The sequence below is a fragment of the Pinus tabuliformis genome, chromosome X, assembly GCF_031772625.1.
Source record: "Pinus tabuliformis cultivar Carrire ecotype Pingquan chromosome X, CPIR1, whole genome shotgun sequence".
NCBI classification, from domain to species: domain Eukaryota; kingdom Viridiplantae; phylum Streptophyta; class Pinopsida; order Pinales; family Pinaceae; genus Pinus; species Pinus tabuliformis.
Window position 1 is genome coordinate 1,719,507,166 of NC_142308.1, and position 144,179 is coordinate 1,719,651,344.

The 144,179-nt window shown below is 38.7% G+C and overlaps 1 protein-coding gene across 1 annotated transcript; it reads left to right on the forward strand.

The window, feature by feature from the left end:
• Positions 1–15,402: 15,402 nt before the first annotated feature.
• Positions 15,403–18,129, forward strand: LOC149146641 (uncharacterized). The gene is made up of 3 exons (XM_089452827.1): positions 15,403–16,502; positions 16,620–16,820; positions 16,914–18,129. Exons 1-3 carry the CDS (start codon positions 15,403–15,405, stop codon positions 18,127–18,129), a joined length of 2,517 nt encoding a protein of 838 aa, XP_089308953.1.
• The last annotated feature ends 126,050 nt before the right edge of the window (positions 18,130–144,179 follow it).

A 144,179-nucleotide genomic window follows, 5' to 3' on the forward strand; every position in this document is an offset into this window, starting at 1 on the left:
AGGTGGTGGGCCCCGGCAATATCACGATGGGATCCATGGATGAGCTCGGTTAAACAGGCGATGTGCTCTGGATTCTTCATGGACTTGTCCTGGTCCCAACACGGTGAAGAGGAGTTGAGTTGGGATAGAGCAAGCTCTCGAGGCAGGTGGTGCTTCCATGTAAGGCGTGTGCTTCCAACGCATTGGAGCGAAGAATCCTAGTTGGTAGAGAGTGGACGGATGGATAATCGTTTGAGGGGAGGCTCGATGGTCCTTTGTTCGAGGGGAGGATTGTTGGTATACGACCAAAGTCCCACATTGACTAGAACTGGGGAGGATCATGGGTATATAAGGATGGACAAATATCTCCATTGGTATGAGGCCCTTTGGGGTAAAGCCCAAAAACAAATCCATGAGGGCTTAGGCCCAAAGTGGACAATATCATACCATTGTGGAGATATGTGGTGTCCAGAGTCCTAACAATTTGCAAAGGTTTGTTGCTCAAAACCTTAGTATACTTGTTGGAACTACGGTTGTTGGTATTGCACTAGCCATGGTTGTGAAGCCATGTGTTGTTGCCCGATACTAACTGTTTGACCAAGATGAGGGGTAATTGTACCCGTTTGAACCTGTGTCATTCCACCATTCAACGATTGTAGTTGAGTTGCAAGGTCAAGAGGCTGTTGCATTACAACCTGAGAAACCTGAGGTTGGCATACAACAGGTAGCGCTTGAACTTGCGACACCATCACAATAGCTGGCGTAGTTGGTATACTTGACATAGGTAAACATTGTTGCATCGAATATACAACTCTTGGTTGTTGAGGTAGTATTGGTACCCAACCGCTTGACATAATTCCAGCATAACCTGAATTTTGTTGTGAACTCCCGTATGGCTGTCCTCCCGGAGGGGACAATGAAAGGGTATACTGCCCCCCATACGACAGTAATTCAGTACTTAAGAGAATGGTTTTCCTTGAGGACCGGACTGCCCAAATTGACCTCCAAATGGATCAATTTGTTGAGACTCAACATAAGAGTTTCCAGATATTATTCTGGATGAACAAACAGGAATGGACCATACCATCGAAATAGCCCCTGAGTGGGCTCCTTCTAGCGATTGAGATCTAGTTGGGACAGATGGTATACTGGCGAACATTGTTGGAGTGATAGCAGGAAGTTTTGTCGTCGCTGTGTCAGATGACACAGTCCTGGATGTCGACGGTTGTTCAGACATATCTAGTCTATCCAAAAGATTTCCTAGCGATTCTACGAGAAATTGTGATGAAGGGAGACTAACTTCCAAGACCAACAAGGGAACAGTGACGTTATTCCGATTAAAATAAATTTTAGACGCTTTGACACAACTTGTTTTTTCAATTTTTAAGAGTCGAGAAAAAACAAAAGATGACTCTAGTCGCCTTCGATTTTTAATGAGCCTGAAGTGACAAGTGCTCAAATGGACCTTTTCCGTTAAGGAGTCTTAAAAGGAACGAAAGGGATTTCTCTAGAAATCTAGACAGAGGGATTACCAAACCAATAGCAAAACTGCAGAATACTTTTTACGGTACGACAGTCAATCTTCCTGAATGCTGTGTTCAGTGCATTGTGATCGATAGGGCAGCAGACACGGCTTCCTATGGATAAAGGATTAAGCCTATTGTGGTCTCCCAAAATATACTCAACGGTATGTGGGAGCACAAGTCCGTACTGGCACTTATCGTCTCAAAGTGGAGGAATCACCGAACCATCAGTGAGAACAACAGTTACCAGGCTTTACGTTGCCGGAATACGTCTCTAGCCTAGACTTCTAGATGTTGTGCGTTAGGTTCCAAAGAATTGTTAGATTCATTAAATTTATTTTATAGTTGATCTTGCTTAAGAAATTTTCCTTTCAGGTTCACCGCGAGATGTAGATGTACAATTCCTAAAATGCAATCTAAGATGATAAATAGTCTTTTATCATCTTTGTGCAATGAAAATCCTAGCTACTAAGGAAAGAGAGACAATATTCTTTCACAAAGAGCAAAGAGCATACAATAAATGCACTATCCTAAATCAAACCAATCAAATAGTCTAAATGCAAATGCACATGCATGTATTTTTTTTCGGCTTTCTTAGTATGTGAATGATAAAAAGAAAGCTAATGTGCAAATCTGAATTACTTTTCAAGCGACTGTTACTAACAAGTTTCTTTTCAAAATAAAAAATGAAGACAATCACAACAATTTACGATTCGGAAATGAATAATTGCTTTCGACACTAGAAAAACTACGAATTCAGACCAAATACAATAGTAACAGGGTAATCGACTATCAAGAGCAACCAAACTCTCTCCTATGGCTGAAAACGACACTTGCGACACTTTCAAATCAAGGAACGACGGTACAATTACGTTACTTTTTGCAAAGGAGAACTGAAAATGACTCAACAAATACACAAAAACATTTACAGTTCTTTTGCACAATGGAGGCAGAATATTAGCAAGGAAAGGGGTTTCAATCAGAGATATACTGATTACAAACAACAAAACTCATGAATATAACTGAAAAGAATGAACACAGAAATCAAAACTGAGGAATAATACCTAGTCTGATCAGCGCACCTGTAACACAGTGAACTTAAAATGCAACGCACCTACTACACTCAAGAAGTGCGTTGAATTTCAGATTCACAGAACAGAGCCTACACTGGGCCGGAGACGAGACTTTGCTTGGGTTCCGGGTCACAGTTTTCAGTTCAGTTCAGGGGTCTTGGCCAAGCAAATGGTAATCAGTAAATCAACAATCAGGGGTAGATCTAAGGAGGTTACTGGAGCTACCACAGGGGCAATTAGAGAGTTTGTAAATCAGTTGTTTAATTCATAAACAAATCCTGGAGATTGACTGAAGCGGCATTTATCTACTTTCCATTTGCATAGAAAATGCAGTTCGAAAGCTACCTGGCTCGACTTCAGGCTCCGTCTGTAAGTTTATAAAATAAACAACAAAGAAGATAAACAAACAACCTAGTCGCTACCCAGTGGAGTCGACATTTTGTTACAGGGAAAAGTGTCTACACAGAACTGCTTATCCCACTAAGGTGTGGTAGCTACCTTAGAAACAAACAAAGTAAAGCTACTTTCGTTTTTCCTTTATGAAATATAGATGAGAGAAGAACAAAGGAGACCAACCTCTCTCTTGCGCTTATCTCCTAGTTCGATTCCTCTCTCTTCTGATAGTCCTTCGCTACTTGCTTCCTTGTACGCCCAACTTCACAGAGTACTTGTAGAACCAGAGTAGCATAACACTATACAAGAACATGGATCTATAATCATAAACAATCTAGGATCAGATGTAAATTGACCATACAAGTGCATAAAACATAAATGACACAAGAGTATGGAGGAAAACTTGAATAGCTTTTATTGATAATCAAGAAAGAGCCAAGGGAGTTACAACCAGTTGTTCCGACCCAGCATCATCCTCTCAGCAAGTAAGCCCTTCTTCACCTCATACAAAGCTTAGATCACCCAACACTATGATGTTGCCTCAAGAAACCAACAGCAATTCTTTACAAGATGAAAAATTCCAGCCTCTGGATCTCTGGGATGAGGGATCCATATATAGATATCTGTAAGGGAGATGAGTTAGCTTGTGATTTGATTAGTGTCTTCCCTCTGATAGTTCTTGCTTCCACTTGGAGATTGATGATCTCTTACTCATCCTTGGTCGAATTCAGAGAGGCAAGTGTCACAAGAGAAGTTTCTGGAAGATTCCATGCCTCTCCACCTCGCGGAATGACACTGCCATTTGTCACTTCTCGCCCATCGCACCCTATAGAAGGGCTTTTTGAAATGCAACGCACCCACAGAGTGTACTTAGGTGAGATGCAACACAATTTTCCTATGGGGTAGGTGAAATGATCCTGTTTTGACCAGTTCTGAGTGGTTTTTCATGGAGAACTTCTGGGAGAAGCTGTAATCAGTTGACCTTGTTCCTTTAGGGGTTGGAACAAAACTTTTAGGGACTTAGGAGCCCTTGGTTTATGGACATTTTATGCTTGGGGTTGCAGTGCCCAAAAATGTCTATAACACTTTCCTATAAGATATTATCTTGTAAGTTTGTCCCATAAGAACTTACAAATGTTATATGATTCACCTATATCTACCTGCTAAGAGCATCTACAACCCTATTCTCTTTACCCTTGATCTACTTGATCTCAAATTGGAACTCACTAATCATGGCCAACCATCTAACTTTCCTGGAATTCAAATTGGGTTGGTCAAATCGATACCTCAATCCGTTATGATTGCTCATCAATACAAACCTCCTACCAAGAAGATAGTACCTCCACATATTCAATGCATGGATGATCACTCCTAGCTCAAGATCATGTGTCAAATAATTTTTCTCATGCTCATTCAATTTTCATGAATAATAGCATACTACATGTCCTTCCTGCATAAGGAATCTACCAAGTCCTCTCTTATAAGAATTTGTACACACCATAAAATCTTTGTTTGAACCTGCAATCTTTAGAACTAGAGCATTTGTCAACAGTTGCTTCAATTGTTCAAAAATTGCTGCACATTCCTCTGTCCATTCAAATTTCTTACCTTGCCTCAACAATGACATGGTAGGATATGAAATCTATGATAAGTTCATGATGAACCTCCTATAGTAACTTTCTATCCCCATAAATCATCTTACCTCATCCACATTTCTAGGATTTGGCCACTCCATGATAGCCCTTGCCTTTCCTATATCCATTGCTATGACTTCCTTGGAAACAAGGTGTCCCAAATAATGTACCTCTGTCTAAAATAAACTGCATTTATTGAGCTTAGCATACAACTGATGCTCTCTCACCAATTTCAATATTGTTGCTAATATTAGGTACCTACTTAATATATCAACATCCTCATGCTTCAACCTTTATCACTAGAAATATGCATTGCAAATAACACACACCCTTTTTTGTGACTGCGCTTTTCCTACATAACTATCGCTATTCTAACTGATGTTTCTTTCTTCTTAACCCTTTAAGATTCTCTATTCTCCATTTTCATCCACACACTCAATAGATTCATCATAACAATCAACCTTAGTCCTATGAAGATATAACCAATCCATAACCAAAAGCATACTATATGATCCCAAGGACAGTACATTCAAATGTGTTGATGTAGGCATATCATTCAACTCGAATTTACAAGCTCTTACCCAATGATGAACTCTCTCCTTTGCACATGTAGCCAACTACACTAACCAAGATTCTAAATTCACTTCTTTATTCAACCCACACTTATCCACCAGGTCAAGAATAACGTAACTATAATTAGATTCAGGGTCAATAAAAATAGAAACAACTTGATCACAAAACTTATCATCCATATCAATTATAGGTTCCCGGTGATATGTCTGCCTGTTATCCAAAACTGCATAGATATGAGGAATGCTCTGCCTAACATCCCCAACAGACTGTGCTTCCCATGCACTATATATCTAAGGCCTACCACCCTGATACTATAGACAACCTCTATTGAGATGCTTCGTACTACATATCCAACGCTACAATCGTCCCATACCATCACCTCTATTTTGCTACCCTCCAGGTTGTGACCCATGTCCCTATCTAACTATGTTGAACCTCTTGTGGGGAACAACATTCTCCTTCTCACCTACATCTTCGGTCCTTGTTCTTTTCGGCTACCATTTACCTTCATCTTTATCTTTCCATTTCCAACCTTGTTGATATCTTGTCTTATGCTTTGATTGCTCATAATAGTGCTTCAATTTCCCAATAAATTCCTCAAGTGACCGAGGCTCATCATACTCAATGGAAATCCACTGACAAAATTTTGAACTTTAGTTTCTTCATCCTTAATGTATTGTACATACCTCAATAAATCCAGGAAATTGGTAGTATACTCCTCATCTTCCATCGATCCCATCTTTAGCTCATAGAATTCCTTGGCTTTGTTATCATAGTATCTATTTGACAAGTATTTCTTCCTAAAAAGTCTCTTGAATTCATGCCAACTCAAGTCTTATGCTTTTATGTCTTTGACCCACTTCACGTCTTCCCACCAGATGTCTTCTTTCCCTTTGAGGATGAAGATAAATATTATGGCCTTCATGTTCTTTGCGTAATAATGCAACTCAAATAATTTCTTCATCCCAAGTAACCATTATTATGCATCTTTTGGCTTCTTCAAGTCCACATCAAAGGTTGGTGGCTTTTCTTTCTTGAACTGATCATATGGAAAATACCCCTTGTCACTCCTCCTATAAGGATGATAACAATGAAGATCACGATACTTGCCAGAACCATAACTAGAGTACAACCTGTGTCCATCACCTCTCTTATCTGGAGCATCCAAGAGCCTTCCATCTTTGATCATGTCATATATATCTGACTTGTGCCCACCATGAGATATACTGTCATATGCCCCATTATATTTATCCTCCTACCCATGGTTGATCTGAAGTGGTCCCTATCTTTACAATTCTAAAAAACTCAGAAGGATTACTCAATCAACTTCTACTTGTTTCTCCTGTTCCTGAATGATCATATCATTATACGCCTTGGACCTTCTTATTTCTTCCTTCAAATTCCCAATGTGTTTTCTAAGTCAAAAGTATGCCCACCACCATGCTACTCGTCTAATCCATAGGGAGAGTGTTGTGAATTGTAGTCTACCATATTTCTAGTCATCTTGATCTCTTTCCTACAAGTATACCATTTTTGCTAAACCAAAAAAAAATGTAAACAAGATACCTCAATATAGTTTAGGGGAGGATATCTCATCTGCAATATCAACCATATTAGCATGATACATGCATAATCATAATCACAGCGGCATATAATATCATTTCAACCATCATATAGTTACCAATGCATTACTATATCACCCACATACCATGACCTCATGCACGACAACTATCACCATGTAAATGTATGCATAACAACATATAAACATTAACATGCATAACAAATGCATAATTGATATACACTCATGACGACCACATCCAATCAATGACACAATCAAATTTCACGTGGTGAGACAATTGCAACCATGAATACCACCATGGATACACAACAAGCACATATACCTCAAGCCAAAAGAACACATATGAAACTAACATGTATGCATGACCAAGACACCGCCCACCCATTCCAAGGCATGAACCATGATCTGATACAACTCTGTAACACTCTCCTCCCACATTTACCCAATCTAACTAGTCCATAGGGGTAAATGTGTGATGAGAGGCTACTATGATTTGATTCAACTCCCCAAGTACAACTAAGGAAGTGGAACAAACATAATGAAATTGTTATGAAACCAACTCACAAAAAGATAGAAAAGATAGATCAACACCTTAGAATTTAGCCTCTTCGAGGGGGCAACCTCCTTTACATTACATAAATGAACAATTCTTTGATGATTCAAATGACAAAACCTCCTTTCTATATATAGGAGTCTAAGGAGTCACAATATAACCTAGCCGACCTAACAATAATAATATAAAGGCACAAAAATAACAATAGAAGGATTCTATGGGGCACAATAATAACAATATGGGGACAATAGGGGCACAACAATATTAATAAGGGATACAACTACAATAGTAATGGGGTAATCACTAGTATTATAGGGACCTAACATGCCCCTCTCCTTCAGAAAAAGTGTTGTCCTCAACGCTTGAGTATTTCTGGATGCTTCTATATAAAATTCTCATCCTCCCATGTGGAATCTTCAGCAGATAAGTTCTTCCACTTGATGAGATACTCCGAAATTGATCAATTCGTAGCTATCGAGTTCTTATTTCTGTGACTGCTTCCGATTCCAATATATTTTTTTCTTCCTCATCAAGTTCTGGCAATATTGTTTCAACTGGGAGCTTATTGCTTATAACCTTCTTTAAACATGAAATATGGAAAATTGGGTGCACTCGAGAAGCTGCAGGAAGCTCCAATTTGTATGCCATAGTACCAATCTTTTGCAACACCTTGTATGGACCATAATACTTTGGTGATAATTTATTATCCTTCTTAGCTTGATTGAGGGACATTTTTTTATATGGTTGTAGCCCTAGGAATACCCAATCACCTACATCAAAACTTCTTTCGCTACGATGTTGATCTGCCTGTTGTTTCATTCTATTCTGCGCCAACACGAGGTTATCCTTTAAAAGTTGGAGGACTTGTTGTTGATGCTCGATGTGATGTTCCACTGCTTGAACCTTAAAATTTTCTCTTAAATATGATGTGATGGATGGTGGCTGATATCCATAAAGTGCCATAAATGGGGTCATTTTTGTTGCTGTATGGAAGGAAGTGTTATACCACCATTCAGCCAGAGGCAACCATTTGACCCATTGTGTCCGTTTATTAGATACAAAGCAACAAAGATATCCTTCCAAACATTTGTTTACTATCTCAGTTTTCCCATCAAATTGAGGATGATAAGATGAGCTATGAGCTAACTGAGTACCAAGAAAACAAAATAATTTTGTCCAAAAATTTCTTGTGAAAATGGGATCTCTGTCACTTACAATAATCTTTGGGTTTCCATGTAGCTTTTGAATTGTTTCCATAAATGCAGTAGAAACTGTATTCGCTTTAAATGGATGTAATAATGCACAAAAGTGTGCATACTTGGTAAGTCTGTCAGCTACCACCATGATGACACTCTTTCCCTCAGACTTGGGTAAACTTGTGATAAAATCCATTGAAACCTCCTCCCAACTTTGGCTTGGAATGGATAAAGGTTGTAATAGACACGGGGTCTTAATTATTTCAACTTTATTTTCTTGGAAAACTAAACATTCCGCCACAAACTTTTGAATATCCGATTTAAGGCCATCCCAAAAAAATTCCTTCTTAACCCTGTGGTAAGTTTTTAAAAATCCTGAGTGCCCTCCTAAGGGAGAACTGTGCAATTCCATAAGAATCTTTTGTTTGAGTTGGGAATTCTTACAGAGGTATAAGCAATCTTTGTACCAAAACGAATCATTTTTCCAGCTAAATGTATCAGATGTACTGGAATCTTGTTGTAACTTTTGAATAAGTGCCCACACTTCATCATTTTTCCATTCCTCCCTTGCTTCGTTTATCCATTCTGGTTGGATAATAGAAATGGCACACAACAATGCTTCCACATCCTCATCATTTCTTGAGAGTGCATCTGCCACCACATTTTGCTTCCCTTTTTTGTAGATGATTTCAAAGTCATAACCCAACATCTTTGTGACCCACTTTTTTTGCTCTTTAGAGGATAATCTTGTTCTAAAAAGTATTTAAGGTTATCATGATCCGTTTTTACCTTGAAGTGTCTTCCCATTAGGTAGGGTCGCCATTTCTTAAGTGCATGTAGTATTGCTAACATTTCCTTCTCATAAATAGCTTTGTGTAAAAACTTTCCCTTGATTGGATGACTTTCAAAAGAAATGGGTCTTTCATCTTGCATTAAAACAACACCAATTCCATTTCCTGAAGCATCACATTCCACAATAAAGGTTTTTGTGAAGTCCGGTGTAGCTAAGACTGGTGCTTGGCACATTGCCTCTTTAAGATGTTCGAAGGCCCTTGTTGCTTCTGGAGTCCATGAAAATGCATCTTTCTTCAATAATGTTGTTAGAGGTGCTGCTATTCTCCCATAATTCTTAACAAACTTGCAATAATACCTTATCAACCCAATAAATCCTCGTAGATGCTTTATGGATGTGGGGATTTTCCATTCCTTAATGGCTTTAATTTTGCTAGGGTCTACCTTAACTCCTTCATGAGATACAATATGACCCAGATATTCCACCTCTTGTACTCCAAAGAAACATTTGGATCTTTTTGCATATAATTGTTTCTCCTCCAATAGTTGTAACACCCTATCAACATGATCCTTCCAAGACTTGCTGTAGATTAGTATATCATAAAAAAATACTAGCACAAATTTTCTAAGGAAGGGTTTGAAAATGGAATTCATCAAACCTTGAAATGTAGAAGGTGCATTGGTAAGGCCAAAAGGCATGAACAAAAATTCATAATTACCCTCATGAGTTCTAAATGTTGTTTTCAGAATTTCTTCAGTCTTCATTCTGATTTGATGATATCCTGAACGAAGATCCAACTTGGTGAAGTAAATTGATCCATGCAATTCATCCAGTAATTCATCAATGGCAGAATGGGAAAATTATCTTTAATAGTGAGCTTGTTGAGCTCCCTATAATCTGGGCACATGCGCCATGATCCATCCTTCTTGTGCACCAATACTACTGGAGCAGAGAAAGAACTTTGACTAGGTTGAATTATACCAGCCTATAGCATTTCTGCAACCATACATTCAATTTCACTCTTTTGGGCATAGGGATATCTGTACGGCCTGATGTTTGGAGGAACACTTCCTAGAATTAGATGAATAGCATGATCATGATCACGAATAGGTGGGAGACCTTTGGGAGTTTCAAATACCTTGGAATGATTGTCCAAGACTTTTCAGAAATCTGGAGAGATAGATGATTTCGATGTGGAAACATCTAGAGAACATAATTGTGCAATTGCACCTCTTTGTTCCTTTTTTAGAAGCTTTGTCATACTGTTAGACCTTATTATCTTTCTCGGTTTCCCTACAATACCCCTTAATTCAACTTCCTTTCCTTCCATTGAAAATTTCATGAAAAGTTCTTGAAAATTAAAAGCTATTGTACCCAAGGATTGTAGCCATTGGACTCCTAGTACAACATCAGCACCTCCCATTGGAATGGAAAGCATTGGGCTAGTCAATACATATTCTCCCATGGATAGCTTGATATTATGGCACTTTCCAGAGCAATTTATCATTCCTCCATTTGCAACCATCACTTGATACTGTGGTGCTGGATATAGGAAGCAATTCAATTCTTTTGCTACCTTACAATGAATAAAATTGTGGGTACTTCCTGAATCAATAAACACTATTACCTTTTTCTTCTTGATTTGTCCTCCTATCTTGATGGTTTGAGGAGTGGTAATTCCAGCCAGTGCATTACAAGATATGGTCGGATTCATTTCTTCTTTATCTAGGCTTTGTTCCTGGAGTATATCCTCTTATTTTGACCTTTCTTGATCCTTTTCTTCTTCCTCTTCACAATCTATGTAGAATAATTTCTTCTCAGCACACTTATGACCTTTAGTGTATTTTCTATCACAACTGTAACAAAGCCCTTTTGCTCTTTTTTCTTCCAATTGTTGTGGTGTCAACCTTATAGGTTGTGGAAGACTAGGGGAAACAACACTTCCATCTTTATAGTTGTGAGTGGTGTCTATTCAATTTAACGTCTTAAATTGCTCTACATAAATTATCAATCCGGGTATCGTAAACTGATGAAGTGTGGTGCACCATATGTGCTTAGTTAACCTTTTTGTTACTTCGTTGTTTTATAGATTTTATTTTGCTTTGGGGTTTTGTTTTTGTTGGTTTCCTAAAGTGTCTAATGCAAATGGAAATCCTATTCTAAGGTCTTAAGAATACTTTTAAAGGACAAGTATGGATAGAGATTTCAAGACAAGGCCTAAGGCCTAAGTCCCTAATGGTAACTTCCAAAACTTTAGCACTTCAAAAGATCTCAAAACATGTTATTGGTGGAATTAGTACTTGAACAAAAGTGTAAATATGCAGCTACTTCAATCAAAACGGAATGCAACAACCAATCAATGAGCTAGTGACTATGAAAACCAGTATCCTTGCTACTGTATGAAAAAGAAAGTAAAAACTGAACTTAAAGCAACTCAAAGACTGAAAGCAAAGCAACTAATTCATCACACTACTTCAACTCTTCTGATCCTTTACCCTTCAACTCAATCTACCTTATGGGAAGCAATCATGAACAAGTTAAGCAATATGATATCTAAATTGCAAGAAATTAAATTGCATAAAGGAAACTAATCACACTACTTCAACTCTTCTGATCCTTTACCCTTCAACTCAATCTACCTTATGGGAAGCAATCATGAACAAGTTAAGCAATATGATATCTAAATTGCAGGAAAGTAAATGAGCAAAACAAAACTGATTGAAATAACAATGCTGGAATTAGAACTCAAAAAAAAAAAATCAGCAAAAGGACAAGATGATTCTGTCATGTCATTAGTCATTAAAAATCTATGTGCATTACTAACCTACAATCAACTGATTGAACACACTTGCATGAATTAAAATTGCATGAATGAAATATATAATCTATCAAACTTGAAAGCAATTAAATGACATAATGAAATCAAAGCAAAATTACAAAATGAAATCTACTCTACCTTACATTCTAATATGCTCCATGAAATCTACTTCACATCTCCTTCCATGTTGAGAACATCAAAGCTTTATTCAAATTCTTCAAAATTACAAAGTACAACAAAGCTCTCCAAAGCTTTCAAAAGCCATCAAGGAAGAACTACAAACTCCAAGCTAAAGAACTCACAAGCTAAAAAGACTAATAAGCTAAGCTCCCAAATGAAGGAGAGAGATCTCCTATTTATACAAAAAGATGAGAAGCCATCTCATTAATGAGAATCCATGAATCTCTCCCTCTACCTCTAGAGTCCTAATTAAAATAGGAACTGATAAGACACATGTCTTCTTAGAGTTACAATACAATTAGGAGATGTGACACATATCCTCATGATCCCATGATTCTTTCCACTCAAATTCGAATTTGGCCTTAGAGTGCCACATAAGAGTCTTCTAGAAGCCTCCTTTCAACCTACACATGTTAACAATCTCAACCCATTTGTTAGGTATAAGCATATGCACATTATTTTCTAATTTTTAACCACAAATTCACTTAAAAGGCTTAGAATTAATAAAGATTGTAAAAACATAAACGTGGCCCAATGATAATGAAAGTGGGATGAATGTGGTGACATAGTAGTGAAACGGAGGTGAAATGGAGGTGATATAATGGACATAATAGTGAAAGTGTAATGGAAATGAATGACATTTTCAAGACTCAACAAGTGGTATGCTTCCTGGTTGCCATAATTTTGCTTTCCATTTTTCTTGCTAACTTGAATGCCTTCTCTAATGAATCGAGTTCCCAAAGGTGAACATCATGTTGGATATTATCCTTTAAATTCCCTATGAACACATCAATCCTATGCTCCTTTGGAATATTTTTTACCCTTATGTTCAATTTTTGGAACTCCTCAATGTGCTCCATTATTGAACCCTTTTGTTTGAGACTTATCAATTGGCTAAAAAAGTGTTGCTTTTTGTATCCTCATAATGTGTTGTCAATTCTTCCGTAAAAATTGCCCAAGTGATAATTTGTTTACGAGAGCAAATCCATTGATACCATACAAACTGATTTGGTTCCAAATATAAAGCTGCAATACGTACCTTTTGTGTATTTTTCACATTATTGAGATCGAAAAATTGCTCCATATGTAATATCCATGTTGCAGGATCCTTGCCATCAAACTTCCTCATATCGATTTTTGGAATATGGTGGGTCTTCGATCCAACATTAGAGTCTATGAAATCATGATTAACATTTCTTTTGTTCGCATCATGAGTTTCCTTTACTACCCTTTCACCATTAGTAAGTATTTCTTGTAGAAAATTTGTCAAATTTGTCTTCAAATCTATCTTCAAATCATCAATCTTAGCTTCCACGCCCTTTATCTTAAATTCCATGCCATTTATCTTAGCTTCTGTTAGCTTTTGTGAGAGTGAATTTTGCTGCACTTGGTTTTGTAATTTTGATATATCATGTAGCATTTCTTCCTCTTCTTCATGAGTCATGCTAGAGCTTTCAGGTTGCTTACTAGGTGTTTGCATTTTCTTTTCTCAGGGCATGAGTTACCGATAATAATGCTCTACTATGCCCTTTGAATTCCTTCAAAATAATTTTGCAAACCAAGCTTAAGCCAAAATTTAAAAAAATCTATACACCTTTTTTCACTTTGTAGGAGCTCAATATTGCCTCTGATGTATCTCTATAATTTCGGATCATCCAGTTTTGAAATTGCAACTCGAAGTAGCCCTTTGTGTCCTCTTTCCAATGCCACCATTCTGATCCCAATTGGATTCTCCAAGGAAGAGTTATGCCAAATATCCCACAGTGACCTGATTATATACTAGTTCAGAAGAGTGAACTTGTACGATGTGCCACAAGTCCCTGTTCGACCTTTGGCTCTGAAAAATATACATAAGAAACTATAGTCTGTCCTCTTTCTGTACCTTCTTACGAAATTTCAATCTGATGATTAGAGAGAAAGTTATGATGATTTTCCCCAGGTCACCTGTTTGGAATGTAATTCAGGAGTTTGCAAAAAGACCAGCTTCCTCAGATCATATCTCTGCAAATATAGCACGAAAATATATGAAATTCAGACCCGAGGTTCAGTGAGATTTCGTCTCAAATGGGTTTTTTTTCACTTCTAAAACATCGCAGAAACAAAGTTATAGCGAAAATGCCACGATGACCTATTTGGAGCAGTGACACCCTAGAATCCAAAGCTCTAATACCAAATGTTATGAAACCAGCTCACAAAAAGATAGCAAAGATAGATCAACACCTTAGAATTCAGCCTCTTCGAGGGGAAAACCTCCTTTACATTACATAAATGAAAAATTCTTTGATGATTCAAATGACAAAACCTCCTTTCTTATATAGGAGTCTAAGGAGTCACAATATAACCCAGCCGACCTAACAATAATAATATAACGGCACAAAAATAACAATAGAGGGATTCTATGGGGCACAGTAATAACAATATGGGGACAATAGGGGCACAACAATATTAATAAGGGATAAAACTACAATAGTAAATGGGTAATCATTAGTATTATAGGGACCTAACAGAAACCAACCTGACCTTCCACACATGCTATAGAACCTTCAGGAGCTAACCAACCCTTCCATGTGACCAATCCTTGAGGAAACTTGAATTTTTTCTAATTTCCACCTCATTCACTCCCATGAAAATCCATTCATGCAACTGAGGCCTTCTAGGCGCTCCCACATCAAGGCATGCCGACGACTTTGGAATTTTGCTAGTAGTTTTGTTCCAGTGACCCTAAATTACGTGCCACTTTTTATAGAGCTAGGACTCAAGCCATTGCTCATAACTTCATGAGACCTTCATATATGAATAATGACAATGAAACAAAGCAACTAATGTAATCATTGGTACAATGAATAAGTAACGTTTCATTATTATTTAAATAATATAAATAAGTATTGGACATGAGCAGGTCAATGCGGTGGCGCTAGGGTTTGCAGGCTAGGGTAAGCCGACGGTGCAGCGCTACGGAGCTGCAGATGAAAAATGTGGAGCAGAAGTCGAAGGGAGGCGCAGCAGGCGGATTGAGCTAGGTAAGCTCGTAGCATAAACGAATTAAGTGATAAGTTTTCATGATAAGAAACGAGGTTAAGCAATAAAAGTATCAGAGCTGAGTAGGAAATGGAAAATCGGCAGGGGAGGGGAGAGATCCCCTCCTACAAAAATGTTGTAGCAGGTGATACCAGTGCAAGTGGGATGCAGCGAAATATGAAGGAAGACTATGCTCCAGTGATGGGTAACCTATGGAAAAAGAGGATGGGTGGGAAATGCCTTCCAAGGGCACAAAAACAACCCAGATATGTCATTCCCTGCAACAAACTTGAGGAATATAACTGCTACATGAAAGACCATGCGCTGATTTGCAAGTTTGTAGGGTATTGGCCATCTGAGAAAGAACTGCATAGGTGGATCTATCAAAGGTGGAGACCAAAAGGACATATAGATCTAAAACTGGGAGCAAAAGGGTTTTTTACAGCCATCTTTGCGAATTTGGAGGACAAAGACAGGGTTTTTGAGGAAGGATCGTATTTTATGAACAATGCGGGTTTGTTTATGAAATACTGGGAAGAAAGATATAACCCTGAAAAAGAAAAAATGCTAGCCGCTCCTATCTGGATTAGATTGTTTGGTTTACCAGTGGAATTTTGGGACCCTGAAATACTTGAGGGGATTGGAAAAACAATCGGGGGCTTTGTCAAAATAGCAGAAGCAACGAAGCGAGGCAAGTATACATCATATGCAAGGCTCTGTGTATACATGAATATAGCAGAACCCCTTCCAGAATATATTGAGCTGGAATATCATGATGAAATCTGGCAACAGCCAATAGACTATGAACATATTCCATTTAGGTGCCGAAAATGCCATGAATACGGCCATTTATATAGACAATGTCCGTTGAATAAAGAGGAAGGGTTAAAAAGAAATCAAGAAGAATATCAAAGAGAATCAGGAAAAATGGAAGAGGTAGATAGGGACTTTCAACAGGTTACAAGGAGGAAGAAACAAGGCAAAGATGGCTCCAAAACTCAGACACAGGAAGAACCCCTTAATACAGCGAGTCAAAACAAATTTCAAATTCTCCAGAATGAAAACGAGGATTATGAAGTGAACCTGGAGGATGACGAAGATCCTGGAAATACGCCAATGGAAATAGTTAAAGATATAAAAGGAAAAGAAGCAGATATAGAGAAAGCAGCTGAAGAACGACCTGTAGGAGAGTCAGGAACAGTAACAAACCAAACCCAGATGGAGGTGGAAGACCAGACGGAAAATGAGGTGGAGGAGGAAAAAATCATGAAACAGTTAATTCAGGAATGGAAAAACCTGGATAGCAGATTCATACCAGAGAAACAGAAACAACTATACAAAGAAGCATTTCAAAAATACAAAGAAAAAAAAGGGGAGAACATGGACAAACAGATAACCATAGCAAGCGAACAGGAGAATGGTCAAATGGGAATGGACAGCTCTGGCAAAAACAACAGGAAAAGAGGACGGAAAACGTTGAGTGAAACCATTCAGACTGTGGGAGAAACGTTGATAAATTCAGGTAAAGTGATACCTCTGTCAGAGGTATTCTTCCCCTCCTATCAAAAGTTTTAAATGATTATTATCAGTTGGAATATTAGGGGTTTGAACAGTAAAGGGAAACAGAGGTACATGAAAGAGAAATTGAAAAAGGACAAACCGAGTATTATGATTCTTCAGGAAACGAAAATTATAGTGCAGCAGCTGGAAGTAATAATCAACAAGAATAAGCTTCAATACGAAGTTATGGGACAAGATGTTATTGGATCTGCGGGAGGAATTGCAATTTTGTGGAACCCAGACGACATAATCCTAGAAGGCTGGACTAGTATGGCCAGAATCCTTACAGGTATGGGTAGAATAGTAGGTACAAATGAAAAGGTAGTCATTTCAGGGGTTTACGGCCCACATACCCCAGGGGAAAAAGAAAGCTTTTTGAAAAATATGAAAGCCATTCGTAGAATGTATCCAGAGTCTGCTTGGGTTATAGGAGGCGATTTTAACCTAATCCGATCCCTAGGGGAGAAAAAGGGAGGGATAAGAAAATCAGATCAATACATGGACCGTTTCAATGAGGTAATAGATGAGTTAAGACTTGTAGATATACACACTATCAATGGAATCTACACCTGGAATAACAGGAGAGGGGGTAAAAATCAGATAGCATCGAGACTTGACCGCTTCCTGGTTTCAGAAAGCATTATGAATAAGGATGTTTTTGTTGAAGCAAAGATCATGCCTTCTCTTGGTTCGGACCATTGGCCTATCAGATTGGAGGTGGATATTAAACGGAATCTTGGAAGAAGACCTTTTAGATTTGAAACCTTTTGGTTAAGGGATCCGGAATTTATAAAGAAAATGGAAGAATGGTGGACGCAAAGTACAGTGAAGGGTAAAGGAAAAATGCATACCTTCCAATTGAAACTTAAAGAGCTAAAAGGAAAAATCAGAAAATGGAACAAGGAAGAATTTGGTAATATTATGGAGGAAAAACAAAAACTTGAAGGAGAGATGGAGGCTCTTCAACAAAAAATTATAGTAGAAGGAAGGACAGTGGAGAGCATTCAGGAAGAAGGAATAATTATTGGGAAATTGGAGGAAAGGAGGAAACAAGAAGAAATCCTCTGGAGGCAGAAATCAAGAATAAAATGGCTAAGGGAAGGTGAACGAAACACAAAATTTTTCCATCAGGCTATGGTTCAGCACAGGCAAAGAAATAGGATATTGTCCATCAGAGACCAAAATGGTGAAAGAATCGTGGATCAGGAAGGAATAGAGCAAGTGCTGGTGGAATACCACAAAGACATTGTAACGTAACCCTTAGTGGATAGAACAGAAGCAATAAAAGAAATATGCTCAGCCATTCCTCGTCTAGTTACAGAGGACCAAAATAACGCATTGATGTGAGCAGTCAATATGGAGGAGTTAGATGAAATTGTAAAATCCATGAAAAAGGGTACAGCTCCAGGTCCTGATGGTTTTACGATTGAATTTTACCAAGCGGGATGGCATTTCCTGAGAGAAGAAATTCTGGATCTGATAGAAGAATCTCGGATGAACCAAAAGGTATGGCCTGCAATTAACTCTACCTTTTATGCTTTGATTCCTAAGAACGAAAATTTGGAAGATGCTAAGGGTTTCAGACCCATTGCATTATGCAATGTAATTTACAAGATAATAACAACGTTAATAGCCAAAAGATTGAAGCCCATGCTGGACAAGTTAATTTCCACGGAACAAACTGGTTTCGTTGAAGGAAGACAAATCCTTGATGGGCTGGTAGTGACCCAGGAGGTTATCCATTCTCTAAAAATGAAAAAACAGAAGGGTATGATGATTAAATTAGATCTGTCGAAGGCCTATGATAGATTGAGCTGGAAATACTTAGAAGAAGTCCTTGAAAGTTTTGGTTTTTGTAAGAGATGGATTAACTGGATTCACAGTCTAATCTCAACTCCGAATTTTTCGATCCTTGTAAACGGCTCCCCATCAAAAGCCTTCAATGCTACTAGAGGCATTAGACAGGGTGACCCGATATCACCATTTCTTTTCATACTGGCTGCAGAGGGTCTGGGTAGATACATTAAGAAAGAAAGAGTAGCGAATAAAATTAAGGGATTGAGACTTTGGGGCAATAATCTGCCAATAACTCATCAACAATTTGTTGACGATATCATGTTATTCAGGGAGCCAACGGTTAAAGAAATAAGGTAGTTGAAGAGGATTTTAGACTTATTTGCACAAGCCTCGGGTCTAGAGATTAACAAAGATAAGTCCTGTGTGTTTATATTTAATACTATAGAACAAATCAAAATCCATCTCACTAGATTGCTGGGCTTCAAACAAGGAGAGCTACCTACGAAATATCTAGGGAATTTACTAGACTTCACTTCCAAAAAGTTGAAAAATTGGCAAGGAGTGTTGGACAAATTAAAGAATAAAATGATGAATTGGGTCTTCAGAACTCTGAACATAGCAGGAAGGGTAGTGCTGGCAAAGTCGGTTTTACAAGCCATCCCCATCTATCCTCTGTCAATAATGGCAGCCCCATCAGGAGTTTGTGCAAGGATTAGGGAGATCATGAGAAAATTTATTTGGGGAGGGACAGCTCAACGTAAAAAATGGGCCTTAGTTTCCTGGAATCACTTAACAGAAAGAAAGGAAAAAGGAGGTCTAGGTCTGTGGGATCCAGAAAAGCTGAACAGAGTGTTAGGTGCAAAGCTCTGGTGGCGATGGTTAAGAGGGGGCAACGACTTATGGAAAGCTATATGGACACACAAATACAACATGCCGAATACAACTAAGGACATTCTGAGATTGAAAGAAACTCCGAAGGGGTCAACAATTTGGGATTTAGCTTGGCAGAATAGAGATATAGTTGAAAGATGTGCGTTCTGGGAAATACGAGGAGGTGAAGAAGCCAACTTCTGGGAGGAGAGATGGAAGCAAAAGGAAAGGATGAACAGAATTCAGAATGTCCATAAATTACAGGACAAAATAGGGAGAAATCGAAAATGTGTTAAAGACTATTGGAAGGCAGATGAATTAGATGGAATCTGGAGGAAAGAATGGGACAATGAGCTAAATAGAGAGCAACAGGAAGCTTTCATGAAAGATGTGAACTCTAGGAAGATAAAATCTAGAATAGGAAAAGACATTCTGAGATGGGGAAACTCTGCGAAAGGATCCTTCACAGTCAAAGAGGCATACTACTTAACTGACTCCCAGGTTATAAATGAGGAGAATCAAGAATGGATGATAATCTGGAAAAGCAACTGGTGGCCGAAAATATCCCTGTTCACATGGCTTGCAGCCAAAAATAAGATCCTAACATGGGATAGAATACAAAAAAAAGGTTTTAGCGGTCCTTCTAGATGTTGTCTTTGTAAAAAGGATGAGGAAACGCATGATCACCTCCTTATTAATTGCATGTTTACTAGAAAATTATGGCTGGACACAAGAAAGATATTCTGTAAAACTGAGCTAGTCCCCGGGGATATCAAGGCAATAATCTTTCAATGGCATAAGGAGAAATACCAGTGTAAAGTGGTGCGCAGAGCTTGGGACCTTATTACGGGATTTGTGTTATGGATGATATGGAAGGAAAGGAACCGACGGATTTTCCAGGAAAAAGTGAAGAAGCCAGAAATTGTATGGAGAAGAGTGATTAATCTCATGAGAGAAACTATCCTATCGGAGAAATGGGAGGCGGAAGATTGGAAGACTGATCCAATAGAGGGAGTAATCCTAAACAATTTAAGTTTAAATTATGAAATGGTTTATCAGAAGCAAGAAAAAAAGCATGGAGAGCGAACTCAAAGTTCAGACAAATTCAGTTATCCCAGGGAAAATTTTATCAAATTGAACTTCGATGGTGCTTCAAAGGGGAATCCGAGTAATGCCGGATTCAGAGGAATTTTCCGTGATGACAAGAAGAAGGTTAGATGGATTTATGTTGAATGGGGTGGGGAGATGACGAATAACGAGGCTGAACTCTGGGTGATTCATCAGGGGTTAAGGATCGCAATCGGAAATGGCGATACAAACGTGGAAGCTGTAGGCAAGTCGCAGATGGCGATTGAGATCATGAAAAAACTAAATAACGGTAGAGACTGGGAACAAATTACCAGCAGTTGGAGAACCGCCGGAATTGTCCAGGAGATAGTGGAACTGCTAAAACGACTGGATTACAAAATTCTCTACCACGTCAGAAGAGACGGGAATCGTGCGACCGATTACCTGGCGAACTGGGGTTGCAATGGTCAGGGTAGCTTGGTGGACAGCCAATGGACAGCGGTGCAATACAAGAGGCATTGGGTGGACTTGGCAAACATAACTAAAGATGACCATGATCAAGCCACGAAAGAGAGTTCTGGGGGTAATCAATTGGATTGATGACTGGGTTGGGAGGTCCCAGATAATAAATGCAGGTAGGTACAGTCAGAGGAGTGGTATGATGAAAACGAAGTGGACATCATCTCGGCGGCCCGTGCGAACGGTATTACCGGATCAACACTACCGCACCATAATTAAACAGTGCGATCGGAGAGGGTGGTCGAACGGCTTGTCAGAGCCTCGAATCAGGAAAAGAAATCTAAGTAGGATGGATAGGAAAGGTAACAGCAGGGACAATAAATGGCGATGGTACAGCACCAATATAGAAACTCACCCCGAAATCGGAAAGAGAATAAGTATTCAGAGTGTAAAGGTAAGACATCAATTCAGCCTGTTTGATACCCAGCGAGACGAGATCAGAACAACGCAGAGGTTGCAATACAAGAGAGCTTCTATATCACTGTGGTATATTCCTCGTGACAGAATTAGAGTCGACATGGAAACCCGAATGAAATCTAGGGTGACGGAAGAGCAGACGCTAGCTGATGAAAGAAACAGAGATAGGAAGGGTAAAATGACAGCAAAGGAGGAGGGGCCGGCAGAGATCTTTGAGATAACTGATGACTCGGAAGATGAAAATCCTTGTCGGGAAAGGAACAGAGCCTATTCAACAAAAGGAAAAGCCACAAGAGGCTCGGTTAATGCTCAGATGGCGGAAGATCAACCAACATTACCAGTTGAACGGGTCAGGAGGTATGGCAGAGGAATGGGTAACAAAGGAATGGGTGGTAGAGGAATGGGTGACATAGGAATGGGTAACAGAAAGGTCGCGGGCAGTAGGAGAGGCCGGGATCAGAGCAGAAGCGAAGGGGACAGAGAAGAAAAGACGGAGCAGGAAGCGGGGCCCGCAAAAAAAGCCAGAAGGTCGATGGAGAAAAGGATTCGCCAGGCAGAGAGAGCCTACCAGCATAACACTAACCCACAAGTCAGGCGACTCATACAGAATTTGGAGGAGGAAGCTCTGCAGGGCCAATCTGACTCCGAAATGGAGGATTGGGAATTCCTGCTGCATGATCCCGGAAACACCAGAGGAAGGATGTCTCTGTTTAAACAATCTCTACATATTTACTGGGTTATGAAGCAGTTATTAGCGAAGGCCCTTGAACAAGTTGCTACTGAAATGGAGGATATAGCTCACGGAGGCCAGGAATGGAGAAGGGAACTGAGATTCAAACACATTTCCTTAGAGATGCAGGAAAAGAAGTTGGATGAATTACAACAGATGCTGAAGGGTGAACAACGGGGTGCAGATGGAGAAGCTAGCCAGCAACCAGGAGCCGAAGACGATTGAGGAAAGATATGTATAATTTTGAGAATGAATCTACATAGCTTAGTTAATTGCAGGTTTTTGAATGCTTTAGATAAGGAAAATTGTTATCTGCAAACTAGTAGAATGAGGAACTCTCAGGACTGTATAGTTTATCTTGCTGCGATATTTAGACTTTGGACTTTTTATTTTTGGTCTGCCATAAAAAACTTGAGATGGCAAAATACTCGGTTTCCCCAAGAGGGCGAGTTATTATTTTTTGATAACAAGTACTGATCTGATTTTATATAAGTAATAGAAAGAGAACCACCCCAGCTTACAAAAAAAAATGTAATCATTGGTACAAGTACTTGATCTAACCCCTACTAGCCATGATAAGAATTAATTTAAACATGTCACAAATAAGTAATATACAACTCATAACAACATATCTTAGCATAGGGGTCTCATATTTATCTGAGATTCGTAAAGAAGCATTGTTGCCATATCAGAATAGTTGCATTTTCATCTATTAGGACATATATACAGTGTACATTCATTTCCTAATCAAAACATGATGAGAACCATACATTAAGCATGTCATAAAACATACTCATAACTAGGATAGAACCAATCGAAATAACAAGGATATAGTAGCAATAGAAACCACATATAAACCAATACATTTACACAGGATAAACCAAGGAGAATAAGCTCTTATTAATGAAAGAAAAATCCAAAGAGATTTGGGACTTCCATGAACCGCCTGACCATAGATTGGTTGAATCAAATATTTCATTCAGCCAATCACCCCTATGAAATATTCCAAGCATGAATGTGGGACTAACAAAAAAACCTACTAGGGATTCCTTAGGCTTTACCATAATCCCTAGCAGATCACGAGGCCCAAACCCTCATCAATACAACCTGGATTTACCACAATCCTTACTGGATCACTAGGCCCTAAACAAGCATGGATGCCTCTAGATATCTCCACCTAAACCGTGAGGAATTTGTTTGTCTCAATCTCTCGAATTTACTATGTATCCCACCATTACTAGTCAAGGGATTCCTAGGCCTACGAGGTATCCACCCTCTAGGATTTACCATGTATCCTTCCATTACCAGTCAATAGATTCCTAGGCCCAATCAAGGGTAATCACCACTGAGCTTTACCATGTATCCCTCCATTCATCGGTCAAGGATCCCTAGGCTCAATAGAGGTGTTCACAATCGAGCTTTACTGTGTATCCCATCTGAGGATTCCTAGGCCTTGTGAATGATCCTAAGACCACCACACTAGCTTCGCGTCCATCTGAAAATCCATCTCAACCTAATATAAGAGAACCCACCACACCATATCGATCCGAAAATGGCAAGGTAAGGTTGAAGAACATTATCACACCTATAAAATCCCATGCCAATGAAAGCAAGAGAAACAAAACCACAGAAAAATGAACTTGTGTGATCCTGCTCAGATACTATGGAATAATGTCATTCTTTTTCATCTTGATATTTAGAAGTTTATCCTTGAGCACCAAATTCTAGTGGTCACTACTATTCTCAAGCAATTCTTTCAATGCTATCCACATTACGAAATGAGTTTATTTCCCATGGAGATTTGAGACAATGTGATCCTGTACTCCCTCCAAGATTATTCTCCTCGGCTTGGATACATCTTTCTTCCACTGAGAAAGGTTTTGGGAATATGTTGATCTTGGTTTTAGAATATTTGTCTTGACATATTCCAGCAATCTATTGTCATCCAACACCGCCTCCATGTGATCCTTCCAAGCAATGAAATTAGAGTTTCCTTCCAAGGTATACTCTAGTCTCATTCTGTTAAAGACCATGTTCCTAACTCTGTAGAGATCCTACTGCACTTCTATGAAAATTTGTTCCTCTTGAGAAACAACTTCAAAATTTTTGTTCTAATATGAATCATGCTCTAATACCATGTAGAAATTATGGTGTAGAATTGCAATTACTCATGAAATTTTAATATAAATCAAAAGATAAATTCCTACTCTACTAATCTATGGAATTCAATTCACAATTTAGAACATCAATCGCAAACATGCAATGAGAAATAAAATATATACACATAGTATTTTTCCAGAGGAAAGAAATCTACTAAAATTCCCTATGCATGCTTGCATTAATCTCTTGAATAGAGATGTATTATAATTGCTAGCCCAATCTAAGCTCAACCTGCAAGTGAATAACCTGTCTCTCTTCTCACTGAGAATATTCGACCCAGAATTAGTCAAGTTCTGCCTCTATTTTATCCCCTATTTCCTTCCATAATTCCTAAGGAAATTATGCCCCTATTATTTAGGAATTTCCTACAAAATTTTGGCACAATTCCCAAGGTTGGTCATCTGATTGCATGCAACACTTGTACACTCAAGACTATTCTACAATTGATGTTACACTTCCTCGGAATCTCCATCACAGCTCAGGAACTCAAACTCTATGCATGCAATAACTATTCTAGGCTAATTGATCAGTTCACTGGATGATCATTGAGTTAGACTAAAGTCCCATTGCACAAATGACCTTCCACTAGTTCCTCCAACCGTTAGAACTAGTCTAACTAAAAACAACTTGAAATGACTAACCTTGATTGCTACATATTAGCAATCACACATTCTTAAATGATATCTAACTCCTCTAACTTGAATATACTAAGCTAACTGAGTGAAAAGAGCCATATCATACTAGTTAACTACATCCAAGTTGTCTTATTATGTGGAAATTCAAATTTTCTCAATGTGACAAAGGAAAAGTCAAATTGAGACTTTCTTGTTGCAATTTCCAACATTATGACTAACATTTTTACTAATCACTAAGAATATTTCATTTTAAGATTTTTTTTTATTTTTTTTTTCCATTTTAATCATTTGATCAAGGTGATGTGTAATATGTTAAATAAAAAAATATTTTTAATGCATCGAAGCAATTTCTAAAGATCAATAAAGCATGAAACATAAGATATTAAAGGCTAAAAATGAATTCAAGCACACAAAGATAAACGATCATCTCATCAAATTTTAAATAAATTTATATGCAAATAAGGTGGAGAAGGAAAAGCTCAAATGATTGACAATATTGGAAGTGTTTGTAAATGAAACTAAGTACCCGTTTATGAAAAAAAAAATAGGATTATAGTATAGATAACAACTTAAAACAAAGTTGCCTCAATGAAAAAAATGAAAATAAACATTGAACTAGAAAAATTTCAAGATCATTACATACCTAAAAGATACAAACTATGAGGGGTAATTAAGGTACATTATTCTTTATTGCTGAGCTCGTTGATGACATAAGTTGAAGCTCACAGTGTACATGTTTCTCCATATCAGCCAGTTTGCCATCAAAATGATTTAGTTTTTCCTGTAAATGCTCCTGACCCCTATACAAATTTTCTAATATGTTCTGCATCTGCCACTAGTTTCATTGGAGAGCATTTCTAAATGAGATAATGTTATGCAACCAGCTCACAAAATAGAAGAAGATATAGATCAAAAACTTCAAAATAGGCTTCTTCGAGGGGGAAACCTCCTTTACATTACATAATTGAACAATTCTTATATGAAACAAATGACAAGACCTCATTTATATATATATGAGTCTAAGGGGTCACAATATAGTCAGAGCTAACATAACAATAATAATGTATGGGCACAAAAATAACAATAGTGCGCTTCTATGGGGCACAATAATAACAATATGGGGACTACATGTGCACAACAATACAATAAGGGGGTTTCACTAATAACAATAAGGGGCTACACTAGTACTATAGGGACCTAGCATTCCCCTCTCCTTCAAAAAGTGTTTTCCTCAGCGCTTTAGTAGTTCTTGATGCTTCTATATAAAATTATCATCCTCATATGTGGAATCGTCAGCAGTTAAGCTCTTCCACTTGATGAGTTACTTTGAAATTGATCGATTTCATAGTTGTCAGGTTCTTGTTTCCATGACTGCTTCAGGTTCCAATATGATTTTTACTTCCTCATCAAGTTCCGACAATATTGTTTGAACTCGGAGCTTGTCGCCTATAACCTTCTTTAAGCATGAAACATGGAAAACTAGGTGCACTCGGGAAGATGTAGGAAGGTCCAATTTGTATGACACAGTACTAATCTTTTGCAACACCTTGTAAGGACCATAGTACTTTGCTGATAATTTATTATCCTTCCTAGCTTGCTTGAGGGACATTTGTTTGTATGGTTGTAGCTATAAAAATACCCAATCGCCTACATCAAAACTTCTTTCAGTGCGATGGTGATTTGCATGTTTTTTAATTTGATTTTATGTAAAAGAGAAGTTATCCTTTAAGAGTTGGATATCTTGTTGTTGATGCTCAATGTGATCTTCCATTGCTTGAATCTTAGAATGATTTTCCAAGACTTTTCGGAGATTTGGAGAAATAGATGATTTCACTGTTTGAACATGTAGTGAACATATTATTCCCTGTTGTTCTTTCTTTAGAATATTTTTCCTGTTATTAGAGATAATTATATTTCCCGGTTTCCCTATGATACCCCTTAATTCAACTTCATTTCCTTCCCAAAAAAATTCAAGAAACGTTCTTGAAAATTGAAATCTATCATCCCCAAAGATTATAACCACTAGACTCCTAGTACAACATCAGCACCACCCATTGGAATAGAAAGCATTGGACTATTCAAGACATATTCTCCCATGGATAGCTTGATATTTTCGCACTCTCTAGAGAAACTTATGGTTCCTCCACAACCATTACATGACACTTTGGTACTGGATCTAGGAAGCAATTCAATTCCTTGGATATCTTATAATGAATAAAATTATGGGTACTACCGGAATCAATCAACATTATTAACTTTTTATTCTTGATATGTCCTTCTATCTTGAGAGTTTGAGGAGTGGTAATTCCTATCAATTCTTTACAAGATATGTTCAAGTTCATTTCTTCTTTCTCTAGGGTTTCTTCTTGGTGTATATCCTCTTCTTTTGACATTCCTTTTTCCTTTTCTTCCTCCTCTTTCCCATCTATGTAAATTAATTTCTTCTCAGCACACTTATGACCTTTAGTGTATTTTCTATCACAATTGTAACAAAGCCCTTTTTCTCCTTTTTCCTCCAATTGATGTGGTGTCAACATTTTAGGATGTGGAATACTAGGAGCAACAACACTTCCATGTTTATAGTTGTGAATGGTAGACTTCCTTGTTGCCATAGTTTGGCTTTCAACTTTTCTTGCCACCCTGAATGCCTTCTCCAATGAATCACATTCCCAACGACGAAGCTCATGTTGGATGTCAACCTTTAAAGACTCTATGAATACTTCAATGCTATGCTTCTCTAGAATATCATTTACCCTTATATTCAATTTTTGGAATTCCTCAATGTGTTCTACCATTGAGCCCTTTTGTTTTAGATTTATCAATTGGTTAATGAAGGTGTGTCTCTTTATATCCTCATAATGTGCTATCATTTCCTCTGTGAAAATTGACAAAGTGAAAAGTGTTTTACGAGAACAAATACCTCTATATCATACAAACTGATTTAGTTCTAAATATAAAGATGCAATACATACCTTTTGTGGCGGTTGCATATCATGTAGATCAAAATATTTCTCCATCTGTAGTATCCAAGTTACCAGATCCTTTCCATCAAACTTCCTCATATCTAGCTTTGGAATATGGTGGGCCTTCAATCCAATCTTAGATTTTATGAAATCATGACTAACATTTCTTTTGTTGTCATCATGAGTTTCCTCTACTACCTTCTCACCATCAGGAATCCTTTCTTGTGGCAACTTTATCCCACCTTCCTAACTTTCCATGTCTTTCTTCAAATTTTCCATGCCGCCTTTAAATTTTACTTCTAAACCATCGATCTTAGCTCAATACCATAGATAAATAAATGTATGCTATCTTCGATCATATTCTTCAAATTATAACAATTCAGGTAGCAAATCAATCAATAGTTGTATTCATATAAGTTCAAAAAGCAATTACAACCAATGCCTTGATGTTGCTGGTCTCCTCTGACATATTCAGGTTCCCACACTTTTGCTAGCGTCTCATGGATAGCCCTAACAATGGAAGTTTTAAGGTTTCTTCCCTTTAGTCTCAAACCAAACCAAACACAGTATTCTCCCTCAAACATAAACCAGAGAGCTATAAGCTATATATGTCTTGCTGATTATTCAAAATACTGAAATTCACTCCAAAAACTAGTTTAGCTTGGGAACGGAGAGGTTTATATAGCTTGGATGGAGGGGAGATGGTTCCTCTTATCATGGGATAAGGCCTTATATCTTGAGTTTGTTCCATCCTAATAGGGGAAAGGAGCTCAAACTAACTTCGTCGGCTCCATCTAGCCCAACCATTTACCAGACTTCCGTTACGAAGCTTCAACTTCATATTTTAAAACCTTGCCAAAAGAGGATCAATGTGACTAAAAAAGGGCTCAGTCGCTCTGTATGGCATTAGTGATGGTTTTAATCTCTCCAAATCGGTACGAGGAGGAAACTGGTCATTAGCGTCGTCATGTAAACTAGGGTAAAAGGAAGTTTCTTGGGAAATGATGCAAAAGGGAATTACTCTACTCATGAAGAGGGACATAATGAGAGTTTCTTCATGATGGGAAAGCATGTAGGGTTCATTGTAGAAGTTCTCTAGGATCGTGGAATGAGGAGTACAAGGACAGCGAAAAAATGTTGTGTAACATATGCCCCCTAAAGCATGAAGACCAAACTAGAGTGAGGGGTGAAATGCTTTACAAATAGATGCGGGGAACCAAAGTATGTCGTTAGAAAACTTGCAAGAGTGCATAGATATAGATACATCACTAAAAACTCTATCAAATGATACATGAATCATGGTATGGACACAACAATCTAGAGAATGATCATGTCAATGGATCCAAGTATGGGCGTAGCCATCCAATAAAGAGGATCATATCAAAACCAAGGTATGGTTGTAGCCATCCAATAATAAGAACGATCACATATAACAATTCATGGTATGGTTGCAACCATCCATCTGAAAGAGACATGTATATCAGCATGATCATGTCACATCACTTTACAACCTGGACTTTTGTAATCTGAGCCCAGGGTCTTGCGCTCTAGCACGACCCAATCAAAGTACAAATTCTAACATGTGAATGAATATTTTGAAGTCAAACATGCTATAAAGTCATTTGATTACCGGTCAATGATGTGAGCCATTAACAAGCACGAGAGAGACCACCAATAATGACAGTGGTTCTCAAGGTACTAGCAACACAATCCATAGAATGTGAATAAAGGAACTGAATTCGAACGCCCATGAAATCACCCGATTGAAAGCCAATGATGTGAACTCGCCGTCAAGTGTGAAGAAATTTCCATTAGGGCATGCAAGCTCTAAGGTACTGGAAGGGAGTCTCTCGTCTAGCTTCCTGGATAATGAGATGCAGTCGACAGGAAGTGACCATGTCGAAGGAGGGCCATGATGTATCCCCCATCATTGACATGAGACAAAGGGATGTAATGGTTTCAGATGATACAGAGAATCAGGAGTAAGTGTAATTACAGAAGGACTAACTCTTGAACATATCGGTGACACAACTTGGCAACTTTTGGATCCATAGGATCGATGGTCTTACTGACATGGCAGAGATCAAATGGAAGGAAAAAATGAATAGCCCAACCCAGGAAATTCAACAATGAAGTAAGGATATCCCAACCTGACATGAAGTAGAAGGTGTCATGTTCAAGAGTGAGTTGTTGACACAACTGATATAATTTTCCATTTCCCCCCATCATTTATGGCAAGTACCCAAATTATTTTTTAATCACAAGATTTAAGGGGATAGCGTGTGCTTGCACTATAAGTCCATTCTTCAGATGAATCCAACCTAGTAAGATTAATGAGCCCTAGGAAGGAGAAGCTCATGTTCGTCATGGTGCCGAATTCGATGTCGTTTAATGTTTTAACGAGTCCGACAAAGGTGAAACTTGGTATCTTTTTCATTTTTAGAGAGTTTGAAAAAGACATGGAAAAGAAAACTCCACATGGTCCCTTTTCATACATTTGTGTCTCTTGATCCTGAAAAGGTATAAAATGATACTTGAGAGATTCGTTTGACCATTTTATTCAAGGAGTACCTTTTTCGTAAATAGTTTATCTCATCATGAAAAAGGGGTAAATGTATACTGGGTAAACAACATTTCGCAGCCTTTAACGAGTTCAAAATGACAAGAGCTTGGCAATCTTTTCGTGTTTAAATAGTTAGAAAAGAGCTTGAAAGAGGACCCCCCATTTTATTCTCTTTTACGAGTTAAAAAGGGAAAAATTCTCGACGATATTTTCATTTGAGTTTCACGAGTCGAGAAAAGAGCTTAAATGCGACTCCAGTACCATCATCAGGAATTTGTCACCTGTCGCTGCACAAAAGGTAAATGCATGATCCAATTTCTAAGGTAAAATATATTAAAAATTCCTTTAAAACCCTAATATTTTATGAAAAATGAATAAAAGGAGAAAAAAGTAAATTATTTTTACCATTTCACTTTTTTACCTAGTGTGGAGACATTTTCACCCATTTGTGCCCTATATTTTTAGGAGTAGATTGCGGTAGATCCGAGAGGCCATTCGACGATCCGTTAGTTGCAGGTAAAGGCTGAGACCTTGAGCTCCATTTTTATGCTTGTTTTACCTATTTTTAACCTTTTTTTGGATTTCTGTAGGAGGATTTAGAAAAAAAAAATTGCCCTCGGTTGACACGACTTCTGGGCATGAAATTACGCCGATCGGGGGTTATTAACATTATCAATCATGTTGTCAGTGCTACTATTTTTAAAATAGTCACATCGGTGTTGTGAACACAATATTTTCAAGTTTTTGCCCAAATTTCTCTGATTTTATCCAAATTTCTTTAGCCAAGGATGACTGTTGACTTGATGTTATGGTTTTTCCAGGGAGAACACAGTGAAAAATGGTTGATTGGAAGGAACATGAGCATGAGGACATTGATTTGCAGGAAATGGCAAACCCAAACTGTTTGAATGCCCTGAGGATCTATGGGCTCCCCAAATTCTTCCTCACACTAGGTCTTCGGGCTCAACTCGAGTTGCTGCAGCATATAATCAATCTTTAGGATATCAATCGGGAAGTTTTTATGATCTTGGACGAAGAACTAGAGTTGGAAACTTTTGACATATATTTCATCGCTGGACTGTCCCAAAGATGGGAACCAATAAATCTATATGGGTCCAGGCCTATTGGGGCAAGTGTGACCATGTTGCTTGCAGAACACTGCCTGGAAGCACTAAAATTAAAAAGCGGCAAGATAGAGATCATGAACGTTCGGGATCTTATCTTGAAAGTGTTGTTGTCGACCATCAACAGAGTGTCTAAGGCTTAGGCACAACATGGGACCAAAAAATCCAAATTTCAGTATGCCATAGACTATATGGTGTCGAATAACTTCAACTGGGCAAAAGCCATTAAGGTAAACATGAAGTGCCATCTATCCAAAGCCAAGGCAGGAAACCTAAAGCAGTTCTACTATGGTTCCATTCTAGTGACCTTTTTTTTGGAGCGGATCCCGCTATTTCACTACCAACTTGCTGATTTGGATTCGCCAATGCCACGAGACCCATCGATGGTCCGTTCGAGTGCATTGGTGCCTAGAATCATTGGTGGCCAACATATGTCATATAAGCTCGCCTTATTTTCATGGCTACGGTGGTAGTTCATTGTAGTAGAGGATTGACCTAATAGCGGTACCCACTTCCTGCGGAGATCCAGATATGCTGCTCCCAGAGGGAGAAGATTATGATGATGGAGGTAAAAACCATTTTAATTTTAATTTTTTATTGTTTTTGAAATACATGAATTCATGACATTTTGTTTTTGTAAATGCAGATGTGGGACTAGAGTGTCTTGCCGAGATGTCCTTGATTTCCAGGTGTGTTGCTCGACAGTTCAATATCGCTCCTTATCAAGAAGGAAGTTATAATGAGGAGGAGGGCATGTGAAACCTCGAGCATTTGACCCACAATATCCCAAATTATGTTTGGGTGGGTCACATCCCACACCAGTATCAGAGGCACACAGTGGGGGTATCAGACTGAATCCACCCACTGTTGACTCATGTAGTACGAGCTGTTATGTGCTACCATGAGCACCATGCCAAGTAGTTCATAGGTATATCATTTTACATTTTTGAGGCCTACAAGCCATGGATGTACTTGAACACACATATAATTTGTTGGGGTTTTGATGTATGACAAACATTATCGACATATATATATAGATATATATATATATATATATATATATATATATATATATATATATATATATATATATATATATATATATATATATATATATATATATATATATATATATATAGATATATATATATATATATATATATATATATAGATATATAGATATATATATATATATATATATATATATATATGCTATATTTCCTTACTTACTATGGTATAAATGTTTTTATTTTTTTTATTCACATGTTTCGCAAATGTCTATCCAACACATAATTAGCTAATGCATCTATCAATGTATTCATATGTCTAGGAATATGATGATATGTAACGTAATCAAAATTTATCTCTAATAGACGAATATACAAATAAATTCTCAATATCTGAGGGTTTCTTATGGAATATTTCTTGTTGAATTGAAGAACAACAAGTTGTGAATCAAGGTTGACAACCAATTCCTCGATGTCAAGAGAAATAGCTTCTGACAACAATTCGATAACCGCGCTATACTCAGCAAATGTTATTAGTTGTTCGACCTAAACATATACCTTGACGATCAATCAACTCACCATGGGGGTCATAAATGGCCCATGCCACGGATGATAGATTCTAGGAACTATGGCAAGCACCATTAGCGAAACCAATGTGAGGATTCATATACATCTACAAAACAGATGAAAACATAATAAGCAGGAAAGATGCTTGAAAAACAACACACCAAACCATACTGCACAAAAATGAATAACACACTATTGTACAAAAGTAGCCATTCAATATGACCTAAGCATAATACTTTTTGAGATAAAACCCATTGCGGGGCTTGTCTAAGGGATTTCCTTCATAATCAATCAACTCATAAGCCCCTTTCTATAACACATGTTTAACAATGTAGGGCCCATGCCACATGGGTTTGAACTTACCAACCCCCAGCTTATCATTAGCCTGATCATACAACAAAACCAAATTTTCCTCAGAAAAAGCCCAAGCAGAGACCAACTGATCAAAATGGGACTTGACCTGCTTTTTTGTGCTTCGATGACCAAAGAAGTAAGATGACAACTCTCATCCATTCATTTTAAATACAAGGGGCACACTTCCTGAGGTGAGGTCTCAGGGAGAATTTCGACAGCCAACGTGAGTGAAGGAATTTTGCACTCAATCGATAAATTTGCTTCCATGCCATAGACTAGCTAGAATGGTGTGAATCCAGTTGTGTCCTTGGTCGAGGTTTGGTAATCCCACTAAGCTGAAATGAGCATGAGATGCCAATTTGACTTGTCCATCCTAATGGTACATTGAAGCATCGTAACCAAGACTTTGTTCAGAGCTTCAACTTGGCCATTAGCTTGAGGGTAATACGGGGTTGAGCCATCATGAAACAAGCCCAATGTAGAAGTCAGCTCAGGCATCATGTAATCTCAAAAATGGTAGCCATGGTCGGTGACAATGGCTTGAGGCACTCCAAACCTAGAATAACATGATTGAATAGAAATTGAGCCATCATTTTACCATGTACAGAGTGTTTAGGCATCGCTTTGGCCCATTTTGTGAAATAATCCATAGAAATAATAATATAACCATGCCCCCTGGCAAAATGAGGGTTACATGTCATATATTCAATGCATCATTTGGCAAAAGGACCAACAGTAATAACAGGGTGTAGGTGAGCGGGTGGGGCACACATCTTTTGCTGATAGATTTGGCACTCATGGCATTTGTGAATAACAACGATGAAATCCTTGAAGATGGAGGGCCAAAAATAACCAACGCTGAGTATTTTTTGAGTAGTAGCATATCCAGATAGATGACCGCCACATGCACCATAATGGTAGCCATTCAAGACTCTCTCAGCCTCCTTAAGAGTGAGACATCAATGAATAATGGAATTGATACCGACACAATATAAAGTATCTCCAATGATACGATAAGGTTAGGATTGATGTCGAATGCGTTGGTGATCATCCTTGGTCAGTGCAGACCGGAAGGTGGATTTCTGGAGATACATGATAATATCACCATACCATGAGTCAAGAGTGCTAATTAGGAAAGAGTCTCGTCCGAGAGCTGCTCATCGACACCAAAAGGAAGAGAAGTAGAGGGAAGGGAGCAAATTAACTCAACAAAAACTAGTGATTTGTTAGATTTGGCAGTAGTGAACACCAAATCAAATTCTTGGAGGATGAAAATCCATTTAGAATACATTCCCCCCAGCAAGTGCCGAGTCAGGATGTAGGTCATGGGGTTGCATTCGAAAATCACAGTGGTAGTGTGGAGGACAATGTAATGTCGAAAGTGTTGAACATCCTGTACGATAGCGAAAGCCAGCATAATGCGTCTTGGTGTGGAGGAGATTATGACTAAGGTAGTAAATAACATGTTCATTTCCTTCGTCATTGTCTTGTACCAGCACCATAGCGATGGTACTAGAGGTTACAGCCAGATAAAGGAAGTAATCGCGATGATAATTCGGGGGGTGTAGCAAAGGAGCATTTATGACGACAACTTTGAGGTCATCAAAAGAATTTTGGGAATCCTCATCCCAAACAAATGGTGTTCCTTGCTTTAGCAACCAAGTAAACCTTGAAACTAGCTCAGGATAGTTTGGTACAAAATGACAGAGGAAATTTGGTTTTCCCTGTAGACTTTGTAGTTGATGCAACGAAGATGGAGGGGCTAAATTAACAATGGCCTTGACTTTAAGAGGGTCAAGGTGAATGCCTTCCTTCAAGACAATAAAGTCAAGGAGTCATCTAGATTCGGTGCAGAAGACACATTTATGCAGATTGAGCCGAATGTTGTAATGTCTACAGTGAAGAAAAATTTGTCGGAGATGATTAGGGTGATCATGGCACTTATAAGAATGAACAAGAAGATAATCCAAGTAAGGCTTAACGATGTTTCGAATGTCGTGGAATGCATAAGACATCACTCTTTCAAATGTAGCCCCAACATTCTTAAGGCCAAAAGGGAGATTTTTATACATGAAGGTCCCCCATGGACATATAAAGGTTGTCTTATCTTGATCAGCCGATGCAATGTTTATCTAGTTTTAACTAGAAAACCATCCATAAAGGAAATGATTTCACTCCCATCACATTCATCAATGATTAGGTCAATGAAGGGAGTGGGGTAATTATCCTTTGGACAGGAACGATTGAGATCACAATAATCGATATAAACATGAATAGTTCCTTGTTTCTTTGTCACCGGTACAATATTTGACACCTAATCTGTAAGATATATTAGATAAATAAAGCCATATTTAAGAAGTTTTTCAAATTCACCCTTGATGGTGGTTGCTTTTCTAGGGTGCACTGGACGAAGTCGTTGGAGAACAGGCTTCGCGTGAGGGTAAGTCGGTATTTCGTGCACGACTATACTTGGGTTAATGTTAGGAATTTCTTCATATGACCATGCAAACACATCTCAGAACTCTTGGAACAGACAAGTATAGAGCTTGATCTCATCTGGGGAACAAGTTACCCCGATATGGACATTTTCAACAACACCAGGCTTGACAGAAATATCAATTGGCATCGTTTGGGTAATGTTACCCATGTTCCCTTTTGACCAAACTTCATGAGTCATGATCAGCATCTGATGTGGTAAGGTCGAGAACTGAGAAGAGAACATCTCAAGACAAGAAAACATGACCGTCAGGCTAGGCAAGAACAAGGAACAATGATGAGTGTCATTCCAAGGTACTTCCTCCAAAGACATAACTTCCATGATAATCTCATCAATTGGCTAAGGGGCCGGTTCCGAAGAACCAAGCCACGGGGATTGAGAATATGTGTTGAGAGATGTTCTTGAAATAGGATGATTAGAGGATACCGAAGTCGAGGCCGAACAATCTCCACATAATTAATTTCGACAGGGCTTAACAGCATAACCTCTCCCCATGTATCAATAATATTTGGCAAGGGAATGAGCCAAGGATTAGATTTGACCGAGATCATCTTGACAGAGGCAACATGCAGAGGTGGGAGTGGAAAATACCCACCAAGGTGGGAACTTTAAAAAGTCCTACCCCCACACTCTCATAAGGAGCACCAGTGTGCTTAACATAAGGAACATTGCCATCTGAGGAGGAAGAGCCAAAGAAGGACAGTTGGTCGACTGTGACTATCTTCCCTTGATAGGGAAAACGAATCAAGTGGAAAAGGAAGGAGACTACAACATACATGGCATGGGTCCAACTCCATCTAAGTAGAAGATTATATTTAAGATTAGCGTCAACGATCTCTACTTTGACACGTATTGTCTTTCCCTCCAAAGTAACGAAAAGGTTAGGTAAGACACCGAATGGTCATAAATAACGTCTGTCAAAAGCTTCCAAAGTGTTAGGGGACTGGTTCAAAGTAGGAGAACCAATTTCATTTTAATAAGTGACAGACATGATGCAGGTAGAAGCACCTTCATCAATGATGGTCCTATGGATGGTTTTCTCATTTATAATCACCCGAATGAGAAAGGAAATCTGATGAGGTAAACATGGAATGTGGTTTTCCAGATCCAAAGAAATGAGATTAGAATTAGTTGGATCAATACCTCCAATAGCTGACAGTAAAGATTTCCACTGAGAAGGATAGCTTTGAAGGACCTTGAGAGAAGACATAGTTTATGGTACTTGAGCCAAATCCTCAACAATGTTATAATGCTAAGCAGTTCGAGCATTTGGATTGTATGAGGACTTTTGTAGCACACCTCAAGAAGGTGGTCAAATGGAGGAATCAAGATTAGGTTTCTCTATATGGAGAGGACCAAAACCAAACACTAAGAGAGTAGAGAACACAATCAAATGCAAAAGAACAAGAAACTAAAAGAAAAATGACTTTTTCTCTACTTAGCTTTTCAAAAAAAAAAAATGAAAAAAATCTTTCCAATTTCCTATCTTTCCTATCAAGTGCACTTCAAGTAGTCCTTTCAGCAGTAAGGAAAATTCATTTCTTTTCAAATGCAAATGATGATGCAACTCTAGTTTTCAATGATGCTAACTAATGTAACATATTGATTCAGCAAACTAGAATTATGTATTTTTCAGTGAAATGACAAAAGGAATCTTTCAAAAACACTTCAATGAAAATTTTTCAAAACCATCATTCCTCAAGCAAATGCGAAGCACAAAAGAGAATTCTTTCCAAACTATGATGCAATGAATAAACCAAGAACAAGACGAGAAATGTAAGATATGCCCGAAAAGGGACACTTAATCAACAAATGAAACTTTTCAAACTTGTATAATGGAAATCAAAGAAATAAAAGGACTAAAAACAAAATGCAAGGAGTAATTTAACCAACAACTTGACTTGCTAAGAACACAGGCAGCTGAATGGACGATGACCTAGATGTCCTAAAGCCACAAACCATCCAAGGACTCAAAAAAACTAGTGACAAGAAGGAAAACAAAACAAGCACATAAACCAAGCTAAATGAAGCTTTCTAGTCTAGGAGAACACAATCAGAATAGGCTAAAAGGCAGAAACCAAGAGGGAAAGACACACTGGTTATGATCTAGGGGAAACCCTAATCGTCACCTACAGAAACAGGTGTGACTACCTAGCTGGCAACAAGTGCCAAAAAGGGGTCTACGTGACTATTTTAGAGAAACTCATGTTGATCGGCGCAACTGTCAAAAAAATAAACTCACTAACCGAGGATTCAAGGAAAAAAATAAAAAAAATTGAAGGCTAAAACCAGAATTGCAATTGTAAATTTCAGACTCAGAGTAGTAAACCAGCAAAGTAGACAAAACTAAAGGGAAATGGTGATACTAGAAAAGTTCACACAAAACCATGAAATGACAATCAATCAAACAAAAGGATTGGCTCCCTAGCGGAGTCACCAATTTGTGGTGCAGGTAAATTCTTAGTGTGGACACAAACAATTCCTCTAGCCCGTGATAGTGAGTCTAACCACAAACAAACAATCCATGGAAAATTTCCTTAAGCTAGAATAAAATAAGATGGCCTACCTCTTAGAAAGCTATTCCACTTGGTGATGATCCTGCTTCCTTCAACTATCTTTCATTTCCTTCCTTCGAATACTTGAAACAAGCAAACAAACAACAATAACAAATGTGATAGCATACAAATTGCATTCAACCTACTTAACAGGTCAAGCAACATTAAGCCATACAAATGCAAGATAACACTTGATGTAGGAAATCAATCAATAGTTGTATTCATATAAGTTTAGAAAGAGATTACAACCAATGCCTTGATGTTGCTAGTCTCCTCTAACATATCCGGCTTCCCACAATTCTTCTAGCATCTCATGGATAGCCCCAACAATGGAAGTTTTAAGGCTTCTTCCCTTTAGTCTCAAACCAAACCAAACACATTATTCTCCCTCAAACATAAACTAGAGATCTACAAGCTATAGATGTCTCACTGATTATTCAAAATACTGAAATTCACTCCAAAACCTAGCACTCAAAAACTAGTTTAGCTTGGGAAAGGAGCGGTTTATATAGCTTGGATGGAGGGGAGATGGCTCCTCTTATCATGGGAGAAGGCCTTATCTTTTGGGTTTGTTCCATCCTAATAGGGGAAAGGATCCCAAACTAACTTCCTCGGCTCCATCCAGCCCAACCATTTACCATACTTCCATTATGCAACTTCTAAACATGGAAGCTTTGACTCCATATTTAAAAAACTTGCCAAAAGAGGATTGGGGCGACTAAAAAAAGGGCTTAGACGCTCTGTATAGTGATAGTGCTGGTTTTAATCTCTGCAAATCGGCGTGAGGAGGAAACTAGTCATTAGCGTCAGTCTTGTAATCTGGCATAAAAGGAAGTTTCTTGGGAAATGATGCAAAAGGGAATTGTTTTGTTCATGAACAGGGACATAATGGGAGTTTCTTCATGATGGGAAAGCATGTAGGGTTCGCTGTATAGTTCCTATAGGATTGTGGAATGGGGAGTATAGGAACAGTGACAAAATGTTGTATAACACCTAATCTCCCACAATGATCTAATTATAGACAAATTTAGTAGAGCGAACGTGTACTAAGTGCCACGTGTAATTGTTGCCACCTTCAGCCTTGAAAAATGATACCCAACAAACTAAGTTTTGTCCTATTTCTGTCCCTTTTAAATAAATTTGAATCTTATGCCCATAGAGAGAGTAATGACGAACTTCCCAAGGTCACCAGTTTGAGATGGAATTTGGGATCCTCCAAAAATGCTAATTTCCTTGGCTCCTATCTCCAAAAATATAGCGGCAAAACATTTGAAATTTGTACACAAGGTTCTATGCAATATATTCTCAAATGGTTTTTAATTTTAGCTTCTGAAGTTTTTTAGAAAAAAATTATAGTGACAACGATGACCTGTTTGCAATGGAATTTTGGAGCCTACAAAAATCCTAACTTCTGCAACTCATATCTCTGAAAATATAGCAAGACAATATATGAAATTTAGACACAGGATTCAACATGATTTCGTCTCAAATTGGTTTTAATTTCAGCATCTGAAACTTCATAAAAACAATGTTAGAGTGAAATTCCACAATGACTTGTTTGAAGCAGTGAAACCCTAGCATCCAAAGATTTGATACCAAATGTTATGCAACCATCTCACAAAATAGAAGAAGAGATAGATCAACGACTTCAAAATAGGCCTCTTCGAGGTGGAAACCTCCTTTACATTACATAAATGAACAATTCTTGGATGATACAAATGATAATACCTCCCTTCTATATATAGGAGTCTAAGGGGGCACAATATAATTAGAGACAACATAACAATAATAATGTAAGGGCGAAACAATAACAATATTGGGCTTCTATGGGAAAAAATAATAACAATATGGGGACTACATGGGTACAACAATACAATAAGGGGGTTGCACTAATAACAATAAAGGGCCACACTAGTAGTATAGGGACCTAACAGATAATAGTATTGTAGTCATCATATCTGTTACTTAGAAATTATTCCACGAGAATTTTGAGATATGCAAGCTCATTACCAATGTTGCGTTGATCAAATGTAGAATCGTTAAAACCTTGTCTTTTTATATGGATATGATCTATAGCCCCCCCCTGAAAAATTCTTTCCATGTGACATCAAATTGACTCTTCTCATTCACCAACTCCACCCCTCACACTTCCCCATTCACACGACATATTGTATTTTACTAGAAAGCAAAAAAGACTTGAATACAATAATGTTATGAATGATCTAAACTAACCAAAGGTTTTGGTTAAATTGGCAACTAGGGAAAAACTCCATGTGGGTCAACTTATTTATGACAGTTGATATTTTTATTGGATCCCTCTTGTCGAGAGGTGTAGGATTGATCTAAATATCATCCGATTCCGATAAGTATTTATGGAGATATGAATTTATTTTGATTATGGATTTATTATCTAGCCGGCCAGCAACTTATGTAGGCTCAAGAAGCCCAAACGTCATGTCTACTCAACCTATACATTTTGGTATAAATAGAAGAAGACTTTAAGTCATTCGACACACTCACTCTCTCATGATCTCTCTTCATCCTGTTTTGGGTTTGATGGAGAAGAGATCTAAAAGGAGTGCCCTAATATCTATGTTGCCCTAATGAAGATGAAATGTTGGACATCTAGACGTAGTCACAGAGGATCCTTATACATTGTATAAAGGTGACCGTAATAAGCCCTAACTGTAGTGATAAAAGGAGGCACAGCTGCAGTTGAAATGGAGCCATCCTAACACAGCAAGGAGACCTGCTATACGCAAACAAATTGTGCAACCGGTTATACGCAGTCCTGTTCACGCAAAGGATAAAACATCAAAGGGTAGCCGCAGTAACGTGAAGGGTTGTCATAGTAACATGAAAGGTAGCCGCAGTAATATGGTGAAGCCGTAGTGGAAACTCAACGCTGTAATGAAGGACCTTACCACACAGTCCATACAAGGCACTAGCACTGTTACACAGTAATTTGTCACCGTCCCTGTTACCCCTTTCCCGTACTTTGGAGGACTCATTCCGGGACCTGTGAGCAGTGACATAACTTAAAAACACTTGCATTATGTTCCCCTAAGTATGGACTTCATGTGCCCTGAAGACACCTCCTGCAAAATATCCCTGAAAAGTTCCCTTTTTCCATTTGCGTGGGTCCACAATGTACTACCTGCGCCAATGAGGGAGATCCTCAAAAGAAGGCGCGCCCATTGGCGCTCTGTCTTAGAGTAACACCCGCGCCAACCGAGTTTGGAAAATATTTTTAACAAACGCGCGCCCAGATGTTTTTGCCCTTCAAGTCATGAAGTCTTTTGAGGATAAAGCTAATCTTCTAGATGTCGAGATTCATCATCTATCCCTTACATCTATCCACAACGGCTTTTTGGAGATAATGCCAATCCATAATGGGTGTCTTGATGCATTGTATCTTCCTCCCCTTCTCCATCTATAAAAGTTTGCCCTCATGCATTTGACAAGGGAGTTTTTGGAGTAATGCTAGAAGTGATAATGCTTGTCTTGAGTGATAGTAAGAGTCTTGGAGCATAGGGAGGTTATGCTGCCGGAAGTCTGAGAGAGAGAAGGTCTATTGCAAGACATGTATAGCTGCTCGCCCAGCCAGAGGAGAGGTTCAACGTCAGAACTTTGGTTGTATCTTTCTCTGTTAATTATTCATTAATAAACGACTATCATTATGGTTCCGATCTTACTGTTCATTATGATAATGTTTGATCTATTTCCTTTCTGACTGATATATAGTTGTATTTTAGTGGATTTTATGCTTGTATTCGCTTCGTTCTTTGCATGTGCAGGTATCCATTCGCGGGGATCGTGAGGATCGTGACCTGCCGAAGCAAGGGAATGGGAGTATCAACTCTTCTTCGACATTAGCGTTGGACTCCAGGTTGGTTCTCATAATCCACTTTCGATTTGCAACTAGGAACTTGCATGGTAGTGTGAATTGATTGTTGCTAGACCCATTTTGGGCTAGTGGGATCGCCTCTGTCCGCAGAGGGGATTTACCTCTCCAAAAATTTGGCGACTCCGCTGGGGATCGAACCCAGAATCTCTGGTTTCACAGACTAGAGCCTATCATTGCTATCATTGTTATCATTGTTTGTTTTATGATCATTTTGTTCGATTGAAAGATCTCAACTGTCTCGTAGTTAGCATTCATCGAATGAAATGATATATTTTGGCATATAGTTTGCATTTAGGAAGTTTTGAGAGATCACATACGGTAGGACCTAAAAACTGAAACCTAATTGAAGATCAACTGTAAAATAAACCGAATGAATCTAACAACACATTGGAACTTAACGCACACATTTAGAGGTCTAGGCTAGAGACGTGTTCCGGCGTCGTTAAACCTAGTCACTGTTGTTTCACATTATGGTTGGGTGATTCCTCCTTTTGTGACTCGATAGTGGTCTAGTACGGATTTGTGCTCCCACGTACCATCGAGTATATGTGGAGACCCCACTAGGTTATCATCCTTTATCCACAGGAAGCCGTGTCTGCCGCCTTACAAGCCATAATGCACTGAACACAGCATTCGGGAAGATTGACTATCGTACGGGAAGTCCTTGGTTTTCATCTGATTGCCAAGGTGTATAAGCCGTTTTACGGATTGTTTGGTAAACCCTTTGCCTAGAGTCTCCAGAGTAGTCACTTTTGATCCTTTTCGGACTCCTTAAAAGAAAAGGTGCCAGTGAGTGTCTTGTCACTTCGTGCTCATTAAACATTCGAAGGAGACTAGAGTCACCTTTTTGTCCTTTTCTCGACTCTTAAAACATGAAAAGGTCAAGTTAAGTCCGTGCATCTTAAAATTTATTCGGCCACGATTCACATTTACCCAGTTAGATCTTGTTTGCGTTAGCTTGAGTAGGGTTCTTTCTCATTTTCAATGGCATCCTTCCCTGAGTCTATCGGCCAAGGTGTTCCCCGGATGGAAACCCTAGTCCATTTCCTTCTTTTGGAAATGTCGGTGCTCCGTATATGGCAACTTTTTCTTTGCCTACGTTAACCATCGGTTTGCCCGTATGGTTGTTTTCAACCTCGGTGGTCCCGAGTGTGATGACTCCTGTTCCACCGTCTCCTCCACCCGAACAACATCATGTTGATTCCAAGGTGGACCTCTCCCCTTCTTCGCCTGTTTCTGCGTCCTCATTTTCTACTTCGCCTGGCGAAAGTCTGGATTCAAGTAACCAGGTGGCTAAGAAGAAGAAGAAGAAGACGAAGAAGAAGAAGACTCCTAAGCAAGAGGTTAAAAGTACAACTCAAGTCGAGCCACCTTCCGCTCCTCCGCGGAAAGTCAAATTTCCTTGTCGGTTGTGCAAGGAGGACCATCTTCTTCGCGATTGTCCTGGCATTCCCAAGGTCTTAGAAGTATGGTCCCACGATCCGGCCCACCCCTCATCGTCCTCTGAAGCTCACGGCGATGCTACACTATCAGCTGGAAATGTTAAGGGAAAAGGGAAGATTCGAATCCCCTTTAGAATTTGTGAAGGCAATCATCCCCTTCACCTTTTTCCGCTCATGGATAAAGCCTCTGTTGTCTTGGAAAGTCTTACAGCTCCCTCACCCCAACTTCCCATTGGTTATCAACGTCTCTCTGCAGCCGCAGATCGTTGCCTTGCTGACAAAGAGATCGACCAAGATTCCTCTCTTGTCCAGCCTCCTCTTCCTGAACCTGGCTCTGCCAAGCCTGTTCCAGACCAACCATTGGTCAGAAAGAGTGTCGACTTGAGTTCACCACCTGTCGACCACTCTGTTTCGGAAGAGCATCATTCCCATGTTCTTCTCGTCTCCTCAAATTCTCCTGAATCCGGAAATGACTCTCCTATCCCAGTTGTTCCTGAGAGTCCTGCTTTGGTTCCTTTAGAGTAGGGGGGCAATCATACGATTCCCCCACCAAGTAGTTCAGTCGTTTCCTTCGACTGGAGTCATTTGACTACCTCCCGCCTCCCATCCCATGTGCCTTTCTGGGTCACGGTACACGCCTATAATAAAGCGATACCTGGCACTGTTTTGGATGAGGGTGCATCTGTCAGTCTTATGCCTACTACTACTTGGCAAGCTTTGGGTTCCCCACAGCTTGTGCCAGTCGCACCGAATCTGACGGCTTTTGACGGAGGAATTAGTCAACCATTAGGGATCCTTCCAAAGTTCCCTATTACTTTGGGAGGCAAAACCGTCTATATAGACGTATCAGTTACCCAAGGTGCTTTAGATTTCAATCTTCTCCTTGGTCGTGACTATGTATATGCCATGGGGGCCCTTGTCTCTTCACTTTTCCGTGTGGTTTGCTTTCCACACGATGGAAGAATTGTGACTATCGATCAATTATCGTTCGTTCGTCCACGAGTCCCTCCTGCACAGTCATCATCCCCTCCTGGTTTTCATCCACCAGTTGCATCTGCCCCAGCACAGATCAACTACGTGGCCACCTATCCCGTGCCTATATCCAGTGATGCCGCCGTTGTGCATAGTGTCCTGGGGGCATTGGGTCCTGATTTCTGAGATGTTATCCTTCCACTGGGAGTGGCACTCTTGGAAGACCTGACTTCCTGTTCATTGTGATAAAGTTTGGGCCGAGGATACTTTCGATCTTGTGGCAACCTCGTTAAAAAACGAAACAAGATGTTGGAGCATAGTTCCTTTCCAGTGTCAAGCTCCTTAAAAACATGAAACTGGGTCTGGGGTGGAGCATAGTTCCTTTCCTGTGTCAAGCTCCTTAAAAAATGAAACTAGGTTTGGGCGGAGCATAGTTTGTTTTCCTATGTCAAGCTCCTTAAAAAATGAAACTAGGTGTCCGAGCATAGTTCTTGGTCTTGTGTCAAGCTCATTAAAAAATGAAATAAGGGTTATGAGGATAGTTCTTTTCCTATGTCAACCTCATTAAAAAATGAAACATCTCCTCCTTTCCAAATCGAGTCTTTGATCAAGATCTCATAAAATACAAGTCGAGTCTTTCCTAGATCTCGAGAGTGAACCTTCATTCCATTCACCTCGTTGAATGCAATGAATCTTGGGGAGCATGTACCTCGATTTGCGTTATTATGCTAGGGGGCATGCGAACTTATAACAAGCATGGTTTTTCGTTTCAAGCTTGTGTAAAAATGAAACCGAATCCAAGCAAAGTTCTCCATGGTTCAAGCTTGTGTAAAATGAACCTATACCCGATTTACATCTCGTGATTGTCGTTTTTATCCACTAAATTCTGCGAGATGAGCCTTGGTTGTTTCATTCCATCGACACCATCTCTTTAGCTGATCATATGCTTTCACTTGGTTGTTTATCCTTTCCTGAGGAACCGCAGCGATGAGTGGTTTTATTAGCCAGCCTCTTGACCATTACATGTTTTGAGCAGTTCTGCCATTACTAGAACCAGTTGCTACCTGTTATACCACTCATTCCTCTAGGACGAGTCTCCTTTAAGCTCTTTTCTGACTCATAAAATATGAAAAGATTGCCGAGTATTTTTTCCCTTTTGACTCGTTAAAAAGAATAAAATGGAGGTCCGCTTTCAGCTCTTTTCTGACCGTTTAAAGACGAAAAGATTGCCGAGTTACTCCTCTTGACTCGTTAAACGTTAATAAGAGGCGGTCGTTTTAAGTTCTTTTTGTTGACCGTTAAAACATAAAAAGATTACTGGGTTTTTGTCGTTTTAGACTCGTTAATGGTTACAAAACGACGTGGTTTTGATCGCTTTTTTACTTTTTCAGGTCGAAATCACTACTTATGAAAAGTACTCCTCGATCGTAATGGTCGGGCGGTTCTTTCGAGCATTGTTTTATACTTTTTCGTGCTCGAGAGACACAACTCTACGAAAAAGGACACCCCTGGAGTTTCCTTTTCTGTTGTCTTTTCAAACTCTCTAAACATGAAAAGACGCCGAGTTCTTCCTTTGTCAGACTCGTTAAAACTTGATGACATTGGAGTCCATCAAGATGACGTTACAAGCATATGCTATCCCCATCAAGCTTGTTAAAAATAACTGGGGTACTCGCCAGAAATGGTGGGGAAAAATGGAACCATAATTATTGTCGTGTCAGCAGTATGTCGCTCTTGAACATGGCACTTGTCTGCTTTCCTGTCTGGATGGGGATATCTCATCTCATTTTTCACTTGCCTCCGTGGATTTGGGTAACCCTGTTTGACCTCTCATCTGCTCATTGCCTCGTCACCATGACCTCTAATCCATTGATGTCAAATACTGCCAATTCCGCTGTCGTGTCGCCGATATGTTCAAGAGAAGTTGACCTCCGCAGAATAACAACCTCCTTCTAATAGCTCACACAATTTTGATCCACCACAATATTTTTTCTCTGTCTCGTGTCGATGATGTGGGAAACACTATGGCCCACCTTCGATCAAGGTCACTTCCTGTCGACTTCAGCTCATTATCCAGGAAGCTAATCTAGAGACTCCCTTCCGGTGCCTTGGAGCCTGCATGCCTCAATGGTAGGTTCTTCGTGTTCGACGTGAGGTTTTCATCATTGGCCTCCGATCGAATGATTCTACGGGTGTTCGACGCCAGCTCACTAATTCGCACGCCGTAGATTGTACCTATAGTACCTTGAGGGCCATTGTCATTATTGGTGGTATCTCTCGCGTCTGTTAACAGTTTTCATTATTGACTGGTAATCAGACGATGTTCATGCATGTTCGACTTCAACTCATGTATTCGCATGCTTGAACTTGTACTTTTGTTTGGGTCGAGATGGAGCGCAAGACCCTGGATTTTGTCTGTTGTAATCCAGGCATGATTCTTGTTACATGACTCATTCACTGGATGGCTGCGACCATACCTGAGTCTATTGATTGATCCTAACCAGATGGTTGCGCCCATACTATGGATCTAGATTATTATGTACTCTCTTATGGATGGCTGCGACCATACCACATATATCATGTCCTTGAGCTATCAGTTGTATCTCTCGATGCAGATTCTCGGCGGCAGCTACATGTGTTCTTGTAAAGCATTTCACCCCTCTCTCTCTCTCGGGCCTCATGCTTTAGGGGGCATCTGTTACACAGTAATTTTTCACCATTGGTCACCGTCCCTGTTACCCCTTTCCCGTACTTTGGAAGACTCATTCCAGGACCTGTGAGCAGTGACATAACTTAAAAACACTTGCATTATGTTCCCCTAAGTATGGACTTCATGTGCCCTGAAGACACCTCCTGCAAAATATCCCTGAAAAGTGCCCTTTTTCCATTAGTGCGGGTCCACAGTGTACTACCCGCGCCAATGAGGGAGATCCTCAAAAGAAGGTGCACCCATTGGCACTCTATCTTAGAGTAACACCCGCGCCAACCGAGTTTGGAAAAGATTTTAAACAAACGCGCGCCTGGATGTTTTTTCCCTTCAAGTCATGAAGTCTTTTGAGGATAAAGCTAATCTTCTAGATGTCGAGATTCATCATCTATCCCTTACATCTATCCACAACGGCTTTTTGGAGATAATGCCAATCCATAATGGGTTTCTTGATGCATTGTATCTTCCTCCCCTTCTCCATCTATAAAAGTCTGTCCTCATGCATTTGACAAGGGAGTTTTTGGAGTAATGCTAGAAGTGATAATGCTTGTCTTGAGTGATAGTAAGAGTCTTGGAGCATAGGAGGGAGGTTATGTTGCTGGAAGTCTGAGAGAGAGAAGGTCTATTGCAAGACATGTATAGCTTCTCGCCCAGCTAGAGGAGAGGTTCAACGTCAGAACTTTGGTTGTATCTTTCTCTGTTAATTATTCATTAATAAACGACTATCATTATGGTTCCGATCTTACTATTCATTATGATAATGTTTGATCTATTTCCTTTCTGACTGATATATAGTTGTATTTTAGTGGATTTTATGCTTGTATTTGCTTCGTTCTTTGCATGTGCAGGTATCCATTCGCGGGGATCGTGAGGATCGTGACCTGCCGAAACAAGGGAACGAGAGTATCAACTCTTCTTCGACATTAGCTTTGGACTCTAGGTTGGTTCTCATAATCCACTTTCGATTTGCAACTAGGAACTTGCATGGTAGCGTGAATTGATTGTTGCTAGACCCATTTTGGGCTAGTGGGATCGCCTCTGTCCGTAGAGGGGATTTACCTCTCCAACAAGCACAGTCATGGAAACTCAACGTTGTTAATATAACGTAGTCATGGCAGCAACACTCTAATGACTTATATATGCTGGAAAATGAATACGCTGGGCATAGAGATTAATATGCAGGCATGGAGACTCAATCATGGGACAATCATACGCAGTCTATGGTGACACTCAACCCTAGCCGCAGGTCATAATAATACTTATACGCAGATCAGACACGCTGTACTTAATGATACTTATGCACAGGTCATGGCATATCATCATATACGCTGGAAATTAACACAACAAAATATATTACAACGTGGGTTAGTTTGACTACAGATTATAAAGGTTAGACATACACATGACAGGAGGACGCAGTCCCAGCATAATGGTTATCCTAGTGAAAATATCCGTACCTGACTTCTAGTAGCCTCATTATATATTAGCAAGGACAAGATCTCAATGAAGCAGTGATGGATGAATGAAAAAGGTATGTGTATTAACATATATATTAGTATATATATGTGTGTGTGTGTTGATCTGTGCTCCTACTAGCTGATCCTAGTGTTTATATGATGAAACTGTCATTATATAAAAGAAGAAAAGAGCACAGTGAAGATCTCAATGGATCTCATCATTGGAAGATGCAACAGTAACAAAGGTACAAGTAAAAGTGCAGCAATGATGCAACTGTGATGACAACATGATGTATGTGATCATGAGCAGCATGATGATGCATTGTTGCAACATGATGAAGCAACGAGAAGGCAGAGGCAACAACATGGTGGGTAGCACTATGAGATCATGTGCATGGGCAGTACAATGATACATTAGCAGGGGCAGCAGCATGATGATGATGCACATTAGTTTGAGTAGCATTATGATGGATAAGATCATGGACATGGGCAGCATGATGATAATCATGATTAGAGCAGCATGGTGCAGTATGCAGTGGTGCAACTAGAGGACCAAATGTAGCACGATGATAGGTATCAGTTGAAGTAGAATGTCTTCAACTGATCTCATCGTTATAGGAGATGATCTATGCTTAGATCTAGACAAGTCAAAGTATTGACTTCTGTTGTAAATGTACTATCTATCTCTCTCTCTTTCTCTGCTGAACTTTGAAGAACATAAAAGAAGAATTGATCAAGGGTTTCCCCACACATTGTGGGGTTTGTCCCTGGCTTGCGCCACATCTTGTGTCCTCTTGTCTTGGCTTGTCTTCTGCGATTTATATTTATGTTCTATCTGCAGTTTACTTTATGTTGATGTGATTGCTAATATGGAAAAGAAATTAAATAAATTGCTCTAGCATAGAACATACCTAAAATTAATAGTTTTACACTAAACTTAATAGTATGTGAGCTAATAACAAGTACAACCCACTTAGACATGCATTGCAATGAATGAGGATCTAGTCACAAAAGAAATTGTTTAAATGAATAGTCATATACTATAAAAGAAAAGTTATAGAATAACAACTTACAATTGTAACAAAAAATATTGAAATGGGAGCATAGAATAGTTTCACCTTTGTTCATCATTGAATTCAAAATTAACAAAATTAATTTCCATGCATGAAATTTATCTATATTTCTCTATTTAATTTGTTGGCTAGACCTTGTGTCAATGTAAATCACTATTGATTTGGTTTTTGCTTTGATTTTAGTTTAAAAAATTATTTTTCCAATCTTTTCGCAAAACAAAATCATACTTCCCTAATTTCAAAGTATGTTTGTAACTTAATTTGCATATTCGTCTATTTCCCTTTTTGGTTAACATAAGAATTTATTAAGTAAATCATCGTTATATAACTATTATTGCTTTTAACAAATCAATCAATATTATAAAATATTCCTTTTGACGTTTATTCAACAAATGTATGCATAAACATTGCTCCACAACAAGTTTTTGTTCTAGCGGTGTATAGGGATGTGTGGAAAGAAATATGTGTGGCAAAACCTTTGTTCACTCTATTTTAAACTTTCATATACATTACCCATCTACGCATAACATATTTCCGGAACATGGAATACTGAATATTAAATTGTTAATTAAGGATAATAATGAAATTATTGTGCCTCACATTAAAGCATTGTGGAGTTTACGTTATGTTCTTAAAAGAAAAATTAGTAAGCGATAAGTAGAATACATGTAATAAGAACAAATTCCAAAGCCCATAATTCATGCAATTTGGAAAAATAACAATAGATGCATTATTATATTCAATGTGATTTTTTCTAGGCATGGTTACATTGTCTAGGAATGTGATTTTGACTAAAGGTATATGTTACAACTTCTTCTAACCATAGACTTGAATTCACATAAGATCTAAAGATATAATGATTTTACCATTACCTAGCTACAAATTCTTATGATATCAATAGTATCTACCATTAATATTTTAAAATATATCTATTAATCATAGAATTAATTCTTATTTAGGTTTTTAAGTTATATTGATTATGTATCAATTCATTGAATAAATGACAAAAATACAATTTTATAATATATGATTACATGTTGATTCACCAAATAAATGATGAAAATGCTATTTATCGATAATTACGTTCTTCTTAATATGTTTATGACCAATAATCATTATACATGGGTGGACTACGAAGATCCAGAGTAAGTTTTCATTGTACAAAAGAAATATGCAAATATAAGTGTACAAAGGAGATTTACACATCGTTTCAATTTTCTACCGGGCATACTAATTGTGGAAACCTGTGGATATACTTGAATTCATCGAATAAATGCCCAAAAGAGTATTTATAATATTGATAGATACAATTTTGTAGACATGGTTGCAACCAACAATCATTACACAATACATCAGAGTAAATGTTATTAAGAATTTGAGCGATAATTGTATCAATTTTTTGAATAGATATTAATAGTACTGTTAAGCATTAATTAACTTTTCAATGCTAATTCTAGATTTGTCTACAGTGTAATCAGTATATGTCACTATAAGTTTCTGTATCTGGGTTAAGGCATGAAGATGGGTTACACTTTTGGGCCAAATGTGGCAATGAAATTTCAAGTTTTTCCTATTTTATCGAATCGCACCCCTCAAAATTAATATAATAATTATGAATTTTGATTCATATTAAAAAGACAATATGTGGAGAATTATTTTTTTGTCCTAATGATATTTTTTTAGAAAAATTTAGTATCATATAATCTCTCAATTTTCCATTAAATGCAACATATGTCCTTGCAAATTTTCACAAAACTTGAGATATGTGTGTGTTCATGCAACATAACTTACTCTAAAAAGTGTAATTTTTTAAATATATATACATATGAGCATGATATACACAAATAGAACTAACTTTTTCATGTTAAAAAATTATTTTTTTTATGCAAAATTATATTTTTTATTAGTTTTCGAATTTGGCGAAGTAATATTTCAATTGCATTTTGGAGATGTGTTCACGTAAGATTTTTTCAACTCTTTAGATAAATTGAAAAACAAAGAGTACTCTTTTGAAGAAGACTCGTAAACGAAGATAGTGGTATATTTTGAAATTATTTCATTTGTATATTTTATGTTATTGATTTGTTGTTCAACCCCTTTGAAATTGTCCAAAAAAGAATTAATTGTTATGTTTAAAAGAAATTAGATAAAAAAATACCATATGAATTCGAAAATATCAAATTCATATGCCATTGGATAGAGGATTCTTTCACGAATCCAATGTGATCAACTTCTCCATTTAAGGAAAATTTCTACCCTAAATCCGATAGGGTACAAAATGGTGTTGTAGAGAAAGCTACAAAAAAGGTGCTGAAATTGTAATTTTTAGGACTTTAAGAGCTCGATCAAGCACTTAAATTCAAAATCAAAATTGATCGATTGAGCATTGAAGAAACCCTTGATCAAGTGGCATATGTGATTAACGAGTGGCTTGATCAAGCTCAAACGCTCGATTGATCCATTAAAAATATAACCCACCAACGACCTTACAAACTTTTTAATAATGACACTAATGGTGGGTCATATGGCTCAAGGGCTCGATTGAGCCTCTACTGTTAACAAATAGTTTAGTTTCTAAATTCTATTGTGCAAAAAAACAACAATGATTCTTTCATAGAGAAATAGTAAAGCCTGTAAATTACACAAATATTCACAACAAACATGGGAAATTGGACATTTGGATCTAGAAAAGGAAAAACATTGCCATCCACGAAGGAAGTATGACTGAAAGCTAGAGAAATGATGAGAAAAAGACATCACACATTGAGAGAATAAAACGTTCATGCAATTACAGGTGATTAAAATTGTCTTCTCATATTGCTTGCTCCATATCGTATGCATTAAGAAATATGATTAGAAACTAGAGACAAATGGAGAATGAAACAATAAAATTAAGATAAAATAAGCATTGAAAGTAATGCCATGTAGTTAAAAAGAGATAAGTAACAACAACTAAATAAAACCACTTGAAACCATACAAATTATTGAAAACCACTTGAAACCATGCAAATTATTGAAAGCTACTAGAAACCATGGTTTATTGGAATTTTTTGAAACCACTTAAATTCATGCAAATTGTGAATCACCTTTGAATTGTAATGGTTTAAGATAACCCACAAAAACTAAGGATGTGATTTAACCAAAGAAAAACATTGAAACATAATTTCCATATATTATTTACATGAATTATAATTCATGGAAATTTATTTGCAAGAAGGATTAGAAAAACTAGTTGTCAAATAGGTGCTCCACAACATATAAATATTAGTTTGATTCATGTTTTATATCCGAATTAGGAGTTAAAAGAGAGAAAATTTTGCAAGATCTACAAGGAGAAAGAATATCCCTACTTCCAACGTGCATGAACTAAGAAAACATTCTTTGTTAAACATATATTTAAGAACATTAAAATTTCATAACATTCATCATTACATAAAACTTGGTGGTTCTTTAAATCATAAATTATGATCCCTAATTTTGAAAACCTCACAATTTCTTTCTTTCAATTCTCGCATGAAGGTTATGAGAATTTTTTAAAAAGAAAAAGTTGTTTAAAGACATACAAAGTGTAGTGTAGATTCACACTTGCAAATAAAGGAGTGTATTATTGCATATAACTATAACGATACATGGAAGATGTTTGTCAATTTAATTGTCTTAAATTGTTACATAAATTATCGACCAGAGTTGGTAAACCTGTGAAGTGCAAGTGCACTATATATGCTAGAAGTCCTTTCTATTAAATCAGATTATTAATGTGCATGATTAAGTTTTTGGAATTAATTCTAAGGATGTTTTTTCATCCCTACATTACTCTTCAAAGAAAATGGATTTAACACCTAAAATTTCCTCACTCCTTTCTAACGAAATAAAAAATGCTTTTCACACTTGCAAAATGAAACTTAAAGAAAACTCACACTATCTCGTTAAGAAAACTTAACTGATCTGTTGCAACACAAATTCAATCTTTAAAAGCATATTTATTCATCTAACATTATAGCAATCTTTTGCATAAAAAATCGAAGTAAAATTGACTTCTATTCAAAATGAAAATCATACACTTACTCATTATCAATCACTCATGCTTTGAAATAAAAACCATAAATAAATAAAACATGCTTTGAAATGAAAACCATATAGATATCACACATGATTTGAAATGAAATACTGTAAAATGAAACTATAAAAAAATCACTCAAGCTCTGGAATGAAACACTCTGAAATTATAAAGAAATATATGAAAAGTGATTACACTACCATTAGCATCATTATAAATCAACTTGAAAAAGGAATGATTAGTGAAATATTGCTATCACTATCTAATTGAAATCAAGACTACAAAACGATCCTAAAACATGTAAATAACTGCAACAAACAATAAAGAAAAGATATGAAAATGTAGAACCTTCATTGTTTACAGGGCCCCTCCACAAACAGGCGGCCACAAAACTTTAATTGAACATTCAGCGATGCGTCAAAGCTTCATTCTTCATTAATAGAGTTTGAAACAATACTGTTGCATATATAAAAATTAACCTTATGTTCATGCTTGCTGCATGGTATTTATAAAAGCATGTGCTAGTAATTGTTCGAGGCTTTTACACCTACCCCAGCTAACGGAGTTCTAATTTTAGCTTCTAACAATTATCAAATATCGTTGCTCATGATTTTCTATTTGGAAAAGAAAATCATGAAGCACGTGAATTTTAGACTCTCGCTCACCTATTCAGAAACAAATTGACTTTAGCCTTTGACCACGCAATCAAACAATCCTTTGATGATCTGGTTTGGATTAATAGGAGGAAATCATTAAAGGGATCAATCTCCACCTATCCATATCTTTCTCCTCATAGTTGGCACTTGCAATCCCAGTAAAACTTGGAATCGATTACAAAAACATAGATTAGTTATATAATCATGCGAATTCAGTAGCTAATACAAATATTAACTCAATAATAAGGAACATTATTAAATATGAAAGAGAAGACAATTAAATACCTTAACATGTCAAAAAACTTGTAGTTTGATTCCTATTGAGTTGATGATGATTGTAAAAGAAAGGAAAATAGGTAAGGGAGAGTGTCAAAATGACACAATCATGAGGCTCAACAGAAGACGCATGTAGCTAATCAACATTAAAGTCATAAATAATAAATGCAAAAGAAATAAATTAGCATGCATGTATTGATGATATGCTGGAAATGCTTACAATGTTAATCTTGTTAGACTGTGGCAATTTAATGTTGATTAAATTCATCTAGTTGTTTCTCAAAAAATGCAATATTGAAATATACTTATAAATATGGTTCAAAAGTAAAAAAAAAATGGTTCTTTATTTTAAACTTTGTCAACATTTGATGAAAATAATTGAAAACATAAAAGGAATTGGATATGCATCTTTTCCAATGCATAAAAAAACTTCCTTGGAGAAACATATAGTTTTTCAAATCCTCTTATCCCTCCTTTTTCCCTACTTGATTGTTGTGCTAAATTTTCCATGCTCATTCTCCCAAGAAAACTCTCAAATCGTTTGTGCCCCTCTTCACCATAAATGATAACAATGTACATTCATTGTTGATAAGACCTTAAAGCATATTATGCATTCTCTAAATCCACTAAAATCTCTATCTCTTGATTTATTTTCGTTTTCTTATCAACAATTTCATTGTCCTTTTCATCCCACATTTCTTCCACTTTTTATTTGGAATTGTGAAATTCTCTATAGTTATGATAATTTCTATCACACCAGTGATAAGAGGAAAGCAAAAACAGGGGAGCACGCAAGAGCAAGGAAGAGCGATCAGAGTTCAGCGCGTGCAAGGGTTGTTAGAATACCTATGAAGGGTGGACGAGGAGGGGGCTCCACTCCCTCCTACAAGGAGGCCCTGGCCAGCAGGGGGAAAAAGCCTCTAGAAGATGTTAGGGAAACAGGGGTGGAAGGAAAAAAGAGCACGGAAGCGGGAACAGAAGAACCCACAGAAAAGGATCAAAATCGCACAAAAGACAAGGAGGTAGAAGACAAAAAACAAGAAACTAAAGACAAGAAACACAAGGGACCCTGCAAACCCAAAACATATATAACTCCCACGGTGATTTTAAATAATCCAGAGCTGCAGGCGTACAGGGAACACATGGGGACATATGCCATCATCTATAAGTTTATGGGACTATGGCCCACTAAAAAAGCTCTACAATCATGGATCAGATACCACTAGAAACCTAAAGGAAGCATAGATCTTCACCTTGGGTCTAAGGGTTTCTTTATAGTGGTGTTCACAAATATTGAAGACAAGGACATAATATTTGAAGGAGGGCCCGCTGCAGGACTCTATATGAGACCTTGGGTTATGAACTTTGTCCCAGAAAAGGATACTTTTACTTCAGTTCCGGTTTGGGTAAGACTCTACTCTCTACCTCTTGATTACTGGCAAAATGAATCGCTAGCAGCCATAGGCAATAAATTAGGATGCTATGTTAAAGCCTCTGAAGCTACTAGAAAGGGAAAATATACTTCCTTTGCTAGAATTTATGTGGAAATGGACCTATCAAGAGCTCTACCGGAGGAGATAATCTTGGAAGTTTTTGATGAAGAATGGGTACAAATAGTAGATTATGAGCACATTCCATTCAGATGCCGCAAATGCCATGAACATGGACATCTTTTTAGAGACTGTCCGCTCAATAAGGAAATAAAAAAAAGCAGAAGCAATACAGTGAAAGAATCAGATAGCTTTCAGAAAGTGGTTAACCGAAGTAAAGGAAATAAGAGAGGTGTGAAGAATCAGCAGCGAGAAGAACAATAGTTCAGGCAAAACAGTTTCCAGGTGCTTTAGGAAGGGGAAGAGAATACTAAAGAAGAAAAAGCAATGGAAGGGAGTTCTGTAGAAAAGGAGGAAGGGAAAAACCTAGAACAAACAAAAAATGATGAGTACCAGAAAGAAGCCACTATGAGTGATGTGGAACAAGAAATGGATTAGGAAATGACCCAGAATGACACGAACCTAGAGGACCATGAACTACTAGAAATTCTTGATAAATAAAACCTAGACCTAGAAGGCTTCTTGAGGCAGGGCACCACGGGGGGAGTGGATTCGCTACCTCAAGAGGAACTTAACAAAATACAACAACTGTTTCTATGGAGATCGCAAACTAGGGATCCAAAGCGATGTAACAACATAGACAAACATGACAGTAGAGGAGTGAAAACGATGAAAACTACACTGGGACTAGTCAATAGAAACCTAGGCAAGAAAAGAGGCAGGAAAAAGCAAAATGAACTCTTGATGGAGTGTGGAAAATTGATGATTGATTCAGGTAAGATGAAAGATCTAGCCAGTTACTCCTTTACAAATCTTTTATAATGAAGTTGACATCTTGGAATATTAGAGGTCTAGGGAGTAAGAGAAAGCAAAGAATGCTTAGCAACATAATGAAACAAGAAATGCCAGATATAATGTTTATCCAAGAAACAAAATGTTCCATTCAAAAGGTAAGACAAATCCACAGTAAATGGCTCAACAGCTATGAGTTTCTTGAAGTTAAAGCAGAGAATATAGCAGGGGGTCTACTCACTCTATGGAATCCACACAAAATTGGCATTCTGGATGCCTCAGCATCCAGAAATTACTTACCGATTGTCATTCAACCAGTAGGAGAAAGAGATACCTTTTTGGTCACAAATGTTTATGGCCCTCAGAGAATAGATGACAAAATTAAGTTTCTGGATACCCTGGTGGATCTCAGGGGCAGACATGCAGACATACCCTGGATCATGGGAGGGGATTTCAACATGATTAAATCCCTTTCAGAGAAGAAAGGAGGAACAAGATCTCTAAGTAGAGACTCCACAGCTTTCTAAACTTTCTCTAATACCATTAATCTAGTGGATACTAATTGGAATACTGGCCTATTCACTTGGAATAATAGGCGAGGAGGAGATGCCCTAGTCGCCTCAAATCTAGATATATTCTTCATCTTTGAGAATCTTATGATAGATGGGAAAGAGGTAACAGCACGAGTTCTTCCCTTTGGTGGCTCAGATCATTGGCCAATTCAATTGGAAATCAAGGGCATAGGGACTCCTAGGAACAAACCCTTCAGATTTGAAAATATCTGGCTATCTCACCCAGACTTCACAAACAACATTGAGAAATGGTGGTCAGAGGACTTGCAAATTCAGGGAACCAGAATGTATCTTCTTCACAAGAGATTAAAGCACATAAAATGTCGGCTTAAGGAATGGAACAAGAAGGATTTTGGTAATATTTTCGAAGAAAAGGGAGTAGTTGAAAACAAAATGCAGGTTCTCAACCATGCTCTAATCATGGAAGGCTTCGATAAAGAGATCAGTGAACAAGCTGATAAACAATATCAAAAATGGGAGGATCTATGTAAAAAAGAGGAAATATTTTAGAGACAAAAATCCAGAGTTCAATGGTTAAAAGAAGGAGAGCGCAACACCAAGTTATTTCATAGCACGACCATGGCCAATAGAGTTCATAACAATATCTCTTCAATCAAGAATGAAGCAGGGGAACTTCAGATATCCCATAAAGCTATAGAAGCAGTGTTAGTCCACCACTTCCAAGGTGTAACACAGGAGAACACTTCAGATAGAGAGCAGGCCATCAAGGAAATTACCAGAAACATACAGAAACTAGTATCCAGGGAGGACAACTTCAACCTTAATAGACGAGTAATGGAAGGGGAGCTAAGAGATGTAATCAAAGACATGCAAAATGGCAAAGCACCAAGCCCGGATGGTTTCAATGTGGACTTTTTCAAAGCTTGTTGGAACATTGTTAAGCAGGACATATTGAATGTTGTGGAGGATTCCAGGTCAAATAAGACTATTCTAAAAGCCTTTAATACTTCCTCCATCGCCCTGATCCCCAAACAGGAGATTGCTCTTACACCGGATAAATACAGACCCATATCCCTATGCAACATAATCTACAAGATTATATCCAAGGTTGTGGCTAATAGATTCAAACCTTTGCTTCCAGTCGTGGTTTCTGGGGAACAATCAGGGTATGTGGAAGGCAGACAAATTATGGATAATATCATTCAAGCACAAGAAGTGGTGCACTCTTTAACTAGCAAGAAGCAAGTGGGCATGATCATCCAATTAGATATTTTCAAGTCTTATGACAAAGTAAATTGGGTCTACCTAAAGAAAATGTTGATTGCATTTGGTTTTGATCATCTCTGGGTTAGATGGGTAATGGCACTGGTGACCTCCTCCAGTTTTTCTATATTGGTTAATGGCTCCCCCTCAGATATTTTCAATCCTTCTAGAGGCCTCAGACAGGGGGACCCGCTCTCCCCCTTCCTTTTTATTATCATGATGGAAGGGCTGGGGAGAGCTATAAAACAGGTGCAATCTACAGGAAAGATTAAAGGCTTGCAACTTATGGATAATGGGCAAGCTCTGACTCACCAACAATTTGTTGATGATACCATGCTTCAGGGACTCCCCACAGTCCAAGAAGCGTCAAACTACAAAAGAATTTTGAATCCTTTTGCCTCTGCTTCAGGTATGGAAGTAAATCTCTCCAAATCTAATTTTTTTTTCTTCAATACCAATATTGCTATTCAGAAAAACATCTCCAGAATTCTTGGCTTCCAAAGAGATTCTCTTCCTTCAAAATATTTAGGAGTTCCTCTAACGGCAAAACCAATGCACAAAAGTATATGGGAACCTTTGATCAACAAGTTGCAGGATAAAGTCAGTAAATGGACCATCAGATCTTTAAACCTTGCTGGCAGACTAGTTCTTACCAAAGCAGTGCTCCAAGCAATCCCCATCTTCATGTTATCAGCCCTCCTAGCTCCAAAAGGGGTCCTTCAGCAATTCAGAGATATTCAAAGAAATTTCCTTTGGGGTAGGGAGGAGACCAAGAGAAAATGGCCCTTAGTGTCTTGGGATAAAATTTGTAAGCCCAAAAACCATGGAGGGCTTGGATTGGATGATCAAGAGATTCTCAGTAAGGCTCTAGGAGCCAAAATTTGGTGGTGTTGGGTCCAGCAACTAGAAACCCAATGGGCTAAGATCTGGAAAGAAAAATATGCTAATTCCTGGCAAAACAGTGATCTTATAAGAATGTCAAGAAATATAAAGGGTTCTTATATTTGGAACAAAGCCTAGGAAAATAGAAGACTAGTACAAGAGAATAGCTTCTGGGAAATCAGAGACGGAGATCTTGCTCTTTTCTGGGAAGATAAATGGCAGCAAGAATCAATTCTAGTAAGAGAAGAGTTTCTAGATCTTAAACAAGAGTCGGAGTCCCAAGGTTTAATAAAGGTTAAGGATTTCTGGACACATTCTCATCTCACGGAAAAGTGGAGAGTATGGAAAAATATAGATTGCAGTAATAACAATCTCCTGAAAACTAAAGCAGAAGAACTCAGGAAAATTATAGAACAAAGGAAAATCTTAGTGGTAGAGGAACAAGACCATCTGAGATGGGGAGAGAACAAAGAGGGCACCTTTAATCTTAAGGAAGCTAAAAACATTCTCCTTGGGCTGGATCCCTTAGTTCCAAACAAAATCTGGAAAAACCTTTGGAAACATCCAGGGTGGATGAAAATCAAAATCTTCATGTGGGTTGTTTATCACAGGAATATTCTGACTTAGGACAACATAAGGAAAAGGGGTGTACAGGGGCCTTCAAGATGCTTGCTATGTGAAGATTAGGAATAAACCTTGGAACATTTACTCAACAATTGCATTTTTACATCATGGCTATGGGATTTATTTGCTGCAATCTTCCAACAATCTGACAGGGACAAAAGGAGCATCACCAATACCCTCATCAATTGGAGGAAAAAAATTTCGGATAATGAAATTCTTAACTCAGCATGGGCTCTTGTACCAAGCTTCATCATATGGAACGTGTGGAAGGAGAGGAACAAAAGAATTTTTAAGGGAGAAAAAAAGCCCTCTCAGCACCTGCTGGAGTTAATCCTGAAAAAGCTCAAGGAGACTGTGGGAACCACTATTTGTAACCCCCCCAAAAAACCCTCCTCAGACTCAGATTCAAATATTCTCAGGTAGCTAGGGTTGTAGAGACTCTCCCCCCAGGCATTGACAAGAGGATCCTTGTGTCGGATTCGGAAAAGGAATTTTGGAATCCTCCTCTGGTAGGTTATTTAAAATACAACATTGATGGGGCTTCTAAGGGGAACCCGAGGAATAACAGGGTATGGAGGTGTTCTCAGAAATTCAGAGGGAAGTATACTTAGTATCTTTCATTACCACCTTGGTACAGCCACCAACAACATGGCTGAGCTTATGGCTATGGAGCAATGCCTCTATTTGCTGAAGTAGGACAACTATCAAAATGTCATGATAGAGGCAGATTCAGAGTTAATTATCAACCGAATGCAAAAAATTCACAATGGAACTGCATCGGATAAAGTCTCTAAACATTGGAAACTAATTCAAGTTTTCCAAAGGATTCAAAGCCATATTCAAGGCCTGCGCACTATCAGTTTCCACCACGTTCACAGAAAGGAAAACAAGATGGCGGATCTTCTGGCTAACCAGGGCGTCAGCTGCACAGGCAAAAATGGGTTGACAAAGTGGCAGGAGGTGAGGCCCAGTAGACTGAGAGCTCAATGCGACGAGCAGGCGAAAGATGACAGGGAGGTGTTTAGACTCAGCACCTTGGGAAATAGATCGAATGGATTTTCCCTTGGTTGAGCCTTCCTTTTGGGTAATGTTTGCGATAGAAAGTGATCCTTGTCTGGTTACTTAGACTCAGGGTTTAAGAGTCATGCGGATCTCAGATGTTCCTTGTAGGCCCTGACTCAATGGAACACTGCTACCCTTGCTTTGTCCCAATCCAAGGCGAGGTTGTTCTGTCTTTGACAGAGAAACTAGGCTTATCAGTAACTGGAGGTCTCGGTTAACGAAGGCTAGATTGCAAAACCACCTCCCTAGTGGTTTTGGACTGATCGCGCGGCCCTCGGAGCGGAAATGGTTTTCGCGTGATCGTAGCAATCCCATTCACCTGGCGACGTGTGGTAGGGCGGGGGGATGGAAAACTACCCTCCATCACGAAATAACATTCCGCCTTATTATCCATTGCGAAATGCTTCTCACCCGTCAGATTCGGATGTTGCAAATCAACGGTGGTCTTTCGAAGTGAAACTTGGTGGGGCCGGGGTGGTATAGCTCTGACTCTTTGGAGTTGAGCGTTTTTTCTCGGTCGTCGATCTTCTTGTTACGATGGGTCGGTGTTTTGGATAGGGGTTTTCCAGGTGGGGGCCACGTGTTAGCTTCTCCGGCGACTGCAATTTCCTTTTTCATCATCGGCGGAAATGAAATCTGTTGTTCGGGTGTTTTTCCACCGATCGCGCGGAACTCAGGCGGAAAGTGGTTTTATTTACATGGGAGCGATTCCATTAGCGAACTGACACGTGGAAGAAGAGAGAAAACTTAAACCGCCTTCCCCGGGCACTATTGTTCGGGAACCTTATGATGCGCGATATGGATCTCAACCATTGGATCTTGTGTAGCAGATCCACGGTTGGGAATGATCGAGCAGTTTAGCAGGTGGGATAGTTGAACGTCATTTGAATCTTTAGGGCGTTTCTTTGTCGTCCGCTATTTGGCTCAGGGTTAGTGGGTTTCGGTTCTTTTGGTATGTCAGGTGGGCTTATGTTAGGAGGACTCTGTTGTTTTCTTTTGTATTTCCTCCCTCTAGGTGCTTTCTTTGTAAGGTTTTACCAGGTTGAAGGTCTTTCTTTTTCAGGCGGGTAGCCTGTTTTGCCTAGGTCCACGGGTTAGTTGGACTTTTGTATTCTATGTAAATTCTTGATTGACTTAATGATATAGAAGGCACTACTCTTGCTTCAGCAAAAAAAGAAGAAGATAATTTCTTCCTTTAAGAAAGATATTCTTATTATTATTTTTATGATAATTTTAGTTACACAAACAAATTTGGCCCTTCAATTGATAATCACTAGCTTGATTTTTCAAGAATCTCCCATTCTCTCCCATTCAAAAGATTCGCCACATCACTAATTTATTTAAGTAATAATTCCCCCTGAAATCATTTCGTGAGACTTGAAACTGAAACCTAATTGAATATCAACTCTAAAATTCATTCAATTAACCTAAGGAGCATTTGAAACATTAACTACACGCATAGAGGTATAGGTTAGACACGTTTTTTGACATCTTTAAACATAGGAGTTGTCATTACTTGTTTGTGTTACATTTTGGGGGAAGTCGGTATTCAACGTACATAAGTACATCAAATTTTTATCCACATACCTTCAGGTATATCGTACCATGATCCACATATGAAAAGTATATCAGAATACTTCCTATCATACAAGACACATTGGACATCACTAATATGCACTAATCTTCCATGTACCTCCAGGTATATTTTGGAAGTCCCCATTAGGATGAAATCTAGCCCTAGGTAACGGATTCAAACACCTTGTTATATGTGATACACCAAACACAACATTCATGGAGATTTTATGCACATCTTTGAAATGGTATTCCAAAGTTCACAGTGACTTGGTAATCCTTATCTTGCTAGTTACCCCTTTGTTTTATGTCTTTAAAGTATTAAAATTAATCAGTAAACCTTGGAACAACAACACGCTCGTTGCTCTTGTAGGATGTAAAGGTTTCCTCCTTTACCTTATGAGGCAACACCTAGACATCGAAAGAATAAGAAAACAAAAACTACTAAGGGTACATTGGAAGTTTCTCCCTCTTAAACCTCATTTGAATTTTATCAACCAAAGTTTTCACTTCCTATCAGTACAAATCCAGCCGGAAGACCCAATATTATAGCATCAGGTTAAATCCACACAAATGTGTCTTTTTTGTTCAGTCTAGTATAATTGTTCGATTCGTACATGTCAAAACAAGGAATCTGCATCGACCCTATCAAAGTTCAAGCAATCCTTGACTTTCCTACACCATCTTCACTTATTTAGTTACAATGCTTCCAAGGGAAGGCTAACTTTCTATGGAGATTCATCCCCAATTATGCAGAACTTACAAAAGGATTTACTCACCAATTGAAAAAAGGGCTTCCCTTCCATTGGGATTGTTATGCAACTAGCTCACAAAAAAGAAGAAAAGAGAGATCAATGACTTTAAAATCAACCTCTTCGAGGGGGAAACCTCCTTTACATTACACAAATGAAAAATTCTTGGATGATACAAATGATAAAAACTCCTTTCTATGTATAGGAGTCTAAGGGATCAAAATATAATCAAAGCTGACATAACAATAATAATGTAAGGGCACAACAATAACAACAGTGGGCTTCTATGGGGCACAATAATAACAATATGGGGACAACATGGGCACAACAATAATAATAAGGGGATACTATGACAATAATAATAAGGGAATACACTAGTATTATAGGTACCTAACATGCCCTCTCCTTCAAAAAAGTGTTTTCCTCAATGCTTGAGTAGTTATGGATGCTTCTACATAAACTTCTCATCCTCCCATGTGGAATGTTCAGCAGGTAAGTTCCTCCACTTGATGAGATACTCTGAAATTGATCGATTTCGTAGTTATCAATTTCTTGTTTCAATGACTGCTTCAGGTTATATGATTTTTCCTTCCTCATCAATTTCTATAAATATTGTTTGAACTGGGAGCTTGTCACCTATAACCTTTTTTAAGCATGAAACATGGAAAACTAGGTGCACTTAGGAAGATGCCGGAAGCTCCAATTTGTATGCCATAGTACCAATATTTTGTAACACCTTATACGGACCATAATACTTTGGTGATAATTTATTATCCTTCTTAGCTTGATTGAGGGACATTTGTTTGTATGGTTGTAGTCGTAGAAATACCCAATCACCTACATAAAAACTTCTTTCATTGTGATGTTGATCTACCTATTATCTGATTCTATTTTGTGCCAAAGTGAGGTTATCCTCTAAGAGTTGGAGACCCTTTTGTTGATGCTTGATGTGATCTTCCACTTCTTGAACCTTAGAATTTTATTTTAAAGATGATGTGATGGACGTTGGATGATATCCATAAAGTGCCATAAATAGGGTGATTTTTGCTACAGTATGGAAGGAATTGTTATACCACCATTTCGCCAAAGGCAAGCACTTGACCCATTATGCATATTTATCAGATACAGAGCAACGAAGATATCCTTCCAAACATTTGTTCGCTATCACAATTTTCCCATCAGATTAAGGGTGATAAGATGAGCTATGAGCTAACTAAGTACCGAGACAAGAAAATAATTATGTCCAAACATTTCCAGTGAAAATGGGATCTATGTCGCTTACAATAATCTTTGGGTTTCCATGTAGCTTTTGAATTGTTTCCATAAATTCAGTAGCAACTATACTGCCTTTAAATGGATGAGATAATGAAAAAAATGTGCATACTTGGTAAGTCTATCAACTATCGCCATGACGAAAAGCTTTCCTTTGGACTTGGGTAAACCTATAATAAAATCCATTGAAACCTCCTACCAACGTTTACTTGGAATGGATAAGGGTTGTAACAGACACAGGGTCTTAATTGTCTCAACTTTATTTTGTTGGAAAATCAAACATACTGTCACAAACTTTTGAATATCATATTTAAGGCCATCCCAAAAAAAATCCTTCTTAACCCTATGGTAAGTTTTTAAAAATCCTTAGTTCCCTCCTAAGGGAGAGGTGCACAATTCCAGAAGAATCTTTTGTTTGAGTTGGGAATTATTACAGAGGTATAAGTGATCTTTGTACCATAACGAATAATTTTTCCAACTACATGTATTAAGTGTACTGGGATCTTGCTGTAAATTTTGAATGAGTGCCCACACTTCTTCATCATTCTTCCATTCATCCCTGGCCTCGTTTATCCAATCTGGTTGGATAATATAAATTGCACAAAGCAATGCTTCCACATCCTCATCCTTTCTTGAGAGTGCATCCGCAACAACATTTTTCTTCCCTTTTTTTTAGATGATTTAAAAGTCATAACCCAACATCTTTCTCACTCATTTTTGTTTCTCTTCTAAATATAATCTTTGTTCTAAAAAGCATTCAAGACTATCATGATCTTTTTTTACCTTGAAATGTCTTCCCATTAGGCAAGGTTGCAATTTCTTAAGTGCATGTAGTATTTCCAACATTTCCTTCTCATGAATAGCCTTTTGTAAATACTTTCCTTTGATTGGATGACTTTCAAGAACAATGGGTCTTTCTTCTCACATTAAAACAAGTCCAATTCCATTTCCTAAGGCATCACATTCCACAATAAAGGTTTTTGTGAAGTCTGGTGTAGCTAAGACCAGTGCTTAGCACATTGCCTCTTTAAGATCTTCAAAGGCCTTCGTTGCTTCTGAAGTCCAAGAAAATTCATCTTTCTTTAGTAATTTTGTTAGAGGTGCTGTTATTCTCCCATAATTCTTAACAAACTTGCGATAATACCTTGTCAACCCAAGAAATCCCCGCAAATTCTTTATGGATGTGGGGATTTCCATTCATTAATGGCTTTAATTTGTCTAGGGTGTACCTTAACACCTTCATGAGATACAATATGACCTATATATTCCACCTCTTGTACTCCAAAGAAACATTTGGAGGTTTTCGCATATAATTGTTTCTCCTCCAATAGGTTGAGCGCCTAGTCAACATGTTGAACATGATCCTTCCAAGACTTGTTGTAGATTAGTATATCATCAAAAAATACTAACACAATTTTTCTAAGGAAGGGTTTGAAAATGGAATTCATCAAACCTTGAAATGTAGAAGGTGCATTGGTAAGGCCAAAAGGCGTGACCAAAAATTCATAATGACCCTCATGCATTCTAAATGTTATTTTTGGAATGTCTTCAATCTTCATTCTGATTCAATGATATCCAGAATGAAGTTCCAACTTGATGAAGTAACTTGCTCCATGTAATTCATCCAATAATTCATCAATTACATGAATGGGAAATTTATCTTTAATAGTGATCTTGTTGAGCTCCAAATAATCCAGACACATGCGCCATGATCCATCCATCCTTCTTGTGCACCAATACTACTGGAGCAAAGAAAGAACTTTGACTAGGTTGAATTATACCAGCCTCTAGCATTTCAGCAACCATATGTTCAATTTCATTCTTTTGGGCATATGGATATATGTAAGGCATGATGTTTGGAGGAGCATTTCCTAGAATGAAATGAATAGCATGATCATGATTTTGAATAGGTGGGAGGCCTTTGGGAGTCTCAAATACATTGGAATGATTGTCCAAAACTTTTTGGAGATATGGAGAAATAGATAATTTCAATGAGGGAATATCTAGTGAACATAATTGTGAAATTAGGCCCCTTTGTTATTTCTTTAGAAGCTTTGTCATGCTATTAGAGATGATTATATTTCCTAGTTTCCCTATGATACCCCTTAATTCAACTTCCTTTCCATCTGAAAAAAATTCAAGAAAAGTTCTTGAAAATTAAAAGATATCTTACCCAAAGATTGTAGTCATTGGACTCTTGGTACAACATTAGAACCACCCATTGGAATGGAAAGCATTGAACTATTAAATAGATATTATCCAATGGATAGATTGATATTATGGCACTTTCCAGAGAAATTTATGGTTCCTCCATTTGCAACCATTACTTGAAACTCTGGTGTTGGATATAGGAATAAATTCAATTCCTTGGCTATCATACAATGAATAAAATTATGTGTACTACCCGAATCAATCAACACCATTACCTTTTTCTTTCGATATGTCCTTCTATCTTGAGAGTTTTAGGAGTGGTAATTCCTACCAATGTATTATACATATGGTCAGATTCATTCCTTCTTTTTCTAGGGTTGGTTCCTAGTGTATATCCTCTTCTTTTTACGTTTCTTGTTCCTTTTCTTCCTCCTCTTCACAATCTATATAAAATAATTTATTTTCAGCACACTTATGACCTTTAGTGTATTTTCTATCACAACTATAACAAAGCCCTTTTGCTCTTTTTCTTCCAATATTTGAGGTTTCAACCTTATAGGTTGTGGAAGGCTAGGGGAAAAAACACTTCCATCTTTATAGTTGTGAGTGGTAGGCTTCCTTGTTGCCATAAATTTTCTTTCAATTTTTCTTGCCAACCTAAATGCCTTCTCCAATGAATCATGTTCCCAAAGGGGAACCTCATATTCGATGTTATCCTTTAAAGTCCCCATGAACACATCAATCCTATGCTCCTCTGGAATATCTTTTACCCTTATATTCCATTTCTGGAAGTCCTCAATGTGCTCCACCATTGTACCCTTTTGTTTGAGATTTATCATCTGGCTAAAGAAGGTGTTGCTTTTTGTATCCTCATAATGTTCTATCATTTCCCGCATAAAAGTTGACCAGGTGACAAATTTTTTTCTGAGAGAAAAGCCATCGATACCACACAAATGGATTGGGTTCCAAATATAAAGTTTCAATGCGTAGCATTTGTGTGTTTTGCACATTATGGAGATCGAAATATTGCTCCATATGTAGTATCCATGTTATGGGATCCTTTCCATCAAACTTCCTCATATCGATATTTGGAATATGGTGGGTCTTCAATCCAACATTAGATTCTATGAAACCATGATTAACATTTCCTTTTTTCTCATCATGAGTTTCCTCTACTACCTTTTCTCCATTCGAAAGCATTTCTTGTAGCAACTTTTCCAAACCTCCTTTCAAACCTTCCATGTCTTTCTTCAAATATTCAATGTTTACCTATAAACCATCCATCTTAGCTTCCATGCCATCCATCTTAGCTTCCACGCCATTCACCTTAGCCTCCACGCCATTCATCTTAGCTTCCACAGCTTTCTTTAAACCATCCATCTTAGCTTATGTTAATTTTTGTGTGAGTGAAATTTGTTGCACTTGGTCTCATAATTATATATATCATGTTTCATTTCTTCCTCTTCTTCATGAGTCATGCTACAGCTTTCAGGTTTCTTACTAAATGTTTCCATTTTCTTTCTTCGGGGCATCAATTAATGATAATTATGCTTCAATGTTCCCTTTGAATCACTTCAAACTAATTTTTCAACCAAACTTATGCAAAATTTTAAAAATAATACACACCTTTTTTCGCTTTGTAGGAGCTTGATATTGAATCTGTTGTATCTCTGTAATTTTAGATCTCCAATGTCTGAAATTTCATCCTATGATAGCCCACTGTGTCCTATTCCAACCCCAAAAGTATTATCAATATTGGATTCTCCAAGATATATTTATTTCAAATATCCCAAGATGACTTGATTATATACTGGTTTAGTAGAGTGAACTTATACAAAGTGTCATGTCTCACTGTTTTAACCTTCGGACCTGAAAACGATACCTAGAAAACTAAAATCCATGCGATTTTTATAACTGTTTGCACAATTTCAATTTGATGCTCAGAGAAAAAGTTATGATGATTTTTCCAAGGTCACTTGTTTAAGATGTAATTCGGGAGCCTGCTAAAACCATAACGTCCTTGGATAATATATCCGAAAATATAGCGAGACAAGATCTCAACTTTGGACCTGAGGTTAATCGAGATTTCAACTCAAATGGATTTTAGTTTCAGCTTCTAAAACTTCGTAGAAAATAATGTTATAGAGAAAATTCCATGATGGCCTATTTGAAGCAACAAAACCCTAGAATTCAAATCTCATATACCAAATGTTATCCAACCAGCTCACAAAATAGAAGAAAAGAGAGATCAACGACTTCAAAATTAGCCTCTTTGAGGGGGGACCCTCCTTTACATTACACAAATTAATAATTCTTGGATGATACAAATTAAAAAACCTCCTTCCTATATATAGGAGTCTAAGAGGTCACAATATAATCAAAGCCGACATAACAATAATAATGTAAAGGCACAACAATAACAATAGTGGGCTTCTATGGGGCACTGTTGTTGGGAAAAGTATCCAATTCGGAATGCCCCTATCCCACTCTAAGGTGTGATAGTGCCTTAGCAACAAATGAGGTAAACTAATTGAGTATTCTTCTTTATGAAATGTAAATGAGGAAGAAAGATCTAACTAACCTGTGTCTTTCGCTAGTTTGTCGATCCAAAGCACTCCTCTCTTCGGTAACTCCCAGCTTCCTGCTCCTTCACCGGCCCAGCTTCACCGAATTCCTACAAGATCACAACAGAGAGAAACTACAGGAAGATACAGATATACATTCATAAAAAGCTCAAGATCAGATTAAGCTAAACATGTAAGCATAACAAAACATCATTGGTACACAACATGTAGGAGAAACTCAAATAGTTTATTGATATGATAATAAAGTCCACGAGGAGATACAACCAAGTGAGTTCCGATCCAGCATCTACCTCCCAGCAAAGGAATCCCTTCCTCTCCTCCAACAAAGCATAAATCACCCAATGTACTAATCTCAATCTCAAACCAACAACAATTCTCTGCCAAGTACAAAATTCCAGCCTCCTGAACCTCTAGGTGAGAGATCCATATATAGATGTAAGCAGAGAGGATGAGTCAGCTTATGTTTTGACTTGTGGCTTCTCTCTATCAGTCCTTGCTTCCACTTGGAGGTTGAGAACCTCTTACTCATCACTAGTCGAATTCATTGAGGCAAGTGTCATCGGAGAAGATTCTGGAAGCTTCCAGGGTCTTTCCACCTCGTTGAATGAGCTTTCCATTTGTCATTTCCCGCTCAGCGCACCCTGGTAGTGCTTCCACCTGCATTGCAGTGCACCTAGCCAGTGTAGTCTCTGCATTTCAACGCAGGCAGCTAGTGGAGCCTCTGAATTGATCCTGAATTGACTATTTCTGAGTGGTTTTTGGTGGAGAACTTCTGGGAGAAGCTATCATTGGTTGACCTTGTTCCTTTAGGAGCTGTAACAACATCTTTAGGGACTTTGGATCCCTTGAATTATGGAAATTTCATGCTTATAGCTGTAAGGCACAAAAATGGATATAACAGTTGCCCCCTAAAGTATGAGGTCGTTTATCGGGTGAAATGCTTTATTAGGAGGATCCGAAGTTCATTCAATGCTGGGAGGAGACCTGTAATAAGATACAATACAATACATTATTTTTCATATTGTTTTCATGATCTAGCTGAGGCGGGCATTCCCATGCTCAGCTTTATAAATTCATTTTTATGTACATAGGAAAGACAATTGTCTGATGATAGACTGATGATCTTGTTGAAATCATCATCCTTTGGTAGGATGATTGTCTGTGCTGCAATGCTGTACATGTCAATGTCTTTTATTTTTCCTGAATATATTTCGCAGCCCGGATGGATGAAACTAGATCTGGGGTCTTCAAACTCGTTCGATCTTCACTCTAAGTACAAGTCGATCCATGTGAGAAATGTTCTGAATTCGAACATGGAAAGACATCGCTTGATTACCGGTTAATGATATAAACCGTTAACAAGCGCGAGAGGAATCACCGATAATGATAATGACCCTCAAGGTACTGCAGTACAATTCACGTGGTGTGAATAAAGGACTTGGCGTCGAACACCACGCAAAATCTTTCGGTCGAAGGTCATTGATGTATACCTGTCGCCGGAAGTGAGAAACTTGCCATTGAGGCATGCAAGCTTCAAAGTACTGAAGGGGGTGTCCCTAGATCAACTTCTTGGATAATGAGCTGATGTCGACAAGAAGTGATCCGTCAAAGGAGGGCCTTAATGTATCCCACATCAGTGACACGGAACGGAGCAAATGATTTTGATGGAGGTGAAAACAATCTGATGATATATGGTTCAGGGTGGCGGTCATGAAAGAATGAAGGATAGTGTATGGTAGTGGATGGGACACGGTTGACTTCTCTGGATGACTTCTCTTGAACATATCGGTGACACTTATGTGATGGATTGGTAGCATTTACCCCAAAGGTGGATGGTATGGCGAGACCATGGTGATGTGACCGGTGAATGAAACAACCCAACCCGACTCAGGCACGGAGTGGAAGTGTCATGTTCAAGAGCGACTTGCTACCAATAAAGTTCTTTGAGTTTCTTCCCAATTTTTCCCCAGTCATCGCTGACCAGTACCTCTTTATTTTTTTCAAGCTTGAGGAGGATAACATATGCTTGTTCTATAATTTTCCCTTCGGGCAAACCCATCGCTATGTTTTAATGAGCCTAGCGATAGTGAAACTCGTTCTCGTCTAAAGACAAGTTTGTCGCTATTTAATGTTTTTAACGAGTCTAACGACAAAGATAACTCGGTCCTTTTCATTTTTAGAGAGTCTGAAAAGGTACGTAAAGTCAACTCCGAAAGTCCTTTTTCGTCATCTAATCCCTTAAGTTCGAAAAAGTATAAAACAATACAGAAGGGATGAGTTTTCGATAGTTTTAAGGAGCCGAACAAAACAAGCGCTCGATCTTTTTGTGCAATAATCCCTCAGGTCCAAAAAGATTAAAATCTAGAGGAGGGATAGCACTTCCGGTCGCTTTAACGAGCTGGAAGGCCAAAACTCGGGAATCTTTTCATATTTTACAAGTCAGATGAAAAGAGCTTAAAGAAGACTCGTCTTTTGAGGAACGAGTGATAAAACGGGTAGCAGCTGATTCCAGGTAAGGGTTGGAACTTTCTAATCACGGCAGTGTCACAAGGATGGCTAGTGAAATCACTCTTCGCAGCTGTTCCTCAAAATGGGTAAACAATCAATATGGAGGTGAATGATTGGCCAATGGAAAAGTGGAGGTGACGGTGCAAACACGACCAAGGCTTTAGTGGCTGATAATGTTACATTCACGGTGGTTTACCGGAGGGTAGTTCATTTTTTAACGAGCTTAAACGTGGAAAAACACTGCTCGGTCTTATGTTTATTTTTTAACGAGCATGAACTATGTGCTAAAACTGCTCGATCTTATGTTTATTTTTTAACGAGCATGAACTATGTGCTAAAAATGCTCGATAATCCAGTCATATGATAAGAATGTCTCATGTAAGATGCCATTTTTTATGGAGCTTGCGCCTTACCAAAGCTATGCCCCGCATCCTTTCGTTATGCAAGTTCGAAAACGACTAATCCTACGATTTTAAAGGGTTAGACCTACGGGTTTAAAGGGAGGACGTAAAAATTTAAAAAATAAATAGCCGCTCCTTGCTTGCACTCCAAAAGGTTTGCATGCCCCCAGGTATAAAGTATGGTTTCAAGGTTACCCCTCAATTTGCAGATAAAACATTTGTTTTACCAGGAAAGGCCTACCTCTTTCAGGTTACCCAAAGATTGTTCTATTAATCTTTCAAACAAAACATTTCTTCGGCGGTGTCTACCGAGATAGAAAAAGGTGAGTGACAACGAGCGCCAAACACATAACTTTGACAAAAGAATCTTATTCTAGAATAACCCCTCTTCCAAGACGGACGGGGTACAGACTAGTCATATTCTCTCGCAGAAACCTACCCTATACCCAAAGTTTTCCTGCCGAAGCAAACCAGGACGCATGCCCCCTGGGTTCCAGTCATATCCCTTCGAATTACTCGCGCTCATCGGGAGGACGGACCGTGGGTTGAGACATTTCTTGCGTGAAGAGACCATTTAGGGATGGTATATGACTATTTGCGATGCGTGATCCGGGAAATGAAAGCTGGTCCACGAGCTTGACCACTCTTCCTTCGTGCGGAAAACACATTACTCTAAAGAGTGAGGAGACGATGGCTCCCATGCAATATATATAGTCTCGTCCAAGGAGTAGGTTATAATCCAAGGGTCCTTGAACGACCATCTTGTTCATTTGAACGGTCTTCCCTTTCAATGTGATAGGCACATTGGGGAGGATCCCTAAAGGTCGACTGGTTCCTTTATCAAAGGCTGTCAGATTTCTCATTTCAGGCAAAAGGGCTGGCGAACCAAGCGCTTTCCAAGCAATAGAGGAAAGGATACTCACATATGCCCCCTCATCAATAATGGTGCCAGCCATGACCATTCTGTATGTTTGGACGATAATTCTGAATGGTATGCTTGCTGGCAAACGAGGTCTGCCTAGTTGGTTCCAGTCGAAGAAGACAACTAGGTTGCTTGGTGGTGGGACCGAGTAAATGGCCGGGTATCGCTCTGACGAACTTCCTTCCTGCGATAAAGGAATGGGGGAATTGCCCCCGTGCTCGTCGGAGTCTGTGTTGATGAAGAGAATTTCGATGGTGTCATCTTTATCCTCTTCAGTGACTGTATCATTCGAAGACAAAACCTCTGAAGGCAAGACCGGGTCAACTGCCGCCTCGACCTTTTGACTTTCGTCGGGTATGGATTCAGCTGGTTCATATTCAATGACCGGCGCTTCAGCTGACCACTTGAGCGGGCCAGCTGGATTTTCAACTAATGAAGGACTCGGCAAGAGTTTTTTTATATCCAAGAGGAAGTCGTAACGGTGAAACCGGACGATCGTCCAAAACTCTTTTCGCTTCGTCTAAGAAGGGACAATGGTGCATGGCATGGTCGCCTTCACATAGTCTACAGGGAGATCTATCTCTCCCTTTTTGTCCAAGGACTTCACTTTCGCTAGTTGACGGTATGCATTCAACATGGCTATCAGAGGTTGATGCCACCGGATTGTGCAAACGGGGAGACCAGTCCCTTAGTATCCGAGGGATGTAGGGAAAATCTCTGTGGAAGTGGTCTCCCTTGCATATGACACATGGCGATTTAGGCCTAGTCAGTGCTGTGTGTGGATTTTTGTCAGACGACACTTGTTTTCCCCCTGTCGCTTTTGGCTCCTTCTTCTTCTTCTCTTTCTTCTTCTTTTCCTTCTTCTCCTTAGGAACTTGGTTTTTTGTTTTACCAGTTCCGTCAAGCGAAGAGGAAGGAGGAGAGGAAGAATTAGAGGAAGTAGAAGGCTGGTGGGCAACTCTGGACTTGTCTAACTGTTGATTCGACTGTTCAGGAATAGTGGTGTTCTGAACGACATTAGTTGAGAAGAGCCAGACCGGCAAGCCAATTGTCAGTCCTGGAAGCGACAATGTGGCCATATGGGGTGCACCAACATCTCCCCAAGAGGAGAAGGGACTAGGATTTCCACCAAGGGGAATTCCTTGGTTGGTGGGTTCCATTTTCTCAACCTAAAGATCAATGCAAGAAAATGGGTGATTGTTCCGTTTAAAATAAATTTTAACGACGCTTAGACATAACTTGCTTTTTCAATTTTAAAGAGTCGAGAAAAAGCTAAAGATGACTCTAGTCTCCTTCGATGTTTTAACGAGCCCGAAGTGACAAATGCTCGGATGGACTTTTTCCGTTATAGAGTCTAAAAAAGGCCAAAAGGAACCACTCTGGAGTTCTAGGTAGAGGGTGTGCCAAACTTTTCGCAAAACCGCAGAATACTTTTTAAGGTACGGGCGGTCAATCTTCCCGAATGCTGTGTTCAGTGCATTGCGATCAGTAGGGCGGCCGACACGGCTTCCTAAGGATAAAGGTTTTATGCCTATAGGGGTCTCCCAATATATACTCGACGGTACGTGGGAGCACAATCCGTACTGGCGCTATTGTCTCTCAGGAGGAATCACCCAACCATCAACGAGATCGACAGTCACCAGGTTTTACGACGCCGGAACACGTCTCTAGCCTAGACCTCTATGTTGTGCGTTAAGTTACAAAGCGTTGTTAAGTTCATTCAATTTATTTTAGGTTGATCTTTTTAGAAGTTTGCCTTTTTGGATCACCACAAGATGTATGATACAATTCCTAAATGCAGTCTAAAGATGATAAGCAAGCTTTTATATCTTTTCAACAATGAAAATCCTAGCTACAAGGGGAAAAGGAAAACACAAACGTTTCTCAAAGAGCATAGAGCACACTGTAATGCACTTTTCCCTAAATCAAACCATACAAACTATCAATATGCAAATGCACAAATGCATGTATTTGTTTTCACTTTCTTAATATTGATGCCTAAAAAGAAAGTTGTTGTACAAATTTGAATTCGATTTCAAGTGAAAACATAAACAAGTTCCTTTTTCGAAATCAAAAAGACGATTACGACACTTTATGATTTACTTGTTTAGACACTAGAAATGCATAAATTCAAACCAAACGACAAAAGTAAAAGCTCAATCAACTGTGAATAGCAAACAAACTCACTCCTAAGATCAAAACGACACTTACGACAGGTCTAGATCTAAGGGCGACAGTATGACTAGTTTACTTTTGTAATGGGAAACTGCAAATGATGTAACAAATGGACAAAGAACAAATACAGTTTCTTTATACAACTGAGGCGGAATTGAGGCAAAGAAAAGGGGTTTCATATAGGTACACTGACTGATAACAGGCTGCAAAAACAGAGATAAAACTGAGCAAAAGGAAGCAAGGAACCACAGCTGCACAAGGCAAAGGCTGATCAGCGCACCCTCAGCACAGAGAATTGAAATTCAGCGCAGGTATCCTTCACGGGACCTGCGTTGAAATGCGGAACCTCTTCACAGAGTCTGCACTGAAGCAGAAACGAGAGTTGTTCCTGGGTTCTGGGTTACGGTTTGCAGTTTAATCTACAGTTTTTTGCCAGATCAAAGCTATCAATTAGGTACAATTAGGAGGATGATTTAAAGGAGGACTAAGATCTATCACAAAGGGCTGTTAGAGCACTTGTGGATCAACTGTTCAGATCATAAAAACAGGCCCAGTGAGTGGACTAGAGTGGCAGATCTCTACTTTGCATTTGAAAATGGCAAATGCATTTCGATTCGGCACTCCTGAGTTTATGAGAACAACAACAATAGAAACACAAATACACTAACAAGATACGATCCCCAGTGGAGTCACCAATTTGTTGTTGGGAAAATTATCCAATTCGGAATGCCCCTATCCCACTCTAAGGTGTGATAGTGCCTTAGCAACAAACGAGGTAAACTAATTGAGTATTCTTCTTTATGAAATGTAAATGAGGAAGAAGGATCTAACTAACCTGTGTCTTTCGCTAGTTTGTCGATCCAAATCACTCCTCTCTTCGGTAACTCCCAGCTTCCTGCTCCTTCACCGACCCAGCTTCACCGAATTCCTGCAGGATCACAAGAGAGAGAAACTACACGAAGATACAGATATACATTCATAAAAAGCTCAAGATCAGATTAAGCTAAACATGTAAGCATAACAAAACATCATTGGTACACAGCATGTAGGAGAAACTCAAATAGTTTATTGATATGATAATAAAGTCCAAGAGGAGATACAACCAAGTGAGTTACGATCCAGCATCTACCTCCCAGCAAAGGAATCCCTTCCTCTCCTCCAACAAAGCATAAATCACCCAATGTACTAATCTCAATCTCAAATCAACAGCAATTCTCTACCAAGTACAAAATTCCAGCCTCCTGAACCTCTGGGTGAGAGATCCATATATAGATGTAAGCAGAGAGGATGAGTCAGCTTATGTTTTGACTTGTGGCTTCTCTCTGTCAGTCCTTTCTTCCACTTGGAGATTGAGAACCTCTTACTCATCACTAGTCGAATTCATTGAGGCAAGTGTCATCGGAGAAGATTCTGGAAGCTTCCAGGGTCTTTCCACCTCGTTGAATGAGCTTGCCATTTGTCATTTCCCGCTCAGCGCACCCTGGTAGTGCTTCCACCTGCGTTGCAGTGCACCTAGCCAGTGTAGTCTCTGCATTTCAACGCAGGCAACTAGTGGAGCCTCTGAATTGATCCTGAATTAACTATTTCTGAGTGGTTTTTGGTGGAGAACTTCTGGGAGAAGCTGTCATTGGTTGACCTTGTTCCTTTAGGAGCTGTAACACCATCTTTAGGGACTTTGGATCCCTTGAATTATGGACATTTCATGCTTATAGCTGTAAGGCACAAAAATGTCTATAACAGGCACAATAATAACAATATGGGGACAACATGGGCACAAAAATAAAGATAAGGGGTTACTTTGACAATAATAATAAGGGAATACACTAGTATTATAGGGACCTAATAGGGATGATATAGCCCAAAAAGGTTTTGATGTTTTGAAAGATGTCTTGGTTCGAGAATCATTGTTGTATCCCCCTGAATATCAATGAGATTATTTCTTGTATCTTGCTGCATCTATTACTACCATTGTTATGATGCTAGTTCAAGAGGATGACTAAGGGGATGAACATCCTATATACTACTTGCGTCAAAATTTGAATGATACTAAGATCAAGTACACTCACGTTGAAAAGTTATCTTCCAAATTTATTTTAGTTGATTAAGGATGAAAGCTTTTATCATTCATCATATTCTGCATCACCATTTTTGTTAACACAAGGATAGATATCCATACTAGTGTGCTCTTCGTCGACCCATATTTCCCTGAGCTCGAAACCCTTTTATTTCCATGTTCCAACTTATAACCCTTGGTCCATGTCAACTTCTGCTACCTAGTTACCTTAATATAAAATCATATCTTGACCTTCCACCTATGCAGATTTCTTAAATAAACATGTGTAGATTTACTATTCACTTGACTTACGAGTATATTTTGTATTCAACTTGTAGGGATGGAAATTGAATAACCACATGAGGGAGAAGATGTGTCCCATCAAGCTGATCAACAAAATGATGATCAAGATGTGCCCTATGGACCTAATCAACCACTAGAGAAACATGTGCTCTATCGCACTGATCAATTGTCACTAGAGGAACAACATGTGCCATGTCAAGCTAATCTACCAATGGAGGAAGAATATTTGGACTATCAAGCTTATCAACCACTGGAAGAAAAAACAATTTCCTCTCAAGTTGATAGGATAATAGGGAGTTGCAGTGGTTTGGAAAGGGGTGGAACGTTTGTAGAAAATTTGGATGCAATCACAATAGAGAACCTCAGGGAGCCTATCCCTGCTTTCACTATGAGAGACCATGTCAATATCATCATTCAACAAAATTTTCAGAAACATTTAGTTGTTGCACAAGCTCAGATACTACATAGGTTGATCAAAAATAAGAAACTAAAACATGCCAGAAATCGTTTAGATGTCTAAGATGCTAAAATCAAGAAGACACATCTAAATGTCACTGAAAATATATCAAAGGCGTTCACTATGTTTGGAAAATCAATAAAACTTGATGTTCAAACTGCACGTAGGGAAATTAGAATTGTTATTGTTTCCCCAAGTACATCAAGACAACAAAATTTGGCAATAAAGTCAAAATTTCTCCATGTCTCAAGAAAAACCTTGCACAAGCATACCAAATTCATGGTTCAAGTGAATGAAAATGATGAATCTTCTTGTTGGGCTCTTATCCCCAAGAAACCCTACCAATATTTTCTTACAGTAGAAATCAGATAATTTTTTGTAGAGTTTTAGGAAAGCCATTCCTATGCTATTCTAGATCGAAAGAATGTCATATGACATCACATATATAAACTAATTACCAGGAACACACTAAGCACATTGTAGAATGACAAAAGTTACATTGTTCGAAGAATTTCAAGAAAGCAATCATCATGTGAAGATATCCATAATGATGTTTTAGAAATTGAAGCTATGTTTTATTATGCCTAATACAATTTGTGACATGCATTGTTGTCGATCTCATGTTGAATTTTAGCTTCATTATGACAATTTTAGGTAATTTTACAAGAACAATTGTCGCAGCAACCCTCCCCTCCTACATTGTGTGATTTTATTTCATCAACGTTGTGCAGAAGGAAGCCATAAGAGTTGTATTACAAGAAAATATGTATAGGTGGGAGAATATGCATTGAATGTGATGATTTGACATTTCTCCATAGGAACTTTATTATTGATCCCAACCAGTCTGGGATGTTAGATGTCACTTTCACATGGAAGCATTATGAGTATGTCATGGGAAATCAACCATATTATTCAACTCTCGCTCCCAAGAGGATAAACTATGTTGAGTAAGAGATTCATATTCCACAATTCATGGGGGTGTTTCAAAACCATATTTATAAATATATCAGACACTCACACAGGTCCAAGTGGCAAGTGTATGAATTTAAGCATTCTCGAGAAGTATTTCAACCAGGCACAATCTCATCAGTAATGGACTTTGCTAAGAATTACACATTTTATCCTCATAAAGAGATAGAGAGTTAGTATTATCACTCAGACCAAGTGTCCATATTAGTAAATGTTCTATACAAACATGCACAATTGAACATTGATGGTAGGGATAGCACTGACAAGTCACGTAGTGTGATTAAGGAGTACAAGTTTTACATAAATGATGATCATGAACATGACACATTGTTCATGCAACATTATTTAACCTTATTTATGAATCATTAAAAAAAATGGCATATCATTTAGGAAGCATTGGATATTCTTAGTTGGTTTGCAGGGAAATTGAATTCAGCATGCACTTTTTATTGGTTGAGCCGGTGACACAAGAAGATAAAAATTCATCATACTTGGAGTTACTTTGAAATAAGACATGGATAGGGTGAGCATGATGGTGCATGTTCTTATGTGAAGCGAGCACTTAGGAGGTACCAAATGAGTCATGATGTAGATCATCTCAAATCATCACTAGAGGTGGTCAACTAGTGCAGATCCCATTTAGGACATGAAGGTCACGAATCTACAAGGCATGTGCATAGGTTCTTCTAGAATATTAAACTTAGCAATGTGAATAGATCCATTCCTTGGAATTGTAATACTGTAGAAGGAACAAGAGAATTACACTCAGTGCGAAGCAAAGACATGGAGGAAATATTTGTCATCGAGACAATAAAACTCACATGTTTTTGTGAGTTTTTCATTAATGTTGATGTATGTGGAGTTGATCACTGTGGAAAACATGGGTACATGAAAGGATGGAAATGTGTCCCTCTTAATCCAATGGGACATCAACTAATTTTGATGTGGTAAGAGATGCATGATGAAGAGGCCATCATTTCACTTGATCGTGATCAAATCTCTGATCTTGTAAGGGAAGGTATGTGGCTCATCTATCATTAAAAATTTCATCTATAAATTGAAATCTTAAACATATTTAACTAATACATATTTTGTATTTTGGTTGTAGGTGATGTTTTTTTGTCACTTCCCCCATAGGAAATGAAGAGAATGTGGCCTACTATTTGATGTGATGCACATAGGTGAAAAGTAGGTTGGTGAGACCATATGAAGATGGACAATTCACATACCAAATTGGTGACATGGTTGTGATGGACCATTTTTTTGAAAAGGTTAAAAAACAGATTGATCACATCATTTATAGAGATTTTATCCCTGAATATATATCTTGTTAATACATTCATGTAGTCATTGCACCTCAAATCAATTTCATAGAAATAAATGTTGGAAATAATACTGAGAGCGGGGGTGAATCAGTATTATTAAGTCAAATATTTCCTTTTTCAATTCCAGATGATATACACTACTTCTGTTAATAAAAACCGCGTATATACACAACTACAGATATAGAAACCCGCGTATACAAAGCAGACTTATAATTTGATTTATCTTTCAGATGTCAGTTATTAATCTGTGTATCAGAAGCAAATAAACAGTACCAGAAACAGAGCAGAAGACAGTCACACACAAGAACACAAGATATTAGGAGGAAACCCAATGTGGGTGAAAACCCCCTGCTGCAATTCGTCTCTATCTTCTTTTAATTAGAAACTTCTCTTTACAATGTTTTGTACTAGTGCAGTCTTTACCAGTATGCAGGCTGCAACCTGCAGAGAGCTACAACTCTCTCTTGTTCTCTAGCTTTCCTGGAAGGGAGCTCCAACCCCCTAAGTTCTTGTACTAGCTTGAGATACTAGTACGCAGGCTCCTACCTGCAGAAGGCTGCAACCTTCTCTTTGCTTTCAGGGACCTCGTTTCATTAATTTTTAGACTGGATCCACAAGCAACATCAATCAAACATCAGGAATTTCTTTATAACCCAAACTCCTTTTCACCAATCAAAAGCTGAACCAAATAAACACTTCTCTGATCGTTGTACCCAGAACACAGTAACTGTAATCAAACACCAATTCTGAACCCAGAACACTGCAGTAATAAAATAGAAGCAGCTAGAACATAAATCAAGATATATACGCTACTTCACTGTTCAGCAACCTGCGAGTATACGGCTCTGTACCACAACCAACCTGCGTATACGCTTCTTTCATTCACGAAAAAAGCGTGTATACGCACCTGCAATTCACTGAACCTATGTACAGATCTATAAAGGATAATTTATTCTTTTAAGCATTCAGACATCAGTTAACCCAAATTTATAGATCAAGAGTGCGCCACATATAATAGATCAAAATCATATAGAGATATCAATGTTCAAGCCTTGAGATTTTGATCCATCAATAGTTCTTATCCTTCTTGCGCTCAGGTTCCTCCTTCATTCAGATCTAGATCTGCACCATAACCCAATCACCAGTATTCCAGATCTCATACATTATCAGATATTCAATAATAATTCAGATGATCGTTTGTCACATGATCTCCTTCCTCTTCTATAGTTTTAGGCCTTCCACAATACCATAGTCCAAAACCATAATAAACCAATACCAAGGGCCCAAAACCTGGGGCAACACTTCTGACGAGATACCATGGTCCAAAACCATAGGTTCAAATTCCAAGGACTAACAACCATGGACCAAAAATAAGTTTCCCACCATGTACGCGCTTTTCTGTGCATAAAAGTGCGTGTATACGCATATGCGACTTCTGAACGTATAACCCGTGTGTACATGCGTGTTTAGCAAGGTGAACCTGCGTATACAAGATTTCCTTCATTCTGAGCACCTGAACTGAGATCTGTCACCAAAGAGAGTTGCCATCAAGGACAACACATGTACCATAGCACCACTCCTGTGCCAAAATGCCAACAATCTCCCCCTTTGGACTTGATGGCAACCCCAAGATCCTCAAAGTCATTCTCCCCCTTTTTCATCAAGGGCAAAGGGCTGTGCTCCCCCTGAGTACATGTAGATATCTCTGCTCTGCTATGCTAAACATGCTCCCCCTGACTGTAGGCAAGATCTGCAAAGGATGTTCTTCAAGAAGAACCAAGACATATACATTATGAAAGACCTTCCTATCACCAAAAGACTCAATACATACATCCATGACCCAACCAAGTGGGGATCATCCACCCAACCAAGTGGGGATACATCATAAATTTACATATGACAACCAATCACATTGCATCAATCATCCCAGGCATAGTGGGGAAACCAAAATAGGCCATTACATGACCTTGACAAGAAAGATATACATGACATAGAAACGAAATATCAAGACTATGCAAATCACCAATAACTACTATCAGTAACATCTGACAATCACTGTATATATCAGCAACCATGTTGTTCTTCTGTTGTCTTTTCTGCAGCTGATCCACCTGAAACAAAAAAAGCTTGAGTACTAGAACCAAGAGCTTCTAAGCTAATGCCAACAATGCATTGTTAGAAGATTATCTGCTCCCCCTGAACTTGTGCCTAATGGTCTCTGACAGACCCATATCAGACTCTCTTCAACCAGAGTCTGTTCTTGCTGATTTTCTTCAGAATTCCATATACGCGACTGCACCTACATAAATCTGTGTATGTACGCGGATTCCCCTCATCCAACTCGTGTACACCAACTTTTCTTTGAAACAGACAAGCTTCAACAGCAGGATGAAGCATCAACTACTCCCAGCTTCTGTCTGAGATATTCAAAAGTTTCCTTGGGCAGTGGTTTGGTAAGGATATCAAAAATTTGTTCCTTGGAAGGAACATACTCCAACTTGACTTTTTGCTCAAGCACTTGTTCCTGAAGAAAGTGATATTTGATAGGTATGTGCTTGGTCTTTGAATGCATGACAGGATTCTTTGAAATTCTTATTGCACTTGTATTATCACATAAGATAGAGACAGGTGGAGTACAAGTGATTTGAAAATCCTGCAAGGTTTGCATCATCCAAAGAAGTTGAGTGCAACAAGATGCAGCAGCCACATATTCCGCTTCAGCTGTAGATAAAGCAATTGAACTCTGTTTCTTGCTGAACCAAGATACTAATCTAGAACCCATAAAGAATGCACCACCACTTGTGTTCTTCCCATCATCCACGCTTCCGGCCCAATCTGCATCTGTGTAAGCATGAAGTGTGAGATCTGTATCTCTAGGGTACCATAAGCCATAGTTTTGAGTTCCTTGAAGGTACTTGAAGATTCTCTTGACTGCCTGAAGATGAGTTTCCTTTGGATTTTCCTGAAATCTTCCAACTATTCCCACTGCATGCATGATGTCTGGTCGGGTACCTGTCAAATAAAGTAGACTTCCAATCATGGATCTATAGGTTGGTTGATGCACTGCTGCCGATTCATCATTTGCACTGAGGTTGCATCCTGTAACCATGGGGGTACATACTAGTTTTGAATCTTCCATGCCATACTTCTTCAGAATCTGCTTGAGGTACTTGGTTTGAGACAAGAAGATACCGCCTTCATTTTGTTGGATTTGCAATCCAAGAAAGTATGTCAGTTCTCCGAGCAAAGACATTTCGAATTCTTTCTGCATCACCAAGGCAAAGCTTTGACTCATACCTTCTTCATTGCTACCAAAGATAATATCATCTACATACACAACAAGTATTAGCAATTTGTCATTTTCAATTTTTATATAAAGATTGCTATATGCTGATCCTTTTGAAAAACCTTGTTGATGAAGGTATTTGTCCAAGCGGTAGTACCAAGCCCTTGGAGCTTGTTTAAGGCCATAGAGAGCCTTTTTAAGTCTGCATACAAGATTTGGATCATTCCCAAGGATAAAGCCATCTGGTTGCTCTATGTACACTTCTTCTTCTAAGTCTCCATTCAGAAAGGCTGATTTTACGTCCATTTGAAATACTTTGAACTTCTGGAAGCTAGAGAGAGCAAGGAACATTCTGATGGCCTCAAGTCTAGCAACGGGAGCAAAAGTTTCTTCAAAGTCTATTCCTTCCTGTTGAGCATACCCTTTACAAACAAGTCTGGCCTTGTTTCTAATCACTTCCCCATTTTCATTCAACTTATTTTTGAAGATCCATTTTGTTCCTATGACATTTTTGTCTTTTGGTCTAGGAACCAACTCCCAAGTGTTATTCTTTTCAATCTGCTCAAGCTCTTCATCCATTGCCTTAACCCAACACTCATCTTTGCATGCTTCTTTTATATTTTGTGGTTCATTGGAAGAGAGCAATGCCAAATAGCTTGAAGCTTCTGCTATTGTTCTTCTTGTTTGTATACCTGCTTCTTTCTGTCCCAAAATTTGAGATTCTGGATGATTCTTCTGAACGTACCTGGATGGAGTCTTCTCTTCTATCCTTATCTGTTCCTCTGGTGCCTCTTGGGGTTCTTCTTCATCATCTGTCTGATTTGGAGAGTAGTCTTCATCCTCATTGATATTTTCATGATTCAATTCCATAGGGATGTATCCTTTTTCATCAACCACTACATCAATGCTGTCAACAATTCTTCCATGTCTTTTATTGTAACACTTATATGCTTTACTGTAGGGAGAATAACCAAGGAGAATGCCTTCATCTGCTCTAGGTTCAAGTTTGCCAAGCTGCTCATCAGTATTCTTAATATAGCATTTGCTCCCAAAAATTTTGAAATGCTTTACCGAAGGAGTCTCACCATACCAGAGCTCGTGAGGAGTTTGACCGTTGTTCACTCGGACATTTGTTTTGTTGAGAATAACAACCACAGCATATGCAGCTTCACCCCAGAAGGTTGCAGGAGTTCCAGACTCATCAAGCATAGCACGAGCCATTTGTTGGACTGTTCTATTCATCCTTTCCGCCACTCCATTTTGATGAGGAATCCTAGCTGTAGAGAATTCCCTTCTTATTCCATGTTCTTCACAGAAATCAAAAAATTCATTTGAGGTAAATTCCCCACCTCTGTCGGACCTAAGGCACTTAATTTTGTAATCTGATTCATTTTCAGCCAAGGCTTTGAAGGATCTGAATTTTTCGAATGCTTTGTCTTTGTGCTTCATAAGTCCTAACCAAACAAACCTAGAGAAGTCGTCAATGAATAATATAAGGTATTCTTCTCCTCGAGGTGACCTTGTCCTAAATGGACCACATACATCTGTATGGACTAGCTCAAGAGGCCTGCTAGATGATCCTTCCTTCTCAGGAAAGTTAGTTCTGGTTTGCTTACCAAACTGACATGATTTGCATATGGTGTTGTCTGGAATTTTGATATCTGGAAGACCACGAACTGCCTGGTATTTTCATGCTTTCCTTATTTGTGAAAAGCTTAGATGCCCCAACCTCCAGTGCCATAACCAGTGTTCATCATCCTTTCTTAAATAGCATTGTTGTTGTCCTTCTTCAAATATGTATAGATTATTTGGAGTTCTTCTGCCTTTGATCACTGTTTCTCCTCTATCAAGATCACGAACACTACATCCATTTGATCGAAATATTACTTCGGTTCCTTGATCGCACATCTGACTAACACTCAGTGGATTATGCTTCAAGCCATCAACATACAAAACATTTCCAGTCTTGACCTTTTCTTTCAACTGAGCAGTGCCTTTTTCTTTTATGGCTGCAGGGGTATCGTTTCCAAAAGAAACCTTCTTTCCCTTTTCTAATGCAGTATATGATTCAAGTTTTTCTTTATCACCTGTCATATGCTTCGAACATCCTCTATCGATATACCATAGATTTTCTTGTCCTTCTGCATAAAAGGCTATCCCACATCCTTCTGGTTGTGGTTCCTTCATTCTCCATGTTCTGGCACTTGAGGTTTGTTCCTTCTGAGTTGTTTTCCAAAACCTGCTCCTGCATTTAGAATCTTCATGACCAAAGTTATTACAAATAGAACATTCAACTTCATTTTCAAGGGCTGAAAATTTGTTATAAGTCCTTTTCGTGATCCCAGTCATATTCCTTTGTTTTTGAGCTTCTCTAGTCATGATTGTCTTATAGGCAACACATTGGGCTGCTTTATGACCAAAGTTATGGCAAGAGAAGCATTGGCCATTGAAGAAACTCCTGTGATTATCAAATCTATCATCCAACCGATTGTAGTTTCTACTGACATCCATTGTTGAAGCAAATTGGGAAGATTTTACCTGAGGCCGATTGTAGCTTCTATTTGTCCTTAAGGTAGCTTGCCTCCGATTTTCTTGATAGTCTTTGTTTGTTCTTGAGGTAAACTGTCCCTGATATACCTGATGATTTCTATTAGGCCTTTGCTCGCTCCTCCTTGCTACATCAAGATAACTTTTGGAAGTGGATGCTTGAGAAGTTTCTTCATTATATCCCAGACCTGTCTTGATTAGTGGAGAACGTTGCACATTGATAATCTCATCCAGAGTCTCAGATCCTTTAACAAATTTAAGATTAATAGCTTTTGTTTTCTCAATCTCCTTTCTAAGACCAACAATTTCACATTCCAATTTTTCAAGATGTTTTTCCCTATCAGCCAGTTGACATTGCAGAGAATCAATAATCGCATTTTTCTCTTCTAAGCAAATTTTGAGATTAGATATCTCGTTATAATAACCTTCTACATCTATAGCATCCATGTAGTCATCATCTTCAAAAGCCATTAAAAGTTTATAATTATTACCTCATTCATCTTCGTCACTATTTGAAAGTCCATCACTATATTCATGAGTGTAATAGCTTTTCTTAGTTGCATTCTGTTTCTTGTTCCATCTAACAGGTTCCTTCCCTTTGTCAATATTATCCTTGTGAGGACATTTGGCAGCATAGTGACGAATCTTCCACAAGCAAAGCATTTGAAAGGTAACTTACCTCGGAACCGTCCAGTACCCCGTTGAAGATTTATGACAAAATTTGATTCTTCTTCTTCTTCTGACACGTGTCCTGACTCATAGTACTCGTCTTTGCCTGAAGCGTTGAAGGCAGCTTCTCTCCTGTTTGATGGTCCTCCTTTCCTCATTTCATAAGCAGTTAGAATTCCGTGTAGCTGTGACATTTTAAGGCTTTGTAGATTCTCTTTTTCTTCTATTGCAGAAACTTTAGATTCAAACCTAGGGGACAAAGATCTTAGAACTTTTTCAACCACAACAGCCTCTTTTATTTCTTCACCCAAATTTTTCATACAATTAACAATCTCATCTACACGAAGAAAATAGTTAGCCACACTTTCATCATTATACATCTTGAGATTTTCATACTGAATCCTGAGGGTTTGAAGTTTTTCTCATTTTACCTGATCATCTCCTTCATAGCTTAGGACAATCTTGTCCCATATTTCTTTTGCTGATTTTAACAGCATAACTTTCACGAGTTCTGATTGGGATAGATATCCCAATAGAGTATTGACCGCCTTTACATTTGTTTCATATTTCTTCTTCTCAGCCGGATCTGTAGGAGTTACTGCTGGAAAAGTATATCCTGTATCTATGATATCCCAGACTTCTGTACCCAAAGATTGAAGATAGGCAGTAACTCTTACCTTCCAATATACGAAGTTTATCCCATCAAAAATCAGTGGCTTGATTGATGCTTCCCTCTTGTAATTGCTCATGATGAAAGATCTTCCTTCAAGCGATCAAGCTTCTTTAGAAGGACCTGCTCTGATACCAATTGTTGGAAATAATACTAAGAGGGGGGGTGAATCAGTATTATTAAGTCAAATATTTCCTTTTTCAATTCCAGATGATATACACTACTTCTGTTAATAAAAACCATGTATATACACAACTACATATAAAGAAACCCGCGTATACAAAGCAGACTTATAATTTGATTTATCTTTCAGATGTCAGTTATTAATATATGTATCAGAAGCAAATAAACAGTACCAAAAACAGAGCAGAAGACAGTCACACACAAGAACACAAGATATAAGGAGGAAACCCAATGTGGGTGAAAACCCCTTGCTGCAATTCGTCTCTATCTTCTTTTAATTAGAAACTTCTCTTTACAATGTTTTGTATTGGTGCAGTCTTTACTAGTATGCAAGTTGCAACCTGCAGAGAGCTACAGCTCTCTCTCGTTCTCCATCTTTCCCGGAAGGGATTCAACCCCCTAAGTTCTTGTACTAGCTTGAGATACTAGTACGCAGGCTCCTACCTGCAGAAGGCTGCAACCTTCTCTTTGCTTTCAGGGACCTCGTTTCATTAATTTTCAGACTGGATCCACAAGCAACATCAATCAAACATCAAGAATTTCTGCATAACGTAAACTCCTTTTCACCAATCAAAAGCTGAACCAAATAAACACTTCTCTAATCGCTGTACCCAGAACACAGTAACTGTAATCAAACACCAATTCTGAACCCAGAACACTGCAGTAATAAAACAGAAGCATCTAGAACATAAATCAAGATATATACGCTACTTCACTGTTCAGCAACCTGCGAGTATACGCCTCTGTACCACAACCAACCTATGTATGCGCTTCTTTCATTCACAAAAAAAGCTTGTATACGCACCTGCAATTCACTGAACTTGCGTACAGATCTATAAAGGATAATTTATTCTTTTAAGCATTCAGACATCAGTTAACCCAGATTTATAGATCAAGAGTGCGCCACATATAACAGATCAAAATCATACAGAGATACCAATGTTCAAGCCTTGAGATTTTGATCCATCAATAGTCCTTATCCTTCTTGCGCTCAGGTTCCTCCTTCATTCAGATCTAGATCTGCACCATAACCCAATCACCAGTATTCCAGATCTCATACATTATTAGATATTCAATAATAATTCAGATGATCCCTTGTCACATGATCTCCTTCCTCTTCTATAGTTTTAGGCCTTCCACAATACCACGGTCCAAAACCATAATAAGCCAATACCAAGGGCCCAAAACCTGGGGTCAACACTTCTGACGAGATACCATTGTCCAAAACCATAGGTTCAAATTCCAAGGACTAACAACCATGGACCAAAAATAAGTTTCCCACCATGTACGCGCTTTTCTGTGCATAAAAGTGCGTGTATACGCATACGCGACTTCTGAACGTATAACCTGCGTGTATACGCGTTTTTGGCAAGGTAAACTTGCGTATACAAGATTTCCTTCATTATGAGCGCCTGAACTGAGATTTTTCACCAAAGAGAGTTGCCATCAAGGACAACACCTGTACCATAGCACCACTCCTGTGCCAAAATGCCAACAATAAAAACAAAGAAATGTGAACCAAGGTGATGGAAAATGACATAATCATATCATGAACATATTATGGAGACTTGCATTCCTATGAGCCTTTGGCTAGATGAGTAGATGATGCAAATGGCAAGCACTAAAGCTGAGTCTATAGTAGTTAAGTGTAATCTAATCTAGTATAAGAGATCTCAAATATGTGATTTTTTTAATCTATAAAAGTCACAGTCGAATACTCTTGTAATTTTGTAATTTTGAATAGATAAATATTTCCCTTTTTATCTAGGATGGATTCATAATGGTGTACATATATGTTATATAAGCTTTGGTTTCCTTTAGGTTCTTAATTTTCTAATGTACACCAAATTTCAAGGAGGTGCTTTAGAATCAATAGGGATTTAGATTTAGACTTAATTAAAATTCGTCATATTAATTTTTTTAAATGTCATGTGTATAGTATTTATGTTGAGCTTGCAAGAAATTTTACAAATCTATGTACATTTCATACATATTTCATTTCTAGAAAAACCATTTCAGTATGTAACAACCAAGTTGATATGGTCCATTTTACTTAAAATGGAAATTCAACAAATATATAGATATATCATGTTATGATTAGTAAGATATTTTAGATAACCTCAAAAGAAATAAATCAAATAAAACTTATTAATAGTTTACATATTTACATCTAAATTAAAATCATTGTAATTTTTAACATACATTGATTGTGCACTAAAAGACACTTTCTAAAAATTCAATATTAAATTGGTGTACATGATATATTTTAGTTCATTTTAAATATTAATGTGATTTTCATCATAGTAATATTGTACTTATTTCCTGAGTCTATGAAACTGGTATTCAAAATTGTTATTTTGTAAAATTTTACTTCTTGAATGTTCTTAATTGAATGTCTTAAGTTAACGAATTGATTGAAACATTTTCATAGCCAACATAATTTAGGAATATTCATAAAATTATATAAAAATATATAACAACATATCGTTAATTTTTAGTTTGGTATACTAAATTCCAATACATATGATTTATATCATATGTTATGATAAAGTTGTTGTAGATGACCTCAAAAGAAATAAAATTTAATAAAACAAGTTATTAGTTAAACATTACTAGTTGAAGACATTTTTATAATTGAATTTAAAATGTATTTCAATCATATTTGTTTATTTTAATTGAACCATAGGCATATATTCTAGTTCATTTTAAGTATCAAAATGACTTACATCATACTCTAAGATTGTATTTGTTTTCTTATTTTATTTATTGAGAAGATAAAATTGTTATCTTGTTAGCTATGTATGATAATAAACTATCCATATGAAAATATATACAAATTACATTATACACATGAGAATCCACAAACTGAAATAATAAGCATCCATAAACTAAAATATTGTTAATGCATCCATAAAAACATAGTTACTGATCAAACAGGAATTATTATTACCTCAAAATAGGTACTTGAGCCCAAAAATCCCTGGCAAAACAACATAAAAAAACAACCTGAAAATAAAAAGTGTTGATTCTACATCACCATTTTTTTAAGAGTAAAATTTCAATATTTTTTAAAAATAATAGTAAAAAACAATAAAAGCCATTTTGTTTGGCGTAAAAAACACCTTGAAATCGAAAATTATTGATGCTGAAATAATGTCTTTTTTTTCAGGGTACATTTTCAACGTTTTTTAATAATGACGTTAAAAATAAAATATCGTGACTCTGAAAAACTTTAAATTTCCAATGATTTTCAAGCATGACATTAATGATAAAATATCACGTATTTGAAAAGCCTTAAAATTCCAACGATTTTTAAGGATGACATTAAATTTAAAATATCACTTCTTTGAAAAACGTTAAAACTCCAACAATTTTCAAGCATGGTGCTAAGAAAAAATATTTATAATTGTTTTCAACTATAACATTAAAAATAAAATATCACGACTTAGAAAAACATGAAAATCTTGACAATTTTTCAACCATGGAATTAAAACCAAAGATTATGACTATAAAACAATCTTAAATTTTCAAAATATTTCAAGCATGACATTATGGAAAAATTTTATGACTAAAAAAATTAAAAAATGAACACCTGAATGAAAGAGTTATTATACCAGGATCTTTAGCATTGAATAGGGAATCCTTGCAAGGCGGGGAGCACTATGGGGAAGAAAAACTAGGGTTTGTGATAGGGTTCTGTTGTGGTCACTAACAACCCCCCTTCTTCACTTAACATTAGCAATAACGTCAAGCAAAGAGGGGACCCTGAACAAAAATCCCAAAAAATATTTTTTTTAAAGTTTTTGTATTTCTCTCCCTAAGGCTTAAATCGCATCGCAAAGAAAGGCCGAAGCATTGCTCGAGCGCGAAAAGCAAGACTGCGAAGGAGCGATGCGAAGTTCATCGCGTCGCATACATCACATGTGCCCCTTTAAAAGAAGACCTTCGAGAAATGCTGATCGCCGATATGCGATATCGCAAATCGTAAGCATCGCGCTATGCGGCATAACCATTAAACAAAATTTGTGATATCTGCGATTTGCGATCTGCGATGGCAGCGATTTGCGATCTGTGATCTAAAAAGACTTATCACACGATAAACCCAGGATTAAGTGCGCGCCTTGGAGGAATTTAATGACCGCATGCTTGAGTATCTAGGAATGATTGCATTACATTTATCGAAGAGTCAAGTCATGATGAATGTCAGGGTTATGCATTCATTAGAGATTAATACTTTCACGTCAAATCTTTTCATTTCCCTTCTTCTTTGCGTAGACTGCAAGACACGCAACTAATATAAGTTTATATGCAGGAAACATTTGAGGGAAAGAGGAAAGCGCCAATCAGATAGCAAAGAGAGAATGCCTCCGCAAACGGATGCCGCATGCAGCAGAACCGCGGATTCCAGACTATCAGCCAACCGGCACTGATGAAATTAGACTATTCAGGACTCAGAGTCAAAGGCGCACAAAAGAAGCGTGTTCAGAAAAGATCCTGAAGCTCAGACTTGGTAAAGCAGAGAAAGAAGCACATGAGAAGGAAGACGCTTCAGGAAAACCTGGAACAAAGAACGGAAACAATTCTTAAAACAGGGGGATGTCCATACAGCACGACTCCTAACCCACTCAGTCATTCGCACGACCGGAAACTGAAAACAACAACAGCAAAATCAGTTCGAGAAGAACCTGGGTTATGCTAAGTATACACGTGGCGAATACACCCAGCTAGAGAAAGGTTTTCGAAAATATCTTCTGGTCTGCCAGAAGGAAGTGCCAGCTCCTGTTATTTCCACTTTTATCTCCAGAGCAAAAGAAGAAAGCGGCCAGCCGACTCTTCCCAGGAAAACGTTGCACTGTTGACAGCACTAAAGAGAATATACAGAAACGGTCAGAAATTAGATTTTAAGTTTAGAAATAAAGTTTCTTTTAGTAAAAGGGCGGTCATTTGAAGCCGATTCCCTAATTTCATGTAATTAAGATTGATTAGTTAGTAGTATTTAACCCTTCTCATGGTTTTTGGATAAGGGTCCGGAAATCTGTCAAAAAACTTATCCTCAGAACATGCACTTCTGCACCCTCAGAGGAGGTTTTTGATGAATAGATGGATCAAGATTTATTTATGTTTGCATTTTAATATCTGTTACTGATGTTGCACTTCTGTACTCTTAGCAGATGTTAGAACAAGTAGAAATAAATCATTATTACTTGAAGTTTATTGGTGAAGTTAGTCATAAATGGTACTTTTATCTCTTGACTAGATTCTGCTAGTATCCCTAAAGTGATATGTAGCTGAGTTCTTTATATGTTATTGTATGAATGTCTGCATTACCATTTGGCACTTCTGTACGGTGGGATCATTTAATCATGCTTAACATATAGAAGACTAATTATGCGATATGCTATTCACAACTACTCTGCCTAACTTCTTATGCAGAATGGTTTATCTTTATTGGTTTATATTCTGATATCAGTTGAATGATCTTTATTACCAGCTGCTGTTAGAAATCTTTCTAGATCGCATAAACAAAAGAAAAACACCCCGGGTTAGCATAGATCAGATGTATTTCTCTTCATTAGATTACATTAGCATAGAGTTAGTTTAGCAGTTAGAATCGAGACTAGTTTAGAAAAACCTCTAGATTAATATCATCAGACTCTACGCACACACATACACCCATCACATTGGGAAACTGGTCCCATTACCCCGAGTCGGACCCGCTACTCCAAACGGGCAAGGAGCCGCCAACCAGGTTCTGGACCGGGTGGGTATCCCCCTTGTTGTTGACCCGACTTCGGGCCCCTCAACATTTCTGGCGCTAGAAGGAGGGCCTGAGCTATGAATGGCGCATAATTCAAAATTCAAATACCATTCTAAGAGCAAATCACCCTCACCAACTTCCCCGACTTCCCCGGTACGACTAAACTCGGAACTGGAAGTCGCTCGGACATCCACCGCTGCTATACATCCCGATACATCAGAACAACTTATTGTCGATCCCCCTGAAGTTCAAACCTTGATCCGTAAACTCCAGGGATTCTCTATTTTTAACCAGAAATCTGATAAATCTAAAGGCAGCTTGACTTCGCAATACAACCCTGCTCATCCCCTGACCCGATTGAAGAGTGAAAAGTTCGGCATTCAGCCAACTGAAATCCCTCTCCCCACTAGGAAAAGAGCAAGGAAAGCACTTCAAGAGTCTAACAGAGAGACTCTTTCATCCACCTCGTCCATTTCAACTCCCTCTCCGTGAAGTCAACCACCCACATCTCCACCTCAAATCACTCATCCATCTTCCGCAACCCTTCCTCCACAATCGTCAAAGATCGTAACATCTCTATCTTCTCAACCTCAAAGATCATCTTCTGCACTTTTATTAACCAGCAACTCAGCGATGGCACAATCTCCATGGAACAACCCTGGGGCGGTTTTAATGCCTCCACCCCTGAGTCCAATACCTGCACATCCTGAGAAGTGGTTACCAAAGTTCAATCCAGAAACTGGAATGCTAGCTGAAGAACATATCAATAATTTCATGCTTTCTGTTAATCTCAACGGGGTTACCAACGAAGATGCCGTGGTCCGACTCTTCCCCTATACAATGCAAGGGACAACCGGGTCATGGCACTTTTCGCTACCCTCCGGATCTATCACCAGCTGGGATATTTTTCAAAATCAATTTCTCACCAAATTCGGCGATGATAGATCGACAGCGACACTGATCAACGATCTGTCCAATCTTAAAGCTGAGGCTAGGGAACCCATTAAAGATTTTAACTTACGGTTCAACAAGATCCTCAATAAAATCCCCGCTGCTTCCCAGCCCAGCGAGGAAGTAAGATGCGAATGGTACATCACGGCCTTACCTTCAAACTTGGCCATCTTCGTAGATAGGGCAAGCAAGACAACCTTAGTCGAAAACTTGGCTGAGGCATTGGCAGTCGAAAGACGCGTAGTAGCCCTAGAAAAGAGATCTACAATCGAAGAGCGTAAATCTAAGAAAATCTCTTTCAAAGAAGAAACCAAGAAGAAGCAAATGAAGGATCCTTTCGACATGGAAGGATTACAAAAAGTCTTGAAAGCCATGTCTAATGAGATGATTGACATAAGAAAGCAAGTAGCAGAATCGTCCCCAAGAAAGCCTTTTAGGAATTTCAAAAGAAATCCCCCTATGGAGACGAAGCCACCCAACGTGGTCTCAAATGTGGAATCTGAAGAAGAAGAAGAAGAGAGCACCATCGAAACGCAGACCGACGACGAAAAAGTGGTGGAACTGCAAGGAATGTGGGATTTCATCCTCCTACAAGAGGAAGATCAAGAAGCACTTCCGGTTAGCACACGAAGCAGAAATCAACTTGATCCTCCCCAGACTACCCCAAAACAGAAGGGCGCAAGCCCTCCAGCGAAAGAAAAGGTCGCAACAAAGAAGACAACCCCTAAAGCGACCTCATTTAGTCCAGTCCAATCAGAGCAATCGCCTCCATCAAAGACACTAATAGTGTCGGATGAAATGGAGTATAACATCATCGACGACATGAAGAAGACTAGGGCTAATATCACCCTGTACGAGTTGAGCAAATTGAAACACCAACAGAAGATCATGATGAAAGAGTTACACGCCGTACCTACTGCACCTCTACCTACAGCTATAGCTTCCCATAATATAGGAAGACCCCCAATCAACGCGATCAATAAAATCGATCCAAATGACATCGCTTTGATTGGAGGGAGGTCTAGATCTCACACTCCTCCTTTCCTCCTCACTTATGAGATCTTTAACAGAAACGTGCATAACTGCTTGGTTGATTCTGGTGCTTCAACCAATATTCTACCCAAGTCAATATGTGCCAAACTTAATGTTCAACCTCAAAAATCCGCAGTGCGCATAGTTCAACTTGATCGATCACAAGTCGAAGTGATAGGCGAACTTAATCAAGTGAACATAAGACTGTCGTCCAACCCCAAGGTATGCCAGGTCATCGATATTCTAGTTGCTGACATCCCTGAATTTTATGGTCTAATTCTTAGCAGGGATTGGTCCGAGAAGCTCCACGGATACTTTTCGACTGACTGGTCACACATGTGGTTACCCTTCAACGGGAAGCCAAATCAAATAAAGGTTGAACAAGAACTGCACCAAAAGTACATAGTGACGGATTTGGAGGGAGAGAACGAAGCCATAGCATACAACAGCAGCATGATAGGCAACTACTCGGTAGACTCTTTCCTTGGAAATTTCAATGCTCACATATCACCATATTTATAAAATTCAGTCGTGTCCCAAGTAGAAAACTTTTCCCAGACTGATGATTCAAAATGTGTTAGTTTCTTAGATAACCCTGTAAATACTTCTTTATTTTGGAAATTATATTTTGATGGCTCTAAGTCCAATGAGGGAGCGGGAGCAGGATGCGTCTTGATTAGCCCGGATGGAAATAAGACCATGCTCACATGCAGGCTGGAGTTCGATTGCACGAACAACACAGCGGAATACGAAGCCTTGGTGCAAGGCCTATACAAAGCAATCGGCTGCAACGTCAAATATCTTCAAGTCTTTGGAGATTCCGAGATCGTCGTCAAACAGGTACGTAACACCATACACTGCCTGTCTAGTCATTTAAAGCACTATCAATCTTTAGTGCAAGATCTCACTGCGCATTTTACAGCATTCAATATTTCATCAATCCCAAGACTTCACAATGCAAGCGCAGACCTGCTAGCAAACGTAGCCTCCAGACTCATCCCCTCCGAAGACTTTAGTCCAGATAGGTTTTCCATAGAATTAATTTTTAAACCGTCTATCCCTGACAACATCACCAACTGGAGAGTATTCAACGACGACCCAGACATCGTAAGTTTCCTTACCTCTGAAGGATCCTACTCAAACCAGATAATCGACGAGGACTGTCATGACCACCAAATACAACAAAATGGCACTGATAATGCTATACCCAAATCAGTGGTCAAATTAGAAGATTTGTATGACTTAAAAAGTCGGTTCAAAAGGTCAGCTAACGCCATACTTTACAGTTCAACTCTGAACTACGAATCAGTGAACCTAGGAACCGAAGAGAAACCCCAAAACGTCAATCTAGGCCAAGGCCTGGCTCCTGAAGAAAAGTCAGCCTACATCCGTCTTCTACGACAGTACAAAAACGTCTTTTCCTGGAACTACGATGAGCTGAAAACTTATAACACTTCTATCATTCAGCACACTATCCCTATGATTGACAATGAGAAACCCGTCCAACAGAAGCTCAGGAAAATCCACCCCAACCTGGAAAATCAGATAAAAACTGAGCTGAATAAGTTGTTGAGAGCCAGAATAATTTTCCCGGTCAGACATTCCAAATGGGTATCCAATATGGTACCTGTTAGGAAGAAAAACGGAGATATTAGAATCTGCATCGACTTCCGGAATCTCAACAAAGCCTGTCAAAAAGACAATTTTCCCCTCCCACCTATGGAGCAAATATTACAGGTTGTAGCAGGCTCAGAATTGATGTTTTTCCTAGATGGATTTTCAGGATATAATCAAGTGCTGGTACACCCAGACGATCAGCTAAAAACCACCTTCCGAACTAAATGGGGTACCTACGCGTATCAGAAGATGTCGTTCGGTCTGATCAACGCCGGCGCTACTTTTCAAAGAGCTATGGACATTGCGTTCAAAGGGTTAGTCAATAAATCAGTAGTGATTTACCTGGATGATATAACTGTGTACTCCAAGAACCGAAGTGACCATCTCAAAGATTTGAAGCAAATATTTCAAAGATGTTTAAGGTATGGAATCTCGCTTAACCCGAAGAAATCTTTTTTCGCGTTGAGTGAAGGAAAACTGCTAGGGTTCATAGTGTCCAAATCGGGCATTCACATTGAACCTGACAGAATCAAAGAAATTTCTGAGATATCCATGCCCCATAACAAAAATACCATGCAATCTTTCCTAGGACAGATCAATTTTGTGAAAAGATTTGTCCCAGATTTTTCACGTATTATTTCTCCTTTACAACAAATGATAAAAAAGAATTCAAACTTTAAATGGGGTCTAGACGAGCACGAAGCGTTTAACTTAATCAAACAAGCCATCATCAACGCTCCATCCCTAGCAACCCCAAATTTTTCAGAACCATTCATCTTATACACGTTTGCCTCAGAAAATTCTTATGCTGCGATCTTGACCCAGGCAAACCAAGAAAAGGCAGAAGCCCCAATCGCATTCTTTAGCTCAAACTTACAAGGTGCTAAGCTGAAATATTCGGACGTAGAGAAACAGGCGTATGCCGTTTTCAAAGCGGTCAAATATTTCAGACCCTTCTTGCTAAAGGCCGATACCAAGGTCATAGTACCATTCCCAGCGGTAAGAAACCTCCTGATTCAGAAAGACGTGGGTGAAAAGAGAGCGAATTGGATCACCGCCTTGCAAGAATACGACCTGGAAATCAAGCCGGCACACATCGTAAGAGGCCAAGGCTTCTGCAAGATGTTAGCTGGAGCATCGCAAATCCCCGAAGAATCGCCTGAAGAGGTACACACATATGAGGTAAGCCTAAACGACGCAGAATCATGTTATGCTGACATCATTTATTTCCTGAAAAACGGATATGCTCCATTTCACCTGGATCACATCAAAAAGAGAGCCCTGAGGTTGAAAGCTAAACAATATCAGCTCGTAGATGATGTCTTGTTTAAAAGAAACTATGATTCTGTGCTTCTTAGATGTCTTGAGAAAACTAAAGCCGAAAAGGTTTTGCAGGAACTCCACGATGGACCAGCAGGTGGACACTATGCTGGAGAAGCCACCGCACACAAAATCTTACGTGCAGGATACTACTGGCCCACGTTGTTCAAAGACTCGTACAATCACGTAAGAAAATGCCAAGTCTGCCAAACGGCTGCAGGGAAACAAAAGAAGTCATCCATGCCACTGCAGCCGGTTAACATCGAACAGTCGTTCAGCCAATGGGGCCTGGACATAATAGGTGAGATCGTTCCTCACTCCTCTAAACAGCATAGGTATATCCTCACTGCAACTGACTATTTTACTAAATGGGTAGAGGCAGTTCCTCTCAAGACAGCTAATTCTAAAAACATTGTTGAATTCATAGATCAGTTCATCATTACTAGGTTTGGATTGCCAACAGCCTTAATATTTGATAACGCTTCATATTTTTCTGGAAATACCATGACTGAGTTCGCACTCAAAAGAGGGTTCAAACTGAAGTATTCCGCCAACTACTATCCGCAAGGTAATGGGTTGGCTGAATCAACGAACAAGAACCTAATCAGGATCATCAAAAAGACAGTCGACCAAAACCAAAAGAATTGGCACAAAGCGCTGGTAAACGCCTTATGGGCAGACAGAATTACCAAGAAAGCCTCTATCGAGACTTCTCCCTTTAATTTGGTTTACGGGAGAGAAGCAGTTCTTCCTACTCACTTACTCATTCCCTCCTTGTCCTTAGTGCAATACATTGATGAAGTACCTACTTCTCCCTTACAACTAAGGCGAATGGAAATAATCAAGTTAGAAGAACGACGAGAGCAGGCCAAGAAAACCCATGCTCACCACCAAGCGCTGATAAAATCCTCTTTTGATTCAAACATAATGACCAGAAAAAACTTTCAGATGGGTGATTTAGTTTTGAAGTGGGATAAGGCTCACGAAGAAAAGGGCAAACATATGAAATTCCAGAAGCTATGGCTTGGTCCTTTTCAAATCGTAGAAGTCATAGGCCCATCGACTTTTGTGTTGCAGGACTTGACAGGCAGGAGAGATTCTCTGCCTGTAACGGACAAATCCTCAAAATGTATTTCCCATAGAAGGTCATCCTTCTGTTTTTGTAGGATAGTTTTAATTTTTTTTTTTTTTTTTACGTTAGTTTTCCATTTTTTTTATAAATAGGGTTGGTTGTGAACGATCATAAATAGTATTCATGAAGAAACATACCATTTCTCTATCAGATTTTGACTTCACTTATATAAATAGCAAAACTTTTCGAAAAATCTGACTTTTATTATTGACAGGTAGAGTTAACTTTAGCCTGAATGTGATGTTAGTTTCAACTTTACAAAGAAATCTGGGATGAAAGTAACTTTTGGCAAAAAATTGTTTTATGCCAATGCAATGAAAAGTATCATCGATAGCAAAATAAGTATTCTCTGCAAAACTGTTGTTCTTAAACTCTATTATTGTCGTCCAGAGCTTTCTTAAGGAAAAACAATGACTTCCTCCCTGCTAAGGAGAATCGCAGCATCCAGAGAAACAATCCAAGAAAACACTATATCTCAAAGAATAAGAGGTCTCATCACGAGCCGGCTTATCATGATCACAGATATTATAACTTGCTGACTTTGCCACTACTGTCTATCAAAACAGGGCAACGACTAAAGATTGTTGCAATCGAAAGACAAGGGGTCTCATCACGAGCCAGCTTGTTTAGCAAAAGTGTAAATCAAGTGGATGACTGTGTCATAATTTGGCCACCAAACCAAGACATTGTTCTTTAGAGAATAAAAAATTAAAAAAGAAAGAAAAAGTGTCAAAAGGGTTTTTCTCTGGAATGTTGTAAATAACCTCAAGCAGGAAAAAGGATCATTGCTGGATAACATGGTAACCCTGTCGAGGCTATGGACGCTTGCGGGCAGCAGAGGCTCTACCTACGACAAAGGAGCATACTTTACAAAGCCAGTACGCAGAGAAGACCTTATTTTGTCTTTGAAAAGACTGAGTAATGACTAGGTATGAATACAAGAAATAACCCAGAGGAAACAAACAATCAGAATGAAATAAGAAGTTGTGACGAAGCATCATTGACAGGATAAAAGGTAATACTCTATCTGTCCATAACAAAATTTAGGCATAAGAAAACTTTTCTGTTTTGGAAGTGAAAATGCAATAGAACAAGCAGAGATAACTGGTTCTTCATAGTGAATCGCCATTGTTGTGGTCACCAACAACCCCCCTTCTTCACTTAACATTAGCAATAACGTCAAGCAAAGAGGGGACCCTGAACAAAAATCCCAAAATTTTTTTTTTTTAAGTTTTTGTATTTCTCTCCCTAAGGCTTAAATCGCATCGCAAAGAAAGGCCGAAGCATTGCTCGAGCGCGAAAAGCAAGACTGCGTAGGAGCGATGCGAAGTTCATCGCGTCGCATACATCACACGCGCCCCTTTAAAAGAAGACCTTCGAGAAATGCCGATCGCCGATATGCGATATCGCAAATCGTAAGCATCGCGCTATGCGGCATAACCATTAAACAAAATTTGCGATATCTGCGATTTGCGATCTGCGATGGCAGCGATTTGCGATCTGCGATCTGAAAAGACTTATCACACGATAAACCCAGGATTAAGTGCGCGCCTTGGAGGAATTTAATGACCGCATGCTTGAGTATCTAGGAATGATTGCATTACATTTATCGAAGAGTCAAGTCATGATGAATGTCAAGGTTATGCATTCATTAGAGATTAATAATTTCACGTCAAATCTTTTCATTTCCCTTCTTCTTTGCGTAGACTGCAAGACACGCAACTAATATAAGTTTATATGCAGGAAACATTTGAGGGAAAGAGGAAAGCGCCAATCAGATAGCAAAGAGAGAATGCCTCCGCAAACGGATGCCGCATGTAGCAGAACCGCGGATTCCAGACTATCAGCCAACCAGCACTGATGAAATTAGACTATTCAGGACTCAGAGTCAAAGGCGCACAAAAGCAGCGTGTTCAGAAAAGATCCTGAAGCTCAGACTTGGTAAAGCAGAGAAAGAAGCGCATGAGAAGGAAGACGCTTCAGGAAAACCTGGAACAAAGAACGGAAACAATTCTTAAAATAGGGGGATGTCCATACAGCACGACTCCTAACCCACTCACTCATTCGCACGACCGGAAACCGAAAACAGCAACAGCAAAATCAGTTCGAGAAGAACCTGGGTTATGCTAAGTATACACGTGGCGAATACACCCAGCTAGAGAAAGGTTTTCGAAAATATCTTCTGGTCTGCCGGAAGGAAGTGCCAGCTCCTGTTATTTCCACTTTTATTTCCAGAGTGAAAGAAGAAAGCGGCCAGCCGACTCTTCCCAGGAAAACGTTGCACTGTTGACAGCACTAAAGAGAATATACAGAAACGGTCAGAAATTAGATTTTAAGTTTAGAAATAAAGTTGCTTTTAGTAAAAGGGCGGTCATTTGAAGCCGATTCCCTAATTTCATGTAATTAAGATTGATTAGTTAGTAGTATTTAACCCTTCTCATGGTTTTTGGAGAAGGGTCCGAAAATCTGTCAAAAAACTTATCCTCAGAACATGCACTTCTGCACCCTCAGAGGAGGTTTTTGATGAATAGATGGATCAAGATTTATTTATGTTTGCATTTTAATATCTGTTACTGATGTTGCACTTCTGTACTCTTAGCAGATGTTAGAACAAGTAGAAATAAATCATTATTACTTGAAGTTTATTGGTGAAGTTAGTCATAAATGGTACTTTTATCTCTTGACTAGATTCTGCTAGTATCCCTAAAGTGATATGTAGTTGAGTTCTTTATATGTTATTGTATGAATGTCTGCATTACCATTTGGCACTTCTGTACGGTGGGATCATTTAATCATGCTTAACATATAGAAGACTGATTATGCGATATGCTGTTCACAACTACTCTGCCTAACTTCTTATGCAGAATGGTTTATCTTTATTGGTTTATATTCTGATATCAGTTGAATGATGTTTATTACCAGCTGCTGTTAGAAATCTTTCTAGATCGCATAAACAAAAGAAAAACACCCCGGGTTAGCATAGATCAGATGTATTTCTCTTCATTAGATTACAATAGCATAGAGTTAGTTTAGCAGTTAGAATCGAGACTAGTTTAGAAAAACCTCTAGATTAATATCATCAGACTCTACGCACACACACACACCCATCACATTGGGAAACTGGTCCCATTACCCCCAGTCGGACCCGCTACTCCAAACGGGCAAGGAGCCGCCAACCAGGTTCCGGACCGGGTGGGTATCCCCCTTGTTGTTGACCCGACTACGGGCCCCTCAACAGGTTCAAAGCTAGTTGCCATGGAGGGGCGAGGAGGAGGGAGTTCCACTCCCACCTACAGTCAGGCAGTGTCGAGCCGTTTCAAGAAACCATTGGACGCAGAAACCGGGAGGGTCAACAGAGAAAAATAGAAAAATATTAGTTCACATGAACAAGAGTGTGGAGTACCAAAAAGGTATGCTTTTGATGATCATTTCAATAGCTTTTCAGTAGAACTTGTAAACCTTTTTGCATCATGAATCTGGAAAACAATAAAGAATTATAACAAAACATGTGTGAATTATATGCAAGTCTTAATCACTGATAATTGTTATTTTTCTGTGCAGGAAAAGGTGAAAACGAAGGGTTGCCGTTCCGAAGGAAAAGATAAAGACGAGATAACTGTTGTCCCTTTGAAGGGAAACCGAATGCAAACAAGGCTAAGAAGATCTGAGCAAATCGGCCCGGAAAAGGAGGAGAAGACACCAGCTCGGCGGAGAAGAAAAGAAAAGATTAAGGATTGATCGTTTGGCGAATCCCTCAGGATCTTTGATCCTGAGGGATCGCTGCTTTATTTATTTTTTTACTTAGACATCTCCGTCGTCACCTTTATATAAGGGAACAACACTGTTAACCAAAGGGAATATATACTTTTATGTAATTTTCTGTAAAAGATCAACTTTGATCATCGAGTCTCGTTGAGAACTGGTTCATTGTACTTTTGTCTTATGCATTAATATAAACTTGGTGATTATCTTAACTTTGCATCTGGATTAACTCAAAGCGGTGTACCCTTGAGGCTAAGGGCCCGGCCCCGGAGGACACTTGCTTCTGTACCACTACAATTTGATTACTGTGTGGTTTGCTTATTGTTGTTATCTAGTAATCTGATATGCTTTATGAATCGCCATTACATGCTCTGTTAAGATTAATTCATTAAGGTTTTTACAGATAGAATTGTGTATTGACTCTGCATTATATTACTGGTCCTTTCGGAGTTGATTGAATGATTATTAGTCTTGGCCGAATATTATTACTATCTCGTTACAGAGCTCTTGTACTGAACAATTACGTCATAAATCCATTCGAAGTCGTATTCCGAAATAATGTTGTTGAATTAAGATTGATCAGATTACTATTCCAGTGTGTTGCATGTGTATAATCTATTGGTGCTGTTCCATAATTTATCAATACTTAGTGCTTTTCCATTAGTGAATTCTGCTTGATTTGCTTTAAGAGTGAGAGATTGATATTTGATTTTGAAGAGTGCATTTGGGTTAATAGATTAAGTTTGGTTATGACTCGCGAGACTTAGTTGTTAGATTGCTGTTCCATTTTATTATTGTTGTTCCATTTCAGATTTGTCGTTCAATTCTTTATTTGCTGTTCCATCTTGCTATTTGCCGTTCCATTTACTTTCATTTGTTATTTTGGTGTGAGAGATGATCTAAGGCTGTAGTGGGCCTCGGCATTCACTGTCTCGCTCCCAGACCCGTGATCCATGCTCTAATTTCCTTTCAATCAGCTTCCAAAGGGATGGGCTATTGCTGTCAAACCCTTGACTGGTAAGTTGCCTGGTTTTCTGAATGTGTGATTTTCCATGCTTTAATTTCCTTTCCGTCAGTTTCCAAAGGGATGGGTTATCTTCACCGAACCCTTGACTGATCAATTTCCTAAGTTTGAGAGTGTATGCTTTGGTCATTTGAAGTAACTTAGTTGTAGACAAGCATCCGTTTACTATTGTATTTTTGTAGAACGCTGTACTACTAGCATTACTCTGACAAATAGCCTCGGATTGAGTCACTCTTTGTAATAACCAAACGCTTCTGGATTGACATATTAATGTGAGATAATCAGAGGTGAAAGAGACCCTTTTTATAGCTCTACATTTTGGCGCCGTTGCCGGGGAAAGAGTGTAGCCACTTGTTTTTTTCAGAGTAGTGTACGAACCTGCTAGGGGAGAGTTGGATTTTAAAAACGGAAGGTAAGAACCTGCGTGCGGAGCATGTAAAAGCCCTGCTCCACTTTCGGCTTTCCTAACAGATTTGTTTTTACTTTGTTTGAATAGAATTTGGTAGTTTATTTGAGTGCATGACTAAGCAGAAAAAACCAGAAAAGAATATCAAACCTCCATCCAAACCCGAAAAAGCTAAGGGGCCGGTGACCCTTGGCCGGACGACCTTCATAGACGAAATCTATAGGAAAACAGAATCTCAGCCATCAGTAGGCCCTAGGAAAATCATTTCTAAATAGCCTACTAGTTCCCTTCAGGCCACAGGATCACCATCTGTAGCCTTTGCTGAGGTACATAGTCAAACTGAAGAGCAGGACTTTCAAGAAATTGAAAATTCTACTCCAGAACTATTGCAGGAAGGGAATTTCAGCAACTTTTGTGAAGGAGAAGGAGAAACAGGGGAAACTGAGGAACCAAAATCTCCTATTGAAACAAATCAGCCATTAAATAGCCCAGATAAGGGGAGTGCTGCAAAAATCATTGTTGAAGGAATCCAATCTCCTCAGACATAAGGTATTCTCATTATCCCAGATAAAGGAAGCGCTATTAAAACTACCCCTGTCAAAACTGTTCCCTCTCAACCTAGGAATACCCTCCTAGATATCCCAGAAGGTTATTGGCATATATTCGATCCTATAGCTCAGAATCAGCCAAATACTCAAACCTCTACATTACAATAATCCTATAGTGGATTCTGCAGCAAATGCACCCATGAAAGCTATCCCTCTTCAGCATATCCCTACCTTTCATGGTCTCACATTAGAAGATCCAGATGCATTTTTATTTGAATTCAATGTGTTATGCAGGGGATATGATTACACCACCGATCCCCAGAAATTGAAACTATTTCCCTCTACATTAAAAGGGGTTGCTTTAAGATGGTTCATGGGACTAGGTGGAGGGGTTATCAACAATTGGAATCAAATGAAAGAATCCTTCCTAAAGAAATATCAGGATTATTGTAGGTCTAGAGAATTAAAAGACGAAATATTTCAAATGACAGCCAAACCGAATGAGACATTAGAAGAATATGTGGAACGCTTTTAGTACAATCTACAAAGATCCCCTTATGCATCACTACCTTTACCTGATAATGTATTAAAAACTACATTGATAAGGGGTATGAAGGAACAATGGATAGAAACATTAAACATCATGGGAAAAGGGGATATTTATCAAGAGAATTTTGCTGACATCATTGACTTATGTATCAGGAGTTCGAGAGGCAGCACAAGAATAAAACCAGCAGGATATGATCGGTTTGCAAGAGATAACAAAGTATCAACAGAAGGAGTAACACGTGTAGAAATTGGGAATTTATTAGAAAATTTTAAAACTGATATTCTGGGGACACTAACTACACAACTTGATGTTGTGCAGGCTAAACAGAAGCAGATGGAGGCAGAACAGAATTTGGCGATCTTCTGTCCCCGATGCAGGAAAAAACATAGCCACAAAGAATGTCCGTTGGATACAGTTCAAACATGCGCCATCTGTACAAAAGGTCACCTTACAGAGAGCTGCCCCTCACTTCCTGGATTGAAAGCGGTATATAAGGAAGCAGAAGAAGAACCAGAATCGATTTACTTGATCAACCAGCGTCACCAGTGGCAGCCGAGACAATCTGGTATGTTTCCAAACCCAACCTCTTCTTTTCAGCCTCCACAGTATAATGCTCAACAATATGGTATGTGGCAAAACCAGTCTCGACCCCCATTTTCAAACTGGTCACCACAATCGTTTCCTTCTTCAAACCCATGGCTGAATCAGACAAGCCAATCTGGTTGGCCAAATTTTCCTTACACTCCACCATATTGGCAAAATGGCACATATCCTCCGCAATGGACTCCCCCTACTTCACAAAGTTCACCCTGGCAAACAAACTGGCAAAGACCAATGCACCAACCAGCAGGAACTATTCCTCTCCCTCAACCTACTCTGCCAGCCTTACAACAAAATCCCCAGTCTAATTTAAGACCGCAACTCCCAGCTCAACCCAATCCCAATCCAAATAACAGACCGGTCCAACTCTCCAAATCATAGAATCAATAGAAATAGGACCCGACCTGAGGGAGTGCAATGATCTTCAGTTAAAATCTGGCCGTATAATTGAAACTGAGGGAGATAAAACAGTTCATATTGAAGATCAGTTACCAAGGGAACATCTGTCACAACAAGAGGATGTAAACAAGCAGCAGACTCATAATCAGGCAACCACATCCTCTCCTCCATTCCCAGAACGATTAGTCATACCTCGACCCATACAATATCCGGACTTTGACATTATGGGAGAATTACAAAATGTGTACATAAAAATCCCATTCCTCCAAGCCATTCAAGACATTCCTATATATGCAAAAACTATCAAAGAATTGTGCATCAAGAAACCGAGGAGGAATATAACAATTAATCTGAGGGTCCAAGTAGTCGGTACTTTATCTGATTTACTGTCCGGGAAAGAAACACCTATTAAATATGAAGACCCAGGAAATCCAATTGTAACTATTCAAATTTATGGTCAGACTCTGTCTAATGCATTAGTCGATCTAGGAGCTGCAATTAATATTTTAACAACCGCTACTTGCCAAAAGCTTGGCATTACATCTGTAGAACCTACCTCTACTCTGTTAGAATTAGCTGACCGATCTGTGGTGAGACCAGAGGGGACTCTACATGATGTCATGGTCTCTGTAGATTCCTGGGAATATCCAACCGATTTCCTGATAATCAATCCAAAAACCCGACTTGATGGACACCTGCTAATTCTGGGTAGACCTTGGCTCGCCACTGTCGATGCTTACATTGGCTGCCGGCAGGGAAATAGGATTATAACCAGAGGACCGAATATCAAAAATTTAGTTTTATATCCTCCAGCGCAGCCAAGTGTCACAGTAATCAAAACTAATAAACACCCTGTATCATACCTTACTGATAACATTAGATCTCCATTGACTATATAAGAGGCACTTGATTTTAAAGATCAAACAGAAGATGATGCCATTAATAATTTTATCAGTCAAACTGAATCTAGATCCCATGCACAGTCTCACATGATAGAAGCAGCATTTGATAATGAATTAGAAGAATATCCTCTGAAAGATACACATGACCAAACGATACCTGTTACTTCTGTTACAAATAGTAAAATTGTGGAAATTGAATCGAGAAAAAATTTAAACATTAATGCCAACCTCACACCTGAACAAGAAACGAAGCTCATCCATCTGTTAACAAAATATCAAGAATCATTTGCATGGGATTACCCTGATATGAAAGGAATTGATCCCCAATTATGTACACACCACATTTATATAGAAAAAGATGCCAGACCTGTTCGTCAGCCGCAAAGAAGACTTAATCCTCATCTAAAGGATGTGGTAAAAGCTGAACTTCAGAAACTTTTAGATGTCAATTTTATCTATCCTATTTATGATAGTAAATGGGTCTCTCCACTTGTGGTGGTACCAAAAAAGAATGGAAAATGGAGAATTTGTGTGGATTACAGGGAATTAAATAAAGCAACACAAAAAGATCATTTTCCTCTCCCATTCATAAACCAAGTATTAGATACGTTAGCAGGAAAGAAATTCTTTTCTTTTCTGGATGGCTTCAGTGGATACAATCAGATTCAGATTGCCCCTGAAGACCAAGACAAAACTACTTTTACTTGTCCTTGGGGAACATTTGCCTATCGGGTTCTACCCTTTGGCCTATGTAATGCTCCTGCCACATTCCAAAGGGCTATCCTTAGCATTTTTCATATTTAATAAATGATGGACTTAAAGTATATATGGATTATTTCACACCATATGGAAATGATTTTGATCCAGCACTAGACACCCTAGAAAAAGTCCTACAACGCTGCATTGCTACCAGGCTTTGTTTAAGCCACGAAAAATGCTACATGATGATGACCTAAGGACTTATCCTAGGACACTATTTTTCAACAGACGGCATTCAGGTAGACCCGGCTAAAATTCAAATACTTTTGCTTATTCCCACTCCTACTACTCAAACAGAGGTACGCAGCTTTCTTGGATTTTCTGGTTATTATAGACGATTTATAGAACATTGTTCGCACATTGCTGCACCTTTATATGCACTAACTGGTAACGTTGATTTTCTTTGGACAGAATAATGTGACCGTGCTTTCAAGGATCTAAAGAAGCTCGTATCTACAGCCCCAGTCCTTCGAAGACCAAACTGGGATTTACCATTCCATATATCATCTAATGCCTCAGATACAGCCATTGGCGCAGTCCTTGGGCAGGAAGAGGATAAAAAACCATATGCCATCTATTACATTAGCAAAAATTTATCCCCTGCTGAATTAAATTACACTGTTACTGAAAAAGAATTCCTAGCTGTGATACATGCTGTCAATAAGTTTAGACATTATATTACAGGCTATCCTGTTATTTTATATACAGATCATTCTGCCATCAAATATTTAGCAAATAAGCCTGTCACAAATGCTAGAGTAACTAGATGGTTGATTTTATTGCAGGAATTCGACATCACAATCAAGGACCGGCCTGGCAAAGAAAACCCTGTAGCCGATTTTCTCTCAAGAATACCAAAGCCAATCGATGCAGCAGCAGTTGAAGATCAATTTCCAAATGAGCACCTGTTTGCTGTTGCTGTTCAAACACCCTGGTATGCTGATGTTGCCAATTACCTTGCAGTAGGTAAGCTACCAAAACACTTAACCCCTAATGAGCGCAAACAGATTGTTCAGAAGAGTACTCGATTTTCGTGGATTGGGGGCTATTTGTTTCACACAAGGGCAGACATGCATATCAGGAGATGTGTTCGAGAAGATGAAATCTTTGACATCCTAAAAGCCTGTCATGATGGACCGTGTGGTGGACACTTTGCTGAGCGTAGAACTGGACATAAACTATTGCAGACAGGATACTACTGGCCCACGATTTTCAAAGATGCAAAGAAATTTGTCCAGGCCTGTGACAGCTGCCAGCGAGCAGGACGACCTGGTCAAGCTGACGAGATGCCTCTGAAGCCACAATTAGTCATTGAACCATTCGAGCGATGGGCTCTTGATTTATTTGGCACCATCAACCCATCATCAAATCAGAAAACATATATCTTGGTGGCAACAGAATATGTCACCAAATGGGTTGAGGCAGAAGCATTGCCAAGAGCCACAGAGGATTCTGTAATACAGTTCCTGTTCCATCTATTTGTACGTTATGGCCTTCCAAGGGAAATAATTACAGATGGAGGACCACAATTTGTTGGAAATAAATTAGCTGCAACACTCAATAATTATCACGTCCAGCATAAAATTACTACTCCATATCACCCACAGGCGAATGGGCAGGTAGAAAGCAGCAATAAGATAATAGAATCAATCCTAACGAAAACTATTGCGTCACATAGGCGTGATTGGGCTGCTAGACTACCCGAAGCACTGTGGGCTTACAGAACAACATGGAGAAGCACCACTGGTTACTCACCTTATCAATTAGTGTTTGGAAAACAGCCTATTTTTCCCATAGAATTTGAAATCCAGACCTTACGAACCGCACAGGAAGTTGGCCTAGATCTAAGCGAGGCACAAATTAATCGACTACAGCAGATCAACGAATTGGACGAAATTAGACTCTCTGCACTACAAAATACAGCACTAATTCAACAACAGCGGGCTAAATGGCATGATGCGCTCATCAAAAACAAAGTCTTTCACAAGGGAGACTGGGCTCTATTATACGACTCTCGATTTCAGGACTTCCCTGGGAAACTCCAGACTCGTTGGTTGGGACCATATGAAATACAGAAGGTGCATGACAATGGGACCATCACGTTAATCACCATTGACGGTTCTGGATACACCTTCAAAGTGAACGGCCACCGAGTTCGTCTCTATCGCAAACCACTTACTCGGGAGTCCTTCTGCCAGCAGCTACGTCAAGACACTGATATGGAGATTTTAGGAGAGGAAGAGAAATCTTCCTCACCTATAATTCATTAAGGAATTCATTTACAGTTTGTACATAAGTTTTTCTTTTTTTATATGTTTGAACTCAATGATTTTTGCTTTCTCAAAATTTTCATTTTTACCGTTTCGTTTCTAAAAGAATGACGTTTGCGTGTTTTGCTGTTCCTTTTCAAAAGGAACATCATTCTGGATTTTCTGTTGTTCCTTTTCAAAAGGAACAACATTTTTGATTTTTTGATTTCTGCTGTTCCTTTTCAAAAGGAACAACACTTTCGATTTTTGCTGTTCCTTTGAAAAAGGAACAGCATCTTTGATTTTCTGTTGTTCCTTTGAAAAAGGAACAACATCTTTGATTTTCTGTTGTTCCTTTGATTTTTTGCTGTTCCTTTTTCAAAGGAATAGCATCTTTGATTTTCTGCTGTTCCTTTTCCAAAGGAATAACATCTTTGATTTTCTGCTGTTCCTTTTCCAAAGGAATAGCATCTTTGATTTCTGCTGTTCCTTTTCCAAAAGGAACGACTTTGCTTGTTCTGCTGTTCCTTTTCTAAAGGAACAACATTTTGGATTTTTGTTGTTCCTTTTTCAAAAGGAATGGCGCTGCGGTGCATTTGCTGTCCCTTTTCTAAAGGCACAACATATTTTGATTTCTGTTGTTCCTTTTCCAAAGGAACGACATTTTTGCCTCTTTTGCTGTTCCTTTTCCGAAGGAACAACACTTTTGGTCGTTGCTGTTCCTTTTTCAAAGGAACGGCATTTTGAGTGCTTTTCATAGCATTTTTTTTATTTTTTGTTGTTCCTTTTTTAAAAGGAACGGCATTTGCATTTGCATTCTTCGTCTTTTTCCAAGAGGAACACCGCTAGCATACTTTTGCTCTCCTTGCGAAACAACTTACTCCTTTTGCTGATCTTAATAGAGGATGCTTCTAGACCATATTCTTTCAAGTCTTTAAAATACAGCTATGCACTTATGAAATGAATATAAAATCACAACATACCGAAATCCGCAAATCATAAATCGCTATATTTATAAGGCTCTGCATTGGTAAGAGGACAAAAGGAAGGATATACTTATTTCTTATCTTTTGTTGTCATTGTTTTACTAATTTTGCTCTGATTGGTTATCTTTATTATGTTGATCCCTTTAACCCTCTTTGATTATTATTCAGGAATAAGAGCAAAGGGCTTATATCTTCCTATTGAGATGATAAGACTTCTTCCACCATTCCTACTCTTAAGGAGTGTTGAACCACCCTTTGTGTTTAATAAGGAAAAGTACTCTATGAAAAAGGAAAAAATGTGTGAACATGATTTATGAAATGTCAAATGCGGGATAGGGGGTCTCATCAAGAGCCAGCCTACCATGATCATGAGGATGGAATTGAAGTGGCATTCCCACTATGGCCACCACACCAGGGATATGGTCCAAAAGGTATATCAAATAATCGAACCTTGGAACAGGAGGTCTCATCACGAGCCGGCCTGTCCACGTTTCACTCCTTCCTCGTGAATGGCATTATGGTTAACTGGTCATCAAGCCAGCATAATGGCCTACACTTTGACATAACAACATTCCTAAGTATACACAAAGGATCATGGTTCCAGGGGTGAAAAAAACAACTCTACCAAGGTTATGGACACCTGTCGGCAGCAGAGCACTGTTAATGCTATTGAAGTCACATTGGTTACACCAATGGGTAAGATACTAATACTCTCTTGTCTCTTATATCCTAAGGAACTAATCATATATTATTTCCCGATTTATACATCGCATGAACATTTATTACCACCAATCATAGCAAAGGAAGTGAAAATGACCACTCGAGATTTGGCAAGTACGACAGACGTCCTATCCCCCAGCCTCATATCATATCGCAGCAGCCTCTTATGTAATACGCGATCAACTCTTCGCCTCGATTTCGGTAATTCGTTGTCTTTCTAAACTTGGCGTAATTTCATACGTTGTTCCTTTATGACTTGGTTGCAGATCGGGTGCTGCTCCTTTATTTGACGGCTGGGACAGCCTATCACATTGCGGGGGGGAGGTTAACCTCATTATTCCCTGAACTACGTGTCAGCTCACTATTCGGGAAAGATAGCGTACGACGGTATGGCATGGCTTAACAGCATGACATTTCTATTTTTACGCAAGTTGTTGTTCATAATCCATTTCTGTTGCATACTCTGTGTTTTTTTCCGAAGCTTGCGATTAGCACCCTCTCTGTGTTTCAAACAGCACGAGCAGTTGCTATTCCATTGAGGATCCACAGTGAAACCATGGGAGGAAGGGCAATTCGAAGTGAACCTCAGAAGTTGACAGTCTCTGCTGCTGCCCGGGAGATCTTGGAAAGGGCAGGGTGGCTAAATTATCTCAGTCGCCTGCAGGAGTCGAATGAAACAGTAGCGATGGAATTTTTGCAGAACTTGCAGGAGGACCACTCCACAGTAAGGGGGAAGCGGATAGCGGTCACCGACGATATAATTGCAGAAGTCTTGGGACTACCAGCCACCGGACCAGTATGGACACTAAAGAAGGAAAGATTACAGAAGATCATCGAAATTTTCTAGGATGAAGGCCAGAGCTTGACAATCAAGGGGAAGGGAGTTCTGCCAGCAACCCTTGGAGAACCCTGGATCGAATTAGCAAAGATAGCTCAGAGTTACATTACCAGCGAGGGGAGGAAAGACATGGTAAGGCCACGACATCTTAAACTCTTAGCTGTTTTAAAACAAAAATGCTCTGTAAATCTACCTGCACTTCTGAATTCATTACTACATGATGCTGCACGAAGCCTAAAAAAGGCACAGCATGTAGAGTCAGTCGTCAGTCACCATGGACTAATTCGATTAGTAGTTAGTCATAGTCTTACCTAGCAGCAGAGCAGCTAGGATGAACTGATTGCAATGATTGAGGGGGGAGTGACAGCACCATCCCCAAAACGTAAACATTCTACAAGCACACCAGAACGTCCGGAAAAACGCAGAGAATTGGTAAAACAAAAACATGTTGCTAGTGCATCTAAACCACCAAAAATACACCAGAAATCGGAAAAGTGTAAGCATGCCACCGATACACCTGAACAGCCAGAAAGGCCTAGAAAATCAGCCCGATTAGCTCGAATAAGAGGAAGGCTGGAAAAGCTCCAGGAGAGCACCAGCCAGCCAGTGGTAATCGAGGACGAGCAACCCTCACGACTAGAAGTAGAGATAGAACAATCTGAAAAGGAGGCTGAGCAATCTAAAGAGAGGGCTGAGCAATCCGAAGAGGAAAATGAGGAAGCAGCTGAGCATTCGGAAACAGAAACAGAAGCTGAGCATTCCGAGACAGAAACTGAGCAATCTAAGCAGGAGGAGGAAATAGGACAGCAGGAAGGTAGCCCACCACAAGACCCAGTGGGAGAAGACGAATTGGCCGCAGTTTTGGCCAATATGGGTGAGTATGGCCAACCTTCCAGTCCAGCAGACCTCCACGACAAACCCCAAGAAGAAAATGCATCTGAAAAATCACATGCAGTAGAGGCAGAAGAAGGAAAGCTGCCAGATGAAGCAGAGATAAGAGATACTGAACGGGAACAATCTATTCCCAAGTCACCAGAGGAAATTTCGGAGGGAGTGGGAGCAGAACAAGTAGTCGTCCAGGGAGAGACGGGACCAGCTAAGGTTCCTATCCTAAAACAGCCAGAGCAGAACAGCGAGGAAGCACCCCAGGGGAAAGATCCAGAGACTAGTCCAAACCACAGTAGACAGCCTGCTGTCCCTTCTAATGAAACGCCAGAAATTAAGAAATTGTGAAAGGAACGGCAGAAATTATTGAATACAATAGCCCAGCTCTGACAGCAAATTAGAATTCTGAAAGCAAACCAGAAGGTAAGGAAGACCGCAGGGAAGAAAAAGAGGGCCATTGCAGTAAAATCCCGCAAGGCAAAAAGGCGAAGGACCAACGATCGCCCTGCTGTTCCAAACCCTGCTGAAGAACAGACTGCTGTTCCAAATGATGTTGAGGAACAGACTACTGTTCCATTAGAAAAGGAACAGCAGCAAGCTGATATTCGTGTTAAAAAAGAAAAGGAGAACAAGAAAATCCAGACAGAGGCACCACCCTCAGGGGTAATAAGGGTTCTGAACTCCAAACAGCGTAATAAGAAAGTTCAGGTAAAACTCCCCGCCTCCACTAACCTATGGAAAAAAGATCCGAAGACAAGAACCTTGCATAAGATGATGAAGCAAGCCCAGCAAGAAGCTGAACAACTTAGAGATCAAACGGTTCCCCGGGAGAAATATGAAGAGTTACAGCAGCAACTAAGGAACGTCAATCAATCCGAAAGCCAGGCCTTTGAAGGGTGGTGAAAGGAACAAGAGAAAGCTACAAAGGTAACCCGTAGGCTAGATACTGTTATCAAGCAGATGGATACCTTGTGTTCTTTATACAATGACGTTTTAGCATGTAGGGCCCCTGCCAAAAACTATGCTTTGTTTTTACTAGAACGATATTTACAATTAAAAATAAAAGCTGTTAAAGCAGGCGCCCCTATACAAATCAACACTGTCAATGACTTTATAGACTGTTGTAAACATTATGGGGTGAAGGTCCAGAGATTGTTTTGTGAATTTTATTTGCATAACCTCGTGCTAGATAAGGAGACTGAATTGAACCCTGGTCCTTTTGTTGGGGACATTCAGTTGCAAGCATTCATCTCATTCGGGGTTAATCAAATTAAATGGCTCAAAGCCTATAACACTTTCCAGAGGCAGGAAAATGTCCTAGATTTATGGGTAAGGGTTGAACCTAGGGACCCAGTGCGGTTATGGAGAGCACATAGAAACCTTATGAGAACTCCAGGTGTCATTGAAACGTTAGGACCTATGCATGAGGCACTCATTCGACAGAGTTTAGAGTATTTTCTTTCCATCAAAGACCTCGCCATTGATGCAGCCAAATTTCGGTACCGAATCTCTAATCCAAACATCCAGCTTAGGGAACCGTTTAAGTATGAGAGTTTTGAATTAGCTGCCAACCGTTTGAACCTCTATGGCGAGAGCATTTTGAAAGCAGGGCCATCCTGGTTAGGATATAGATTTCGCAATCCCATTATTTGGCACCCTGCACTTGGATATCAAGCCCTGTATGAGATGCCTGAGGGTCAAATAGGTCAGTTCTTTGACTATCTAGTCACTCATCATGGCTGTAGGCCTCCGCATGAGATTCCTTCTCCAGCCTATTCTCTCACTACCTTGCATGTCAACTACAATGTTTTCATAAGGGCATGAAACAGGGTAAGCAGGGGGGTGTGTGGAGTACCAAAAAGGTATGCTTTTGATGATCATTTCAATAGCTTTTCAGTAGAACTTGTAAACCTTTTTGCATCATGAATCTGGAAAACAATAAAGAATTATAACAAAACATGTGTGAATTATATGCAAGACTTAATCACTGATAATTGTTATTTTTCTATGCAGGAAAAGGTGAAAACGAAGAGTTGCCATTCCGAAGGAAAAGATAAAGATGAGATAACTGTTGTCCCTTTGAAGGGAAACCGAATGCAAACAAGGCTAAGCAGATCTGAGCAAATCGGCCCGGAAAAGGAGGAGAAGACACCAGCTCAGCAGAGAAGAAAAGAAAAGATTAAGGATTGATCGTTTGGCGAATCCCTTAGGATCTTTGATCCTGAGGGATCACTGCTTTATTTATTTTGTTACTTAGACATCTCCACCGTCACCTTTATATAAGGGAACAGCACTGTTAACCAAAGGGAATATATACTTTTATGTAATTTTCTGTAAAAGATCAACTTTGATCATCGAGTCTCGTTGAGAACTAGTTCATTGTACTTTTGTCTTATGCATTAATATAAACTTGGTGATTATCTTAACTCTGCATCTAGATTAACTCAAAGCGGTGTACCCTTGAGGCTAAGGGCCCGGCCCCGGAGGACACTTGCTTCTGTACCACTACAATTTTATTACTGCGTGGTTTGCTTATTGTTGTTATCTGGTAATCTGATATGCTTTATGAATCGCCATTACATGCTCTGTTAAGATTAATTCATTAAGGTTTTTACAGATAGAATTGTGCATTGACTCTGCATTATATTACTGGTCCTTTCGAAGTTGATTGAATGATTATCAGTCTTGGCCGAATATTATTACTATCTCGTTACAGAGCTCTTGTACTGAACAATTACGTCACAAATCCATTCGAAGTCGTATTCCGAAATAATGTTGTTGAATTAAGATTGATCAGATTACTATTCCAGTGTGTTGCATGTGTATAATCTATTGGTGCTGTTCCATAATTTATCAATAGTTAGTGCTGTTCCATTAGTGAATTCTGCTTGATTTGCTTTAAGAGTGAGAGATTGATATTTGATTGTGAAGAGTGCATTTGGGTTAATAGATTAAGTTTGGTTATGACTCGCGAGACTTAGTTGTTCGATTGCTGTTCCATTTTATTATTACTGTTCCATTTCAGATTTGTCGTTCAATTCTTTATTTGTTGTTCCATCTTGCTATTTGCTGTTCCATTTACTTGCATTTGTTATTTTGGTGTGAGAGACGATCTAAGGCTGTAGTGGGCCTCGGCATTCACTGTCTCGCTCCCAGACCCGTGATCCATGCTCTAATTTCCTTTCGATTAGTTTCCAAAGGGATGGGCTATTGCTGTCGAACCCTTAACTGGTAAGTTGCCTGGTTTTCTGAATGTGTGATTTGTTGGCATTATGAGACAAGTGTTGTCCTTGATGGCAAACCTCACTGATGACAAATCATAGTGCAGAAGGTCAGCAGCAAGGAATTGATGATCAGACTATAAGAAGAAGAGAAAATTCATATACGCAAGTTCATCAAGCCCAAGTCGCGTGTACACGCAGGTTGACTTCAGTAAAAGCACGTGTATGTGGAAAACTCTTTTTTGGTCCATGGCGGTTATTCCTTGGAAGTTGTGCCTATGGTTTCGGACCTTGGTGTCTCGACGAACGTGTTGATCCCTAGTTTTGAAGCTGATGGTATTGGATTTCTATGGTTTTGGCTCTTGGTATTGAACAAGGCCTAAGGCTATATAAGGAGAAGGAAATCATTAGGCAAGAGCATCTGAAAAGTCTTGAATATCTGATGAAGTATTAGATCCAGTATGCAGGTTATTGGTTGATGAAGTATTGCTTGATCTGAAGCTAAGGAGAGATCTCATCGGTTGTTGGAGAACAAGATCTAAGGAGAGATCGGGATCAAATGGTTTGAAATGAACTATATTTATATGGTTGATTATGTGTATTTCTAGATCTGCATACTGACGCAATGCTATGTTCTGGGTATAACTGATGTCTGGTACAGCTGCAAGTTATGGAAAAATTATTTTTAGATCTGTACGCAGGTTGTCTTCGGTAAAACCGCGTGTATACGCGGGTTGCTCTCATTGAAGTAGCGTGTATCTTTTGAAGCTTGATTTTTGGGTTTGCAGTTGGGTCTGGCTGTTATTGCAGAGTTCTGTAGTCTGCTCTGTGTTCTGGTGACTGGGTTTGACAGGGTTTCAGTGGTTCAGTAATTCAAAGATTGATGATGCTAGTATTGGTTGTTTTATGCTTCAATGATTTGTGAATGAATCATGGTCTTCAGATTGTAATGTTGTGCCTCAGGAGTATCCAGTCTGAAAATTGATGAAAAGTGGTACCTGAAGGAAAGAAGATTGTAGGCCAGCACCTACGTACTAGTATCTTAGCTAGTACAAGAGCAAAGGGGGTTGGAGCTCCCTTCCAAGGAAGTTTGGAGAACGAGAGAAGGTTGAAGCCTTCTGTAGGTTGTAGCCTGCGTACTGGTATAAGGCTGCACCAGTACAAAAGATTGTAAACTGAAGTTCTTATTAAAGAAAGATAGAGACGACTTGCAGCAGGTGGTTTTCACCCACATTGGGTTTCCACCTTATATCATGGTGTTCATGTGTGTGGCTTTTGTGTGATGATCTGTTCTGCTATACTGCATCTGTTTACTCTTAATATGATGAATAATGTCCTGATGCATTTAACTGAAGACAAACTAACAGAATTATAAGATTTATGGTTATACGCTGGTTTCTTTAGACACAGTAGCGTGTACACGCTGGTTCACTTAACTGAAGTAGCGTATATGTTTCTGAGCATTGAAAAAGTATTATTGATCTGATAATACTGATTCACCCCCCCCTCTCAGTATTATTTCCAACAATTGGTATCAGAGCAGGTCCTTCAGAAAAGCTTGATCGCTTGAAGGTAGATCGTTCATCATGAGCAACTACGAGAGAGAAGCATCAATCAGGCCACCGGTTTTTGATGGGACAAACTTCAATTATTAGAAGGTAAGAGTTACTGCCTATCTTCAATCTCTTGGTACAAAAGTTTGGGACATCGTAGAAACAGGCTACACTTTTCCTTCAGCTACTCCTACAGATGCAGCTGAGAAAAAGAAGTATGAAACAAATGCGAAAGCAGTCAGTACCCTATTAGGATGTATATCCCAAATGGAATTCATGAAGGTAATGCACTACAAATCCGCAAAAGAGATATGGGACAAAATTTTCACAAGCTATGAAGGAGATGAACAAGTAAAGCGTGCTAAACTTCAAACTCTCAGGATTCAATATGAGACTCTCAAGATGTATAATGATGAAAGTGTGGCTAACTATTTTCTTCGGGTAGATGAGATTGTTAATTGTATGAAAAATTTGGGTGAAGAAATAAAAGAGGCTATAGTGGTTGAAAAGGTTCTAAGATCATTGTCCCCCAAGTTTGAATCTAAAGTATCTGCAATAGAAGAAAAGGAAAATCTACGAATTCTTACTATGTCTCAGCTACATGGAATTCTAACTGCTTATGAAATGAGAAAGGGAGGTCCATCAGACAGAAGAGAAGCTGCTTTCAAGGCATCAGGCAAAGAAGATTATTATGAAGCAAGTCACGTCCCAAAAGAAGAGGAAGAAGAATCAAATTTTGTCAGAAATCTTCAAAGGGGTTCTGGAAGGTTCAGAGGTAAGTTACCTTTTAAATGCTTTGCTTGTGGAAGAGTAGGTCATTATGCTGCAAAATGTCCTTATAAGGATAAAGGAAAGGAACCTGCTAGATGGAACAAGAAACAGAGTGCAAATAAGAAAAGCTACTACACTCATGAAGATAGTGATGGTCTATCGAATAGTGATGAAGATGAACGAGGTAATGAATATAAGTTGTTAATGGCATTTGAAGATGATGATTATATGGATGCTATAAATGTGGATAATCTTTATGATGAAATTACTAGACTCAAGAGATGTATAGAAGAAAAGAATATGATCATTGATACTCTACAATTTCAAATTGATGAAAAGGAAAAACATCTTGAAAAACTAGAAGGTGAAATTGTTGGTCTTAGAAAAGAGATTGAGAAAACAAAAGCTATTAATCTTAAATTTGTTAAAGGATCTGAAACCTTGGATGAGATTATCAATGTGCAGTGATCTCCTCTGATCAAGACAGGCCTTGGATATCATGGAGAAACATCTCAAGCCTCTACCTCTAAAAGTTATCTTGATGCAGCAAGGAAAAGCGAGCAAAGGCCAATTAAAAGTAATCAGGTGAATCAGGGACAGTTTACCTCAAGAACAAATAAAGACCATCAAGAAATTTGGGGACAAACTGCTTTAAGGACAAACAGAAGCTACAATCAGCCACAGGTAAAATCTTCCCAATTTTCTCCAAGAATAAATAGAAGCTACAATCGGTTGGATGATAGATTTGGTTATCGCAGAAGTTTCTTTAATGGCCAATGCTTTTCTTGCCATAACTTCGGTCACAAAGCAGCTCAATGTGTTGCCTACAAGACAATCATGACTAGAGAAGCTCAAAAGCAAGGGAGAATGACTGGAACCATGAAAAGGACTTATAACAACTTTTCGGTTCTTGAAAATGAAGTTGAATGCTCTATTTGTAATAACTTTGGTCATGAAGACTCTGAATGCAGGAGCAGGTTCCGGAAGACAACTCAGAAGGAACAAACCTCAAATGTCAGAACATGGAGAATAAAGGAACCACAACCAGAAAGATGTGGGATAGCCTTTTATGCAGAAGGTCAAGAAAGTCTATGGTACATTGATAGCGGATGTTCGAAGCATATGACAGGGGACAAAGAAAAGCTTGAGTCATATACCGCATTAGAAAAGGGGAAGAAAGTTTCCTTTGGAAACGATATCTCTGCAGCCATAAAAGGAAAAGGTGTGGCTCCATTGAAAGAGAAGGTCAAAGCTGGAAATGTTTTGTATGTTGATGGATTGAAGCATAATCTTCTGAGTGTCAGTCAGATGTGCGATCAAGGAACAAAGGTAATATTTAGATCAAATGGATGTTGTGTTCGTGATCTTGATACAGGTAAAACAGTGATCAAAGGAAGAAGGACTCCAAATAATCTATACATATTTGAAGAAGGACCACAACAATGCTATTTGAGCAAGGATGATGAACACTGGCTATGGCATCGAAGGTTGGGGCATCTAAGCTTTTCACAAATAAGGAAAGCATGCAAATATTAGGCAGTTCGTGGTCTTCCAGATATCAAAATTCCAAACAACACTATATGCAAATCTTGTCAGTTTGGAAAGCAAACCAGAACTAACTTTCCAGAGAAGGAAGGATCATCTAGCATGCCTCTTGAGCTAGTACATACAGATACATGTGGTCCATTCAGAAAAAGAACACCTCGAGGAGAAGAATACTTGATATTATTCATTGACGATTTCTCCAGGTTTGTCTGGTTAGGACTTATGAAGCACAAAGATGAAGCATTCGAAAAATTCAAATCCTTCAAAGCCTTGGTTGAAAATGGATCAGGACACAAAATTAAGTGCCTCAGATCTGACAGAGGTGGGGAGTTTACCTCAAACGAATTTTTCGATTTCTGTGAAGAACATGGGATAAGAAGAGAATTCTCTGCAGCTAGAACTCCTCAGCAAAATGGGGTTGTGGAAAGAATGAACAGAACTATTCAACAAATGGCTCGTGCTATGCTTGATGAATCAGGTACTCCTGCAACTTTCTGGGGTGAAGCTGCACATGTTGCGGTTATTATTCTTAACAAAACAAATGTCCGAGTAAACAGCACTCAAACACCTCATGAGCTCTGGAGTGGTGAGACTCCTTCGGTGAAGCACTTCAAAATATTTGGGAGCAAATGTTATATTAAGAATACTGATGAGCAACTTGGCAAACTTGAACCAAGAGCAGATGAAGGCATTCTTCTTGGTTATTCTCCATATAGCAAAGCATACAAGTGCTACAATAAAAGACTTGGCAGAATTGTTGACAGCATTGATGTAGTGGTTGATGAGAAGGGATATATTCCTAGGCAAGTTCATCATGAAGACATTGAAGAAGATGAAGGCTACCCCCAAAGGCAGAATGATGAAGAAGAAGAACCTCAAGAAGAAGAAGAACCTCAAGAAGAACCAGAGGAGCAGACAAGAATAGAAGAGAAGACTCCATCCAGATATGTTCAAAAGAATCATCCAGAATCTCAGATTGTGGGGCAGAAAGAAGCAGGAATACAAACAAGAAGAAGAATTGCAGAAGCCTCAAGCTATTTGGCATTACTCTCTTCCACTGAATCACAAAATGTGAAAGAGGCATGCAAAGATGAATGTTGGGTCAAAGCAATGGATGAAGAACTTGAGCAGATCGAAAAGAAAAACACTTGGGAACTGGTTCCTAGACCAAAAGATAAGAATGTCATAGGGACAAAATGGGTCTTCAAGAATAAATTGAATGAAAATGGAGAAGTAATTAGAAACAAGGCCAGACTTGTTTGTAAAGGGTACGCACAGCAAGAAGGGATAGATTTTGAGGAGACCTTTGCTCCTGTAGCAAGACTTGAGGCCATCCGAATGTTCCTTGCTCTCTCAAGCTTTCAAAACTTCAAGGTATTTCAAATGGACGTGAAATCAGCCTTTCTGAATGGAGACTTAGAAGAAGAAGTATATGTTGAGCAGCCAGATGGTTTCATTCTTGGGAATGATCCAAACCTTGTATGCAGATTGAAAAAGGCTCTTTATGGTCTCAAACAAGCTCCAAGGGCTTGGTATTATCGGTTGGACAAATATCTTCACCAACAAGGTTTTTCAAAAGGATCAGCAGATAGCAATCTCTATATGAAAGTTGAAAATAACAAATTGCTAATACTTGTTGTGTATGTAGATGATATTATCTTTGGTAGCAATGAAGAGGCTATGAGTCAGAACTTTGCCTTGGTTATGCAGAAAGAATTTGAAATGTCATTACTTGGAGAATTGACATACTTTCTTGGATTGCAAATCCAACAAAATGAAGGAGGTATTTTCTTGTCTCAAACCAAGTACCTCAAGCAGATCTTGAAGAAGTATGGCATGGAAGATTCAAAGCCAGTTTGTACCCCCATGGTTACAGGATGCAGCCTCAGTGCAAATGACGAATCAGCAGCAGTTCACCAACCCACTTATAGATCCATGATTGGGAGTTTGCTTTATTTGACAGGTACCCGACCAGATATTATGCATGCAGTAGGAATTGTTGGAAGATTTCAAGCCAACCCAAAGGAAACTCATCTTCAGGCAGTCAAAAGAATCTTCAAGTATCTTCAAGGGACCCAAAACTATGGCTTATGGTGTCCTAGAGATACAGATCTCACTCTTCATGCTTACACAGATGCAGATTGGGCCGGAAGTGTGGATGATAGGAAAAGCACAAGTGGTGGTGCTTTCTTCATGGGTTCCAGATTAGTATCTTGGTTCAGCAAGAAACAGAGTTCGATTGCTTTATCTACAGCTGAAGCAGAATATGTGGCTGCGGCATCTTGTTGCACACAACTTCTTTGGATGATGCAGACCTTGCAGGATTTTCAAATCACTTGCACGCCACCAGTCTCTATCTTATGTGATAATACAAGTGAAATCAGCATTTCAAAGAATCCAGTCATGCACTCAAAGACCAAGCACATACCAATCAAGTACCATTTTCTTCGGGAACAAGTGCTTGAGCAGAAGGTCAAGCTGGAGTATGTTCCTTCTAAGGAACAAGTTGCTGATATTCTCACAAAACCACTGCCCAGGGAAACTTTTGAATATCTCAGACAAAAGTTGGGAGTAGTTGATGCTTCATCCTGCTGTTGAAGCTTGTCTGTTCTACAGAAAAGTTGGTATACGCAAGTTACGTAAGGGAAATCCGCGTTTATACGCCGATTTATGCTGGGAAAGTCGCGTGTATGGTGTACGCGTGATGCAGGAAGCATATCCGCGTGCATACGCTGTTTTATGCAGGAAAAGTCGCGTATATGGAGTTCTGAACAGCAAGGGTAGACTCCGGTTGGAGAAGATCTGAGATGGGTATGCCAGAATTCTTCAGGCACAGTTTCAGCGGGTGCAGCAGGCACAGGTTCAGGGGGAGCAGCTTAAAGTCTCATAAAGCATTATTGGCATTTAGATGCTTTTGGTTCTAGTACACAACTGTTGTTGGTTTCAGGAGAAGGAGCTCAGAAGGAAATCTTGGTTGCTGATCTAAAAGATGTGTATCAGATGCTGCTTGTGACTTTCATAAGTCTTGGTCTAGATTTGTTGTCTCTATGTCATGTATCTCTTCTGTGATATCTCTTTTATGGTGTCAAGGTCATGTAACGGCCTATGTTGGTTTCCCCACTATGCCTGGGATGAATGATGTAATATAATTGGTTGGTTCTAATGTATCCCCTCTTGGTTGGGAGTATGGATGTATGTATTGAGTCTTTTGGTGATAGGAAGGTCCTTTATGATGTATAAATCTTGGTTCGTTTGAAGAACATCTTTTGCAGATCTTGCCTACAGTCGGGGGGAGCATGTTCAGCACAGCAGAGCAGAGAAATCAACATGTACTCAAGGGGAGCACAACCCTTTGCCCTTGATGACAAAGGGGGAGAATGATTCTAAGGATCTTGGGGTTGCCATCAAGTCCAAAGGGGGAGATTGTTGGCATTATGAGACAAGTGTTGTCCTTGATGGCAAACCTCACTGATGACAAATCATAGTGCAGAAGGTCAGCAGCAAGGAATTGATGATCAGACTATAAAAAGAAGAGAAAATTCATATACGCAGGTTCATCAAGCCCAAGTCGCGTGTACACGCAGGTTGACTTCAGTAAAAGCACGTGTATGTGGAAAACTCTTTTTTGCTCCATGGCGGTTATTCCTTGGAAGTTGTGCCTATGGTTTCGGACCTTGGTGTCTCGACGGACGTGTTGATCCCTAGTTTTGAAGCTGATGGTATTGGATTTCTATGGTTTTGGCTCTTGGTATTGAACAAGGCCTAAGGCTATATAAGGAGAAGGAAATCATTAGGCAAGAGCATTTGAAAAGTCTTGAATATCTGATGAAGTATTAGATCCAGTATGCAGGTTATTGGTTGATGAAGTATTGCTTGATCTGAAGCTAAGGAGAGATCTCATCGGTTGTTGGAGAACAAGATCTAAGGAGAGATCGGGATCGAATGGTTTGAAATGAACTATATTTATATGGTTGATTATGTGTATTTCTAGATCTGCATACTGACGCAATGCTATGTTCTGGGTATAACTGATGTCTGGTACAGCTGCAAGTTATGGAAAAATTATTGTTAGATCTGTACGTAGGTTGTCTTCGCTAAAACCGCGTGTATACGCGGGTTGCTCTCATTGAAGTAGCGTGTATCTTTTGAAGCTTGATTTTTGGGTTTGCAGTTGGGTCTGGCTGTTATTGCAGAGTTCTGTAGTCTGCTCTGTGTTCTGGTGACTGGGTTTGACAGGGTTTCAGTGGTTCAGTAATTCAAAGATTGATGATGCTAGTATTGGTTGTTTTATGCTTCAATGATTTGTGAATGAATCATGGTCTTCAGATTGTAATGTTGTGCCTCAGGAGTATCCAGTCTGAAAATTGATGAAAAGTGGTACCTGAAGGAAAGAAGATTGTAGGCCAGCACCTACGTACTAGTATCTTAGCTAGTACAAGAGCAAAGGGGGTTGGAGCTCCCTTCCAAGGAAGTTTGGAGAACGAGAGAAGGTTGAAGCCTTCTGCAGGTTGTAGCCTGCGTACTGGTATAAGGCTGCACCAGTACAAAAGATTGTAAACTGAAGTTCTTATTAAAGAAAGATAGAGACGACTTGCAGCAGGTGGTTTTCACCCACATTGGGTTTCCACCTTATATCATGGTGTTCATGTGTGTGGCTTTTGTGTGATGATCTGTTGTGCTATACTGCATCTGTTTACTCTTAATATGATGAATAATGTCCTGATGCATTTAACTGAAGACAAACTAACAGAATTATAAGATTTATGGTTATACGCTGGTTTCTTTAGACACAGTAGCATGTACACGCTGGTTCACTTAACTGAAGTAGCGTATATGTTTCTGAGCATTGAAAAAGTATTATTGATATGATAATACTGATTCACCCCCCCTCTCAGTATTATTTCCAACATGATTTTCCATGCTTTAATTTCCTTTCTGTCAGTTTCCAAAGGGATGGGTTATCGTCACCGAACCCTTGACTGATCAATTGCCTAAGTTTAAGAGTGTGTGCTTTGGTCATTTGAAGTAACTTAGTTGTAGACAAGCATCTGTTTACTCTTGTATTTTTGTAGAACGTTGTACTACTAGCATTACTCTGACAAATAGCCTCGGATTGAGTCACTCTTTGTAATAACCAAACGCTCCCGGATTGACATATTAATGTGAGATAATCAGAGGTGAAAGAGACCCTTTTTATAGCTCTACAAAGAGGAGAATCCGGAGAAAGTCAGACGAGATAAAAGTATAGGAGGAGGCAGGCAGAGAACCGAGCACAAGAATATGACAGGCCTCTGTAAACCTGATTCTACCATCATACCCCAGGTAGTTTTAAGTGACCCAGCGTTGTAGGTGCATAGGGTTCACATGACGACTTATGCCGTAATATGCAAATTTATGGGGATATGGCCAACGGAGAAGGCTCTGCACGCTTAGATAAAGTACAACTAGAAACCTAAGGGGGAAATAAATCTTCACCTTGGGTCCAAGGGTTTCTTCACAGTAGTGTTCACAAACCTTGTAGACAAAGACAGAGTGTTCGAAGGAGGACCATATTTTTATGCTGCGGCAAGCCTATACATGTGACCATGGGTGATGAATTTTGTCCCAGAGTGAGAGACTTTCACATCAATACCAGTATGGATAAGACTCTACTCCCTAACTTTAGATTACTGGCTGCCAGAATCCTTAAAGGCCATAGGAAATAAACTAGGTCATTTTTTAAAAATATTAGAAGCGACTATGTGAGGAAAATATACCTCTTTTGCCCGAATATGCATAGAAAAGGACCTATCTGGAGCACTTCTAGATGAAATCATTCTAGAAGTATATGATGAAGAATGGGTGCAAACGGTGGACTATGAACATGTCCCATTCAGATGTTGCAAATTTCATGGACATGCGCACCTCTTCAAAGACTGTCCATTAAACAAAATGGAGATTAATTTCAAAACCAACACAGGCAAAGATACCGAAGGCTTTACCAAGGTGGGATGCAAAGGGAAAGGAGGTAAAAAGAACCAGAAGAAAATCTATGGGGAGAAGCAACCAGGTCATAACAGATTCAAGATATTAGAAGAAGAAGATGGGAACACTGGGATGAACTGGGCATCAAAGGATAGTCCAACAAATAAGGAAAAAGATGATAGAATGGAGGATCTTCCTATAAATAGCAAACTAAAGGAGGATAAAAAAAACACTATGGAACTCGACATGGACCATGAGATGACCCCAAGCGAGGTTGGAACGGAGGACCACGACCTGCAGGAAATTCTTGAAAGGGAGAATCTTGATCTAGAAAATTTCCTGGAACAGGGAACCACCAAAGGTGTTGATTCTCTACCTCAAGAGGAGTTCAACAGAGTACAACAACTCTTCCTTTGGAGATCTCAAACAAAGGGTTTTGGAATCAAAAGAAACCATGATAACCAAGAAATAAAAGGAGTAAAAACGATGGAGGCTACATCAGGACATGCTCCCAAGAACCCAGGAAGGAAAAGAGGAAGAAAAAGACATAATGAGCTACTGATAGAGTGTGGGAAACTAATGATCAACTCAGGTAAGATGAAAGATCTCACTAGTTACTCATTTACAAATCTTTCATAATGAAACTTACAACCTGGAATATTAGGGGTCTAGGAAGTAAAAGGAAACAAAGAAATCTTAGCAACAGAATAAAAGAAGAAAAACCAGATATGGTGTTTATCCAGGAAACAAAGTGTTCAATGGATAAAATAAGAGAGATACATAGCAAATGGCTCATCAAGTATGAATATCTAGAAGTTAAAGCAAACAACACAGTAGGAGGGATTCTCACACTTTGGAACCCTCAGAAACTAGGAATCCTAGATGCTGAAGCATCCAGGAATTACCTATCGATGGTGATCCAACCCTTAGGTGATAAGGAAGTCTATTTAATCACTAATGTCTATGGTCCTCAAAAACTTGAAGACAAACTCAGGCTTCTTATCTCATTGGAGAAGCTAAGAGAAAGATACCCTATTATGCCCTGGATTCTGGGAGGAGATTTTAATATGATTAGATCTCTTACAGAAAAAAAAGGTGGGACCAGAATACTAGGCAGAGACTCCATAGCCTTTCAGAATTTTCTAAATGACATGAGGCTAGTAGATATGGAGACCAGAAATGGTACCTTCACCTGGAATAATAAGCAGGGAGGGGCTTCTCAAGTTGCCTCTAAACTTGACAGATTCATAATCTCTGAGGACCTCATTCTCACAGGCCTCAACTTGTCTATGTTAATCCTCCCTTTTGGAGGCTTGGATCACTGGCCTATCCAACTTGAAGCTGCTGCTATAGGAACTCCAAGAAACAAACCATTCAGGTTTGAAAACATTTGGCTAACCCACCCTGACTTCTTTAGCAATATAAGTAAATGGTGGCTAGAAGATATGTCCGTCAGGGAACTAACATGTTCCTTCTACATCAGAGACTAAAACACATCAAACTCAAGCTCAAAGATTGGAACATAAATGAGTTTGGCAATATCTTCAAAGCCAAAAAAGAAGTTGAAAAGAAACTTCAAGAAATTAACCAGGTCCTCATCTCAGATGGCTTTACCGAGGAAAGGAAAGTTCAAGTTGACTCTCTGCAACAGGAATGGGAAGAAAAATGCAAGCAAGAGGAGATCTTCTAGAGACAGAAATCGAGAGTGCAATGGATAAAAGAAGGAGAAAGAAATACAAAGTTTTTTCACAAGTCAACCATGGATCACAGGTCTCATAACAGGATCTCAATACTCAGAGATACTCATGGAAAACAACTCAGCTCCCACAAAGAAATAGAATCTACTCTAGTACAACATTTCCAAAGCATAGCTGAGGAACCTCCCATAGACAGATCACAATTTATCAAGAACTTCACAAAGCACATTCCCAAGCTTGTATCTAGAGAAGACAATCACAATCTTAATAGGCCAGTGACTGAAGAGGAGGTCAACGAAGTTATCAAAGAGATGAAAAATGGGAAAGCTCTAGGCCCAGATGGGTTCAATGTAGACTTCTTCAAAGCATGTTGGGAAATAGTCAAACAAGATATCCTTGATGTGGTGGAGGATTCGAGGAAAAACAAAACTGTTTTAAGGGTGCTTAATGCCTCTTTCATAACTTTGATTCCAAAGCAGGAAAGAGCCATGACACCGGATAGATTCAGACCCATAGCCTTATGCAATGTGGTGTACAAAATTATATCTAAAGTAATTGCAAACAGGCTCAAGCCCCTTCTTCCAACTCTTGTGTCTGAGGAGCAAACTGGATATGTGGAAGGAAGATAAATTCTAAATAATATCACTCAAGCTCACGAGGTGGTACACTCTCTCAAGAGAAATAAGCAAGCAGGTATGATCATGAAACTAGACCTAGCGAAAGCTTATGATAAGCTAAGTTGGGCATACATGAAGGAAGTACTAAAATCTTATGGCTTTGACCACAACTGGATAAGATGGGTAATGGCCCTTGTCACCACAGCTAGTTTTTCAATCCTGCTTAATGGTTCACCTTCCAGAACCTTTAGGCCTTCGAGAGGCCTAAGACAAGGAGATCCGCTCTCCCCCTTCCTCTTTATCCTCATGATGGAAGGTTTAGGCAACATGATCAAATCAGCCAAAGAAGAAGGAAAAATCCAAGGTCTCAAACTCACCCAGAATGGAGATGCCTTGACTCATCAACAATTTGTGGATGATACTATGCTGCAGGGTACACCCATGATCAAGGAAGCTAAAGCTTTCAAGAAAATCCTAAACGACTTTTCTATGGCTGCTGGTACAGAGGTAAGCCTTACCAAATCTAAGATTTTCTTTTTTAATACTAACATTGCTATTCAGAGGAACCTCACCAGAATTCTCAGCTTTCAAAGAGAACAGCTACCCTCCAAATATCTGGGAATACCTCTAATGGACAAACCCCTGAGCAAGGCAGTTTGGGAGCCAATCACTAATAAACTCCAGGACAAAGTCCAGAACTGGACAAACAGGTCTTTGAATTTAGCAGGATGGCTAGTCCTAACAAAAGTTGTCCTACAAACTATTCCCATCTTCATGCTCTCTGTCATTCCTGCTCCTAAAGGAGTTATGCAGCACATCAGAAATATACAAAGGGACTTTCTATGGGGCAAAGGGGAAGAGAAAAAGAAATGGGCCTTGGTAGCATGGGATAAGATCTGTAAACCCAAGACACATGGAGGTTTGGGGCTACATGACCCTGAAACCCTAAGTAAAGTTTTGGGGGCCAAACTATGGTGGAGATGGCTAAAGGAATCGGCAACCCCTTGGGAAAAAATTTGGAAACAGAAGTATGCAAATAATTGGCAAGAAAAGGACCACATTCGAATGTCTGGGCTCATCAAAGTCTCCCACATTTGGAACAAAACATGGGAGAATAGAGCTATTGTTCAGAAACATAGTTTCTGGGAGAACAGAGATGGAAAACTAGCTTGGTTCTAGGAGGACAACTGGCAATAGGAACCTAACCTAGTAAGAAAGGAACTTGCCAATCTCAAGAATGGCATTGACAATAAAGGTTTACTCAAGGTAAATGACTTCTGGGATCACTCTAGGAGAAATGGTAAATGGAGAATATGGAAGGACTTGGTATATAGTGAAGGAACCTCTTTGAAGGCCCAGGCAGAAGCACTTGCAATGATCTTGGAACAAAGAATGATTTTGATATCAACTTCATCAAACCAACTGAGATGGGGAAGAAACAATGAAGGCAACTATAACCTCAAAGAAGCCAAGAGAATGGCCCTAGGGCTTGACTTTACAAACCCTGATAAGGTTTGGAGGGATCTCTGGCAGAGCCCACACTGGATGAAAATCAAACTGTTCATGTGGTTGGTGCAACATAATAAAATTCTAACGTGGGAAAACCTTCGAAAAATAGGTGTAGCAGGTCCATCTAGATGCCAGTTATGTGAAGTACAAGAAGAGACCATGGAACACCTACTCAACCTATGCCCTTTCACCTCCACCTTGTGGAATTGGGTGGCCTCAATCTTCAAACAAATGGACAGGGACAATTTCAACATCACTGGTACTCTGAAGAATTGGAGAAGAAACTTCTCTGAAAATGATATAGTCAATAAAGCTTGGGCATTGGTTCCAGGCTTTCTAATCTGGGATGTCTGGAAAGAATGCAACAATAGGATTTTCAAGAACAGCATTGGCTCATCCCAGAGCATCATAGCTTTGATCATTAGACAGCTCCAAGAGACTGTAGGCACCCTGCTAAAGAAACCCCCCGAGAACCCACCTCAAAACTAGGATGCTCAAATAATATTTCATTTGGGTCTACAGGTACCTTCCCCATAGGGCATAAGCAAGATGGTAAGTCATATAATAGCAGGTAAGGATTTCTGGCAACCTCCCCCTTATGGCTTTTTGAAATTCAATATAGATGGTGCCTCTAAAGGAAACCCTGGGGTGGTTGGTTATGGCAGAGCCCTAAGAGATGAGCAAGGTAACATAAAAGTCATATTTCATAGTCATTTGGGGAAGGCTACTAACAATATGGCAGAACTCATGGCCCTAGAGCAATGCCTAGAAATCTTGATGGAATCAAATTTGCAGAACACCATCATTGAAGCTGACTCTGAATTGATAATTAATTCGGTCAAGAAAATATGCAATGGCACAGCACCAGAAAGAGTGTCGAAACACTGGTGATTATTGCAGGTCTATCATCGCATACAATCTCACCTAAGAACCCTGAGAACCCTCAATTTTGTTCATGTGCACAGAACAACTAACAGTTTGGCGGACAGGTTGGCGAATGAAGGGGTACTCTGTTCGAAAAGTAATAGAAGATATGAATGGATGCTTACTCCCCCAGGGAAATTGCATGAAGACTGTCACAGACAGGCTACCAAAGACAGGGAGTACTTCCAAAGCATGAGAAGACTAGTGGAAATTGATGAAAATGGAACAATCACAGGTTAGTAGCTTGTGGTAAATAGCGGGTAGTAAGGCAGGAAGGATGCAGTTACCTAACTAAAGTTTGCCTTGAAATATATCTTCCTATGGATTTCGGGCGGGAAATGGCTCGTAGGTCAATTCTGCGGGTCTGTTTGTTATGATAAACAATGGGCAAGTTCCCGGATTGCCCTCTTCCTATGGATTTCGGGTGTAATTTGCAAGTTCGTTACTTCTCCAGTCGGACCCGAAAACGTTTAGAGAGGTGGCATAGGTTTCCTTTCAGGTCCGCATGTTTAGGTAAACAATGTGCTAGTTGCCACGATTTGCCATCATCCTATGGATTTCGGGCGATTAGTTGCACGTTTGTTATTTCTCAATCTGGACCCAAAATTCTTTAGGGTGGAGGTTTGTTTCTTCTTCGGTTCTGCCAGGGATGTTATTAAACGTGCTAGTTGACAAGATCGCTTTTGATCCCCATCATCCCGTGGATTTCGGGTGGAATAGATGCACGACATTTATTTATGATTTCAAACCCGAAATAGGTTAGAAAGGTGGCCTATAATTCATTTCGGGTCCATTTTTCGAGTTTTAGTACGAGCCAGGTGAAAGCCCGAAATCAATTTCTAACTGTTGGATCTTTGATGGGTGTTTCGCTTAGTCTTCGGAATATTCCGGTATTCGAAGGTCTTGGTTGGTCTTTGGTGCAGCTATATGGGCCTCAGTTTTGTGGGCTTGGAGGTTGTGGTACACGGTGGGTCTTTTGATCTGCAGCATTTGGGACAGCAGGTATCCAGGTCTTTGGTTGTCCAGTCTGATGCCTTGAGGGCGGATTGTTTATTGAATGTTTTATGTGGGCTTTTCACAGCTTTTTGAGATAGGTTCGGGTTTAGGAGAGTCCAGTTGACTGTGGTTCTTTCACAGAGCTGGTGCTGCTCCTTTGTATTGTGTACATTATGTATTTTTATAGATGAATAGAAGGTCCAACTCTTACTTGATCAAAAAAAAAGAGTTATTATACCAAGGGTAATTTTTTTAAAATGCTAAATGTATAGCTATTTTGAAATCTTGGCCTAAGACAATTTGATACTTTGCAAAAAATAAATAAAAATCAACTATCAAATTGCACATAGTGGGATCGGGTTGCCAGACAAGCATCGACATGAACCCTATATATATATATATATAAAATAAAAAATAATAACAAGTAATAAAACATAAAAAATATGACAGAAATATCAAATACAAAAAATATATAGAAATGCAAAAATTCAAATATTGAAACAAAATCAATATTAAAAAAGCACAAAAATAAAAAAGAGAACAAAATTTCAAATATTGAAAAAAATTAAAATAAAAAATAATAACAAGTAATAAAACATAAAAAAAGAATGACAAAATAAATCAAATATATAAAGTATATAGTAATAACACTAAAAAAAAAATAGTAAAGTAGTTAACACAGTCCCTGCATGGAGACATATCAATCTTTCTTTTTGGTCAAAGTATATGAACTTGTCAGGCAACTTTGCTTCTATATGCATATGCACTTGGCATCTACAAAATGTAATTTCTTTATATCAATAGAAATTATGACTTTTTCCAAGGGAAAAAAAAACAAAACAAAAACATTAAAAAAAAAAAAAAAACTATAAAATGTAAAAAAAAAAAAAAAAAAAATTAACCATACCATGTAAAATTAAAAAGAAAAAAGAAAAGAAAAAAAAGAGTATAATAAAATAAAAACCAAATAAAAAAAAAAAAAAAAAAATACAACATTAAAAAAAAAAAAAAAATTAAAACTTATTTAAAAAAAAAATCCCCAGCCACCCCAAGGACCAACTGGCCCAGGGTGGCAAGGCGACGATTCACGACAAAAAATAAATTAAATTTCATTAAAATATAATTAAAAAAATAAATAAATAAATAAATCAGAATTAACTTGCAAAAATAAAAAATTTAAATAAAAGAGAAATAAATAAAACAAAAAATAAATAAACAAAATTTTTAATATATATATATATATATATATATATATATATATATATATATATATATATATATATATATAATTTAAGAAAAAAAAAAAAAAACTTTTTTAAAGTTAAAAATGAAAAACTAAAAATAAAAACACCATTTAAAAAATGTTAAATAATTACCCATATATATATATATATATATATATATATATATATGAAAAATTGATTTTTTTTTTCAAATTATATTATAAAAATTAAATAATAAATAAATAAAATAAAATATATTTAAATTTAAAAATTATAAAATGAATTAAAAAATAAATAAATAAACAAAAAACAAAATTTAAAATAAAGAAATTTAAATTTAAAAATTAAAATAAAAAATAAAAAAACAAATTAAAAAAAGCAAATAAAAAAATGAAACAATTAATTTTCTTAAACAATTAAAAAAAACAAATAACCCTATCCTGCTCCCTCCCTCACCCACCAGCCCCCCCACCCTTGGCCCTCTACATCACACCCCCCCGTACCCCTCCCCTCTCTCTTTGCCTCACTCCCCTCCCTACCCTCGGTCGTCTGCCCCCGCCCCCTCCACTCCCTCGTCGCCCCCCTCCCCTCTCCACCCTTGGCCCTCCCCCTTCTTCCCCTCACCCCCCACTCCCTCACCCCACTCGCCTCTTGGCCGCTAGCTAGGGACCCAAGTGGGGAGGGGAAGTGGGTGAGCGGGGGTCGGGGGGTGGAGGACGGAGAGGGCAGGGGCGAGGGGGGTGTGGGAGGGGGGGGAAGGAAGGGGTCGAGTGGGGGGAGAGAGGGGGAGGCGGGAGGGGAGAGGGGAGGCCCGAGGGTGGGGACGAGAGTTGGGGGGCGGGTAAATTGAATTTTTTTTAATGTTTTTTTAATTGTCTTTTTTTTTTTTTTAATTTAATGTTTCTCCTTAATTGTTTATTTTATATATATATATATATATATATATATATATATATATATATTTAATTTTAATTTTTTTTTTGTTTTTATTTTTTTTAATTGTTTTGAATTTTCTTTTTATTTAAATTTTATTTTATTTGATCTCTTATTTTTATTTTTTATTTTATTTAAATTTTAATTTAAATATTTTATAATTTTTTTATTTTAATTAATTTTTATTTTAATTAATTCTTCTTTTAATTTTTTTTATTCTAATGAGGTTTTTCTTTTTTATTTGTTCTTTTAACTTAAAAACATGTTTTTAGGTTTTTTTTTGTGGTTCAATTTGTTTTTCTTTAAATTGCATATTTTATTACCAAGTTCTCATTAGCACTTTTCAAAATCAAGATAAAAATCACTAACAAAAAAAAATTGTTCACACTTGATACATAAAAAGATTTAAAGTGTCAAAAATAAGCTCTCTAAAAAAAATATGTTGCATCAACACTTTTCAAAATTAGCATGAAAATCACTAACATTTAAAAAAAATGTTCATACTTGATACATAAACAAAAATTAAATTGGCAAAAATATGCTCCAAAAAAAAAGGTGTATTATGAATCACCATTTTTCAAAATCGAGTGTTTTTTTCTACCTCAAAAAAATAGGTACTAGGTCATTTTCTCATTTGATCGGTAACTATGTTTAAACTGTCCATGTATGAAAATATACAAAGTTTGTACATCACATGTGAATATGCCCTATGAAATGAGCCTGAAAAAAAATACAAACTATCTATGGTCCACTTTAGAAATTATCGCTTCCAGAACTCTTATGTGTGCTCCGTTGTGTAGAGTGAGCATCCATAATCCGGTACTGCAATATAACACATTCAAATTCAAATTAATTAAAACATTATTTTTACAAATATAAACAATATGGAAATAAATGATTTTGAATTGTGAATTTAAATAGTCCCTTACTTCTGACTCAATCAAGTGCAAATGGAATTTAGGTGGGATGGGCATCTGATCAATCTGGGTTTGGCACTCCCCTACATATGGCTCAATGCCTCCATACCCAACATCTACACATGTGTTCACATAATTTCAACATCGACACCACTCTTCATTTGGGCCTTACTACACAGTGACAAAGACAAATTATAATAAGCATATCGATTAATTATAATGCATACATGTAAATAAAAAAAATGTTGAAATCTTAAGAATAAAAAAATTCACCTCAACTATTAGTCCATGAGTGTTATGAGGTGGTGGTGAAGGAGATGGAGCCATGGAAACATGCACTAGAGGAGGTTGCTTTGGTTGGTCAACAACCCCCTCATATTACCTCATAAGCTCATCTATGTATTTGGGCTATGCATGCATGTTATCATGAAATTATTAATATAAATGCAATCTGATACAAAGTTATTAATATAAGCAATGTAAAATTTGATGCTAAGAGTAAAAAGTTTCATATATATGTACCTGTTCTATGTCACGTGGGTTGTGCACCCTCCAAGTGTCATGGATGGTATCACGAAACGTATGTGCATATGAAAAAAGTTGGTTGTTCCCTAGACTCTTGAGATATGAATCATCATGTATTGCAACTGGTGGACCATAAGGCAATGAAGGTGGTTTTCACATCTCTCCACGTAATGTGACATGTGCAATGGCCAATGTCATTTGCATTCTATCTGCAATGGTATGCCTAGTAGCGCCAAGTTGTGATGACTATTCTAGCTCTGTCAGAAATACCACGCTCTGAGATGGTTGTGGCAACAATCTCGGAGATGGTGCTACATGTACAGGGTCTTGTTGATGGTGTTGGACCTGCCAACATTCATGGAATATCCTCGATATGAAGTCCCAATTGGACCTCACACCATTTGGTGTAGGAGTCTCATCCGGTTTAAAGGCCTAGTTTCCAAATACTTAAATATTTTCCATGGCTCTAGCTATCAGCACAAGAGCGTGATGCAATGGTATCTTTAAAAAGCAAGGTGAGTGTACCTAGTGAGTGTGCAACATAACTTTGTCTAGGTTCTCTTACTGCAAAAGGGGGGATAAAATTGAGCCTCTAAGTGAGAGGTAATAGTACCACCCACGAAGAGACACACATGAAACATAAATTCATGTTCAACATCCAACTAAATAGTCCATAGTGGATGTGACAGTCATTACAACCGATGAACAAGGGAAGATTTGTCTAACATCTAACAGAATAGTCCACAACGGACATGATAGTTGTTATAACCGATAACAAAGGAAAGGCCTTTCTATTATCCCGTAGAATAGTCTGCCACAATGAGACAACAGTGATAACCATTATATCCCAACAAGATAAGAACTAAAATAACTGAAATAATTCAACTATCTTAGTACATGTGAAAGAAAACATGAAATACAAAGGTTCACAGAATAGTCTTACAAACATTCATAAGTCATGCATGAAAATGTGCTAGCCTGAAAAGGCTTCTGTAATTAAGCAAAAGTTCCAAGACACATATTTACATTGTACATCACTAGCCCCAGCAGTAGGACATTGGAGCCACTCCTTTCTCCTCAAAGAACTAATTGATCTCTCTAATGCTTTGTGGGAGGAACCAAGGTGAAAAGTTATTTTCTCAAACCATGAGAGGGTATATATAACCAAGCGATGATGCTTACCCCTTGTGACTCTTTAACTACCCTCATGAATTTTCAACTTCCTATGACTTTTCAATTTACATGACTCTTGATATTCATGTGTGTCCATTGGACTTCCACTTTACAATACATTTTATTTACAATATACATGGCCCAAAATAGTGATGTGGCATATGAAAACTCATGACACTACTGACATGGACTAGTTTGATGATGTGGCAATGTCAAGCTGCTATTGTTGTTGAGTGATACATGTGTTCTTGGATATTCTTTCTCTTCTCATCAACACAACTTAATGATGCACGCTATTCAATGATCTTCGGTTTTGGAATGTGGTTTCACATTCATGTTCCTTTTTCTTTCTCTTGGTAGGTCCATTCATTCACTCAACTAAAAGTGAGTCTTTAGGCATGCTTCCTCCTTCTTCTCCTTCTTCATCATCTCTCCATGATTTGATAGTGTACTTGTTCCTGCAATTCACTCATGAGGAGGCGACATCAATCTGAAAACTCCTTAGTCTAAGACGATGCATTATTATCCATGAACTGAGCCTAGGACCAGTGACAAGTTGGGAGAGAGGGCCCAGTAATTGTGCATTCCGTAGTTCCAAGTGATAGGGGGAGGGGTTCATCACTTACACTACATTGAGTGCAGCTCAGGATTGACTATGGAACTTTTGAGCACAATCCTCACTAGTGAGAAAAATTGCACAGTGGCCACTAGGAGTTAGGATTGTGTTGTTCAGGTAGACAGTGGATGATGCGGGATGGGATCTTGGGAGATAAATTTGAATAGTTCTCAGAGGCAAGGAGGATTGCGGAATAGAGAGACCTCGGGGGGGTGGATATGCATAGTTCTTGAGATCAGTGAGCTCTGACTAAGCGAGGACACTGGGGGACACCTATTCATAGTTCTAGAGGCCAAGGGAAATTGGATTCTTTGTGCATTGTAGGGTTCCAGAAGGAAAGGGGAAAATATTGAGGACTAAAAGTGTGAAGTGCATAGTTCAAATCCGACTAGGAGTAAATGTTGTGCAATTTTGGGGTCAAGGAAAGCCACTGATCTCTGGAATTGCATAGTGAAACTGCCCTGGAGGACAATGACAATGACTACGTACTAAACAATTCCAAGTAATAAGGTCACATCACTAAGGTCTGAAACTACACAGCGTACAATTCAGTCAGGGTCCAGGGAAGTTGAGTTGTTGGTCGAGAAGAGTTTCAGGAAAATGGCTAAGTGCGAGAGAAAGATGCACCTGTGATGAACTTGAAATTGTGATCATACACTTAACATAATTTGACAACGCGAAAACGTATAACACCAAAGAACCATGAAAACATTTCCCTCTATGTGACTATCTCATACCAAAAAGCAACAAGTGCAACACTTGAGTTAGACTTTAGGATGACCATGATGACACTTGTGCGGAAATGATCAAAACTTTATGTATGAGTGCAACAGTGTTCGTATAGCTAGGAAAACTTGTATACACAAAGACCAACCTTCCAAACTACCAGAAAGGGTCCACAAGCATGGAAAAATAGTCAAACATGTCAAAATATGACAGTTGATCCAACAAGAAAAAGGGATCAAATGAGTTTAGGAAAGCTCATGAACTAAGCTTAGGTGTTTGCAAAAATCAAGGGAAATACCAAGGAAGGATCTGAAATTTGAGTGAGAGCCAAAATTTTGGAGGGTGTTGAAGTCGCTACAACACTTTGTGACAAACTGGTTGAATGCCAACTTCTCTATCTTGGTTATTTTCTTCTATGCAGGGCCTTGGTCCATAAGGGAGTATTGATTCATCATGCAGATTAATCTGGCTTCCCCAGTTAACCCATGGGTAGACATGGTCCCCTTTGTATCTTCTCAGTTGAACACAACATAAGATTCAACATAATTGCAATGTTTTGAATTGGGAAGGGTAGTTTAGCTCACAAGCTTAAGATTTTCATAGTATAGTTTTTCATCTCTGGTGTTTCTCCGCTGCCAATAGGCCTTGATAGCACCTCGACAGAGTCACGCAGGAATATAAGCATTACTCCACTGCCAGTGAGCCTGGATAGTACCTCGGTGGAGTTTCTTTCTTTTGGGGTGGAAGAGAGATCCTAACTTATTGAGAGCAAGAGAGGTTATTTCTTCATAAAATAATATAAAGACATTTGATTTAGGTTTGCTCATTTAGATTTTCCCCTTCTCCATTTCTACTAATTGGATAGGCTTGAAACACTGAAACTAAAATTGAGTATAAGCATGAAGTTCTCAGGTTCGACATAGGCTCATGCTTGGACCAAAACTCTCCTTACAGATGGATTTTCTTTTCTGTCATAACTTCATCAGCCAAAAAATACAACCAACACAAGGAAGATGGAAAGAAGGTTATCCAAGCAATGCAGTGTCACAAGACTCTTTGAACTTCATACACACACACACTTTTAAGCCACAACGCAGTGAGGCACAACACTTATTTTCATGACCAAAACAACACAAAACTGAAGCAAAAACATAAACAACAAATAACAAAATACTATGTACATAGTGTGAGACGCAACCCCATATCTTCATTGAAAGTATTATTTTAAGTCTTGGTCATTGACAAGGAGAGAGTCAATCTTCTCATCAAGTGATTGAAGATGATACGTGTGTTGGCCAAGCTTTTTGTGGACTATGTAAGGACCAATCCATAGGAACTGAAACTTAGTATGTTTTCCTTTGGCCTTATGGGATTTTTCCCACTTCAAGACTAAGTCACCCATAGTGAAGTTATTCTTTAGTGAATATTTTATATCAAACCATCTCTTGACACGACTCTAGTGATGTGAGAATTTTTCTTTTTCTTTCAACCTTTCTTCCTATAGCTTGTGCAAAGTGTCCATTATACACTAAACTAAGAGACACATCTTGCCTTGGGATTCTTGGGACAATTGGAGAGTAGGAAACTAGATGTTCGGTGGGAGGATAGATTTATTTCCTCACAACAAGAAGTAATGGGTGGTATTTAGAGAAGGCTTAGGCATGACTTGGCCAGCCCAGAAGGCATTCATCAAAGCAGAGTTCTAGTTTTGTTGTTCAGAGAATATGGTATTTTTGATGATAGGAATGAGGTTCTTATTTGTGGATTCAGCAAGACTATTTCCCTACAGATAATAATTAGCGGAATGTTTCAAAATAATGCCATTTTCCAATGCAAACTCTTAAAGTTTTAACAAGGAAAAGCATGTTGCATTGTAAAAAAGAAGTGACGTAGGAATGCCAAACTTGGATATAATATTCTACTGCAGAAAGTTGATGACTTCCTGATCATTCACTTGTTTTGGCAGAACTACCTCCATCTACAACGTAAAATAATTTGTAGCAGTTAGGATATAGTGGTGTTGCCTCGATGAATGAGGGAAATTTCCCTAATGATATCTAGGGCCCACTGTTGAAATGGTTCTTTCATTGCAACAGGTTGCAGTGGGGCTGCTAACTTCCGATTTCTATCGGCACACCTTTGACAGACCAAACACTTACATGCATAGACATGAGCATTCTTGAATAATGTTCACTACTAGTAACTAACTCGCATGACCTTGTGCGCTATAGTGTTGTCTGCAAAGTGTCCCCCGACTGGTCAATCGTGAAGATCACGTAAAACCTTATATGAATCATGTGCCTCCATACACCTGAGTAATATCCCATTGTAGTGCTTCTTAAACAACACCCCTTGCACCAATTGATATGAAAATGCTTTGATTCAGAGTGCCCCATTTTGCCACATAGAGAAGTGAGATGGAATGGATCCATGCTCAAGGTATTGGCACACATCCACGTACCAAGAGTTTCTATCCAAAGTGAGGGAGGATCACTCAACATTGTATATTTCGATCTCTTGTTCCCATCATGTGAGCTCTTCTTCTTCCTCTTTTGCGTTAAATTCTTCTGTTGCTAACCTACAAATACCATCACCCTAGATGGTGTGAACTAGCTTGATGTCAATATCATATTCCTATAATCCGATCATCCAATTCTTCCTTCTTTCACCAAACTCTTGTTGAAAAAGAAATGACCTGACTGTTGGGTGTGGAACAAAGATAATACTATGGTTTTTCAACAAATAGGGTATGAAGTGTTTTACTGCCTTGTACACTGCATAATATTTTTTTTCCATGGTGGGGTAATTGAGCTTTGTTCCCTGCAGGCTTTCACTCATGAAGGAGATAGGTTGTTCGTTGTCCAACTCATCCTTCTGAGTGAACACAACAGCAAGAGAGGTGTCGGAAGTGAAAGTGTAGAGCAAGAAGTCTTTGTTGAAGTTTGGTTTGTACAACGAGGGTGATTCTGCTATAGCTTGCTTAATACGGGTGAATGTGTCCTTTTCCCTTTTATCCCATTTATAGGCTGCATCTTTCTTAATCATATCTTGTATTGGTTTAACAATCTAAGCATAGTCAGAGATGAACTTTCTAAGGACGTTAATCTTCCCCAAGAAAGACTGCATGGATTTCTTGTTCACTGGGTGGGGAACATACGTGATGGTCTAAACCCTATCTGGATCTACCCTGATCCCACTTTTAGCAATGATGTGTCCAGGAAGGTTACCTTTGGACACTGTAAATATACTCTTCTTGCAATTCAAGGATATCCCGTATTTTAGGCATCGCTCAAAAAAATTCTTCAAGTGGCACATATGATCTGACTGTTGTTTGGAAAGCATTTTCATGTCATTGAGGTAGACCACTACGCTCTGTCCAATAAGCCCATGAAAGGCGATGTCCATTGCACGTTGGAATGTTGCACCAACATTGACTAGCCCAAACGACATTCGTATAAATGCGAACGTGCCCCACTTTGTTCGAAATGTAGTTTTCAATCTGTTAGGCTCTAATACAAGAATCTGGTTGTAACATGAGAATCCATCGAGCAAAGAAAAAATTTCGGCCCCAGATACTATTTGCAATATTTGCTCCATGGATGACACTAGGTAATTTTCCTCATCTGAGGCATAGTTGACATTGCGAAAATCAACGCACAGGTGGATCTCCATGGACTTCTTTCTCACAAGGACTAAGTTTGATACCCACGTTGAATGTCACACCTTGTAAATGATTTGTGCATCCAACAGTTTTCTCAATTCCTTCTGTATGAGGGGCTCAAGCATTGGGTCAACTTTTCTTAATTTTTGTTGAAATGGTTTGGCCCCTTCCTTGACTAGAATCACATGCTGGATTATTTGTGTCATATGTCGTGAGATCACCACACATCCATGAAAAGACATCACAGTACTGCTTGAATAGGTATATGAATACTTGTCACTCTTGTGGTGTGCAACAAGTACTGAGATGAACATACTTTGTATCTTTCTGAGTTCCTAACTTGGTTTTCTCATGTGACAATGTAGAATTGTGGGTCTTGGCATTCACATGTCCTCGGAAGCAGTTTTGCAGATCATACA

Bases quoted from the DNA above. Each gene is read 5' to 3' on its own strand.
- LOC149146641 (XM_089452827.1), top strand. From the start codon at position 15,403: ATGGAAAATCGGCAGGGGAGGGGAGAGATCCCCTCCTACAAAAATGTT. The intron at 16,503-16,619 runs GTCAGGAACAGT...CCTGGATAGCAG, and splicing joins GAAGAACGACCTGTAGGAGA to ATTCATACCAGAGAAACAGA. The intron at 16,821-16,913 runs GTTGATAAATTC...TTGGAATATTAG, and splicing joins ATTCAGACTGTGGGAGAAAC to GGGTTTGAACAGTAAAGGGA.